Source organism: Crotalus tigris, unplaced genomic scaffold (genome assembly GCF_016545835.1).
Source record: "Crotalus tigris isolate CLP2741 ecotype Arizona unplaced genomic scaffold, ASM1654583v1 scf7180000017851.206555, whole genome shotgun sequence".
Classification (NCBI taxonomy): domain Eukaryota; kingdom Metazoa; phylum Chordata; class Lepidosauria; order Squamata; family Viperidae; genus Crotalus; species Crotalus tigris.
Window position 1 is genome coordinate 3447 of NW_024096673.1, and position 121712 is coordinate 125158.

At 38.6% G+C, this 121712-nt stretch overlaps 1 protein-coding gene across 1 annotated transcript; it reads right to left on the reverse strand.

The window, feature by feature from the left end:
- Window positions 1-2850: 2850 nt before the first annotated feature.
- Window positions 2851-65872, reverse strand: LOC120308020 (cystic fibrosis transmembrane conductance regulator-like). The gene is made up of 10 exons (XM_039343437.1): window positions 64701-65872; window positions 33649-33759; window positions 21192-21300; window positions 15407-15622; window positions 14066-14155; window positions 12921-13084; window positions 10708-10833; window positions 6804-7050; window positions 4646-4738; window positions 2851-2919 (listed from the first exon to the last, which is right to left on the reverse strand). The coding sequence occupies exons 1-10, from the start codon at window positions 64751-64753 to the stop codon at window positions 2851-2853; spliced, it is 1278 nt and encodes a 425-aa protein (XP_039199371.1). The 5' UTR covers window positions 64754-65872.
- Window positions 65873-121712: the final 55840 nt, after the last annotated feature.

Sequence of the window (121712 nt, forward strand, 5' to 3'; positions counted from 1 at the left end):
CAAGTGGGACCTTATCGAAACGTCGCCAAGATACTCTCAATCTTACCCGGAAAAAGACCCGAATACGCCAAGACCTGCATACCTGTACCCGTGAAAATCTATGAAAACAAATATATATTATATCCTGGTGTTCGTTTTTTCTTTTATTTGTTTACATACATACATACATACATACATACATACATACATACATACAAGAAAAAACGAACACCAGGATATAATAAACCAGCCTGTTTAATATAAACAAGCCTGTGGTTAAGAAGAGTCACTAAGCTTTCATCCGGCCAAAAAACTGCCAGCGTCATCAGAGTTAGAATAGCAGGAGATTGGGAAGGCAGCTCATATAGCCTCCTGCCTCTGCACCCGGCTCCTTGAGCGCGTCATCGGCCCGTTGATTGTGTTAATCCTTATCTCACTGAGTTGTTCCTCATCAGGCAAACTGTCTTTGACTCCACTGGTTGTTTTACGATCCTCAAGTGCTCTTTTTGAGCGTGTGCAAGCACTTGGAGGGCGGCTTCAATCTGTCCCTGCGCCCAGTCCCCCTCCCTCCCAGGGCCATTATCTTCCCCCAATCTCCTGCTATTCTAACTCTGATGACGCTGGCAGTTTTTTGGCCGGACGAAAGCTTAGTGACTCTTCTTAACCACAGGCTTGTTTATATTAAACAGGCTGGTTTATTATATCCTGGTGTTCATTTTTTCTTTTATTTGTTAGTATAATGCCCAGGATTCGCATTTTTAGTATTTTAAAAGACAATTATGAGTGAGCTGTGTTGCTCCACGCCAGGAGATGGGAGAAGCTCATACGGCACATATCCACTGGCTACCATAAACTGGCTTTTCTTCATGAGTGCCTCCGAGGAGATCTACACCCCAAGTCATTACGAAGAAAACCCCTCGTACACTCGGCAGAGTGCCAGAGGATTACCCGTCAATTCCAGCATTGTACCATGCGCGCTTTAATCAACAAACATCATAGGTGCATAGGAATGTGGATGGTAGGAATCCAAGAACATCGTGAATGCTGCCATGCCACACTGACACATCAACATTATCAGGCACTCCACCAACAGGTCCACCAGGCCATGGTAAGAGCGAGTCGGCAAAAAGCAATGGCACTCCAATGTAAAATGGATATCTTACAGGTGCCAGATAATGGTGGGCATACTATTAAGCTAGTCCACAATCTGTCCTCCAAACCCCTGACCCAGGAACAGATTTCCCTCTTAGAACAGGATGCAGGCCACAACCTGACGGATGCATGGGCAATTGACTTCGTGGCATCTTTAGAGCCTACCATCCAATGCATGGAGGCCAATGACGTGGTCAGAAACACAATCAGACAGCGGGTTACCAGCCTGCTGATTAACCATAAATGGCATCAGGTGCTCCCTAGAGAGGAGGAAAAGGCCCTGGAACAACTAAAAAAGAACAACACTATTGTCATACTCCCAGCTGACAAGGGCAGGGCAACTGTGGTTATGGACAGATCAGCGTATTTTGACAAAGCCCAGGCATTACTTAATGACACTATGGCCTACAGAGTCATCACTAAAGATCCAATGACAACACACACAAACCGCATCAATAAGGTACTTAGCAACCGCAAACGTCGGTGTAAAATCAATGACGACACATTGAGGAGGATACATCCCAGCGACGCGGCCATGGCTAGGTTCTATGGTCTCCCGAAGGTACACAAAGAGGGGGTCCCCCTATGACCAATTGTGTCCTTCAGGGGCACACCCACTTTGGGACTAACCAAATGGCTTAGCGGTCGCATCAGCCACTTGGTCGACAACAATGAGACCACTGTGAAATCGGCTGAGGAGTTTCTGGAGAGAGTAAAGCCCCTAATATAGAGAAAGATGAGGTAATGATATCATTTGACGTTACCTCACTCTTTACCTCTATCCCCCAAGATCTGGCGGTCATGGCAATAAGGGACCTCCTACAAGAGGGGCCTGAGCAACATAAGGACTCTTTCCATACCAATGATTTAATACAGTTGCTAACCCTGTGCCTGAAGACATACTTCATCTTTCGGGGCATAGTATATGAACAAATAAAAGGGACGCCAATGGGATCCCTCATCTCAGGCATTATTGCTGAGGCAGTTCTTCAGTGGCTAGAGTCAATAGTAATGTCTAGGTACCGCCCAAAATTTTGGGCACGCTATGTGATTGTCAAAAGACAGGATAGCGCCAAATTCTTGGAGGAACTGAACTCAGTATATCCAGATATCTGCTTCACCACAGAAGAAGAGATCCAAGGCAGTCTTGCCTTTCTGGATGTACTGACAGCTGACGCCCTAATGGCACATTGTGCACGTCTGTATATCGCAAACCCACCCATACAGACAGAATGCTACATTATAATAGCAACTACCCAGTAGCACATAAAATCAGCTACATCCGGATGCTGTTTAAATGGGTTAATTCCCATTTAGCCCCAGGCAGGGCTAAAGCCGAGGAGAAAAAAATCTCCATCACATCTTCATGCACAATGGCTATCCCATGGGGTTTCTGAGACACACATAGTAGTAGACCACATCAAAATCATAGAGACTCACGCTCCAATGGGACAGCAATGCCAGCCACACGAACAACCCTCCCTTATATTCATGGTGTCTCCGAGGCCATGGCATGGCTGTTGGCCCCCTACAATGTGAGCGTTGCCCACAGGCCCGAGTACACCCTTAGGACCAAGGTCACGCATCCAAAAGAACCGCTCCCCAACGGTCAAAGATCATCTGTGGTTTACAGAATTAATTGCAAGGACTGTGCAAGCAATTACATTGGGGAAACCACTAAAAGACTGAGGACCAGGTTTCATGAACATGAACTGGCTATTAGAAGGCAGGAGCAATGCTCACAAGTGTGGGCTCATATTTCCAGCTCTGGCCACACTTTCGATCTGGCTAATGCAGAGGTTATAGCTCGTGAGATTACCAAGAGTGGCCACCTACTCAAGGGAGTCTGGCTCTCTAATGAAAATTCTATCAACCGGCATATAGACCTTGTGCCGGCCTACCAGACGCTTAGGAGATGGGAACAACAGCACCACGGCCTACTGAGAAGACATTTAACTCTTCCTTGGCAGGACTGGAGTGGTAGAATGATGGATGAGACAGACACGATCTCCAAGGAAGAAGATGACAGCGTTTTACATAATTGGGACGATGGCTCTATAGATGGGATGACCATGACTCACATGGACTGAGATGATGGACCAAATGGCCCTAAGCCAGGGATGGAAGCGCTGAGGCAATCTGGAAGGAAGGGGAGGGAGGGGGAAGACAGAGAGCAGGAATGCCGGAACAGCTGCTTGTTGCAGACTGGGGCAGAGGAATTACGACAATGGCCTTGGGAGTGGGGGAGGATAATGTCCCTGGAAGGGAGGGGGACTGGGCACAGGGACGGATTGACAGCCGTCCTCCAAGTGCTTGCACATGCTCAAAAAGAGCACTTGAGGATCGTAAAACAACCAGTGGAGTCAAAGACAGTTTGCCTGATGCGGAACAACTCGGTGAGATAAGGATTAATACAGGGTCGATAACGCGCTCAAGGAGCCGGGTGCAGAGGCAGGAGGCTATATGAGCTGCCTTCCCAATCTCCTGCTATTCTAACTCTGATGACGCTGGCAGTTTTTTGGCCAGACGAAAGCTTAGTGACTCTTCTTAACCACAGACTTGTTTATATTAAACATGCTGGTTTATTATATCCTGGTGTTCGTTTTTTCTTTTATTTGTTAGCATAATGCCCAGGATTCTCATTTTTAGTATTTTAAAACACACACATATATTTAATTATGATCAAGGTTGATCAAATTTCCCTTTCCAGCATTATCCAGAATTATGATTTGATGTAAATTGTGAATTAAAATAAATTTTATTAATCTTTTCCATAAATCAATGTTATTTATTTGTTAGATTTTATCTCACCTTTATTACATTATAAGTAACTCAAGACAGCAAAGATATATAATACTCCTTCCTCCCCCTATTTTCCCCACAATTATGTAGGTGAGAGAGAGAGAGAGGCTGGTCCAAAGTTTCCCAGCTGACTTTCATGGGAAATAGAAATAGAATTCACGGTCTTCTGGTTTCTAAGCCAGAGCCTTAACCACTACATCAAACTGATTCTTCTTTTGATGAAAATATTGCATAGACATAGTTAATTGGATATATTACTGTACTCAAAAGTATTATAAGGAATATAACACAAGACTGACTAATAACAACAATAATAAAAATAATACAATGCCAATATTTTATGACATCTTAGGTTTTTGGGTAGAACCAGTGCAACATCAGTAAAGAAGCTATAGCCATGGATTTATTTTGTTTGTTATAATAACCATAAGGGAAGTATTCATCTTATACCCTGACATGGAGAGGTTTGCATATATAATAACAAAAATGCTACTTATTAGCATTGTCAGAATGCAAATCATTTTATTTCAGTAATAATGAACTAGCTGAAGTACCTCCAACTGCTACTACCTACTAATCTGTCCATTTTTATATAATTGCCAAAGCCATTAAATGTTGCCATATTTTAAGGGTAAAGCTACTCTGTGAGTACAGTCAGCCTTCCTAGATTGTGGCATGGTTTCATGCAACAATAATCAAATTGTAGTATTACCTCATCCCAAAAAGCTGTTACTTTATCCAGTTCAAGGCCTGTGGTTGTTAAATTATATTCCAGTGTTTTGTATTCTTCTTTTTGCAAAAAATCCTGTAAATTTAATTGTGAGAGTTTTAAAGACAAATGTAATACAATATACTTAACTTTGGACATTAAATGGTCCTTTTTATTTTCCTGTTCTCATACCAAATAATGTTAATTAAAAGATGGAAATGAATGACTATAAATAGCCTATCTATTCCAATGAAAATGTATATTGAAAGCTGTGACATGATATGGTGGGAAAATGTCAAGCAATATATTTTAATATTGAAAAAAGATATCCTTATTATATTTGGATTCTTATTACTTCTTAAGTCAAAAATATGAACCAGCCAAAATCACCTCTATTAACTCAATCTATGCCATTGTCGCTTCCTATTACGATAGTTGGACTATTGTAATGTGCTCTACTTGGGGCTACCCTTGAAGAACAAGGGAAAGGGGGGACATGATTGAAATCTTTAAATATATTAAGGGTATGAATAAGGCTTTAGAACAGTGGTTCTCAACCTTTTTAATGCCGTGACCCCCAACCGGTCGTAAGTTGAGGACTACTCAACTGGTGCAGCACCGTTTGCAGAATGGGACTTTTGGCAGGCTCAGCAGGGCAGAGACAGCCTGGACAATTCCTATTGGCTTTTGAAAGCCAATAGAATAAAAGGGAGTAGCACAGCTAAGGAAAAGGGGAAAAAATGGCGGACTGCGTTGTTTGGCGACCCCCGTGAAATGGTCATTCGACCCCAAATGGGGTCCCGACCCACAGGTTGAGAACCACTGCTTTAGAAGGCAGCATTTTTAATATTAAGCAAAAATGAATAACTTCAACTGACAGGTGGGAGGCTCAAAAGTAATGTTAGAAAGTTTTATCACAGAAAGAGTAGTGGAGGCTTGGAATCAACTTCTAGCAGCGGTGGTGGGTCAATCATCTGAGTTTAAACACTCTTGAGATAAACACATGCCTATCATGTGACAAAAATTAAAAAAAAATTAAAAACTCAAAGGGCAGACTCAATGAACCACTATATCTTTTCTGCTCTCTCTATATATCTTTTCTATGTTTCTATAAAGAAGCTATCATTGGAATGAAAAGGGGCAGCATAGGCAGCAATATATATATTTTTCCTTAACAAATTTATATGGCTGCCTAACTTAACGAAATAACTCTGGGCAGTTAACAAAACACATGCATAAAATATCACACTATTAATTAAATGAAATAACAGAGAATTTAACATCAGCCAAAGTTCCCCACCAAGTGCTCCCAAAACACAGAACAGGCCACAAGTACTGATCTTGACTAGCATAATGATCTCTGCATTTGAACTAGTCTTCAAAACTTTCCAGAAGACCGACAGGGTTGAAGCCATCTGAATCCAGAGATGAGGCTGCATCATAGGGCATGCACTAGAAAAATATAAACATGCTGGCTGGTTCCCACTAAATGACAGTTCCACAGAAAAGACCTGTAATATATCTACTCTGATATAACTGATGGAGTAGGCAGGCTCTAGGATCCATCTGTGAAATAATATGATAATGGGCGTACCCTGATATACTTATGTGACCTTCAGCTTTGGGAGATCAATTGGTTGCCTATGGGCTTCTGAATATGATTCAAGGTGCTATTTGTCATCTACAACCAGGGCTTTTTTTCTCATAGAACGCCCAGAACGGAGTTCCAGCACCTTTTTTAGATGGAACCTTGTAGAGTAGGCAAGGCAGGTTGTATGACGTGTGTTAGTTCCAGCACCTTTTTTTTTTTTTTTTTTTAGAAAAAAAGCACTGCCTACAACATTCCAACCCTAGTTATCCAAGACACCATCTCCTCTGGCAATCATTTACCCATCCAGCCATATACTATCAACTCTCTCCAAATCCAGTACTGTCATCTGATGAAGCCTCAGATCTGGGCTTTTTCCATCACTACCCACATCATCTGGAACACCCTCCTGGTGGAATTTCTGCCTGTTAAGTTAAAACTGGTTTCCCAAATAGCATTTAATAAAAATTGGTAAAATAATACCCTAATATATTTTGTATGATAAATTGGCAAGATAAGACACCACAAAAGAATAAATTATATCTTGCATGGAATTAGATTTAGATACTATACCTGTATCTTGTTTATTGCTCCAAGAGAATCATACCATGTCTGCACTGCCCAAGGGAACTGTCTAGTGACTGTCATTCGAAGAACAATGCAGTATGATATGGTAGTAAATATTTTTCTAAGAATAATTCCATGGCTCAGTGCATATGGAAGGACAGCCAAAAATACCACAAAAAAACCAGAGAAGAAGAAAGCTGAACTATTGAAGTATCTCACATATGCAGCTTTTCGGGTCAGCTTCAGTTCACTTCTGTAAAATGATAGGCAAAAACTGAAAATCTAATACAAAAATAGAAACTCTACATCTAGAATGGCATAACTCTAAAATATGAAACAATTATGAATGCAAATAAGCAAGTTTTAAAAGTTATACTAGTTTGGAATGTGTATTGGAACTGTGTTGAAAATGCAGCTACCAATCTTTCATCAAATTGTATTTTACTTAATGTGCATCTCACCTCAGGATGGCATATAACAATTCTCAATACCCAAGTTCACTCTTTTTATTCATAACAATTAAACTGAGTAACAGAGACTGACAAAAAGATTGTCCAGTGAGCTTCAGAGCTAGGTGGGAATTTTAAATTCAAAGAATTTACTACAATATTATAGTTTTCATGAATCACTATTTTAACTGAAATACAGGGCTTACTGCTACAACAACACTGTACTTTCTAAGGCAAAGTGAAGTTCTACAACTTGAAATTACATTGAAACCAACATTAGATCTAGTTGGCAAGTTATGACATATTATATTTGTTACTGCATCTCTTTTGCTGTCAAAATGCTAGGGATTTCATAAAACTATGTAAGTCAAAGAATGTATGGGTAGGGCCAGAATAATTCTTTTCTCTATGTAAATATGGGTATGTCTGTGCTAAGAAAGAGTGATAAACACACACTATGAAAGAAACAAGAACAATGAAAGCAACTTCCCTTTTGTGTGTCTTACAATTTATTTCACTTTATCTCTAACATGGCTTTGAAAAAGATCTAAAGATTTCAAACTAAATACTGCCAAATAAAATAATTCAAGCATTTTGAATTTGCATTACTTCTAGAAAAAGGAGTCTTGAAATACATATTAACTGGAGAACGAAAGTACAGTAAATTTCTGCCCATTGAGTTGTTAGAATGCAAGGGCTTATGTGCAACAGTTCAGGAAACAATAAAGCTCCTTATTAACATAAGTCCAGACAGAAATATGTACAGTGAGATAATAAAGAAAAAGCAGTAGATTTTGTTTTAAAGCACCCTTCACTCCAGCAGAATGCTGTAGCAATAGGAAGTTAATTATTCAAAGAACATGCATCATGTTGAAGGTTGAATTGAGAAGAAAAGCTCTTTCCCCAGAGATTTTAGTAGCCTTGGAGTTGATATAAGCAGTCAAACACTAAAGCAGACTATGAAGAGTTTTAGGAGGAAAAAATGCAGAACTAAATATCTGACCAAAGATAACAAATCAAATTCACTGTTGATATTTGGAACATGATAAGATAGGAGTGGGGAATTCTTTGCCTCAAGATTATGCATAAACCAGGTGTAATTAAATGATTTTTATTGGATTTCAATGGAGAGAAATAAGTCTTGTAAATGTAGTATTATTGTTACTGTAAACAGCAATAGCACTTTGACTTATATGCTCCTTCACAGTGCTTTACAGCACTCTCTAAGTGGTTTACAGATTCAGCTTATTGCCCCCACCAATCTGGGTCCTCATTGTACCAAGCTCAGAAGGATGGAATGAATTTGTAAACTTTTATTGATTAATGAAATTTATATAGAGTGAAATATTCAATGAAAATTTGTTTTAGAAAGGTTTTAATGAGTCTATAACAATATAAATAGATAGAGAATGTTAGTCTATTTTTAATTATATGATTTGGATGAAATGTTATATTAGTGAATGAATTCGTTTTAGATATTGACTTGATTATAATGTCTTTAAATAAATGGAGTTCACTAAGCCTAAGTTAAATGTGAGAAGATATATAGGTTTTTATAGATTAATTTTTTTATTGATTAATGTAGTTGATGGTTAGACATAGTAATGAATGAATTCAATGAAAATGTACTAATCTGATTATAATATTCTATATAGAGAGGGAAATACTTAAGAAATAATGGGTATATATTTACTATATTATTGTTTGTTTTCAAAAAATGGATCACCACATTTCCACGTGGGTTCTTAAGCTGTGTTGGTGTAAAATGGAAAACTAATAAAAATTGTTTTGGGGAAAAAAAAAAAAAAGAAGGATGGAAGGAGGCTAAGTCAACCATGAGCCAATCAGGATCAAAGCAATCGAATTCCTGGCAATGTGAACAGAGTTAGCCTGCAATACTGCATTCTAACCACTGTGCCACCACGCTCTAATTAGTTCCTTGTCAGAAATTTTATACTTTTCTAGTATTACATGAAAAATCAGTTGGACACTCTTCCAACAAAAATCTTTAGTATTGAAATAATCATCTGATTAACAGGTGAAACAGTTAAGGTATAAATTCATGGACAATTTTGAAAAAGTAAATGAGAAAGTTAAATACAATACAAATCTGAAACAAGAGACTGGCATTTTAATGAATGAAAATCAGAAATGGGTATTACTTTGATTTTATTTTATTTTTTAAAAAAGCAATTTAATACCGACAATGTATAAACCTATTAAAATATTTTTGAGAAATATCAGTTAGAACCTCACTGCCAATACTTTTCTATTTCTATTCTGACTTCCTTTCATTTCTTTCACTTTCAAGGTATACAGGATCTTCAAATTAGATTGAATTTCTTTTACCTTAGAAGATTTATATGAGCTAGTTGTAATTTTAGCATTCTTTCTATTTTCTAAAGAAGTATAGTTCCTACTAAATTTGAACTGCAGTTATTATTTATAATTCGTACACTGTGTACCAGACACGGTCTCCAAGTTTTCTTTTAAAAAACAGAATATAATGGCACACCCAGTTCTACAATAAGCACCTGAAGGCAGGACAAGAAGCAATGGATGGAAACTAATTAAGGAGAGAAGCAACCTAGAACTAAGGAGAAATTTCCTGACAGAACAATTAATCAGTGGAACAACCTGCCTCCAGAAGTTGTGAATGCTCCAACATTGGAAGTTTATAAGAGACTGGACAACCATTTGTTTGAAATGGTATAGGGTTTCCTGCCTGAGCAGGGGGTTGGACTAGAAGATCTCCAAGGTCCCTTCCAACTCTATTATCATCATTATTATCATCATTTTCTGCCAAACAAATAATAAATTATTTATTAAGGAAAATATAGAGTAATCATATAATATTTATGAAAATGACTCATAAAATAATTCTAAACAGCCAGTAATCTAGTCCCAGATATAAAGACTGAGAAAAATTCCTATTCACAAATATGGACTTTTATTGTTTGTCTAAATATTTCAGCACAGAGGTAGAATTAGACAGGAATATGAACAAATGATTATTTTCTACTTCATTGACATTTGATCTCCTTTTAAAAATAAAAATCCTGTCAAATTAAAAAAAACAGCCTGCCATTCACACACTCTGGTTCCCCTCCCCCCCCCCTCCAGTCAGGCCACCAAACTGCAAAGGTTGGGGAGGCTGATCTAAATGACCTATTGAAAGATGATTTCTATTATATGGTTGATTTCCAGATAAAAATATAAGAACCAGGTATGATTCCTGGGGAAAATGATTTTTACAAAGATCTTATTCATATAACATAGACAAAGACAGCACAGCACAGCACAGCAGGTAAAAATAGTTGTTTGGATCAGCATGACTCAACAGTTTTATTAAAATCAGGATATAATGACAATTATTATCTTACAAACTAAACTTTTATCTCATTGTTGGGTTACACAACATATATGCCATGCATGTAAGATAGACAAATATAAATACTTACTGTCGCAGACTTTCAACCATATTTTCCATTGCATCTTCCCAACAATAAGCCTTCACTGATTGTATATTATCTATCATTTCTGAGGTAATTACAAGTCTTTCGTTGATCTTTCCAGCTCGCTGATCTCTGTAGATAATTATGTTGTATATTTAATACTCATCATACTGAAAATCTGGTAAGCACTGCACACAATATTCTATCAATAAAGTTCTATTCATGCTATAAACCAGAAGTGTACAGAAGATTGTACTTTTTTGTCATTCTGGTAACAAGTTCTTAAAATACTTAAAATGTCATATGATACTGTTCAAACAATTCTTCAATACTTTTAGAAAGCTGCACTGTATAGATGTGCCATTATGTAAAAATCAATGCAAAATACAAAGCTGAAAATCAATCATTTGAGAACAGTAGCATTATGTATATATGTAAAAACACTAGCACAGTGTGTGTGTGTGTGTGTGTGTGTGTATTGCTCCACTGCCCTGGAATAAATTTCCATTGAGTCTATGAAACTTTTTTCTGAACATGTAACAATAAACATTTAGGAATATATTGAACTCCATGTGGAAATAGCAAATAAGAGTAGTACAAATATAAGTTTTGTTGTACATAAGGGGAAGTTTCTTATAGCACAGTCCTACAGGCAATCACCCATGCTCCTTGCCATTTGGAACCTGAAAAAGCAATGTAAAGAATAGTGTAAGCCCTAAAGTAGGCCTAACTTAATTTTTTTTAAAGATGGGGGGGGGGGAATTGTCAACTATTGTTACTTCTGTTCTTCCTGCCTGTGCCATAACACTTCCTTTATGGGATTAAGTCTTTTTGCCCCACAAAAGGTTATGTATAGTTCTTAGGAATCAAAGAGTTGCCCACTTAACCAAATTTTGTTCTTTATTTCAACCACTTCCAGCTTCTCAAAGCATAGCTACTGAAATCAAGGCAAAGGAAGATATACTGTATCATGTCAAGACAGGACCACTTGTTTGATATTATTCCTTAATTATACGTATATAAATTACATATAGGTTATGTGTAATATATATAATGTGTTGCCCATGAAACAGAGTTAATGTTCCAAATATTCTTGGTCAGGCTAATACAATAGGACAAAATGTTCAGCTGCTGAAGAAACTCTAAGATGCTTCTTCCCTTATCATTATGGCCACCAATTACGCATGGCTTGCCCACAACCATAAGCTATATGACTTCTGCCTATATTTTTCTGCTCCGTGTTGAAGGTAGTTTTATGGCTTCTTTATTTAAGAAGCTCTCTACAACCTTATTACGGCATTTATTCAGTAACAGTTCAAAGTTAACAATGATGCTGAAACAAGGGATTAAATCCTTAAAGTTATGAGCATTGCAGCATCCATGTGGTCACGTGATCAAAATTCAGGCCCTTGGTAGCCTGCTTACACTTACGACTGCTTCAGTACTTCAAGTTTCCCTACTCCACTATCTCCCCCCATCTATGCCCTTTTGGCAGCCTCCATGCTGCAGTCTCTGTTGCCCTTGCTGAACTTTTACAATCCTCTTTCTCCCATTGCTGACCAGGTATACATGGCATGGCCTTTCGTGAGGCATCTTCTGGCTGTGTGAGGCTTTCTTTGCAAGGTTACACACAGGGATCCTCAGGAGACCTGGGAGAGATGGTCTGATGTAGCCAGCAACTGATTCATGAAGGGCCTGGGTGAGGCATGCCTCAGCAGCAGCGAGAGCTAGAAGACAGCAAAAGCCAGCTGTGGCAGCAAAGTGCAGGGGCATCAGAGTGCAGAGTGGTGAGGATGACTATGGCTGGGATTACCTGGGGTGGCTGAGCTTTGCACCATGCTGCTGGTGCAGCTGGAGCTTCCTGGAGTTGCTGCATCTTCGTGCCATGCTACAGATCAAGGGCTTCTCGTGGCCCCAGAGTCAAAAGAGGGTTGCTTGCCTGCATACAAGGCAGGATGCAGGGTGGCCAAAAGGGCAGAAATGGAAGGGGGCAAGGCAGTTGGGCAGAACTGCAGGGAAAGAGGTCCTTTATCTTATTAAAATTAAGGTTTGGGGCTGGGAGGGACTAGATTAGATTACAAGGGGGCCTCAGTTAACTAGTGGAATTCAGTTAAAGATGGTAACAGGGATTATCAGGGTTGCCATGCTAAGTGGCTGAAATTCAGGTAAGTTTGAGGATTACCATTATTTGAGAAAACTACCCATAACTGCTTTGTCACCTGTATTTCATCATCATTTGTCCTAGCCAGGCTTGAAAAAGGACGACAAGAATCAAGAATCCAAGCCCACAAAATGCTGATGCCTGCAACATCTCCCAAAGAAGCCCCATCAGCAGCATAACTTGTAAAGGTGCAATCCATACAAAATGAGCCAAGGCCAGACCCTGAAATTAAAAAAAAAATCACAATGAAAGCACAAAGAAACTATACTTAGAAAGCAACATGAAAGCTGGTAAGAGTGGCATGTTTGTCCAATCCAAACTCCATTGAAATATATTGGCTGTATATTCAGCAGTGTTGAGCAGCTATTCCATTTCAGATGGTGTTTTGCCATGCAGCTTCTGATCACCCATGTAAAAGCAGTGGAATAGGCTGGCAGATGTTTTTGATGTTTGATAGCCACGACCTGTTCAGTATTGTTGATAGAGGAGTCAGTGCAATGGCGAAAAGTAGTGGAGATAGTGGCCATATCCTTAAAAGTTTCCTCTCTTGATATTAACCTCTCTCTGTCTATTACCAGTAGTAGTGTCTTCCACTATGCCACTGATCTTTTAAGCCATCTTCTCATATTTAATCAGAATAATGGGACCACAGTTGCAATGCCTATTTTGTCTCTAAAAACATCACAAGGTAGATATATAGATATATCCAAAAGAGATAAATGTTATGGATTTAGTATTACAGTATATACAGTATCCTATTCTCAGAGTTTATTAATAGCTTAAGAAGCCACTTCAAATAGCAAAGAATAATGTAATACCATTTGGATAACTTGGATCCAAAAATTCAGGCAAGTGAATTGTTACCATACATAATAGCATTTTTAAAATATTTTGATTGTTGTTTTGTTCTGCTTTTTATAATTAGGCAGTGATTTTTTTCTAAAAAAAAAAAGGTGCTGGAACTCACACACATCATACAACCCGCCTTGCCTACCCTACAAGGTTCCATCCAAAAAAGGTGCCAGAACTCTGTTCTGGGCGTTCTATGACAAAAAAAGCCCTGCGCTTAGGACTATTCACTAGCATATCTATCCATAGCATAGAATTTACTTTAATTCTAGTAGTGTAAAGCACATTATAATGGATTGGAATCAATTCCTTCTCCTTCAAAGAAATATAACAAACACATGATTACCAACATACTTCATCAAATTTGTTCAGATTGTTTGAAAGGAGGCTAACAAGTTGTCCAGTACTTATGTTATCTAGGACTCTGCTTGACAGTTTTAAAATCTGTAAAACAGAACAAAAGAAGTTTACCAACCAATCGCATATAATAGCACAAACAGAAATAAAAACAATATCAGTGGATGCTAACACTGCAATATAATTTTTATGTTTTATTACAAATACACTTTATTTCATCTACAACATGATTACTCATAAATACTCACAATATTCAGTAGGGTTTACTCTACAAAAAATTTTCAATAGACCCTGAGTGTGCCATTACAAATTACCACCTAAGAACTACAAATCATGAATAGCATGAAGCTCTTGCCAGGAGGAAATTGAAAACAACATTTGAGCATCATATCAGTTAAAGTTAGGTGGCCTTATAATCTGGGGATGAAGTAAAAGCTATTTCATTGGGACTTGTTTTTTTAAAAAAGAGTTAAATATCTTTGAAGTACAATTAAAGTGCCAGACTCACAAATATCCTACCCCTACTTGTTCACTCTGATTCCCTCTTCAGTTTGCAAGAACCATGCAAGAAATTGCATCTGAAGTGATTAACTCTGATTTGCACTTTATTTTAAACCAAAATTCATCTTCTTTTTAAACCATACTTTCCAGTTATGTATTGGAGAGTAAACTGAGGCCAGTTTTTTTATTTCCAAATTATTGAAATTTATATTTTGTGCTTGTAAATGTAAATGTATTATTATTTATTGTGCATCTATTTAAGGAGCCTGAATGGAAAAGGGATAGGTAGATTTTATAATAAATACGTTTATAGTAGATGCAATAATTAGATTGGAGACTCTGTTTTTATTTCAATTTAGATTCTTTTCACACTTTATTACATTTGTAAGAAATTATCTGAACACAAATACAGGGTTTTTTTGTTTTAGGGTTATGCAATAGGATAGTTTATATGTAATGGTAAATTAATTTTGTCATTCTTTGCTCATTAGCTACCTTCTTTCCTAGCATATTAGTTCTTATTGCTCTGATGACTTCATTCTATTCACAAGTAGGAAGTTGGATGATGGTCATATAGCTTATAGTAATAGTAGTAAAGTTGGAAGGGACCTTGGAGGTCATCTAGTCCAACCCCCTGCTCGGGCAGGAAAGCTAAATATTAAGATGTCCTCTGCTGATATTGCACAATAAACTAAGTGTAGATCATCAAAAAAGAAATACTTCTTGCCACAGTATGCTTTCATTACTGTAGCAACATGAGGCCACAGTATGTTATTATCAATCTCCTATGCAGTTTAATTACCCTTGAATTTCATTTAACCAAAATAGGAAACATACCTTTTTATAAATTAAGCTAAACATGGCTATCCTTATTTGCATTCCAATGTGATGAAGGCCAAATATTGCTGGGTGGAGAAGCAACATTCGTACAATGAAGAGAAGACAGAGTCCTATGGCTAAATAGTAAGCTATTGATCGTTCGAGTGAATTAGAAGGATCATAAGAAGCAATTATTCTTCCGAGTAAAAGAGGCTGCACGGATTTAGTAACTTCCTGTAGTTAAAAAAAAAAGGCAGATATTTTTGTCAGTTTTTCTGAATAGCTACTGCATATGACACTTATCTATTCAGCATATTTGAGCATGAGAAATTATAACCTTTTCTTCAGATAATGAGGTGGTGCTTAGCAGTGGGCAAAATGAACGCATGTCACAGACTATATTATGCTTCCTAAACTACTAACTTCCCTCAAGAATGGAAGAGGAAGTAAGAAAATAAAATTCAGCAGTTAGCCTGATTTGTTCCTATTTATGGAATTACAGGGGACGTTTCTAATGTTTTTTGAAAAAGTAACATTTGTCTTTTGGCTCAGGGAACATTCCTATCCATATCTCTGTTTTTGGAACTAATGAATGCAAAGTTGCAGAACTATTCAATATTCTGTAGCATATAATATTGTCCCTTTTAATAGCCTTATGATCAATATCTTGCTGAATAAAATTATTTATTCCATAATAAAGAGTAGACTAGAAAGATGTTGAAAAGGAAGCATCTTCTAGCCTGCTCTTTATTATAGAATAATTTTTTTAAGGTTATAAAGAATTATATATATACATATGGAATTCTATTATTTGTTATACACTTTCTAAAGTCACCTGTTTGTGTTTGTAAGATGGGTGGCTATATACATTGGTTTGATAAATAAAATAATGTCTTACAATGATAATGAGAATTATTGGGGAGGATAATAGTGAATATTTTAGGTGATCTAGCTTGAATATGAAGCAATTTTTTTCTACAATGAAAATAGAAGTTATCACTCTGAATTACTGAAAGGACTATAATTACAAAAATCATATTGCTTACAATCACAAGTCTGTTAAAGGGTATTAAAGTTCACCACAATAAGAATTGTGGTAATTTTGGGTTGGATTCCCCATCTAGTTGCAGGGAACAAAAATAATCCCATTCCTCCAAAAGAATCTCCTTCTAGAAAATATTCATCATAATTTAATATATCTTTAGTAATTATCATATCTGACTCTTTACTTATAGATTATTGTTAATAAATTCATTCTCTCTATATAAATGAAAATTGAAACAAATGGGAAAAATTCCAGCTTTAATGCATCCTTTAGCATTATTAAAATATACAAAAGAATGGCAAATCTTAGTAATAAAATTTTATGTTTATAGTTCCGAATGAAATTTTAGAAATTTTATTGAAATGATCATATAGCATACAAATTATTTTGTTAAAAAATACATTGGAAGAATGTCATCGGGATTTATAAGTGGGGTCATAGTACCCTTTGTTTTCTGTCTTTTAAATAACCTGAGGTCAGCATTGTAAATTGATTTATTATTATTATGTGTAGTAATTTTCTAAAGGGTCAGCATGAAAACACTCATATTCATATGTTTTTTTTTCCAGAAATGGACTGAAATTGACACTCTGAATCACATAGCTCCTGTTTTAAGTATTCACATTGTTTTTCATGTTTACATATAATTTTAGAAAAAAGACAAACAAAACAGACTTATGTTTGACCAACACAGCAATGTTTTTAGTACACAAGGAGGAATATTTATAAAAGAACAATTAAAAAAAAGAATTGGGCAGGTGTGTCAATGCATCCATGTTTACAACCAAGACCATAATAAAACCTGTACACACACACATACACACACAGAGAGAGACATTATTTTTGTCCTTTAACATTTAAAACACACATACACACACACACACCTCATATGCAATGAGAATGTTAAAGGACAAAAATAAAAAGTTGGTGACTAAAACTCACTGCTTGACAATGGAAAGAACATTTTTCAGAAATAAATAGAGTCACAAAACATTGTGACTTGTACAGAAACTGTCATCAGATCAGGAGGTACAAAGGGCAGGATGGGGTAGGGGGTACAAAAATTAATTGAAATGTTATAGCCATGTAACATATAGGAAAAGGATAAGTATGAAGAGAAAGACGACAATCTTCATTTTAATAAGCTTCAGACTGACTTTAAACAGAACACAATTGGTAAAAATTCCAGTTCACATAACATAATTTAATGATGCTAGAGGTTGTAATGGAATTCTCCAAATCCTTAACTTCCTCTTCAGTTGGCTAAAAAAATTAAATCACGTCTCTGTTCCTCTGTCCTTATACTTACGAGTTATAGCACGTGTGTAGAACTATAATTTGTATTTTTACTATTGTTTGTTGTGTATACCATACAAAGATAGCAATGTGTTTTCAGATTATTGTTACAAAGTGATTTATAGATTTTTACAACAATACAAAAGAAGTGGCTACACATAATACACTTTAACGATTAACAAAGAAAAAAGTTGTACTATTTGCAAATAATAGTGTCAATACTTGCTCTTATTGCTTTTCTTATGATCTGAAAAACAGAATTTCTGTACTATTTGCAAGCAAGCTGAAATCAAGCTCTCCAGGATATCGATCTAACAAAACTAACAATTGTTAAAGATTTCTTTTAAAAATGCAGAATCTGAATATAATATATTGTAGGAAGGCTGCACCCCCCCCCCCAGAGAAGGAAATAGTTTGGGGGATATTTAAAAAAAGCAGAATATATTTTCCCAAAGGAATAATAAAAAATCTTAGGCAGAAATCACCCCCCCCCCCAAGTCTCTCTGCCCCATGCAGAAACCAGCTCTGTAGAAATGCAGATTTGATCATCTTTTCAGAAAGACTGGAGCAGGAAGCTTGGAGCTGATGGGATTAGAAAGACAAAGACCCTCAAAAATCTACATCCCCCACCCAAAGTCTAAAGACATGACCTTTAGAGGATTAACCCAGCACCATCAAAATACAAAAATGGCACACTGAACCTCAGGTCAAAGTTCATGCCACAGGAACAGGAACAACTCAAAATACAAAAGTCCAATAAGGTATAAAACCCACCAATCTCAGCTCCATGTGGTCAGCCACCCCAGAAACATGCTGCTGTCACTGAAGTTTCTGGCACCTAAATAAACAAGAACCTTCTTTCTAACGCAGTCTCCATTTTGTTTATTCTCAGCTTGGACTGAACCCTGATGAAGATTTTTCTTTCAACAATGTGTATTGCAATTTCTTTTAAAATCATTGTAGACACACCTGACATCATTAGTCTTTACTATATTTTCATTATACTTGTCAAAGATAACTTGTGAAAGATAACAATAGTAGTAGTATCAGGATAATTTATACTATACACTAGCCAGATGCTGGATAAAATGAAGCAGTTTAAGAAAATATTATTATCCATATTGCTGCAGCTTGCACTACAATACAAAAAAGGCAGTGAGAAACAACTTTAGTTAAGTGAAAAAAATTATTTTTGAACCTTCTGAATTGGATTGAAGAATAATTCTAATTCAGGAAAGCAAATTCCCTCTCTAGCAAAAAGCAATATTTTTATGAACGTTGTTGACAAACATTGAATTTGTTAAAGAATTCTGACTTATCTTTTCAAGCGTCACTTTGCTTGATATATTTAAATTCTAAAGCAAAAAAAAGTACCAATATTTACACAGTCCTAGAATCACATTTTAACACTACCAAAATAACTTACTTTATTTAAAATTCAATTTAATTGTAAATTATTTTTAAAAGACATAATTTTAGCATGAAACCCATAAGCAAAATCACTGATTCAATGATGTTGACAACTTTTTGAAGCTCCTGCACCAAAGTCTCCATCAATTTTACAACAGATTTTAATGCTGGATGTTTGTGACTATCTTAACAAACATATATACATACATAAGCACTAATAATAATAATAATCCTAGTAAGGCCGTCTTTTGCAATTGACTAATAGCGAATTTGTCAATGCCACTAATAATAATAATTATTATTATTATTATTAGTGGCATTGACAAATTCGCTATTAGTCAATTGCAAAAGACGGCCTTACTAGGAACTGCTTCCATCCTGCGACGATATCTGTAATACCATCAAACATCCACATCTGCCTATCCCAGGTCCTGGGTAAGGACTCAATAGGTAGACAAAATGCCAAATCCAGTCTGAACATCTGGCTGACTGTGCGATGATCCATAGTAATAATAATAATAATAATAATAATAATAATAATAATAATAATAATAATAAAGTTGGAGGTCATCTAGTCCAACCCACTGCTCAGGAAGGAAACCCTATACCATTTTGGACAAATGGCTGTCCAGTGTTGGAGCATTCACCGCTTCTGGAGGCAAGTTGTTCCACTGGTTAATTGTTCTAACTGTTAGGAAAAGGATGATCCCAACTTTCTAATTCTTTATCAATCTAGAAACTAAAACTTAATTCATTGTAAATTTTTCTCCAATCTCTTTCTATATATGGTAAAAGAGTAAGAGCATATCTTCAGCATGCTCAACAAGTATGTCTCACATTTTTAAGCCTCCAGTTGTCTGTGTATCAGCATAAGATTTAATAAATTATATGTACCTAGGATCAAATGTATATTACAAAAATTACAGTTTTTCAATGGAAGGATTTGGCTATATTATATGAAAAAATTCAGTTAGAATATCTATCTATCTATCTATCTATCTATCTATCTATCTATCTATCATCTATCATCTATCTAACTAACTATCATCTATTTCCCATGGAATTTCTCCTCTCCATCCCACAAATGTAAGAGAAAAAATAAGTTATTCATATGGGGTATATAGATGCTAATACTGATAATAAATGATCTAGACAATATGAACCTCCACTAAATCTGAAGAAATTGGATCTATATTCAAGGAACAAATGAATTCTAATGATTAAATAATTCTAAAGTGTATGTATAACTATGTTTTCTTGGGTAGGTTCATCTTCCATTTATTTCTTTTATTGGAAAAATGCAATTCAATTATTCAATGATATGCAATAAATTCTGTTTAAAATAGAAGCTCCCATTTGATAAGTTCCAGTACATTTCCTAAAGGTAATTTTTTTTAAAAAAAAAAACTTGCCTTGTAATGGGCATATACATTTGATAAATAAAATAATTATGAAATTATGGCAATGATTAAAATTATGCTACTCTTAGAATCCTACCTTCTATTATATCATAGAAAAGAACATATCTGGAAGATATACTGTAAAATATCTGAAAATAATTCATTTATTTTTAATATTTTATAAAAAGGAGGTAGAAAATTTGTAGCCTTCCAAATACAGGATTACAGTTTCCAATATCCTTGAACTTCAATATCCTGTCTAGGACTGATGGATATTTGAAATTCCACAAATTCTGGTATTCCACAAATTTCCCACTTCCGATAAAAATTGGCTTAAATGTACAGGTAGTCCCCAACTTACAATCACAATTAAGCCCAAAATGTCTGTTGCTAAGTGAGATATTTGTTAAGTGAGTTTTGCTTTATTTTATGACTTTTTGCCACAAAATCACTGCCAGTGTTAAGTCAGTAACATGATTGTGAAGTCAATCTGGCTTCCCCATTGACTTTGCTTGTCAGAAAGTCACAAAAGGGAATTGCATGACTCCAGACTGAGAATCTGCATAGACAAATACACTGCTTAGAATTTCTTAGGCAGGTTACAAAAGAATATAATATTGCAATATGTTAACTGAAATAAAAGGAAACTTACCCCTAAATACAGTATTATTCCATACAGCATAAATTTCCAGAAGAAACACCGTCTAAGAGCATTGATGAGTTTGGGTTTTTTCTTGGAAGCCAATTCTCTGTCCCATTCTCTGAGGAATAAAAAAGAACATTGAATTATGTGGCCAAATAAACCGTTCTTTGGCCAAAGCATAGTTCCTTTCACCCAAGGATATCCAAGGAGATTTAGTTAAGGAATCCATTGAATTCAAAGCCTTGCAAAGACCCCAAGGACCTGATCCTCTGTGACATGATAGCTCAATAAAAGTTCAAGTGTAGTTCAGTTAAATATTTGGCAGATGGAAATGCTTAGTTATACATCATTCTGCAGAAAGTTAATTCATTAAAAAGGTCACAGTGTGTGTTTTTGAAAAAAAAACCTGTTGTACTTCTTCAGACCACTAAACAAATAATAGGCAAATAATGGTTTTGGATTGCTTCCAGTACTAAGGGAAAGAAAAGGAAAAAAAGACAATTCAATTCTGTTTTGTTTTGTTTTTAATAAAGCATGTCTGCCAACATTGAAAACCTGTGTAATTCAACAGCCCCGAATGATGCATTTTTAGAATTAGTTTTAACAGATAATACAATTATTTATGGAATATAAAGTAATCACAACATTTAGATTCTGATAACATTTCCAACCAAATTGGAATTTGATCACTTCTTAACTACACTGAATCAGAATCGGAATAGAGATGGAAGGGACCTTGGAGGTTGTTGCGTCCTTCGCGAAATGGCAAGACACGAGAAGCAGTTGTAGTTCTCAAGACTTCTTTATTCTTAGTTCAGCTTACAGTTAGAAGACACACAGCAACGCCCAAAACTCCTGGCCTCTTATATAGGCCATTCCCGGGTCAATCTGCAACTTTTGGCGCGCCAGCACTTGCGCATGCGCACAAGTACTGGCGACAGCCTGTCTGGTCCCGGGGCAACTTGCACCTGCCCAGGACTGTTTGCAATGCCCCGAGCCTGCTTGCACAGGCCCAGGACATAACACCCCTTCCCCCCGGGTTTAAACTATTAACCATGCCATAGTAACACATAACCCATTGCGAGTGTAGTGCCATACTACCCAATGCCAGGTATTACTTTTGCTTCCATTAGTCTAAGTGTTCTGTTCCCTCTGTTAACTCTGTTTTGCCAATAGAGTTACAAAATCTTCTAAATACTTAGGAGATTTCCTGGCTCTCTGTGACCTCCTAACTTCTGCGTACCTGCCAAGTACCCCTTGACTGAGGGGTGATGCGTGCCTGTCCCCCTTGTTTTGCCTCGGTGGTTCCCAAGGACTGTGCTCCAATGCCTGGCCTGCTTGCTTGCCCACCGGGCTCGTCAGGCCAGGGCTTGTTTCTTTGTTTAACCTGGTTATCCTGCCTTGCTGCAGGCTCTCTGGCCCCTCTAAGTGACTGTCACTGTTGGGCGATTCTGTAGAACCTCCAAGGTCCATCCAAGACCTGTCAGGAGGTTGTCTGTCCCCTGGTTCCTGTTCTGTCCCCAGGCTTGTGGGGTTTTCAGTACTGTCCCAAAACTCAGTTGTCCCCTGAGTGAAGTCAGAGGTGTTGTAGTCGGGATTTGGTTCCTCGACCACCTCCCTGTATGTTTGCCCCCTTCTAGGGACAGGGGTAGTGTCGGGCCAACTAGAAGGAGTGTGTGCCAGCTCTCTTGCGGGAAATGGTTTATTGGGATGCTCCCGGGTATCCTCCCTGACTGGAGTAGGCGTTGATGCCTGATATCTAGTTGGGCTCCTTAAATTCCTGTTTGGAGCACTCGCGGAATCTTGAGATGAGCCGTTTGTGGCTTCCTCATTGATAATGGGCAGCAGCCCATGCCCTTCCCCTTGCCCAAAGGGGTCCCCCTCCCCCCCTGGAAAAGACCCAGGAGTCTCAGCAGGAAGGTCCCGTCTAGGGCGAAGTTGGTCGATGTGTCGACGCAGGACACGACCTTTGTCCAGGGACCTCTCGTAAGACAGAGAGCCTGTGACCCTGGATATAGAAGTGGGGACCCATGAATGACCAGGCCCGTAATTACGAGTCCAAACCGGGGCACCCACAAGGAGTTGTCTCGGTGCCCTGGGGCGTGAGTAAAAAGAAGGCAGTCTATCCGGATGCAACCTGTCAAGCTTGGTAGTCAGTTTGTGCCCCCAATGAAGTTCAGCTGGGCTCCTCCCCGTAAAAGTGGACGGTGTAGTGCGATAAGAAAGGAGGAAGTCAGCCAACCTGTGATGCCAGTCTCCGTAGGTAATTTTCTTCAAGGCGTCCTTGGTGATGCGAACCATGCATTCAGCCATACCGTTGGTGGACGGGTGGAAAGGTGCAGAGGTGGCGTGACGAATCATGTTAGCCTGTAAGAAAGCTTGGAATTCGGAAGAAGTGAATTGAGGGCCGTTGTCAGACACGAGGACATCTGGAAGCCCGTGTGCAGCAAAAATCCCCCTCAGTACTTTGCAGTGGTGGTGGAAGATACAGGTACAACCTCAAGCCATTTTGAATGGCTATCAACTAGGACCAAGAAGAATTGACCCTGAAAGGGCCCAGCGTAGTCAATGTGCGCCCTCGACCATGGCGACTGTGTTTCCTCCCATCTATGTACAGGGGCTTGCGGCATTTCGGGGCGCGAGCATTGGCAAAGGTGGCATGCGTGCACCTTAGCTTCAATGTCACTATCTAACCCAGGCCACCACAAGTGGCTGCGCGCGAGCGCCTTCATGCGTACAATGCCAGGATGACCCTCGTGGAGGGAACCTAAGACCCTAGTCCTCATTGAGGTAGGAATGACAACTCTGCTTCCCCAAAGCAGACAACCCTGGAAAGTGGACAACTCGTTCCTTTTAGACCAGAAACTCTGAAACTCAGTGCCAGGACAGCTCTCTGGCCATCCAGATAAAACCCAAGAAAGGACACGTGAAAGTGTGTGATCTGTGCCTGATTCAGCGGCTACATCTCTGGCATTCAAAGGAGACTCGGGCAAGGCCTGAATGGAGAGAAGATTGATAGCTGGTGCAGGGTCAGCTTCTATTACCGGCAGGGGTAACCTACTGAGGCCATCAGCATGGCCCATTTCCTTCCCAGGTTTATGAAGTAGGGAGAAATCATAGGCAGAAAGAAAGATAGACCATCTTAGCATTCTGGGGGAGATGATTTGGGGAGTTTGCTTACGTGTGGTAAACAGCCCCAACAAAGGCTTATGGTCAGTGAAGACCGTGAAATGCCTGCCATATAAAAAATCATGGAATTTTTTAATTCCAGCAACCACAGCTAAGGCCTCTCTGTCTATTTGAGTGTAATTACGCTCAGCAGAAGACAAGGTTCTGGAGTAGTATGCAACAGGAACCTGAGTTCCATCTGCCCTGAGGTGGCTTAGTACAGCTCCTACCCCATAAGAAGAAGCATCACAAGCGATGCACACAGGAAGGGATTCATTGAAATGTGCGAGTACACTGTTAGAAGTGAGTAAGGCCTTGACCTCATTGAAACTTGCCTCATGTTTTTGTGACCACTGCCACACTGCCTGTTTGTCTAATAGCCTGTGAAGAGGCTCAGCTATACTAGCCTTATGTGGAAGAAAGGAATTGTAGAAATTCAGAAGGCCCAAGAAAGCCTGTAGTTCGGCCTTAGACTTTGGCCTGGGAGCATGCATAATAGCTTTCAGTTTGGATTCAGCGGGGTGAATCCCAGAAGCATCAATTTTGAATCCCAGAAAATCAGTAGAAAGCACCCCAATTTTACATTTGTCCTTTTTAAGCTTGAGGCCCGTTTTCCTGAACCTTAACAGGACAGCCCTTAATCTCTCAATTAAACTGTGTGTAGAATCTCCTGCAATTAAGACATTATCAAAATAGGGGCAAACCCCTGGTATACCCCGTAGTGTGTTTTCCATTACGCTTTGGAAAATTCCAGGAGCAACATTTACTCCAAATTGAAGCCTCTTCACCTTGAAGGCCCCTCTGTGGGTCACAATGGTCTGCACTACAGCAGCAGCAGCATCAACAGGCAGCTGTTGATATGCCTGAGCTAGGTCAAGCTTTGCAAAAATGCGCCCCCCCTTGAGGGAGGCCAGAATATGACTGACCACAGGAACAGGATAGGCATGTTGCTGCAATGCCTTATTCAGAGTGCATTTGTAATCAGCACAGATGCGAATGTCCCCATTTGCCTTGAGAGGTGTGACAATGGGGGTTTCCCAGGGACTGGAGTCAACAGGTTCTAGAACTCCTTGCTGAATCAATTTGTCCAACTCAGTGTCAATTTTACTTTTTAAAACAAAAGGGACCCTTCTTGCTTTAATTCTAATGGGAGTGACAGTGGGGTCTAGTTTTAATGACACAGGGGGTCCTTTGTATGTGCCCAGCTGGGGGCTGAAGACATCTGCAAATTCTTTGCAGACTTCTTGTAGGTCAAGTGTTTGCAGACTATTGAGCCCTGTGACGTGTATTCTCAAGGCCTCAAACCAATCGAGTCCTATGAGACTCGTTCGTTCACCCCCTACTACTATTAGATCTAGTGGACCTTCAAAATCCTTATACTGTACGTTAAGGGTGGCCTCCCCCTTAACACGAATGCGTCTTGACCGCAAACGCACAGCAGGGTGGCAGCCTTTAAACTATCTTCCCGTACTTGATTTACCTTGAGGTAGTTTTCCACCCTGGCTACATAGGACTCCCACCTCTCTGGATGTGAGACGTCGAATTCCGAAAGCCTTCCAATTTTTGCCATTTTGTAGAAGGAAGGGTCTATCTGCCAGCCTACCCCCGAATGCACGCTGGATTGGCGGGTAGCTGCCGAGTCAACGCCGTTCCTGCCGCTCAGGACTCACTCGGGTAAGCTTACACCTTTTTGCTTGATGTAAGGCATCCCACCTTCGTCGCCAGTGTTGCGTCCTTCGCGAAATGGCAAGACACGAGAAGCAGTTGTAGTTCTCAAGACTTCTTTATTCTTAGTTCAGCTTACAGTTAGAAGACACACAGCAATGCCCAAAACTCCTGGCCTCTTATATAGGCCATTCCCGGGTCAATCTGCAACTTTTGGCGCGCCAGCACTTGCGCATGTGCACAAGTACTGGCGACAGCCTGTCTGGTCCCGGGCAACTTGCACCTGCCCAGGACCGTTTGCAATGCCCCGAGCCTGCTTGCACAGGCCCAGGACAGAGGTCTTCTAGCACAGCCCCCTGCTCTAGCAGGAGATCCTATACCATTTCAGACAAGTGACTGTCCAGTCTCTTCTTAAAAACCTCCAGTGATGAAGCACCTACAACGTCTGAAGGCAAGCTGTTCCACTGGTTAATTGTTCTCACTGTCAGGAAGTTTCTCCTTAATTCCAGGTTGCTTCTCTTCTTGATTAGTTTCTATCCATTGTTTCTTGTCCTGCCCTCTAGTGCTTTGGAAAATAAATTGACCCCCTCCTCTTTGTGGCAGCTTCTCAAATACTGGAATACTGCTATCATTTCCCCCTTAGTCCTTTTTTTCTCTAGAGTAGCCAAACACAAATCCTGCAATCATTCTTCATATGTTTTAGTCTCCAGGCCTTTAATCGTCTTAGTTGCTCTTCTTTGCACTCAACATCTTTTTTGTAATGTGATGACCAAAACTGGATGCAGTATTCCAGGTGTGGTCTTACTAAGGCAGGGTGTCAAACTTGATTGTGTCATGTGATGTACCATGATGTATCATGTTTTTTACCTTTACAGAGCCACAATGGGCATGGCATGCGTGTGCCGCATCCGGCCCACAGGCTGCCAGTTTGACACCCCTTACTAAGGCTTTATAAAGTGGTACTAATACTTCAAATGATTTTGATTCTATGCCTCTAATCCCTCATCTAAGTCATTTATGAAGATATTGAAGATATTGAAGAGTATTGGGCCTAGTGGTACCACACAGCTTATTTCCCTCCATATAGATGTAATACCATTAAGGACTACTCGTTGAGTACGGTTTGTCAGCCAATTACAAATCCATCTGGTGGTGATGCTATCTATCCCACATTTTGCTAGCTTACCAAGAAGTAGGTTATGGTCTACTTTGTCAAATGTCTTGCTGAAGTCTAAATATACTATGTCCACAGCATTTTGCTGGTCTACTAATTTAGTCACTTTGTCAAAGAATGAAATAAGTTTGGTTTGGCATGATCTATTTTTAACAAACCCATGTTGGCTACTAGTTATAACTTTATTTGTTTCTATATGTTCATAGGTCTGTTTTTTGATTATTTTTTCCAGTATCTTCCCAGGTATTGATGTTAGGTTGATTGGCCTATAGTTTCCTGGGTCTGCTTTTTTCCCCTTTTTTGAAGATGGGAACCACATCAGCTCTTTTCCAATCCTCTGGTAGTTTCCCAGTGCTCCAAAATATTTTAAATATATGATACAATGGTTCTGTGATAAAATCTGCCAGCTCCTTCAGAACTCTGCGATATAATCCATCAGATGATTTATATTCATAAAGGTCAGCCAGGTGTTTTCTTACCATTTTCTTACTTATTTTAATTTTTATTTCTAGTCTGTCCTTTAAAGTTATGCTTTTGTTGGTTGGTCTATAGCTTCTTTTTGTGTGAAGACTGATGCAAAGAATGAGCTCTGCTTTCTATCTACTGCCTGTTACTTTTTTGCCATCTTCTTTCTTTAGTGGACCAACTGTTTCCTTGACTTTTTTTATTATTTATATGTTGAAAGAAACATTTTTTATTATCTTGTTGCAAGTCTTTGTTCATTCTGAGCCTTTGCTTTCCTGATTTCATCTTTGCAGATTTGGGCTATCTGCTGATTCGGGCTATCTGCCTTAGTTACATGTTCCTCTTTCCATTTTTTGTACTTATCCTTTTTGTCTTTCAGTTCATCAGAGAGACCTTTGTGCAACCATGCTGGTTTCTTCTTGGATTTCTTGTTTTTCTTTTTTAGTGATATTGTGTTAGCTTGGGCTTTTATGACTATATTTTTCAGTGTTTCCCATGCTTCTTGATTTGTTTTCCCCTTTAGGATTTTTATCCATGAAATTTTGCTTAGGCTTTTTCTGAGTTTGTTGAAGTTTAAGACATGGGTTGGATTATATTCTATTGCTTGTGTTTGCATTATATTGAATTCCAGTATGACATCATCACTCTTGCCCAAGGTTCCAGCAACCAACTTCCTCTATCACTTGTTCTCTATTAGTACCGTGTTTTCCCGAAAGTAAGGGCTACCATGAAAATAAGCCCTAGCTTGATTTTTGGGGGGTGGCCCTAATATAAGCCCTACCCCCAAAATAAATCCTAGAGGTGAGGCACACACCTAAAAATAAAGCTAGGACCGGAGTGGAGATGTAGATCTGCCCCATGTGCCCTGCACCTACTTATCTTACTATGCCTCTCTTCACTACTCTATTTCTTCTGTGGCATCTTCTGCAGCCAGACCTGCATTTCTCAGTCACAGGCCTTTTCAGAAGGCCACTGCAGCTGGCCCATTTCTTCTGTTGTGTCTTCTGCAGCCAGAGCTGCATTTTTCAGTCACAGGCCTTTCCAGAAGGCACTGCAGCCAAGAACTGAGCTATGGATTGAATCCATAGTTCAGTACTCGGCTGCATAGGCCTTCCGAAAAGGCCTGACAGCAAAATGCAGGCTAGAATGCAGCTGCAAAATGCAGCTGCTTCTTTGGCCAAAAGAAGTGGACTGACTGGGTGGTGCTGTTGGTGCTGGAGGTGAGTATAAAAGACATCCCCAGAAATTAAGACCTGATGCCTCTTTTTGAGGCAAAAAAAAATTAAAATAAAATAAGACTCGGTCTTATTTTCAGGGAAACATAGGTAAGAAGCACCTCCTGCAGTTCCAGATGACTTTCCCACAAGCCTGTGCAGCATTGCCGCCACTTCACCTCATCCATTTTTACACTTTTTTTACACTTGTTTTTTACAGAACTTTTCAACCTGTCATACGTGTACCAACTGCCAGGTGCCAACGTACCACCAGTAGTACGTGTACCACCGGATGAAAAGCCCTGATCTAGGTAATGAAGAACATGGTCTAGGAAGCCAAAGTTCTGTTGACGACACCAGTTGTAAGCCAGTGGTTCATTTCTAAAATCCTTTGCTCCCTCATTGGATGTTGGCCTTTTGTTGGAAGTACAGATAAAAACACCACTTGTGCTTCTTATTCTTTAACTTTCTTCCCTAGCTGTTCATAATCTCTTGTTATTGTTTTCAGATTCACTGTTGTGTCATTGGTCCTCATATATAGGAGAAAATAGGGGTAGTAATCCGTGGGGTTGATTATTTTAGTAAGATATACAGTTACATCTTTGATTTTTGCTCCAGGGAGACAATATATCTCCATAGATTGACTGCCTGGTCTGCAGACTATAATTTCTGTTCCCTTAAGAACTGAATCTCCTGTCACCAATATTTCCCTTTTTTTCTCTAGGGAATACTTTTCTTCCTGTCACAGGAATCCTGCGATTGTGCTTCTTTTTTTAGAAACTACTGATGAATGCTCTTTTGTGAGTGCCTATATATTTTCTTCCAGGATAAGGCTATGAAAGCAATGGTTCAGTTCCAGAGGGGCTTCATTGGAGTGGGGTAGGGTAGATAGTAGCAACTTTGTTCTTGGTTGTTTTCTTCTAAGAGTGACCTATTTCCATCAGTCTTGTTCTTTAGGTACATACAGTATGTAGGCTCATTTTTTGTAGAGACTGTTCATTATTGTGTTCGATTTGGGTGTATCGGTTTTATTCTTTATGTTCATGTATGGGGTCATCATTTTTTTAAGAAGCTGTTTGCTCCCCATTGTGTTTTATTTTGGTATAGTCTTCTTGTTTAGATTGAGAATACAATATGGGAATTAAGTAATATCAAAAAGCAACTGATATGACAGATTATACTAAAGCAATGGTTCCCAACCTTTTCTATATTCTGCACACCTAGAACACTTCTGATATATTTTTGCACCCCTTACAAAAGTTCAAAATAATGGCAATGAATTATGCATATACACTATAATTTTGAAAACCCAAGTTTTCACACCCCGGAATATCGTCTTGCACCTCTGGTTGGGAACCCCTGTACTAAAGCATTTTTTCAGAAGTGATTTAAGACATTACCCTATCATAGGGTTTTCAGCCACTGCTGAAGACATGTAAACCATGACCTCATTACTGTTATTTGCAGAATAGATGCACATAAGTCTAAGAGAGGCTAAATGTAGTTTTATAAATAATTTATTTAAGCTGTATCTTTTAAGGAGGCCACTAGAACTTTCAATGGGATAACCATTCTAATTAGGGAGAAATTTCAGAGTATCGAATCAATGCACAATTTTTTTCCAGGTCCAGAAATTGGTATTAGATGTGGTCATGATTGATAGGATGATTGCTTTGAGCTATATCTGGGCTCAAAACAATTCAAATAATCATCAAGAATTTCTATTTGTTTTTGGTACTACTGTATGTAGGATGTATCATGCTTCTCAATGTATATTCATTGTTTCAAGTAAATAAAGCAACTAACCAGGAAATGATCTGATATTAAAAATTTCACTCTGTGGGAAATTTGTGAAATATTTTTTATACAAGATAAATGTTTTTAGTTAAACATCAAATGTCCACAAAACCAGTAATTCATTTAGTTATGTAACTCCAGCTCTCTGACTAATTTATGAACAAGAATCCAGGTTACTCTGTTTGTGATCAACTTCCATTGAAAAAGGAGTAACATAATCATAAATACTCTGATAAATTTTAAGTATCTAAAATGCAGGGTAAGATTTTTCCATAAATAATTATTTACTTACTTACTTATTTACTATTTTACCCTGAACCAGCAGAAATATAATATTAGAAAAAAATCCATGCTGAATAAATATTATTTGTATTTATCTTAGAATCATTAGTTATAAAAATAAGTTTTAGCCAAAATTAAGAAGGCCAGATCTACTAATCTTAGATATATTAATGCAATTTTACCTAGTCTGGTTCTTTGGTAGATTCCTAAATTTGTTTTTTAAACCATTTTTAACAGATTATGGAAGCATCTTTATCTAAAAAAACCTATTTCATTGGAATTGTGATAGAAGGGCTAGGCTAGGCAGGATTCAGCAAATATATACCAACATTTGACAGCAGAGAAACAAAAGCTGCAAAACAAGTTATGCACTAGAATGACTCCTGGAGCTTGGATTTCTCTCACCACAAACAACTATATATTTAATATAATCTATAATTAGAGGATTTTAAATATTAGATATTCTATACACTATTATAAGAATTATACATTTGGATGTACATAGTTCACTCATCTAGAAATAAGACAAATTATCTCTCGACCAGGCCAAATGTCCTGCTATCCATGCTGTTTCAGGAATGGTTTAATGGTTTCTAGAAATAAATACTGCAAACCAGAAATTATTTGGATATTCCAGACATGGCATTGAAATGACATAATTTTGAAGAAGACTTGGCATAGTGAAGAGAGAAATGGAATATTTCAGAGTTCTACAGAATTTTTTACTCATAAATAATTGAATTTTATACTTCATATTCCTTAAATATCTTAAGGACAATAAAATAGTTTTGGCTCAATAAGAACAGTTCATAAAAGTACTTAAGAGGTTCAGATTGGTTCAGATATGCTAGAAGAATTAATGGGATTCAGGGCACTTTTCAGAACAATTCTAACTGGATTAATTAAATATATTTATGATAGACCTTTTACTCTTCAAGAATGTAAAAAATATCCAAAAGTTCTATAACAATGTGAGAGATTAGTTGAGAGGAAAAACAGAAAATCTACAATGATACTATGTTGATTCACACATTGTACTATGCCTTAGTTTTCTTAAATCAAGATTTATTGAACAAATCCCATTTTTCAAGACTTACACATAATGATTATCTATATAACCATTGCTTATAAACCACAAAATTTGGTTCATATACTTACCTTGAACAAAATCCAACCATGAAATGATTGTTTACTTGAAAATTAGTAGAGATTTATTTATCATAGGATGTGAGGAAAATGGTTCATCCTCATCATTTTTATTATCATATATAAACTGAAGTTTTGATGGTATATTAAGAATGATTTGTTAAAAAGCTTTTCACTGGACTGGGATCCTAAGAGTCTTTTAATTTCCAAATAGCTTACAAACATAATTGGAAAGAAAGCTATTTTCAAAGTAATTTCTGTATTATGTATATGAAAATAATTGCTTTGAAAAACTAGTGCTGCAATCCAGGTATTAATGTCTAAGTAAGATTTACATTTGAACATATTCCTGAGATTCTATCAGCCCTAGGAAGCAGGCAATGAGAAACCTTGCTGAGAAAACTGCACGGATTTGACCAAGCAGTCACCAGAAGTCAAGGTTGACTTGAAGGCACATGGACATAAAAAAGGATTATACTGTCATTAATATCTTTGAAATGTTATGATATCTGGGTGACTACAATGCAGTTTGTATTAAAGGTAATAAGGAGTCAGGGCCTTGGACCTGAACTGAGGAGAGCCTGTTTCTAAGCTCCATTCAGCTCCAGAATTTATTGAGTAACAATAGGCGTTATTCTTACTCAACCCCATCACCTTTATAGAATTATATTTCTGAGAATAAAATAAGAGACCACTAACATATGCCGTGTAGAACAGGGCTTTTCAACCAGTGGTACGGGTACCACCTGTGGTACATTGGCACCTGGCAGGTGGTACGCAACCATCCTAGAAAAGTAGTGGGGGAGGGGAATGAGCTGAACTGGTGGCAGCACTGCACAAGCCTGAGCAAGAGATGGCTGGAGCTGCAGGGCTATCAGGGCTCAGCAGAAGCGCCAGGATCAGCGCCAGGCTTCGGCTGGAGCTCGGCGCTGATCCTGGTGCTTCTGCTGAGCCCTGAAGAAGCACCGATCAACTGGAAAGCAGCACTGATCCTGACACTTCTGCTGAGTCCAGAAGAAGCGCCAATCAGCTGGAATGTTGCAGTTGTGATTTACATTCAGATGCTTGGCAACTGATTCATATTTATGACAGTCACAGTGTCCCAGGGTCATGTGAAATGACCAAAACCAGCTGCAACCACCCAGCAGACGGGGGGAATAAAACCCAAATACCCCCCCACCCCACCCCCACTGCCAATCCTCAACAGAAATGCTCACAACAATGAAAATCTCAGACAGAAGGAAGAGTGCTGCCAGGTGGGCAGGCAGGTGTCTTGCTTGGCTGTGGCTTGGGGGGCACTTTTTTCAGTGCCGTTGTAACTTCGAACAGTCACTAAGCGAACTGTTGTAAGTCGAGGACTACCTGTATTTTATCAAGTTTTTGACACCTTGCTAGGCGACTGGTGGTACTCGGATGTTGCCATATCCTAAAAGTGGTACAATGGGTGAAAAGCTTGAAAAGCCCTGGTGTAGAATATTCAAAGAGAAAAAGTAGGAGAAAAAATAACAATTGGCAGATAAATAACATTATATGCTTCCAAATATGTAATACATACCTTTCTAATTTTTCAGAGAGATTATCAGCAGAATCTGCAGCAGGAATTTGATAAATGTCTGATAATTCCAGGCGCTGTCTATAGCCCTTTTTCAAAATAGGCTTTGTCCATCTGCAAAATAATACAGGTATTTTAAAATTAATCTACACATTTATATAACCTATGACTTATAAGTAAGTTTTCACTTTTCTATTTTTTCTTTTAGCTTCTGCTAGCCTTCCAGAATCACATGATGATTGCAGAATCATGCATGTTGGTATAATAAATAAATAAATATTAAGATGCAGAACAAAATTGGCATAATTTGTTGCAAATACTCAAGGAGGACCCACACATTTTCAAACTGATGTTATATGGCCAATATAATTTTCAAACCCAGGTGAATTTTTAAATCTGTGAAATGTTAGAAGAAAAAAAGAAACTTAAAATAGCACTGACTGCATCCAAGATCCTGAATATATCTGTAAGTATTATTTGGATCAATATGGTTAAATTAGCTACAAACATTTATAAAATATGATTAAAAGATAGGCTCATTTCTTACCAGTTAAAAATGGAGCACAATTTTTATAAGTAAATATCATTACCACCCATAATGTATGCTTGTGATGTCTTATTGCCCTAAACTTAGTTTTTTTTTAACTTGATCTCATATGCTAGAGTGAAGCATACTTAATGGAACTGCCATAAGAAAACAATTTCCAAGACTTCCTGGTTGACCTCACAATACTTATTAAAATATTTTGAGTACACCAAAACCCTTGGGCATAACAACAGAATTTCTTTCTTTTTTTCCTTTTAGACTTCTGGCATACAGCTTTTAAAAATCCCTTCAGCTCCATAAGTTTCACAATTCCATTGTTTTATGCCATAGATTCTAAAATGACTTGCTTCCCAAAAAAAGTGCATTATTCTTTGATTTTTACCTACATCAGCAAAATATTAAATTGAAGGCTCAAATACATCCATACGCTCGTGAGGCCTGAGTATGGAAATGTTGATTTTTAATCTGGTATTGTTATCTGGGCAAAACTACTGCATAAAAGTATGCTGTTAATTAGCAGTTTACAGTGGCCCTTCTCAAAATTAAATCTTTTCTATGTTAATCCTGACTATAATAAATTGCTCTTTATTTACTTCCATTTATATATAAAAAGAATTGCAAGATTATTTTATATATAAATGGAAACAACACTTTTAGTAAGATAACATGATTTTCATTTCTATTAATATGCTTCTCTTTCAAAGTTGTATAGTGAAGCAAGCAAGGTGTTGTTCATTATCTAATTCTGGATTTTCAAAATATAAACAGCAGTCAGAGGCCGAAAGGGATGAATAAATAAGGTTTAATATATCCATTCTCCATAGACTAGGTTATAATAGTTTTCTTGCTGAAGCTGTAATCTGCATCTCAGATGGCAACATAACAAATTAAGATTTTCACCAGCTCCTTCCCAATGTTCCAGACACTGTTCCACACTAACTGTAAGGAGAACTCTTCTTGAATGTTATATTGACTTTGAGAACTTCTGAAGGATCTTCCAATCATCACATTTATACCTTATCAACTCCAGGTTCAGAAGCAGGGCACATACCTGAATAATTTACTTTTCCCCCAAAATATTTTATCAAGAATTACAATTACAATCAATAAAAACTAATACAAACTACCAAAAATATAAAAATATAAAAACAGAGAAAAAATGTAGAAGGAACTTGTCATCCTAACAAGTAAAAATAATTTTAGTATCTTACCACATTATATATATATGCTCTCTTCACCACATAACTCATCTCCTAGCTAAAAAACCAAATCCAAAAGTCCATTATTTATTCTTTATCACAAAAATCCAGTAGGAGAAACCAGATATAACTAATTTTCTCTTTTAACCTTTATCAAAAAAGTCAACTTTGTATTCCTTCCCTGAATTTTTAATAGTCTTAATTTTAACCCCATCAAATGTAGTCCCAAGGCTTGTTTTCTATTCATCTTTATTTAGAGGAGGGGGCAAGTCAAGGATCTTTCATAACTTTAGCATGCCTCTTCTGTATATCTATTATATACATTTTGTCCTTTTTAAAATCACTTTTCATAAAGTTTTTCAGGACTTCCTCAGACTTTTCTTCTGAATCCAGCAAGAAGTTATCCAAATAATTACTCTGGTTTAAAAATTGTACATTCCTTTAAGCAGTGAAATGTCCATTGGTTTTATTTGTATATCTAGAATATATTTCTCCATATCCTTCTCTTTGCTTCACACATTTAAGTCCACATTCCAATTAATTTCACACTTGTTCATGGTAGCTTCTTCGTCTTCTGTAACTTCATTGACACAGGACCTATCTATCATATTAAATAATTTTGAAGACCAAAATTCAAAAATATCAATCAAAGATTTTTGCTTCAATCTTTCTTAATGAGATAAATTTATTATCATCTTTCTCCCTATCATGTCAAACCTTCAGGGTCCCACTATCATGTTTCTGCTTAAAAAAACCTAATAACCACCATTTCCCACAGGAAGAATTCTTCTAATTAATTCAAAATTATAATTGCAAGCCATCTCAGCCCTTAGTCAATTGTTAACTTTCTAAAATCCATATTCCAAGCATGCTTTCAATATTTAATTCCCCAAAATAGTATTTTTCAGAAGATTAAAAATGTTAACTACAACTGTTTCTCAAAGGAAAAGATAGATCACCTGATGAATATAATAAACCTTGCCCATCCAAGAGTCTTAATAATTCCAATACAGAAAAACCCTTCAGAAACCGATTAAGAAATGAAGCTCAGTTGAGCTTTATGTCTTTAAAAAACAGTGTTACAAGTGTGAACTTGGTGGTGTCTCTTGACTCCCAGACATTCCCAGCAGACCATAAAACAGCAAATTCCTGTGGTTTTCTTATAAGGAGTGACTGTTTGGAGCCATACTGATTATCTCAATGATCTCTCCTTCCTCCAGAGAGATTTCACCAATCTGGACCAAGCATCCAGTTGCAGTTTCCCTAGCAAGTGCAGTGCCACTGTCAACAGGACATCAGATCACCATAGCACTCACCAGAATTTGTTCAACAACACGCCAATAATTTGCAAGGCCTAAAATATTGCTTAAGCATTTAAAAAATGAAATGTGTCAATTAAATTATTACAAAAAAAGATATTATAGACATGGTTAAAATAAACTATTTCGTTTCTAGTATTCAGATACTATATGACAGAGTCAGTTTGCTCTAGTGGTTAAGGCACCAAGATAAAAACCAGAAGACTGTGAGTTCTAGAACCCACCTTAGGCATGAAAACCCTCTTGGTTATACTAGACTAATCCTTCTTTCTCTCAGCCTATGATGTCAGGCTCAGGCAACAAGACAGTTGCATTTTTTGTTGCAGAATGATGCATACAGTATTGTTGTGAAAACTGTTGAGAATTAATTAATTAATTAATCTATTGCTAAAATTATTTTTATTTATCTATTTATTTATCTATTATTTACATGTACATACAAGAGGTCTTTGTGAATCTAGTACCCTCCTAATATGCCAAATGCTATATTGGCTGGGAATTCTATGACTTGCAATTCCTTCCCTGTTGGAGAGTCATGTTGAGAAAGCTTGCCAGAAAAACTGTTCAAAATGTGGAAGAACTAAGAATGGTAAAAACATGTTATCAGTACCTCCTCTTCATAAATACAATCTTATCTTTCAGATAAGAAAACCCTGAACATTTATTTCATTTGCCTTTGATAAGAAAAAGATAAAGAATAATGCAAAACAGAAATGTTCTAATATAGTACACCTCCTGTATGGTTCTGATTTTACTCATATGACTAAGACATTTCAGCAGTTTTTAGAATGATTATAAATCATCCCAGTCTATTTCATATCATATTTGGGGGAAATATTTCCAATAAAGTGTTATTGTCTACATGTTTATTTTTTTATTAAAAATGTAATTAGCATATTGCCAATATTAAAGAAAGAATATGCTGGAAGTGAGTTGATTCTTGTATCATTCTAGGAAAACACAGTATGAATCTCAAAGAATCAATGAATCAAGTGGTGTTCTTTTATCTAATACTACTTTTGTACAGCTACAGTGAAGTAAATAATATATAAATAAATAATATATGTCTGCATGCATGCCTAATCAACAGACGTTGCACTGGAATACACACAAAGATACAAACACACACACACACACACACACACACAGGGACATCTAGTTCATTCCCATTTTCCCATCTTTGCAAGTTTAAACAGGAACAACTTTAAATAAAGCATATAATAATAATAATAATAATAATAATAATAATAATAATAATAATAATAATAATAATACAGTTGGAAGGGACCTTGGAGGTCATCTAGTCCAACCCCCTGCTCAGGCAGGAAACCCTATACCATTTTGGACAAATGGCTGTCCAGTCTCTTCTTAAAAACTTCCAGTGTTGGAGCATTCATCGCTTCTGGAGGCAGGTTGTTCCACTGGTTAATGCTGCACAGTATTGATATGAACACATTTATGTTTAGCTACCCATCTAAGTCATATTATTTGCAGAGAAATAAAGTATGTAGCTTATTGCTGAAATAAAACTCGGTATTAGATAAACTTACTCCATTGCCTAAACTGACCTTAAGCACAAGCAAACACTTAATAAAAATTGCTATTGCTGCTACTATTGCTGCTACTATAACTCCATGTAATAACAGGAAACCATTCTTACTTCACAGGGAATGGATTAGAAGTTTGAGGCTAGCTACCATTTGTATATTAAATAGTTTTTCCTTCTATTTCTTTCTTTGTTGCTGCAATATGTAATCTTTTGGCAAGGGTAGACATTCCTAATGGTAATATTTTTATATGCCAAAGTAAGTTCTAAGATGCATGTGATTATGTCAATATAAGATAGATTACTTCCTTGTACATCTTGTAACTCATGTTCTTGATTTCACTCCTGATGAAAACTTGTTTTTGCTTTCCAGATTCATTGTCTAATAGAATGACAATTAGTCATTATATTATAAAGTCATACTGAATACATATTCAATATGACTTTATAATGACTTCCACCTCAATAGTATAGAGGATCCCAGCACTTATGGGAGTAGTATTCTAAATTGGACATTTATTTGACATTCCAAAAATATGCACTGTTTTACTATGCTGATCAGTGGAAATGGAAACGATTAGATTGGGGCAGTACTTTGAAGTCCCCAAAGTGTTTAGGAGGATTCAGTCTCAAACTGATTTTCCAGGTTTCCACTATTTCAGTACCAATGCTTCCACCAATCAATTCATCACTTTATGGAAATCCAATATATTACATATTCCTATTTACATGAGCTGATCAAGTAATGATTATTTATCAAATTTTGATACTGCCCATCTCATACACAGAGAACATTTTTCCCTATATATTTCTTTTTATAAAAGTTTACAAACAAAAGGTTTATTAGTGTTTAAAAGACATCAGTAGTCTTCATTCTTGAAAATATATGTCAGACAGAATGTAAAGACGATATAATAAAAAAGGTATCTCATTATCAAAAGTTGTGCTTTTGCAATATTCTGGATATACGTTTTGCTTGAAAAGGAAAGAGACTGATAGGAAAGAAATACAGTTAGTCCTCGACTTATGACTATAATTGAACCCCAAATTTCTATTGTTAAGTGAGACATTTGTTAAGTGAGTTTTGCTCCACTTTATGGCCTTTCTTGCCATAGTTGTTAAGTGAATCACTGCAGTTGATAAGTTAGTAGCCTGGTAGTTAAGTGAATCTGACTTCCCCATTGATTTTGCTTGTCAAAAGGTTGCAAAAGGTGATCATATGACTTTGGGACATAGCAACAGTCATAAGTATGAACCATCTGAATTTTGATCACATGAGCATGGGGCTGCTACAAAGATCATAAGTCTGAAAAATGGTCACTAAATCAACTGTTGTAAGTTGAGGACCACCTATAATTAGTAGGAGGTTCACTGGATACTCTCTGTGGAATATCCAAAGGAGTTTCGGGGCTTTAACGTGTTGGACATCCACCCATTCAGTTTGGGATGTGGGCAAATGTTTCCAAGCATTAGATATTGGATCTTCCCTTGGTACTTTAGAGCAGTGGTTCTTAACCTGGGCGATATTGCCCCCCAGGGGGCGATTTCATTTTTCAGGGGGGCGATAGAATGAAAAGAGGAAACGCGGGGGTGAAGGAACAAAAAAGGGGGTGATATGGGGGCAATGGAACGAGATGTTTTGGAGACACTTTTGAGACTTTTTCGTACAGTGAATCGCTGTATATCTGTCGTACAAAAACATCAGATCGCTCACTATTAGTGGATTGAATTGTGTTTTCAAATGTTCCTCTAGCTAGCTTCAGTACAGAACACCATACATATGTGAATACGCATCGCTTATCTTCATGTGCATTGCAGTTTGTTCTTATGCCCTTTTTATATTTTTTTTTTTGCATCTTAAATTTCACTTGTAATTCAATCATTAAATGTTACTGTTTTTCTTTTTGGGCATTTCACTTTCTTGCAATTGAATTTTGTTTTCAGTGGTCGTTACATTTAAGTGTCTTGAATAAATAAGATAATAATGAAATACATGTATCATGAAGTTTGGGAGTAAAGTGATGGATGGCACCAAACTTTTTCACATAGTCGAGATATGGAAAAAAGACTGGAAATAAGTTATTTGCACCAATATGTCCAGATGACAATTTTAAAGAAAACAAAAAAGTGTTTGCATAAATTGAAGAATTATTTCTTATGTTGTGATTGAGAGAGGGGCAATGACAATTTCCTCATTGGCTCAAGGGGGCGATTCATTCAAAAAGGTTAAGAACCACTGCTTTAGAGAGTCCAGGATTTCCTTAACTTCAAAATGTTGCTCACATTCAATTAAAATGGGGGTAGGTGGTGGTTCTGCCACTGGGCATAAGGGGTGTGTGGTTTATGGTTTTAACAAGCTGAGTGGATATGTTTGAGGTTCTTTGGTAAATCCAATTGAACAGTTACGGGGTTGATGAACTTGTTGATGGGAATGTATTTTGGTCCTAACTTTTTGTATTGTTGAATGGATTGCAATATTTGGTGGACAAATAGACCTTATCGCCCACTTTAGAATCTGTGGATTTGGTGCATTTTTTATCTGTCTGTTTTTTGTAAGTTTCCCATGCTTTGCAATCTAGTGCTTTGAAATCTATTGGCCAGGTGCTCTGCAGCTGGGCAACTAACTCTGCTATTGAGGAGATCTGTGGTTTGATTTGGGATAGTTTGGGCATAGCTACAAAGTCCTGCTCACTTGCCACTTTGAAGGGGGTGGAAATGATGCTGCTCTGCACTAAATTATTGTATGCCACCTCCACAAAAAGGAGGTTGGTCCAGTTGTCTTGTTGGCAATTGATGTAGCACCTCATGTACTGCTCCAGGACCCCATTATTTCATTCACATCCTCCATTCATTTGAGGGTGGTGGGAGGAGCTGGTGCACTTGCTTTGAGAAAATGTCTGTTATCACCCAGGGCACTGTATTCCCTAAGTTCCACTATAAAGTCCATAGACATCTCTTTCCAAGACACCTGAGGTGTTGCTACTAGTTGGAAGAGACCTAGGGTTTTCCCTGGCCTCCTTTTTGCTGAGGCACACATGGGGCAGCTAGCTACATAAGACTCAATGTCTTTCTTTAGTGACTGTCACCAGAATTGGCATTTTGCGAGATGCAAGGTTTTCACAAAACCAAAATACCCCACAGTTTTCGAACAATGGCATTTTTGTAGAGCCATGACCTGTTGACTTTCAGGCACATATAACTTGACTCCCACCCAGACTAAGCCACCACACACCATACATTCTGCCTAGTGGCTTTTGAACCACTTGTCGTTCTTTAGAGCAGGGTTGTGGACGTTTTCGCTTGGGCTCTATAGTGACTGGTGCCACTAAATGCTTAGAAGGAATAACTGATCTAATGGTCTCAGCTTTAGTGCTGTTATACCGGGGTAGCCTCAAGAGGGTATCCACAAAGAAATCCCACCCACCCCCAGGAGGTACCGTAAGATGAAATTAAATGGGTTGAAGTACTGAGTCCATTGGGCTTGCTTAGGGGACAGTTTCTTGGACATTTTTAGCACTTCTACATTTTTGTAGTCAGTCCAGACCTTGAAAGAGATTTTAATGCCCTTCAGGAAAGGTCTCCACATTAGTAGTACTCAGAGCACTGGGTCATCTTCTTTTTCCCATTGTGCCCACCTTACATTCCATTTCACTCATTTTTTGGAGGTGTATGCATATGGCTGTAGGATCCCTTGGTAATTTTTTTCTAATAGCAATGTGCCCACAGCCACATTGCTAGCATCCACTTGGGTGGCAAATGGGGTGTTAGGGTTCGGGTATTTCAGCATGGACTCTACCTCGAACAAGCATTTGAGTTTTTTTAATGTGGCTTGGCATTCCACTGTCCATTTCAGTGGTTGGCTGGACTTGGGTTTCCCCTCTCCTTTTGTTTTCAGTATGCTGGTGACAGGCAGTGCTATCTGAGCAAATGATGGGATGAATTGGCAGTAAAAGTTTGCAAATCCCGGGAGGTTTTGAAGTTGCTTTCTGGTGCACCATCATTTGGTGATGGGGTGAACTTGAAGACCAAAACTCCCTCTAGTGCCATTTCTCGGGCTGATTTCCCCAATTTCTTGGCTGGCCCTAAGGATGGTTTCTGTGCTGGCCAGGTGGCTTGGCAGTCGGCATCCCAATGCCCTTCTTTCCCACACTTAAAGCAGCCAGTGGAACGTTGCCATGGACTCTGTTCATGCCCTTCTGGTTTCAGGGCATCTTTCTTCTCAGTCTGGAAGGACCTTCAACGCTGGTGGCTGGGATGGTTTCAGGATTGGGCCAAGTCTATCTCAACTTCCTCAGCCAGGTCATACCATCTGTGGAGAATGGGGGATATCCCTGGAAATACAGGTGTTGTAGACATTGTTTAGCCCAGAGGCCTCCAACCTTTTAGGCCCAGGAACTGGTTCTGTAGGGAGAGGTTTTTCCGCAGACAGGAGAGGGTGTGGTTTCATGTGCTGCCTGCATCCCATAGATGGGGCTTCACTTGTTTGTGTGGCCCGGTTTCTGGCATGCTGTGGCCCAGTGCTGGACCAGGGGTTGGGGACCCCTGGTTTAGCCCATCCTGGAAGCCTCAATCTACATGTCCAGTGGCCAATCAGTATGCTGACATGCCAGGTCTCAAAATTCTTGCGTATAGGCAGCAATGGGCCACTGCTCCTGGTTGATGGTCTTTATTCAAATTCTGGCCTTGCGTTCGGTGAGGGAGTCTTCAAAACTCTTTCGAAGTGTTGTCATAAAGCAGTCAAAGTTGTAAATTTCCAGTGCATCATCATTGTGGAGGGTAACCATCTACTCCGCCACAGTCCCTTCCAGAGCCATGATCAAGCATCTCATCTTGGCCCTTCAGTTTACAGGTCCATCCATACTCTTGCATGTAGGTCCACATCTGGAAGAATCCCAGGTGCTTGAGATCTTTGCCGAATTTCACCCCCAGAGCTGGTGGTTGATGACCTCTTCTCCACTGCGGCATAACCCATTCTGGTGGTGGTAGAGCTACCAGGGAAGCTCTGGCTGAGGGGCTGGAGCTGGTGCCAGGGCCATCAGGGTAGTGGGGTAGTGGTGCAGCCATGCTATCATCTAGCTAGTCCTATGCTGTCTTGGCTGCAGTACTGCCATCCAGGCCAGAGTTTCTCACACCCTGAGGTTTTGAACACACCCCTCAGTAGGTCAATGGCTTGTTCCAGCATCAGCCCGCTCATTTTGTCCGGGGTCTCTTCTTCCTCCATATCCATGCATGGCTCTTTCCTCCAGGTTCCCTAGTTCCCTCACATGAAAATCACCCAAAGGTTTTTCCTCCCACTCTTCTTTTTTTCCAATCCCCAGTGACCATCTGGGTCTTCATTGGTCCTCGCAGAGTTCCAGTTCTGCCAGTGACCTGAGTGCTCCCCTCTGCCGTTGGGTTTCACTGCCAACTCCCCCTCCCCCCGGCTTCATGCTTTGCATGGTCTCCACAGCAGGAATGCACCTCTGGGTTGACCTTTCCTAAAGTCAGACCTGCTCCAGCTAGATCCCTAGGAAAGAATGACCCTCGACTCCTTTTGGTTGAACTGATAGGTTCTTTTACTGAGGTTAGTGGATGCAGCAAAAGCAAGGCAAGGTCTGAATATTCCTGTGCAAAGATACAAAGTATTCCCTTCGTTTGTGGCCCTCTCCCATGACCAGACCATCAGTGTCCAATGGCTTCCCAGTTTGATGTTTTAGGTACTTTTTTATTGTAGGCACATCTCTGAGAAGCTTCGCATTCTTTCCCAGGTCAGGCATCCTTGAAGTGGGGAATCTGGCCACTTGGCACCTCTGGTTCCTGTCAATGAGCTTCCACCCCTTTCCACCTGTCTTTATACCTCCTGAATGACTTCCCTAACTTCCTGCATAGCAAAGATGGCAGAGCTGATATATGTGTAAAGAAAAGTAACTATGAAAATAAAAAGGAAAAATAGCTAAAGGTCAGGTAGTAAGACATTTCAAAACATTTTAAATATTATTAACTCAGTTAAGATGACCAGTTAAATTTATAATTTTCATGGCAACTAAGACTCTTGCTCTAACATTACTGGTATAATCACATAGCAGCTTGAATTTGCAGCTTAACCAAGTGTAAAATAACAAGCTGGACTTGGCTCCAAATCCTTCAGGGTGGAATGTTCCCATTCAGCATTTCAGCCAGTGATAGCATGCAATATTCATGATATCCATTTGCTACACTTCTCCACCCAATTGGTATTCTGATTTTGCCATCACTAATAATTAGCCTATTCATTTGCACTTATTATTACTTATTTTTGTGAATTTTTAAAAATTATCAGACACATAAGAACTTCTTAATCACTCCTCCTTGATTCCATATCTATCACCTAAATTAATTATTGTGTTTGGGATGATATATACCAAAGAAAGGTGGAATTTGTGTATAGTATCTCCAAAAACCATATAGACACTAGTTGAAAAATCTAACATTGAAGTTTTGATCCATTCAATAAGATTTAAATTCAACCCTAAAACTGACAGTAGAAACTAATGGTAACTAAAGGAATTTAGATATGGACGTGGATGCAATTGCACAAGTTCAAAATGACATTTTCTATTTCAAAAAAAAGTCACAGAAAAAAATAATGAAACTAGTTTGCATATCAAGAAAAGAATGTGGCATGATTACACCAAACCATACAAATGTGGTTGAGATTTTTTTTCCCTTTATTTTTATGACCACAGTAAAATAAGTAGGAAGCACTTATCTTTCAAAAGCACCCTCAAAAGTATATCTTTACATTACACGTCCATTTAACAAATTATTTTGCAATTAATGAAGAATGTGATGCTAATTATTAACATATTTTCTTTCTCCTGTTAAGTGCAACATGATTTCTTGGAATCAATTACAAAATAATAATCTAACCTATAATTCTCTCTAATACAGTTTTGAATGATCAACATTTTAGGATATAATAAGGTGACCCAAAATAAAATAGAAGTTTCTACATGATTGCTGGACTCTCCTATATATGGTAAAGATTTAATTTAGTCAAGCTCATTGCTTCTTTGGCACAACTCAGTATGGAAGTGTCCATGTTCTTCTGGGATGTTTTTCTGATTTTCCATTCTAATCCATAGTCCAAGTCCAAACCCAATTTATCTTTTCAAGTTCAGCCAAGGTCAAATAGACTTTCCCAATGCACTTACAGGTATATCGTATATTTGTAAATTAAAATTATAAATTCCCTTCTCATCCCTATGGGAGTTATGTGTCTTCCTCAATCACAGATCCACTATTACAGGGCTTTTCAACCTTTTCACCCATTGTACCACTTTTAGGACATGGCAATATCCGAGTACCACGTCGCCTAGCAAGGTGTCAAAAACTTGATAAAGTACAGGTAGTCTTCGACTTACAACAGTTCGTTTAGTGACTGTTCGAAGTTACAACGACACTGAAAAAAGTGCCCCCCAAGCCACAGCCGAGCAAGACACCTGCTTGCCCACCCGGCAGCACTCTTCTTCCTGTCCGAGGTTTTCATTGTTGTGAGCATTTCTGTTGAGGATTGGCAGTGGGGGTGGGGTGGGGGTGTTTGGTTTTTATTCCCCTTGTCTGCTGGGTGGTTGCAGCAGGTTTTGGTCACTTCACATGACCCTGGGACACTGTGACCATCATAAATATGAATCAGTTGCCAAGCATCTGAATGTAAATCACAAGACCCTGGAGATGCTGCAACATTCCACCTGATCGGCACTTCTTCTGGACTCAGCAGAAGTGTCAGGATCAGTGCTGCTTACCAGTTGATTGGTGCTTCTTCAGGGCTCAGCAGAAGCACTAGGATCAGCGCTGAGCTCCAGCCGAAGCCTGGCGCTGATCCTGGCTCTTCTGCTGAGCCCTGACAGCCCTGCGGCTCCAGCCATCTCTTTCTCAGGCTTGTGCGGTGCTGCCACTGGTTCAGCTCATTCCCCTCCCCCACTACTTTTCTAGGATGGTCACGTACCACCTGCCAGGTGCCAATGTACCACAGGTAGTACTCGTACCACTGGTTGAAAAGCCCTGCTCTATTAAATGCCTGGGAGTCTGAAGGTTCTGTTCAGTACCTTAGCTGTTTTCCTAGCATTGCACTATTCTATACAAGAGCTCTGATGTTGTTCCTGGGATCTGTTGGAGCTATTCTTCCAGCTTAGCAATCACATCCTCAAATGCTCCTACCACTACTCAGACCACTTTGGCCTTTACTTTCCACATTCTCTGGAGTTTCTCCTTCATTAATCCAGCTCCTCATACTCCTTTTTTTTTGGGGGGGGGTGATGTTGCAGTCACATCTATCACCACAGCTGTCTTCTGGTTTTTGTTTACTACTATGATGTCTGCTTGATTGGCCAGTATCTGCCTGTCCATCTAGATCTGAAATTTCCACAGGTTCTTAACCCTGAATTCTCCATGATCTTCTGTAGAATATCCCATCTGGGCTTGGAAGGATCTAGACAATACGTTGTACAGATGTTCATGTAGACCAGAGGTCCCCAACCTTTTGGGTACCAGGAACGGATTAGCTGGAGAGAGGTTTTTCTACAGACCGGAGGGGGCATGGTTTTGTGTGCTGCCTGCATCCTGCAGATGGGGCTTTGCTTGTTTGTGCGGACCAGTTGCTGGCATACTGTGGCCTAGTACTGGTCCACAGACCGGGGGTTGGGGACCCCTGCTGTAGACAGTGCCAGTACTTATTTGTGTCATTCAGTGTATATTGTTCCTGCCTGCATCTTACATCCTGTCACTATATGTTGGACTGTTTCTGAGGCCTCTCTGTATAGTCTGCACCTTGGATCCTATCAACTGACTCCTGCTTCTATGGATCTTAGTGCATGTTCCTATCCTGCTGTGATGAGTGTCTCAGTGTTGTCCTTTAGCTAGCTCAAGACTAGAGAACCTGGAATTATACATACACAATTTATATTTGTAGGATTTATGAAGATAGATAATATCTAAGCTATCTCCCCTGGGCTACCCCATCAGTGAAGCATACAAATATACTTCTATACCTCCTACTTCCTATAAATGATTTTTCTTCTACAGATTTTCAGAGTCAGGAAGACAGAAGATCTAGACACATGACAAGAGATTTTAAACCTTTTGTCCCACCAGAATTCAGTCATCACCTACCCGTTCCTAATATGTACTATATTTAATTAGTATGCTACAATTAGCTTCTAGTTTCAGGAAATAAACTAAAATTCACATGTATTTGGTACAGCTTTGGTGTATATATGTGAATTAACCACAATAAATGTTACATAAAGAAGAAACTCACTTGTGCACATTGTTTTGTAATATAATGATGCAAGTTATTATATAGGATAACTAAGGAGATTTAAAAATATGCAGTGGTGGAATAGATTTGTGACATAATGAGTTTCATTCTAACAATTCAATAACACTTATTTTGACAAAAAACCTGTATTAAGTTTTTATTTCATTTTTTTTTTTTTTTTTGCTCCCAGAAATTTTAACAAAGACAAGTTCGTATTTATATTTGATTTGTCAAATGTATATGGTCACTGCTTCATGATAATGCTGGAAAATATACAAGTTAAAAATAGAACTTTCTTCAATAAAATAGAAAAAAGATAGCTATAATAAGGAAACCAACATACTCCAGCATGGTAACACAATATTCAAGCAGATCATTCCAGTCTATCCAGAGTCTGGGGAAGAATAGGGAAGTGGATTTAGTGCACTGCAGTGGTATATGATTTCAGTAGTATATGCTGGCATTTAAAGGATGTCTTCCTGAAACACCTGGCTGCTGTCAGCCGCTTGACAGTAATAGGAATGTTATTATGGCTTATTATGGACTCAGGAATATGGGCTATTATCAGGAAGCTCATAAGGAGCAAGAGTGTTATATAGGTAAAAGGAGGAAAACAAGTTCCACCTCTTCTTTTCACTATTTAGTAACCAAATACTCTTTATAAGAATGATACAAGCTCCAGTGTAAATAGGGCATTGTCTTAACTCTTATTTGTTTTATAATTTTTTCCCTTTTAAACATTTCCTCCCTTAACCAATATCTTTGGTTCTGTTTGTTCTAACTTTTCTCAACTTCCTATATCAGTAAAGGGATATACAGAAGGCTTTCTTTTTTTTCTGTGAAGTTGTCTCAAGACTTTTACAACTCCTGTCCTCAGATACAATGTTTTACCTATCTACCCCACATAGGGCATTATTTTGCAATAATATGCTAAGCAGCAAATTTTATGTAATTATCATAAATTGAGATTCTTGATAAAATGTACCAACCTTTCTTTTTCCTAAGGTTGACAAATATGCTTGAAAGAGAAATAGGTGTGCTAATATTATTGATCATGAAATTTGGTCCCCAGAAAATATTTCTCTGAAGTGTCCCACAGTAATAGTTGAAAAGATAGCTTGAGTAGTTACAGCAACCTTTGTCCTTCTTGAATAAACTCTTGAATTTGTGCTTGAAATTATGGATAGTAGAACAACATTATACTCAGGCTTTAAAATAGCTTTCCCACACATGGTACTTGCTTATGTGCTGAAGGTGCACTTTTTAGAATTCTGGGAATTACACTTCAAGCATATCTAAATATTCTAGGTAAGTAAAAGCTAGTGTAAACTGAATTTTATAGACTTGCTGCTTGCTCCATAAATTGAGGAAAGACTGATACTTCCCAATAGTGATATTCCTAAATCATGCCACAGGTGAAAAATAAAGGCTTCATTTGCAGCTACAAGGGTCAGCAAGGTTATTTTGGAACAGCTATTATTTCCTAAGTAACAGCAGTACTGTGTGTTTCTCAAGCAGCACCGTTTCCTAGCAAGTTCAGCACAAGTAGTCTTGCACACATACCATTGCATGTGCCAGAATCCTATCAGAATACTATAATTTCCCAACTATTATACCCAGTAACTAAATATTTAAATAAAGTACTTTATTCCAAAACCTGGTGTAGAAAATCAAAAGAAAGAGTTTCCAAACCAAGTAACACCAGATCACTGATTAGAGTTAGAATATACTTTTACATATATGTAAAAGTATGTAAAACTATATATAAGTATTATTTATATATAAGTATTTATATATAAGACTTCTAAAAAAGAGCAGAGGCCTTCCTACCTAACCATCAGTTAAAATATCGGCAGCATATTTGCACCACTACATGAGAATCCTTGTGTCTACTCTGGATCTTCAGAAAATGAAAAATAGGAAGAAAAGTCCATCAGATTAACCAATGGAAGAGCAGGAAAATCAACATTCCACCTAGTGCCCCGAACCCCACCTATCTTATTTCCCTACTCTGTTTTCTGGCACTTTAATAAGGGGGAGGATGACTGTGGAAGCAAATATATCTCTTACAGTAGTTTTGTTTTCAGGCAACATGAGGGAAATCCAAGGACTCAGGAGAGATAAGACAAGAATTTTCATCATAATATTCTTTAGAAGTGCCCTCAGCCTAGCTATATGGAACCTGCAAAGTATTATGTGTATATGGGAGGCCCAAGATTATTTCAGCTTAGAAGTGCAATAAAAAAAGTTTCAGCACCAGTGGAGAACAATAATCATTCCTGTAATATCTGTGCTTTCTTTTGCAGAAAGGGTCCATAATCATTTTTCTCTCAACATCTACATTCCCTGTGAAGTAACCTGTTGGAGACCTCATCTTAGGCACAGCACAAATAATCAGTGGGTGAGCTTGTCAAAAATAGATGAGGTTGCACATTACTAATAGGCGATCTCTTTCTTCTGTTTCTGATATGTTTTTCTTTTCCTGTTCAAGAAGCAGTTTGCCAGATGGATAAATAGCTCTTGCCAGCACTAATCTCTCATAGGTAGTTTTAAATTAGGCCATTATCAACTTTTTAAATTATGGGGGGGGGGAATAGTATCATAGTTAAATACAACAACTATAAGGATTTAATTCTATCAAACTATAGTATTCATTTTGGGACAAAAACTGATCAACCACAATCCATTTTGAAGCATGTGCAGAAGAATTATATTTATATGGATGGATTTTTTAATATTTTAAATGATAATACATGAATTCTCAAATCCACAATTCACATATGTAATTTGTTTCAATCTAGATTGGTCAATGTAATTTAAAGGACTAATTTTATAAATAGTAAAAGCTGTAGAGAAAAACAGGTGACTAAATACCTTGGAAATATTTATATCTTTATATAAACCCCTCCCACCCCATCCCCCCCTCCCCCACTTCCCAGAGCTGATTACAGGGTAACAAATAAACAAACATAATCTAACTAACATTAACCAACTATACTATCAATCAAAACCATAACACACTTTAACTCCTTTTCAAAACAAATGTTAAATTATAAACTCAAATAATAATATAATTAAAACTATTAATAATTATCTAAAATCTACTCATATGCAAGATAATACTTTTCAGTTTCATATCTCTTTTGAATGTAATCAATCCATCTTCTCCAAACCATATTTTTCTTGTGAAGGGAAATATTTATATCAAGTTTCTTCAGATAAGAGTTTCCCTACAGCACTCAACAAGATATCTTTTTAAAATGATGCCATTATCTTCCATCTATTGCAGGTCTAGAGAAAAATCCAAGAAAGTTTTTTACTTAATAGATGCTTTAAATACTGAAATGTTTTACACGTACTAGCTTGAGCAACTGTGAATGAGCAAGAGCCTTTAAAAACTGTTTAATATAGAGAATTGGTAGAGATAAATTGATGCCAGGGAACTATGCTAAACCATTTACACATTATATTAAATCATAATTGTTTTAACTATATTCATTACAAAAGTTACAATTGGGCAGGTTCATACAATGCAAGTTTCCTTTGAATCAAGCTTGACTGCTGGTGACTTCACAGACATATACCATGCAATTCTCTTAGCAATAATACTGAAGTGTTTTGTTAGCATACTCCTTCAAGATATTTATTAATTTTACCTTCCAGCCTAGTCTATAATCCTTGGATTTATTGGTTACTTATTTTACAACCTTTCTGAACTTTTTGAGCTCAGTTAAGATTGATTACAAAAGATTTATCACCTAACTTGCATCCTAAACATGGTAAACTATAACGCATGATTTACAAAACCTCAGTAGTTGGATTCATGTAATTTACAAACCAAGTCCAAACAAAGAGATCAGAGGTGTGAATCCTATCTCAGTGTCTCTAAGTCAAATTTTCATTGGGTTGATTGGCTCAAATGCCAAATAAAATTACAAATATCACTGTGTCCTGAGCATTTGCATAATCAGAATGACTTATACAGATTATATATATTACTGACCTCACTATAACATCACATTAAAAGCACTTTTCCAGTGCCATTCCATGCTCAGTATATTTCAATCAAGCATTTATGGATCAGTAGAAAATCTCATGCAGATGCTCTATGCAAGTAAGGCTGTATTTCTGTGTCCTTTACTCTACAATGTAATAAGTCCAAGTCCAACATTATTCCACTACATTTCTGTCGAACCTACCTACTCGCTCAGTTTGACCATTTTATTCAGTTTTGCTTCAACAATTTTTCCCTCTGTGACCATGTCATTTCCACAAAATAAGTTATTTACTATCTAATTTTCCCTTACCACAAACAAGGGCAAATGCTGGCTACCAGCATCCTTATCATCTCTCAACACTTACTTCAATTACTTTGAGCAATAAGCACTGGAAAGTAAAATCAAGTAAACATATTTTATTTGGGTTCATATTGGGTGAAAACATTCAGTTATAATAATATAGGACAGAATAATGGTGTTTCACTTGAAATTCTATGATTATAATAGCAATTTTAATGAGCATCATTCAATGAGAAAGACTAGGAAGAACATTTTGGCACGTTAATTCTGCCAGAGTTCAGTATCTACAAAGATGTATGTACATTATACAGACTTTTTTTTCAGGCAAAATGTTATTTTCCTTCAGTAATGAAGTACCAAAGATTGTATAACTAAACTAATATATGAGGATATAAGATGAAAATACTAGGGTTATAATGTCTTTTTTTAGGAGCAAAACATGCTCAGTGTGAATAATAACGATAACAGGTAAAGTTTCATAAAGCATGTATATACATGATATTCTCACAGCACTTAACCACAAGTATTGTTTTTACCTCCAGAGCTGTCAATTATCTGCATTGTGTTATAGAGAAATAATCCAATGCAGATACCTTTTGGTGAAAGACCATTTCTCCATGTATAAAATTATATAGATAGGTATCCTGGAGGAATCCATGTTTCAGAACAAACAAATATATCATTATTAATTTCTTACCACATATATTTGGTATATATGTGGTAAGAAATTAATAATGATATATTATTAATTATTATTAATATATTATTAACCTACAGTTCAAAGATAGAATGCCTACTTTGCTGGCATATGGTGTAATATCATGGGGAAATGACCTGGGAAGACATGAGTAACAGCCACAAACTACGTAATGGCAAATAAGCCTATTTAGCCTACAGAAGCAATAGGAATCTCAGAAGGGGCCCTTTCTAGTTTCTTGATTGAAAGGCAATTTAAAAAAATATATTTATGCACTGAATACCAGGAATGTATGATGCTCTGGATTGGATCTCTTCCTTCAAATCTATTTATGCATAGAGAAAGTAAGGTTTTTATTGATGCCTCTCTTTGGCATATATGCTATTCTTTTCCCCATGCAAAAAGATTTAAAAAATGTCATGAAGTAATACTCAGTTGACCTGAGTGGACACTTCAGTTAAACACAGGGACTTGGAAATATTGAATGGTCTTCACTTAAGCCCTAATAGGGCAAATATAGAGGTCTTGCAGGCCAATTTCAAACTCAAAAGAAAGTAAAAATACATTTGAAAAATGATGGAACTCTAAGCTGCACCATCTTTGGTTTGTAATGCAGAAAGTCCTGAGTTTGATAACTAACATCAAGTAGAAAAACTTCTGTTTGAACCATTGGAAAGTCACTGCTGGGCATATAATTTGATCCGATAGAAGGGAAGTGTCTATATTCCAGAAAACTTGAAAAAGCCAGAGAGGGAAAACAGACTTTATTCAAAAAGTAAATCAAAATGCATGCAGGGTTATTGGCCCCCACTCCACTGCCGTTTTTACATTACAGCAGATCCCGCAGTCATGACATAATGTGTAAGACCACAATTTCTGGCCTGAAAAAATCTGATCAAGAGGGGATGAGCAAAAATAGCTCTTTGCTACCATCTAATAGACCTGTTGCCAGTTCTGAAATTATGGTGAGAAAAATGTAAAAAACTCCTAGGTTTTTGTCTTCGATCTTACATTCTTACATTGAAAAATTAAAATGAGGAGACTTAAAAAAACAAACAAGAAATAACCTGTTCAGGATTACTACCTCATTCTACATTTAAACATACTTTGTGTAACTGACCGCCCCAAAAGAACGGAAATAAATTGCTAAAATATTAAAGAAAACTTTAAATTTTATTTGTTTTATTATATGGTCCTTAAGTGCTACATAGTATTTCTAGGAATTTGAATTAATAGATTTCCTTAAGTTCTGTATTATTATAATAAATTATTAATATTTTATGATAATGGGAGAGGGGTCGGCAAAAGTCAATAGAATTTAATTTATTTGTCATGTTTACTTTGGTAAAAATGAAGGAAGAAGGCTATTTCATTCCTTTAAATAAATACCATAGTATGGCAGAAGGAAACACCAATTTAGTCATACCTGTACTTTGATTTTATTTGAATCAATGCAAAATTATATTATGAATTTAAATTCCAATATCTTTTGGGCTCACAGAGTTTAAAAAAGATTGTATATAAAATTAAATGGCTATTAGTTAAACATTAATTTTAAATTCATAAATATTTATTTGGAAATTACCCAACCTACTACCGTGCTTTGAAACCAGTTTTTTAAAATTATAATATGGATATGGATAAGTAAAATCATGATCTTCAATAAGATATGCTTTCAAGTTACTGTGTGAAATAAAAAAGTTCATCTACCATTTTCATTTTCCAATAGTAATTTAGAAGTTGAGATAGGGAAGGAAAAATTACAAGACATAGATTTGTTCTCTCTTGCACAACCAAGACTTCTTAATGGACTAGTCTTTTATACATCAGACTGGTTGTATCCAGCTTACCTATAGCCCATCTGTGATGGAAAAAAGCTTGTTTAATGTAAACAAGAAATGCTGCACAGAGAATGGGGCATTTGGGCTAGAGTTCTGTATCATCTAATCTGAGCAGGCCAAGTTGTGAATCAAAGAAAAAAAAAATGAGGATAGTTGGTTGCCACCTAGTTGTTAATATTGTTACATATCAGTTGCTAATGATTATGAAGATGGAACATCAGGGTAATATTGTAAAAGAATTGGATATATCATATAGTAGGCTGCAATTTTTTTAAAAAGAAATATATATATATATATATATATATATATATATATATATATATATATATATATATATATATATATATATATATATATGAAAATAATCAGGCCACACATGGTATAAGGTTTATTACGTAAATTCATTATTTGTACTCTTTAATGTTTACATATTTTAATTGGTTGCATACCAAAAATAAAGTTAACAAAAGAAGAACTGTAGACTATAAACATTTTTCATCCATTAGCATCAGCCTCTCTATGGAAGGAGTGTTCCTGATTTAGATCACCTGGCTTATAACAATAATATCTGTTTGTTGTTATCCAAGAAGTGCTTTTAATTGAACTTTTACTGCTGATTGGATCTATGAAAATATTTACAGAGCCTTGCTATAAGTATAAACTACTAAGAAGTAAATACCAAGTAAGTACCCTGTGTTAGCCAATTATTGCCAATTACAATTATATTGTTCATTGGTTAACAATTCTAGAGAAGAACTAAGGTATAAACAAGAGATGTGAAGTGATCTGAAAGTAGATGTTAGTCAAACAATCAATAATTAAAATAATATAAATTTCCATCTGTCCTGTTCGCCATCATTTGCTCCCTAGAGACTAAAATGGAAGATCTGTAACTTGAACTGGCCACGAACAAGGAGTGTATATCTGAGGTGGTGACCCTTTGAGAGCTGTATGCAACAAAATTTCATTTTGATGTATGCCAATTGGTGTACTTTCAAAGTGACAATAAAGTTGTTGTTGTTATTGTTATTATTATTTTACAAGAAAAACAGCTTTGATGGTTATCTCCTATCCTATGAACAGAATGGAACTTAAGTCAGACTTCTGCATCTTATGCTAAGCAATCATTTTTTTGATGATAAGTACTTTCCTGTAGAGGTAATCTGTTGAGGGTCTCAAAAGCAGACGGAGTGAAACAAGAAATGTTTCAAAACAGAGTCATAAATGGGTGAGACACGTATTATTGATCTGGCACCTCCTTTTTTTCCTTCTATTACTCTTCCATTTCTCTTTCTAAATCACACGTTGCAGTGAAGGAATGAAGATCTTAATCAATCTCTTGCAGTTAGCTTTTAAATTTGGGCCAAATTCTCTGTGAATTTAGGCCAAGGATGCAGATTTCCCACTCATTCTTTGTCTTTTTCATCCTATAAAGTCTGCCCTGGACAATTAGATGGACCTCTAAATGTGATTAGCATTATTTTCTGCCTAGAGAATTATGGGCATGTTTCTATGCATGTAAAAAAAAACCCTCTGAGGAGCTTCCGCTGGGGAGCGGCGTTGATGGCGGCTACTTTGTAGCCGTCCTCCTGGGACGGCGTCAGATCTGCAGAGCGCAGCGAACATCAGCTGGCCCGCAGTTCGGAATCCCCTTCCCGGGCGAAGGGAAGGGGTAGAGATTGCAAGAATAGAGGTAGAACCTCTTAGCCCCCTCTGGATTTTTCTTTTGAGGGGGCAGAAGGAGCGTTCCCTCAGAGTTCCTGCTTTCTCCGCCACCCAGCTCTTTTTGTCTCTTCGGAGACAAAAGGAAACGCCGCTACCATCTCCGCGTTTAAGGTGTTCTGGTGAGTAATATTTAAAGCGGACAGAGCAGTTTAAAGGATTTCTTTTTTAGTTTAGTATTTTATTTTAATTTTTTTCTAGTTGACTTTGATTCTTTTCCCTTGTTTCTTTTTTGTCGGCACGGAGAGTGAAAGTAAGATGGCATTCCGAAAGTACTTTGTTCTTTTGTTCTTTAGTTTTTTTTTCCCGGAAAGAAAATATGGACTTAAATGAATACATTTATTGCTTTTAACTCTCTCCTTTATTTTTTGATCGTGTTTTGGGCACTTTTCTTGGCTTTTTTTAAAAAAAACTTTAAGAATTTTTGTACTTTTTTTTCTTTTTCCTTTTAAGAGGAAAGAGAGAGAGAATAATACTTTGAAAAATGGCTTTAAAGAGGCAACCGGCCTCTATACTTTCTAAGGTGGTTTCCTCTCCTACAACTCTAACTGGACAACAACAACTTAAAGCTACACCATCAGTACTGCCTCCACCTTCTCCTCCTTTGCCAGGTTTATCTGCACAAGAGATTAAAGATATAATGGGAAATGCTGTATCCCAAATTAGAGATGAAATGAAGCAACTTCTTGAACAGAGTAAATCTGAAAGCAAAGAGGAAATGAAAGACCTCTTTAAACAGAATAAATCTGAAAGTAAAGAGGAAATGAAGCAGCTGTTAGAGGACAATAATACTATCTTGAGGCAAGATATAGTAACAGCTTTATCGGGCCTAGCTTCTGTGGTCACGAAATTGGATTCTAGAGTATAGGAGGTCGCAGATAAAGTTGATTTTATTGAAGATAAATTCCAGAATATGGAAAGAAAGGTGGAAATTTCACAAGAGGATATTCTTATGTCCCAGTACAGGGAAATGGAGCATGCTTTGAGAATCAGGGGTTTGAAAGAAGATATGAATCAAGATTTGACAGAGATGATGCTTAATGATCTAGCTCCTGTTTTGAATATGGATAAAGATGAATTACGCAGAGAAGTGGAAAAAGTTTACAGAGTTAATTCTTGGATTGCGAAACAAAAGAACTTGCCAAGAGATGTGGTGATTTATTTTACAAAGAGGCCTCTGCGTAATGAAATTATACAAGCTTATTACAATAAGAGATTTCAGATTGCTGCCCAAGATGTCATTATTTTAAAGGAAATTCCATCAAGAATCTTAAGAAACAGGAAAGACTTTGCTTTTCTAGCTAATGAACTTAAAGCAAGATCGATGTCATTCAGATGGGAGATTCCGACGGGTATTGTTTTGAGCCATGCGGGGATGCGTTATAGGCTTAACACGGTTGCTAAAGCCAAAGAGTTTTATAATACGGTCCTGGGAGCAGGCTCATCTTTATCTATGATCCAGAAATCTTTGGGCGGCAAAGAGGTGGAACAGCAATCTGAAGGATTAGGTCTGATCTCTGCTGGGAAGTCACAAGTGGAATGGCAACGTCAAATAGAGGTTAAAGAGCAGAGGATGACCCGTGCAGCACACAGATGCAAGGAAAAGGAACAACAGAAGAAAGAACCCAAAGAATCTTCTTCTGAAAGTGCTTCATTGCCGGTGGGAGGAGCAAGACCCAAGAGTTCTGCAACACATTCATCAATGGCAGATCTTCAGGCAGTCTTCTCCAGGCTCCTGGTTAAGGGAGATGGCAAAGTTCCTGACCTGGAATGTTAATGGCCTTAACTCCCCTCAGAAAAGAAAGAAAATCTTTTATTATTTAAAGCAACATAACAATGATATTATCTGCTTGCAGGAAACTCATATTTTACTTAAAGATCAAAAATATTTAGCTAATGCTCGTTTGGGATCTCATTTTGTATCTCCTGCCCCTGGGAAAAAAGGGGGAGTGGTTATTTATGTTAAGCAAAAATCTACCAGTTTGTCTGGTAGAATCAGATCCTCAAGGAAGATATGTAATGATTGAACTTGGATTATATGGTAAGAAAATACTTGTAGTGGGACTGTATGTACCAAATCAGCAACAAGAACAATTTTATAAACTGTTACATCAGAAAATAATTTCGCTGGACTATAGATCTGTGATATTAATGGGGGATTGGAATGGTGTTTTAGATACACAAAGGGACAAAAAAGGTTCCTCTATCCTTTTTAAACAGGCTAAATTACCCAAAGCCTTTTTTGATTTGAAAGAGGATTGGGAATTGAGAGACTATTGGCGTGAACGTAATCAAGAGGAGAGAGACTTTACCTTTTTTTCAGATAGACATCAATCTCTTTCAAGAATTGATTTTTTTTTATTACAACTGACTTATATAATAGGGTAAAGAACGTAAAAAATTTTCCTAGGTCATTGACGGATCATAGTCCAGTTTGGATGGAGCTGATTTATGAAAAAGAGGAGAGGAGATCCTGGAGGGTGAATGAGAATTTATTTAGACAAGAAAAGAATGTTCAAAAGTTAAAGGAGTGTTTAAAGGATTATTTTGCTTTGAATATGTATAAGGGGACATCAACATCAATGGTATGGGATGCAGGTAAAGCTTTTATGCGTGGGATTTTGATAAAGATGAACAATGTTCATAGACAAAAGCAGACTCAGAAGCGTAAGGAACTGGAAGATGAGATTAAATTAAAAGAAAAGTTTTTGATTTTAAATCCTTCAGATGAAAAGGTTAAGGAATCTATAAAGTTCTTAAGAACACAATTTAACATGTTGATGGCTGATCAATCTGCAACTAATCTTTTGTTTATGAAACAAAATACATTTTGTAATGCCAATAAACCAGGGAGATGGTTGGCCTATCAATTAAGAAAGAAACAGAGACAGAGAACAATAGATAAAATAAATTATAATGGTAAATTAGTGTATCAGAAGGAATTGATTAAGAAATCTTTTTTAGATTATTATCAAAAATTATATAAGACTACTAATGTACAAATTTTAGATATAAATAAATATTTAAGGGAGGCTAACTTTCCTAAATTGACAGAATATCAGAAGCAAGAAATTAATTGTCCAATTACTAATGAGGAAAGTGTGACAGTTATTAAGCAATTAAAATTAGGCAAAGCGCCAGGTACGGATGGTTTGACACCTATTTATTATAAAACTTTAGTAGAAGAGATGATTCAACCTTTAGGTGAGCTTTTTAACAACATATTGCAGGGTTCAGAGATTCCTCCGTCATGGCGCAGTGCTTTCATATCCTTGATTCCAAAAGAGGACCAAGATCTTACTTTACCAAAGAATTATAGACCTATATCTTTTTTAAATGTAGACTATAAGATCTTTGCAAAAATTTTAGCTAATAGGCTTATGACGGTTGTGCATCAGCTTATACATAAGGACCAATCGGGTTTTATAACTGGCAGGTACATGAAAAATAATGTTAGACAAATTATTAATATATTAGAATATTTAGATAAGAACAACCAAGTCCCTGCAGGGCTGATATTTTTAGATGCTGAAAAAGCTTTTGATCAACTGAACTGGCATTTTATGTTAAGAGCAATTGAGGAGATGAATTTTGGAGAAAAAATATTACAAGCTCTTACTGCTATATATCAAAAACAAACGGCACAACTTATTGTTAATGGGGGTTTGTCAGAGGTTTTTACAATAGAAAAAGGTACTAGACAGGGATGTCCTTTGTCACCGTTGCTGTTTGTTTTAACATTGGAAATTTTGTTGATTAAAATCCGAGAGTCGCAGGAAATAAGAGGAATAGAAGTTAACAAAAAAGAATATAAGTTAAGAGCTTTTGCAGATGACTTGGTTGTTACTTTGTCTCAACCTACTTATTCTGTAGTGAAGTTATTACAGCTGATATATCAATATGGATTAGTTTCGGGTTTCAAAATTAATAATAATAAGACTAAAATATTATCTAAAAATATGACTACTTGTGATAAACAGATTTTGGCTAATTTGACTGGTTTTGAAATTGTTGATAAGATAAAATATCTGGGGGTTATTTTATCTGTTTCTAATGTAAAATTGTTTAAGAATAACTATGAAAGGTTGTGGGTCAGGGTACAAAAAGACTTGAAAAATTGGGAGAACTTACAGCTATCTCTCATGGGAAGAATTGCAGTGATTAAAATGAATGTCCTGCCAAAATTTCTCTTTTTATTTCAAATGTTACCTATTTTAAAGAATGAGGTTAATTTAAACGAATGGCAGAAAGGCATTAATAAATTTATTTGGGCAGGGAAAAAACCAAGGGTAAAGTTTAAAATTATGCAGGACTTCCGTGAGAGAGGTGGACTCAAGGTACCGAATTTGAAATTATATTATGATGCTGTGGTCTTAATATTAATTAGTGATTGGGTAAATTTAACAAATTCAGAGATACTCCACTTGGAGGGATGGGATTTACTTTTTGGTTGGCATGCCTACTTAATATTTAATAAAAAAGTGGATTGGGCCTTTAAATCTCATATTATAAGGATCTCTTTACTTAGGGTTTGGAGGAAATATTATAAAAGTGATTTTAAAATACCATTATGGCTATACCTTGGCATGCGATAGAGGGGATAAAGAGAGGTGTTAAAATGGATACGGTGTCTTATACACAATTACTTAGATGGGATGGTCAAAATTGGCAGTTAAAATCTTTGGAAGACCTAGCACATGAAAATATTACCTATTCTTGGTTTCAATATAGACAATTAGTAGATAGATGGAAGATGGACCGTAATTTAGGTCTGCTTAGAGAAGATGAAAATCTTTTTAAGCAAGTAAAGGATCAAAGACAAACTCACATTAAGAGAATTTATGGGGTGCTAGTGGAACTGGATTCAGAATCAGAATTAATTAAAGACTGTATGATTAAATGGGCGCAGAATTTTGGTGAACCAGTTCTACTGGATACCTGGGAAACTATCTGGGTGAGAAATGTTAAGTTTACACAAGCTCAGAATTTAAGGGAGAATTTTTATAAAATGTTTTACAGATGGCACCTTGATCCACAAAAGATGTCTTTCATGTATCCCGACTTACAGCCCAAATGTTGGAGATGTGGCTGCCTGGATGCCACTTATTATCATATTTGGTGGTCGTGTAAAAATATAAAAGCTTTTTGGATTAAGATATGGTGGAACATTCAGAGAATTTTTAGAAAGAGGGTAAAATTTACTCCACAATTGTTTTTGCTTGGTATTGTTACTGATTGTGATGCTAAGGAGGTTATATTGATGCTGAAACTGATTACAGCCGCAAGGCTGTTAGTAGGTCAATACTGGAAGAAGGAATCTTTGCCTACTTTGCAAGAGTGGTTTTTTAAAGTATCTTACTTGGTGAAAATGGCAAAGATTTCAGCTTTCTTAAAACAGCAAACGCAAGAGAAATTTTTTGCTGTATGGGAAAAATGGATAAATTTCATACAATTTAAACTGGATTTGAAAAAATATCATTTAGCTTTTTTATAACTTGTATAAAAACTCTACTTTTTCTTTCTTTTTTTCTTTGTTTTTCTTTTTTAAATACTTTCTCTTTTTAAGGATTATAACTCTTTTTTCATATATATTTTATTTTTAATTATCTTATAATTTTGTTATTTTTTTTTTAATTAAGCCTATATTCTGCTCTGGGAAGCTCCGGGGGGGGAGGGAGGGGTGGTTTGGGAGGGGTTGGGGGAGGGTTGTATTGTTTTGTTTTTTTTGTTGTTGTTGTTATTGTTTTTTTTCTGTCTCTGTAAAAGTTTTTAAAAATTTTTCAATAAAAAAAAAACCCTCTGAGTTCTGCCGGAAGTTATTGAATAATATGGCAACATCAGCAGGAAAGCTTAATTTTTCAGACCTTGGGGGATTGGGAGATGATATGCTTGGCTTAGACCCTATGTCACTGGTATGGTAAACCTAAACACTGTGCTGTCAAAATATTGATCTTGATAAATTTTGGTGGCTTAACTGTTCTGAGATCCAGAAAGGGAGAAATGGGGCTGGTGTACTTGGCCCACGGGTTGTCCATTTCTGTTTTCAAAGAAGTGTGCCTTGTCCTGACTTAGAAGAAGTATGCCTTGTGGACCTCACATGGGAGGAAATTCATTATTCCAGAGAGAGCATGCTTTGCCATATACCTTATTCTATATTAGTATCCTACATTTTATAGTAGAATTGTGCATAAAAACACATACACATGTACAGTGAGTAAACAAATAAATTAAAAGCATCATTTCATAATGATGAACCAACTGCACAATTAAATTCTTGTCAAAAGAGAGAGAAAAATTCAATTTTATTTTTCCATTTTTCTGATTTCTGCATCAAAGTTAATATTTTTTTAAATCAATCAAAAATTTCATTCTCATTTCCCCTGGTACAAATTTTGCTAAATATATGCACATTATGCTCTCTTATATAATACACTTCTGTATAGTTCTTTAATACACACCTTGTATGAACATTTACTAATTACGTGTTTTTTAAAAAAAATACAATATGAAGAATACTCAGAATATGAAGAAGTATAAATATTGAAAGCTGGATACTAAGTCATATATTGGTCCAAAATGGAAAATTTATTAAGATTTGTTCTCTTTTTGTTCTATATATTCATATCAATTAAACATTCTTCCATTCTGTTACCATTTAGTTTCAGGAAGATGTGGGAGAGGGTTAAATGTTCTCTATCTTAAACTATATCCCCAAATATACATATTAAGAAGATATTTAGCTATATTAATCTGTTGTTCATAAAGCAAAAGTAAGATCAATTATCCCTTCCCTTCAATGTGGCTGTGTAGGGTAGACATCCTAATTTTATGGGTACATGCAAAAAAGAAAAAAAAGTTACCTGGGAAATATAATTTGAAGCTGAAAATAACTAAAAGTTATTTGAATATAAGAAGAACATGCTGTTGCAAATCAGAACCCCGTCCAACCCAGCATCAATGAAGCCTATAAGCAGCTTTAAAATTATTTTTAAGTAACATACGTCTCTGATACAGAAGGTAACATATGCAGTTATCATAGCCTTATTGTGTTTGTCCAATCCTGTTTTAAAATGATGCGTGCAAGCCCAACTCTGGCCATCAACTTTTAAATGAATAGGGTAATATGCATAGTGGACATTGTGTTTTGCTCGTGTTGAATCCATGTTTTTGGATAAATGAAAATCACAGGCTTCTCTCTTTCTCCATCATATAGTCAAGTAACTCTTCTACCACAAAACATAGTCTGTACAGTTTGCGTTGGCTCTGAAAACAGGCAAGACTAAAGAGGGTATCCAGTACTGCATGGTCCATCATTTTTATTTATTTGCCTGTTACATTTATATCCTGCCTTTTCATTGAAGAACTCAAATAGTATACATAATGCTTCATAAATTTCCTTTATAAATCTGTGATATAGGTTGGGCTAAAGAAAGTGACTTCCCATAGTAATCTAGTACACTTCTGAGACTGACAGTCAATTAGAAGGCGGGTCTCTCAGTGACGGTCCAAGACCTTAACCACTAGACCACATTGTCTCCCTCTCTCTGATGATTATGGTCTTGATGAAATTCAGTAGATCTGATTTTAGTTAGGGCATAAATTATATGGGAAACCCAAGGACTCCACCTCTGGCTGTATGATGGAAGAAAACTGTAATGGAAGCTAGCATAGTATTGAGAAATATGGTAATTTATTAATAAACATTAGTTAATAATTGTTATTATATAATTCTTCATTAGTTGCCTATTCAACAATGACTACTCCGAGCTTACGTTTTTAAAGGCTTAGCAGTACCTCCTAGAGGCTGTTGCCCGTTTTTCTCTGGACAGTGTTAGGAACTTAACCACTTAGTTGCTTATAAATCCTGCTTCCGGAGCAAACCATCCTCAGGTTTCTATCCCATCGGCAGACGGCACGAGGGGATCTTGCCTGCCAAAGATTACTTGAGTGATCTGCTTTAAATCGATTTCCCTGGCTTCGGGGCGAAATTTATGAGCCTGAAGCTATGATGAGGAAGCGTTGGCGGGCATTCAAAGGAGCGCTCTGTGACCGGCGCGGGGGACAAAAGTGTACAAAGGAGGAAAGTACAGAGGGAGGGAGGACGGGGTGGGGAGTAGTCCTCCTCCTCCTCCTCCTCCTCCTCCTTTCCCTCCTGCAACTACCCAGCATTTCCCTTTCCCTTTGCCAACTGTTTTCAGGGCTAATTACTGGCATCTCAGGCAGCGCTGCGCGATGGTATTTGCGCGAGAGAAATCCAGGCAGGAGGGGACGGGCCTCCCTGCAGGGCTTTATACTTGACTCCAATCGTTAGGGCTACAGGATGGTTATGGATGATTTACAGCGAGGAGGAGAACAATCATAAGAACACACTTTCCCCAATAAACGTAAGCGCTGTCCTGAGGCTCGCCTCTCCCACGGTCCTTCCAATCTCCTGAAAGTACGTCCCGATTTCCAGGCGCAAACGTCCCCCTCCGGCAGGCGCTCAGAGCTCAGCCTCGCGCTCCAGTTCCCGGTCAAGTATTCGCTTGCGCTTGTTTGCATTTCTCTCCCTCCCTCCCACTCTCCCTCTCACCCACCCAACCAGTAGCACGTGCGGGCCGGCGGCTCACCTGAAAAACAGTTTGGAGAAAACGTTCGCCTTCTCCAGAGGGGACCTCTGCATGGTCCCCCACCGGCAGGGCTGCTGGGCGTAGCAAGCAAAGGAAAAAGGAGGGACGGGTTTCCCTCAGCGGACTGCGCCGTTTATAGTCTCGCCTTCCCCCCATAAAAGGGGGACAAACCACGGTTTGCACCGCTGTCTCCAACCTTATCGGACTCTGAGGTCACCGCCTCTCTCCTTCTCCTGCCCCTCACCCCGCCTTTGCAACCGGCCCGGCTTCATAAGCCGGCCCTCCGATTCACGCCCGGGACAACGCAAAGGCCCCGCTCTCGTCGCGCGCTGCAAGAGGCGCTCCTCGCGGCAGGTGCCTCTCTCCGTCGGAGCGCGCGCCCTCCCTCCCGGGGAATTCGCCCCGCGAGTTCCCTCCGCGCGAAGAAGCCGCCGTTCCCTCGTTCGCCTTCTCACTCCTTCCTTTCAGCCTTGCTTAGCGATCACCGCAGCCTCGAAGGAGGAATCGGATTCCCTGAAGGTTACCGCCGGTGGTTGTTTCCTTCCGCGGGGTAGCTGGCCGCTTGCCGTCTTCAGAAAGCAGCTCTTTTCCCATTAAGCTTTGTGCTGCAAACAGGACTGGAGCCCGGTCGTGTATTAAATGTCAAGACTTCGACTAAAGCTTGCCAGCAGTAGCAATAAAGAACGCACACTCGTGGCGTCTTGCTAGACGCGCGTATGCGCCTGGCACCTGGGTTTTTTCAGAAAATTTCAGGTGCTACTCTTTTCCGCTTAGCGGCTGGCTATGAAGAACTTGCTGGAGTATTCGTGGGTCGTGCTAAGTTGAGCTAGTATTAATTTTGGCTTTATGTTTTGGCGGCTTAAGCTGTTGTGCAAAGCAGCCCATTTAATTCGTGTAGGGTTCCGTCTGTGTCCCAACCGAGAAAACTGGTCCAGGCATCTACCCTGTTAAGTGTATGGCACGAATGCAGCTTTTCGGAAGGGATTTATGGTCCTGGAGCAACTGTGCTCCTTTTCAACTTCTAAGTATTCTTTTGTGTGATGCAAAGGTTCACATCACGTCCATTTCCTTATAGAGTCACTCCCCTAAAGATTATAGTGGCAGCTAGTTTTTTAATCATAAACTCCTTACTTCTGTTACATAAGGTGAGAATAGGGCACATTTTTGTTTTCCCACAACAGTTGATCAAACCCCAACTAGGAATGTTTGCTCTGAATGACACCAGGCATCTTCATCGGCACATCAAACAGGCAAACACTAGGCCAGCTGACAAGTGAGAACTCTGCTCACTTTGTTTTTTGCTGGCAGAGTTAATTTTACTCTGTGAGAACATTAAAAAAAGTGGTCTGTCAACTGGGTCTGAAATGATGTGTGGTTCCTGGGCATTGTTTACCTGGGTGTTATAGATGGAAAGGGGACAGTCTCTTTGGCTAGCATTGCAATGACAGGGAAGAACAAAGGATTGCTTTGCTGCACATCTATAGGAGCCAATGCCAGCATCCAAGAAGGAAGTCTCCTGTAGAGCTGATTGGTTTCTTGGAAAAAAAATCGTCAAGGGCAGGGAGTCTGCAGGTTTCAGGGTAATTTGCCACCAGCTCATAAAGCCCCCCCCCCACAAAGCTGTTTATTATCTGCATGGAAATATATGGCCTAAGTATCATTCAATGGCACAAATGCATGACAAATTCATGTGATGACATGGTCTTTAACTGTATGATAACAATGCTTATCCAATGGGTAGTAGGTGCGTGTTATGTTATGCAATCTTGGGTGTGATTTTGCTACTTCCCTCACCATATATCAAGTTGCTTAGCCAGGTAAACAAATACCTGGACATAAATCATTTCGCTACATCAGACACACAGGAGCTATGGGAAGAACATTATACATTATATTGAGCCGAGGTGGCGCAGCAGTTAGAGTGCAGTACTGCAGGCCACTTTAGCTGACTGTGTTCAGCAGGTCAGCAGTTCAAATCTCACCGGCTCAAGGTTGACTCAGCCTTCCATCCTTCCGGGGTAGGTAAAATGAGGACCCAGATTGTTGGGGGCAATGTAAATATATATATATTTTTCACGGGTATTTGTATGTAGGTCTTTGGTTGTTCGGGTTTTCTCCCACGTAAAATTGGAAGTGTCTTGGCGACGTTTCGACGAAGTCCCATTCGTCATCTTCAGGCTGGTGCTTTCAGCTTCGTGCCTCGAGCAGCAATGTGTGGTCTTAGCTGTTTCTTCCTTTTAACTGCCAGTGGGGGTATGAACTGATTGGGTGGGAGCTTGGCTGTGTTCTGATTGGGTGGAGGTGTGTTCTGATTGGTTAGGGGCTTGGCTGTGCTCTGATTGGCTGGGGGGTTGGCTGTGCTCTGATTGGCTGGGGGGTTGGCTGTGCTCTGATTGGCTGGGGGAGTGTTCTGTTTGGTTGTGCTCAGGTTAGTCTGAGTTGCAGAGGGATTCAAGATTTTGGGCTGCCCTGCCATTCCTTGGCTTCGCGTTCGTGGTCGTGCTTCCTCTTCATGGAGGGTGTCAGTTTGCTTCATGTATGGATTGGGGGGGTTTAAAGTGGCTAATGATGCAGCTGTGGTCTGGCTTCTGGTTTGTGGTCGTGCCTCATAGTCAGTGTGGCTTTGGGTTTGTTTTTTGCGTGGATGTTTGGTGGTGACCTCCTGTGTGGTTTTTGTGAGTGTGGGTCTGGTATCATTTTTTGTGTTAGGGAGTCGTTTGTCAATGAGGGCGGGTTTCCAAATGGCTGGTAGGCGGGAGGTATCATCTCGCTTGTTCATGCTGTGTGGGCGTTTTTCTATCTCGATGGCTTCTCTGATTATTCTGTTATTAAAATGTTCACTTTTGGCAATGGTTCTGGTATTTTTAAAGTCAATTTCATGTCCTGTAGCTTTAAGGTGTTGGACCAGGGAAGATGTTGGTTCCTCTTTTTTGATTGAGTTCTTATGTTCTTCAATGCGTGCACTTATTCTTCTGTTGGTTTGTCCGATGTATGTGGTGGGACAAGTGGTGCATGGGATTTCGTATACTCCTTGATTTTCTAATTCAATTTTATCTTTGGGGTTTCTAAGGATGGTGGATATTTTTCTGTTTGTGCAGAATGCTGTTTTGATGTTGTGTTTATGGAGGATCTTACTGATTCTGTCTGTGATGCCTTTTATGTATGGGAGGATGGCTTTGCCGTTTTCTTGTTCTTTGTCTTGGATTTTAGTGGGGGTTTCTTTTTGGATTAGGTTTGTAATCTTATTTCTATGGAATCCATTGGATGTTAGTACATTGGTGAGAGTGTGTAGTTCGGGCTTTTAGGTGTTGTTCGTCAGCTAAGCGTTTTGTTCTGGAGATGAGTGTCTTGGCTACAGAGTTGATCTGTGCTGGGTGGTGGTGTGAGAGAGCGTGCAGATAGCGGTTTGTGTGTGTTTTCTTCTGGTAGATGGTGTGTCCTAGGGAGCCATTGGATTTCTTGTAGACTAAGACATCCAGGAAGGGAAGTTGGTTGTTAGTTTCTGTTTCCATGGTGAACTGTATTTTGGGGTGTAGGCTGTTGAGGTGTGTGAGGAAGTTGTCCAGTTTTTCTTTCCCATGTGGCCAGATTATGAAGGTGTCGTCTACGTATTGACAAACGACTCCCTAACACAAAAAATGATACCAGACCCACACTCACAAAAACCACACAGGAGGTCACCACCAAACATCCACGCAAAAAACAAACCCAAAGCCACACTGACTATGAGGCACGACCACAAACCAGAAGCCAGACCACAGCTGCATCATTAGCCACTTTAAACCCCCCCAATCCATACATGAAGCAAACTGACACCCTCCATGAAGAGGAAGCACGACCACGAACGCGAAGCCAAGGAATGGCAGGGCAGCCCAAAATCTTGAATCCCTCTGCAACTCAGACTAACCTGAGCACAACCAAACAGAACACTCCCCCAGCCAATCAGAGCACAGCCAACCCCCCAGCCAATCAGAGCACAGCCAACCCCCCAGCCAATCAGAGCACAGCCACGCCCCTAACCAATCAGAACACACCTCCACCCAATCAGAACACAGCCAAGCTCCCACCCAATCAGTTCATACCCCCACTGGCAGTTAAAAGGAAGAAACAGCTAAGACCACACATTGCTGCTCGAGGCACGAAGCTGAAAGCACCAGCGTGAAGATGACGAATGGGACTTCGTCGAAACGTCGTCAAGACACTTCCAATTTTACGTGGGAGAAAACCCGAACAACCAAAGACCTACATATATATATATATATATATATATATATATAATATATATATATATATTGCTTACTGGTGTACACCGCTTAGAGAGTGCTTGCACTTAAAGCGGTATATAAGTCTCATAAATAAATAAATAAATAAATACAATCAGATCAGTGCTGAAGACAGCTCAAGGTACCATAGAAAAAGGATAATTAAGATAATTTATTATATATGGGCTAATGGGTGGTAGGAATAGTGAATCCGGTGGGAGGTAAGTACTCTGATATGTATGAGACTTGGGCTCGGCCCATGGGAAGTGGGAGATAAGTATATGTGAGATGTGAGCGTAGTCAGGACCTGGAAAGATCCAAGCTCAGCCCAGGTTGAGGAAAATCATAGCTCACTATGGATTACATAAACTACCAACTTTAACTGGGCGGGAATTACTCTGGTAATTAACAGGAAGATTGGGTGTGTGCATTTATTTCTCCTTAGATATAACCAACAAAATTGTAGTATCTATCCACTTTCTAGAGCAAATTGCCATGTATTTTATTCATCACACCCCTCTTTTATTTAAACAACCCTCTTCTACATCATCCTCCTTATCCAATTCCAATACCCAGAGATCAAAGAATCAAAGATGAGAAAGTTGGAAGAGATATGGATATTGTCAGCTGTCATCTGCCTGCTGCTGACAAACTCCAGACACAGAAGGAACAAGTGACCAGCAAACTTTAATGCAAAGAAAAAGTCAGCGCTGGGAGTGAATTGCTCCCAGCGCTTTACATAAATGTGCCCCGCCCACCAACCCCACCCCAATCAGCAAGCCAGCATCCGGTCCGTATGGATAAAAGTTGTATTTCAATGTCCGCTTTCCCCCCCCTTCAGACACACCAACGCAGCCTCTGCTGTTCCAGCTGTTCTGTCTGGCAACCAGGCAGCACTCCGCCTCCTCCCCCCTGCACCCGGAGAGAGGGAGAGGCGGCTGAGGCAAGAAATAATCCCCCCGGTGTCCGGCTGGCCTGTCTCAAACGTCCAGCTGGCCGCAGGGACGTCTCCGGCACCCGTATCCATGGAGGGAGGCACCCGCGGCGCATGGCGGCCCCACCGACTCCCAGCTGATGGCCGAGAGCCGGGCCAACTCCTAGCTGATTCCTGGGAGCCGGGCCGACAAGCGGAGACTGGGCCGACTCCCAACTGTTTCTTGGGAGTTGGGTGGCGCATGGTGATTCCGTCGAGTGCCAGCTGACGTGCACACACTGAGCTGACTCCCAGCTGGCTGTCGGGAGCCGGGCAGTGTATAGTGGTCCCACCAACTCCCTGCTGACATCCGGACGCCAACCCGACTCCCAGCTGACTGTCAGGAGACAGGCGGTGCTCATGGCCCCCATGCAGACATCGGCCGGCTGCTGGCTGCATCTTCTCCGTCTCCCACCGGCTCATGGCAAGCCCAAGGGCTTGACAGGCAGCCCCTTCTACCAGGGCCCTTCCTAGAAGGCAAACAGAGGCAGGTGAGCATACAACAACTCTATTGGATCCCTCTGCAGACCCACCTCCTGGCTTTCCAAGGTGCTGGTGATGGAAGGCCTGCACTAGCCGCGGGACGTGAACATCCTCCCTCCACACCCACTATGCCTCCAAAAGAGGGTACCCTTTCCACTTGACTAAATATTGGACCTGTTTGTGATGGATTCGGGAGTCTCTAGTACTGGTCGTTAGAGACTGGGCCCTGTAGCTTGTTTACCAGCCCGTGTGGGGACCCTTTCACTAGTTTTAACAGGCTCCCATGGAACACAGGGTGCACCTTCCTGAGGGTCCAAGGCAGTCGCAACCTTACAGTTACTGGGTTAACAACCTGGACCACTTGGAAAGGCCCTACATACTTGGGGCCCAGTTTCTTACAGGGCACCCCCAACCGTAGGTATTTGGTGGACAGGTTCACCCAATCGCCCACCTGGAAGGGTCTGTGCTCTGCCCTTAGAAGGGTTTGACAGATATAATCTAATCCAATTTGCCACCCAAAGCAGAAATCCTGTATTGTGACATTCTCAACTGATGGTCATCCAACCTCTGTTTAAATACTTCCAGAAGAGTTCAACACTTTTTAAAGCAGTCTTTTCCATTATTGAACACCTCTTATAGTTAGGAATGTCCTGCGGTGTTTCTTAATTCTATCTTCTGAAAGACCTCTGAACACTTCCGCGTAGTCTTCTGTCTAACTGAACATAACCAGTACCTCCAACTTCCCTTGCAATCTTCTGGACACATTCCTACTTAACAGTGTCTAGAACAGAATGCAATATTGTATATGATTTGGCTAATGCAGAATAGAAAGGAATGGTGATTTTTCTTGATCTTAACACTGTCATAGAATTTATGTAGGCTAGGATTGTATTAACTTTTTTTTCTTTGCAGTTATATCATGCTGTGGCTAAGTAGTTTCTAATCCACTAAGATACAGACAGTAGATTCTTCTTTGCCTGCACTATTTCACCTCAATGAATCACTCTTGGCTAAGTCGGATCAGTAATAATCTATTATAACTTTCAGTCAACATCAAGACAAAGATGTGTAAGAATGGAAACAAGTGAGACCAGGAAAGTAATAGCAGGAATATATTACTGAATAAACTGAAAAAGGAATTCAGGAGAACAAAGAGACTTGTTTTTATTTCTGAGTGAAGATCTGCCTTCCCACAAGTTTTAAACTTTTAATCCATATGATGGTGTGCCATAAACAGCAAAAATATGCCAAGCATTTCCTGGCATATATACATACATACATAGGTTTATTTCTGAATAATGTGCAGGACTATATTGCACTTTAAATAAGTTAAATATTAAAAACATTAATTGCATATGTCATTAAAATATTAATAATATATATATAGACACACACACATATATACATTCTATTACTATACTACAACAATGCAAACTAGCTTCAGAAGATTTAATGTTATACTTCCAATTCCTGATCAATAATTAAAACATTTTGGCAACTATCTGGAAACAATTTAAGATACTGTAGTTCTTCAGAAAAAAACCCACATTAATTCTCTGAGTGTGAATTAATTTCAAACAAAAATAGATCTTACAACTGCATTGGAAATGATACAAATAACATATTTGATCTTTTCAATCAATAAAACAAGTGGATCACTACTACTAAAGACCCCTGGTGGCAATTTTTCTTCTAAAGCAACAACAACAACAACAAAATCTTAAATAAGTCCCAGCAATCAAACAGAACTATTTATCTGAATATCATCATCTTTATATGAAGAAAAATACTAAGGAATTATTTGTATTGAATAACATTTTTTTTTAAAAAAGCATTTAGTTTTTCTAGTGGTCCAAAATATACCTTTTTAGCTGCTAGAATGACTTCAATCAACACCAACTTAATTTTAAGAAGCTTGTATAATAAACTACGATGTGAATCCACTGTATGTAAATTGAATCTACTATTAGTTCTTCTTTCATCAAGGGTAGATAGAGTTCAATCCTGGCATGTGGTTGGGTGTTCTGAAACAGAATCACAAGTAGATTTAAATTATAGTTTATTACTGGGTTATATCTTGATTTATTTTGATTATTTAATCATAATCCAAAGGGGGTGCAGTTAAAGATGATGAGTTTGTCAACCGGAAAGCTGATGGCCTGGTTTGAGACCCAATCATTGTGTGACGGGGTGAGGCCTTGTTACTTGCTCCAGCTCCTGCCCACCTAGCAGTTCAAAAGCATGCAAACACAAGTAGATAAACAGGTACCACTTCGTTGGGAAGGTAACAGTGTTCCATGCGCCTCAGTGTATATTCATGCTGGCCACATGTCCTTAGAAAACACTGACTCCCTTGGCTAAGAAACAGAAATGAGCGCTACCTCCTAGAGTCAGACATGACTAGAAAGGAGAAACTTTTACCTTTACATTTAATCATAAACCCAGGGTCAGCCAAGACAGAAAACTACTCCATTGTGCTTTCAATGCACATTTTATGAAAAACTGATTTTGAAGGAAATGTTATCTTTGTTCATAATATGATTAAACCAAATTCTTGGCTTAAATCAAGAGAATACAAATAACCTGGATATGACCATAATAATTTTAGAGACTATGTTACCCCAAAATGATAAATGCATTTATAAGAGTTGCAAATAATTTCAGGATTCTTTTCTTCATAAGTGAATTTACTTTGGTTTCACAATGGCATTTTTGCTACCTTAAGGATTTCTGAACATGTTCACTTTTTGATGACAAAAAAAAAGGAAATGCATCTTTTTCAGATAAATTTGTAAAAACTAAGAAAAGTTGGTTTAATACAAAGAAACTTGTAACCTCTAATGTCTCAAGGAAATCCAGAATGCCAAAGATCAACAAGAATTGTAATATTTAATCCTGTCTCACCTTTTAAAGTGCTTTGTATACGTTGGGTTAAAATTAGAAATATTTACTAGAAGTACATATTGAGAGAAGTTCAACAAAGAGAAGATCAAGAGGCTTAAGAAACTTGAAGATTTATATCTCCAGATTTATTTTTTTTAAAAAAAAAACAGACTTGTTTACATTACAAGATTAAGATAATTCCTAGCTGAACACACCTATCAACATTAAAGAATATTGATCCTGAAATCAAATGTTATTTGGCAGGTACATTTTTTAAACTTTCTATGGGGAAATTGATTTATTTTTTATGTAAAAGATCTATAGCCTTCCTACAGATATTCCTTGATTTACAACCAATTGGGACCAGAAGTTCTGCCTTTAAGCAATGTAGTTATTAAGCGAATCATGTCTGATTTTACAACCCTTTTTGTGGTGATCATTAAAAGAATCTGGCTTCTCCTATTGATTTTGCTTGCAAGAAGTCGCCTAGGAAGATTATAAATGATGAACATGTTATTCCAGAAGGCTCCAACTGTTGCAAATACATGCCAATTTCCTGAATATTCATCATGTCACCATGAGACACTACAACGGTAAGTGCAAGGACTGATCATAAGCCAGTTTTTTTCAGTGTCATCATAACTTAAAACAGTTATTAAACAAGTGGTCATAAATTGAGGACTACTTCTATTTCTCTGAAAGGAGAAAGAATGGTGTGTGTGTGTGTGTGTGTATGTGCACACACACACAAACATACATACACATAAATTATCTTACTTGGAACAGAATGAATCTTCCTAAAATAACAGACAATTATAGAAGCTAAAAAAAGATTCTAGGACTACAAATATTTAACCAAATGTTGGGAAAAGGTGATGTTTAGACTTCCTAAACAAATACCATGTCCCTGTTTGTCAAACTTTTGGAGGCCATGCATCTAAGGGAATATCACTATAAAAAAAGTAAAACCTCCTGGCTACATGCCTAGTTAATTAAACCATTGAATTGATGTCTCAGATAATAATCAGAGTATGTGGGGGCTGGGGACAAAAAGAAAAAGACAATTTTCCCTCCCTAAAGCATGGAATAGAATGTCAAAAGAATAAACTTCATTTAAATTCAAAAATGTTTAGCAAATTGTCAACTTTTTCTTTAGCTATAGTTCAGTGGTGGCGAACCTATGGCACAGGTGCCAGAGGCGGCACTCAGAGCCCTCTCTGTGGGCACGCGCACCATCGCCCCAGTCCTAGGCCTTCAGCTGGGTTTTATAAAATCTTTTTGCTTTAGGCCTCTGTCGCCGTGTGCAAAAAAAAAAAAAAAAAAAGGTTCAATCAGTCAATTTCAACTTCTCACAGAAAAAAAAGATCTTGCAAAGTTGGAATTGATTGATTGAACTTTTTAGTCCTACTCAGTCTGCTGTTACCACCGCAGCCACACCCAGCCAATGGGCCACGCCCAGCCAATGGGCCACACCCAGCCAATGGGCCACATTCACCCGGCACTCAACGATACATAAGTGGGTTTTGGGTTGCAGTTTGGGCACTCAGTCTCTAAAAGGTTCACCATCACTGCTATAGTTTAAGGTCAGCCGGCACAAAAGAACAAGACTGCATAGTTTTTAATAGTTGTAAATTGCTGAGGAATAAAATTCCAAATTCCAGAAAACCATTAAATGTTGGATCTTCTTCATTTTTGACATCTGAACCTTTGTCTCTTACTTCTGGAGAAGTGTTGGAGAATGCCCTTGAAATCACACTAAGTCTCACGCAAAGCATCTCCAAACTTTCCTGTCAAATGATTCGCTACTGAGAGCCTGTAAACCTCAAGTTAAAATACTCTAATTTTTCTCCAGGAAAAAAAAAAAAAGGGAAAAAGACACTTGAAGACTCAGAAAATATCCTTTCACAGGGAACAAAGATAAACAAACATCTTCAGGAAATTCTGGGTAGATTGTGGCTGATGACATCATTGCCTAGGAAGGTTGTGGTACACCTGTGATTTGTAAGCCAATTGATTTCAGTATGATTTCGCATTACTTGCCATATTGGATTTTGCTGGTTATTGTACTAGACCAGTGGTTCTTAACCTTGGTGATATCGCCCCCCCAGGGGGCGATTTCATTTTTCAGGGGGGCAATGGAATGAAAAGGGGCGATGCGGGGGCGAAGGAACGAAAAGGGGGCAATATGGGGGTGATGGAGCGAGAAGTTTGGGGGATACTTTTGAGACTTTTTTGTACAGTGAATGGCTGTATATCTGTCGTACAAAAACATCAGATTGCTCGCTCTTAGTGGATTGAATTGTGTTTTCAAATGTTCCTCCAGCTAGCTTCAGTACAGAATGCCATACATATGTGAATACGCATACGCATCGCTTATCTTCATGCATGTTGTGCAGCAGCCTCTACCCATACAGTGGCGCGCCATTAGCCAGAATATGGGAGATATGGGGAAAAGACTGGAAATAAATTATTTGCATCGATATGTCCTGATGACAATTTTAAAGAAAACAAAAAAAGGGCTTGCATAAATTGAAAAATTATTTCCTATGTTGTGATTCAGAGGTTATGTTGGGGGAGGGGGGCAATGACAACTTCCTCATCAGCTCAAGGGGGCAATTTGTTCAAAAAGGTTAAGAACCACTGTACTAGACTATCTCTTTGTTATTCAGGTGTGTATGTATTTCCTAATCTTCCTATTTTTGAGATTTTATGACAAGATCTTCAAATTTTGGTTTTCTTATTTTGGGAAATTGATCTGGCCAAGATAGGGGAATTAGAGCTTGTAAGAGGTAAAGCTACCCAATATATAATAAAGGGTTCATCATCTTCCTATAAAGTCTACATCCATTATCTTCTTCTCAACTCTTCTGTGTTAAACAATAACTATGTGAATGTGAAGAAAATTAATCTTTTACTCCATACTAAATTACTATATGACCGCTTCAGTTTGCTGAAATGCAATTCCCACTCAATTCAATGGATATTATTTCTATGTATATTCTTTCTTTATATATTTTTTAACATATAGAACTATAATATGATCACATATACACAAAGTATACCAGAGGCCAGGGGGTGCTGCACACCTCAATTCGGAACTTGGTTCTCAGCTGCAGAGGCCTTTCCTGAGACCTCTGACGGCAAAATGGAGGCTGGGGGTAATGCGTGTGAGTGGCGGCGAGTGGGCTCAGAAGAAGCAGACCAGCTGGGCAGGGCTCTTGGTGCCACCGCTGCAAGGTGAGACAGGGGAAAATACATCCCCTGAAAATAAAACCTGGTGCTCTTTTGGAGGCAAAAAAATAATAATAAGACCAGGTCTTATTTTCAGGGAAACATGATAGTTCTTTTGTCTGATGAGGAATGGCTTTCCATATTACTACTTTTGTTGTTAACTTTTTTATGCAATCTTGTTACCTTGTTCACAGTCCTCCTTTTCTATAATATCTGACTTTGTCTTCTCTCTTTTTTTCTTTTCCCTCAAGGTAGTGGCACTGTCTTTTATTCTATCCTAAGTGTGCCAGTGTGATATTGTTTTTCTACATAAATCAGGGATATAACAGTATTTTTAAATATGAGAATTTAAAAAGTAAGGGGAGATGTTAAGTCAATACAGGCTTGGCATTACAACAGCAGGGATTATATTGGTTAAAACAATTTCCTGTTATATTTCTTCACTTAGTAAACTGTCATAGGTAAAAGATCTTACAATATTTTACAGTTCATTGAATAACAACTAGCTTTTCTATATCAGATACTTTGACTTTGTATTATAGATCAAGTAGAGTGTCAGCTAAGAAATTATACTGCAGTAGTCTCTGACAATTCTTTGTCAGAGCATAATAACTTCATTCTTTTCAGCATGCTTTCTTCTGCTGCTTTTCAAGTTTTGGTTTTGATCCAAATTCTGTCAACTTTTTCAGACTGCAATTCTAGAGTCTCCACCTATACAAGGAAACTGTTATACAACATTTTTAATGTTTTATTTCACACAACATTTTGTACTATGTATTTCTCTTTTGCTTAAAATTATTTCTACTTAGTTTCATGATTCTGCAAAGTCCTTTTGAAGTTTCCTGGGGTTTCAAAATAATCTTACCTTACTATTCAAGAAAGCACAGTCCCAAAGCCCCACCAGACACGGAAACTGAGTTACACCATTCTTTGGAGGGCAGCCTAAAACAGAATGTCACCCATTGTGCTCTAAGCATTCCGTAAATGTGAACATGAGTTGTTAATAGTCACAGTCTGAAAATATAAGGGTCTAAATTAATAAGTTTGCTGGGATTTGCAGTTTTTATGCAGCTTCTGCAACTAGGAAACGAAACCCTGGCTACCAAATCCTGCATAAATTCACCAGGGAAAAAACAAAAGAGAACAGGGCAAACAGGTTTACTGTATAGCACATTACAAGGATTCCCTTGCTAGTTGTCACTGGGATAAATTCCACAAATTTCTGTGTTTATGAAGAAATCTTCAAAGAGCACAGCAAAATAGGGTTCATTCTGGGAATGTTCCAAAGTTAATTTAATATGGAAAGATTGCAGTTGACATCAAAGAACTTTGAAACAAGCCTTCCTGAGGCTATGAGAGATGACAAACAAGTACCAAATAAGCAATTTTTCTATATTCTGTTCTACAAACAAAGGATAATAGAGGAGCTAGTTCTTCATATTTCTTATTCTAGTCTCTCAGCATACCGACTTCCCAGCCTAAGGAGAAATCCATATTCACCTGCCCAGAGCCAAACCCTTCCTTAAAAAAAATTGTCGTTCTTTTAAAAAATGCAAATAACATAAGATTGGTCCTACACAGGAATTTCTGAATGCCTTTTTTTTTACTTCCACATGTCTGTATTTAATATTCAGTGTTTATTTATTTCTGAAACCTATCAATTTCTGAAATCTGTTAAGGATTTCAACAAATCTGGTAAGAAAAATCATTTTTTTTTTATGTTGCTAGTCCTAAAGGAAATCCCTTCTTGGAAGCTTGTTTTCAGAGGAAAGCTCCATAAACGATAACAATAAATTTCTCTGTAATTAAAATATCATCTTGTGGGAAGTTACTATTCTTTGGATCAGAACAGAGCAGGAAATGATTTCATGCCTTTCCATTTCTAGTTTAGTCCCCAAAATGATAACTTGCTTTTATACTTACTTACTTATTTATTTGTTTATAAAATTTATTGGCCACCCATCTTACCATAGGATAACTCTGGGCAGCTTACAGTTATATATAAGTTAAAACATAAAATTTAAAATCAAATATTAAAACCAAAGATATATAGGGAGGGTGGGGGCAGAGTGGGGTGGAGGTGGGATGTATTATTACTCAAACCACCTCCGTTGTGCTGTTCCTCCACTGGTATCCTAAACCAACCGGCAAAGCCACGTCTTTAGGCCCTTATAAAAAGATAGGAGGGTTGGGGCCAACCTCATATTGGGGAGCAAGTTATTCCAGAGGACAGGAGCAACAGCAGAGAAGGCTCTCCTTCTGGACTCCACCAGCTGGAATAATCAGGCTGAGGGGACCCACAGCATGCCTCCTCTGCCAGACTGAGTAGTACGGGCCAATCACAGTGGGGTGAGATAGTCCCTCAAGTAACCTGGACCTTGAAGGACTTTAAAGATGATCACCAACAACTTGAACTGCACCTGGAAGCAGACTGGTAATCAATACAGCTCGCGGAGCAGTGGTGCTACAGCAGCGATTCTCAACCTATGGGTCGCGACCCCATTTGGGGTCGATCGACCATTTCACGGGGGTCGCCAAGCAAGGCTGTCCGCCATTTTTTCCCCTTTTCCGGCGGGTGCCTTACCTCCCTTGGGCTGGGCCAGCTGGTGGTCCAGCCGGTGGTTGGCCTGCTCCGTCTCTGCCGCTTGCCAGCTACGCCTCGGCCGGCACAGGGGGCAGCATCATGCATGTGCGGCGCTCCCGGGCAGGAAAGTCCTCGACTTACGACTGGTTGGGTAGTCCTCGACTTACGACCGGTTTAATCCTCGACTTATGATCGGTTGGGGGTCACGGCATTAAAAAAGTTGAGAACCACTGTGCTACAGGGACCATTCTTAAGCTCCCAAAACTACCCATGCTGCCGCACTCTGCACCAGCTGTAGCTTCCAAATGCTCTTCAAGTGTTGCCACATGAAGAGCACATTACAATACTCCAGTTATCAGATGACTAGAGACAAAATGACTGAGTGCAGAGAATTCTGGTCCAGGAAAGACCACAACTGGTGCACAACACAAAGTTGCACAAAGACTCTCCTAGCTGCAGCTGCCACTTGTTCCTTGTCATTTCATTCCATAACCAGGACTAAATCCTGACTGAAAGGGGTCCAGATCTGTTTCATCCAGGACTCTCTGCAGCTGCCAGGCCACCACTTTATCCACAACTTTCTCTAAGAATGGGACGTTGGAAACTGGATGAAAATTATCCAGGCAGGTGGAATTTAGTGATGGTTTTATAAGGAGAGAGTGAACCAGGACTTGCTTAAAAGCATTTGGAAATGTCCCATCCTCTAGAGATGTATTAATCACTGTCTGAACTCACCCGCTAGTCAGCTTCCTGGAGGCTTTCACCATCCAGGAGGGAGAAAGATATAACTGACAGGTGATTGCACTGACAGCAGCAACAGCCCTGTCCACTTCATCAGGGCCAACTGGATCAAACTGTTCCCAGATAAAAGCGCAAGACCTCTCCCCAGACTATGTCCACTGCAGTACATCGTTTGTATTTTACAAGTATTTTCCTCCCCCCTCCCCATTTAGCAATCTTACAATGCAAATTGCACTTACTAGTATTTATATAACAAGCAGTTTTCAAAAGACTTAGTAATGCAGGCTTCCTCTCCGATAAAATCATTTAAACACCTGTGTTCTGCATAATAACAGACATATTCAAATAAAGTACAAGAACAAAGCAGGAATTTGTTCTGTTGTTCACACACCCTTCCATTTCAGAATGGTGATTCTGCAAGCTTGTCTACAGGACAAACAGGCCAGTGATTTATAGTTCAATGCTTTGCCTATCAGTAAATTGTTGGACAGTCTTCTCATTTCAGTAATGATTACTTTTTCTAATGAACAGTCAATGAAACTTTAAGAACAAAACATCAAGATCACTTTGAAGCCTCCCGTGACTTGACCTTCAACTTCAAGAATTATTAGTTGGGAATACTAGCAGTTGCAATCCCACACACCCACAGTGTGCACAAAGGAAAGACTATTCTAAAAGAGTACAGGCAATCCTCAACTTACAAGCATAACTGGGCTCAAAATTTCTGATGCTAAGCGATAGTTTTGTTTGTTGAGTTTTGCCACATTTTACAATCTTTCTTGCCACAGTTAGGTGAATCACTGTGGTTACGTTAATAAAACTGTTGTTACTTGAATCTGGCTTCCCCATTGACTTTTTTATTTTATTCAAATACAAATAATACAAACATAAAACATATAAGTCTAAATAAAAAACAGTATAAAAATACAAATATTACAGTGCAACCCGCCCCGGAGACCATTTTTATTACCTATATTTCTTCTCGTATAACAACTAACAATATACAATATATTTCAATTGTGCCCTTATCCCCTCCAAAACAGCATATATTCTTGAGTAGGTTTATTCCCTTTGCCTTCCACCAAGATTGTTTTTATAAAATCCTCCCATATTTCATTATAATTATTTACTTTACCCTTTTTAAAATTTAATTTCTGTTGTTAATTTATCATTTATTGCCATATTCCATGTTTCATTATACCACTCATTTCTTTGAATAACCCAATTCCAGCTCCAATATTTAACCATCACTAACCATCACTAATCTAGTTGCCATTATCAAATTTACAATCAGTAACAGTAATGCAATCCTCGTTGACATATCTAAATTTACCTTCAAAAGTTCTCTAATTTCCCTAAACACCATGTCCCATATCTTTTGTATGCTATCACAATCCCATGTTTATATGTTCTAATCTCTTTCTCGCACCTCCAGCAAATATTTGTATATTTAACATCTATTTGATTTAATTTACGTGATGTTAGGAACCACCTCCATATCACTTTATATCCATTTTCCTTAACTCTAACTGACATATTCTTATATATTCTTCTGTTCCAAATATTTTTCCAATCTTTATCATTTATTTCTCCTAAATCTGTTTCCCAGATTAATTTTAAACCTTTTGCCTGATCTTCTAGTTCAGTTAATATTCTGTATATTTTCCCAGTTCTTTCTTTACCTATATATTTTCCTCACTTTCTTTTACAATCATTTCAAATTTTGTTAACTTCTATCTTTCACCTCAAATTTTTCTTCCATTTTTATCCATTTTCTAATTGTATTAAATTCAATCTATTTAATTTGGTATCTGATAAAACATTCTTTAATTGCATTATATTCTTTATCTTGTTCTTCCAGTCTTCCCATTTATATATCTGATTTTTTTTTAATTTACTAATCTGTTCTTTCAATTCAGTCTTAGAGAATTTCTCCATTTCCACCACCGGTGTTAAAGGAGAAATTCCTGGCATTAACCAATATCTCCATTTATTCCATAATTCTATCAAATTTTTAAAAAAGGGATTTTGAATCTTAACAATTTTTTAAATATCCTTTTTAATATGTTTCTATAGGATCACCTATTTCCCTTAATTCCTTCAACTCTATATCGCTCCATAATAAATCTCTATTTACTGTTATAATATCTGGGACCACCCTTAATTGATTAGCTACCCAATAATTTCTAACATTTGGAAGACCCAGCCCACCCTTTTTTAATGGTTCATACCATAATGCTTTACTTATTCTTGCTCTCTTACCTCCATTACAATACACCTCCATCAACCTCTGAATTTTCTTTAATTCTTGATCCGAAAACTTAATTGGGATCATCCAAAACAAAAAATTAATTTTTGGTAAAACTTTCATTTTTATTGCTGCAATTCTTATGAACCATGATAATTTTACTTTTCCATATTTATCTATTTTATCTTTTATATCTTTCTTTAACTTTTCATAATTTATCTTCTTTAATTATTGAATATTTTTTGGGATGTCAATACCTAAATATTTGATACTACCTACCATTTTTAATTTATATTTTTCTTTCAATACATCCATTTCTTCTTTACTATGATTATATAACACCATTTCTGATTTTTCCCAGTTTATTTGCAATCCACTATATTTCCCAAATTCATTCAAATGTGAATATACCCTCTCTATAGTAGCTATGGGATTTTGAAATGTTAGTAATGTATCATCTGCAAATAAATTTATTTTAGTTTTCTTATATACACCAATTCCTTCAATCAATGAATCTTTCCTGATTGCATTTGCCAAAACCTCCATCAATAATGCAAATAGAATTGGGGATAAAGGGCAACCCTGTCTCGTTCTCTGGCTTAAGGTTATTGTCTCTGTATCACCATCATTTATAACTGTTGTTGTTGTTGTTGTTAATTGCGAAGTCGTGTCCGACCCATCGCGACCCCATGGACAACGTTCCTCCAGGTCTTCCTGTCCTCTACCATCTTCTGGAGTCCATTTAAGTTCACACCTACTGCTTCAGTGACTCCATCCAGCCATCTCATTCTCTGTCGTCCCCTTCTTCTATTGCCCTCAATCTTTCCCAGCATTAGGCCCTTCTCCAGTGAGTCCTTCCTTCTCATTAGGTGGCCAAAGTATTGAGTTTCAACTTCAGGATCTGGCCTTCTAAAGAGCAGTCGGGGTTGATCTCTTCTAGGACTGACCGGTTTGAACGCCTTGCAGTCCAAGGGACTCGCAGGAGTCTTCTCCAGCACCATAGTTCAAAGGCCTCAATTCTTTGGCGCTCAGCCTTTCTTATGGTCCAACTTTCACAGCCATACATTGCAACTGGGAAAACCATGGCCTGGACTATACGCACTTTTGTTGGCAGGGTGATGTCTCTGCTTTTTAGTATGCTGTCTAGATTTGCCATAGCTTTCCTCCCCAGGAGCAAGCCTCTTTTAATTTCTTGGCTGCAGTCCCCATCTGAGGTGATCTTGGAGCCCAGAAAAATAAAATCTGTCACTACCTCCATTTCTTCCCCATCTATTTGCCAGGAATTGAGAGGGCCGGATGCCATGATTTTGGTTTTCTTAATGTTGAGTTTCAAGCCAACTTTTGCACTCTCCTTCTTCACCCGCATCAAGAGGCTCTTTAGTTCCTCTTCACTTTCTGCCATTAGAGTGGTATCATCTGCATATCTTAGGTTGTTGATATTTCTCCTGGCAATCTTAATTCCAACGTTTGATTCATCTAGCCCTGCCTTTCTCATGATGTGCTCTGCATATAAGTTAAATAGTAGTTTATTTATCACCTTTCTAATTTTTTTTCCAGAGCCTAACTTCTCTATTAATATCTTCAATGTCAGCCATTCCACACAATCAAAGGCCTTAAATACATCTAATGCTAATAAACCAGCCTTTACTTTTTGATTCTTTATATAATAACCTATATTTAATACCCTTCTTACTACGTCTGTCATTTGTCGGCCTCTTATAAATCCACACTGATCATTTTTAATATAATTCTCTATAAATTTATTCAATCTATTTGTCAATATTGCTATAAAAATCTTAGCATCCTGATTAATAAGGGATATTGGTCTATATCAGCGGTTCTCAACCTGTGGGTCGCGACCCCTTTGGGGGTCGAACGACCCTTTCACAGGGGTCGCCTAAGACCATCGGAAAACACATATTTCTGATGGTCTTAGGAACTTAGTCTAAGATACGCGGCGGTGTTCTTTTGCATCTCGATGGCTGCATCCACCTCGGGATCAGGGAATGGCTTTAAGTTTAAAGGCTCTCCATGCGGTCCCGGATATCCTTTGACTGAATCAAACAGAAGCACTTTTTTCAGGGAAGCCTTTTCACAGCTGAGCTGGTCTCTCCTTGTATTCTGCAGAAGATTCAGCGCAACATTGCTCGGCTTTTTCCCACAAACCATGGAGGGTCGTCTTAGTCCGAACGCTTCCCAGGTGCAGGAAGGCACCGAGTGGTGCTAACCAGAGTCGGAAACTTCCTCCACTGCCCCGATCGCAGGTTCTGGCAGGCTCAGTGGGAATCACCTGTGCTAGATGGGAATGGCACATCCGAGGGGGGGAGCAGAGAACCCCAGATTCCGTGCGGGCCCAGCAGAGCCAAGCAGAAGGGAAAGTCGTTGATCTTCATTCAGGCAGGCCCGGAGTTCTCTGAAGGACGTTCAGTTTCATTCCGGCTTGGGGAAGCATCGCTCCCTCAGGGGGATCGTGATTTCCAGCAAGCGGCCAGTTATCAAAGCCCAGCTTCTTCCTATCCCCCTACCGCCCTGTGCACCCATCCCCCCCAACTCTGAGCCCCCTCCTCTCTTCCATCCTTTACTTCTTGCCCTGCAGTGCGGTTGGTGCTGGCTAAAGACAACTTTGCTCGCTCAGAGCTTTTTCCTCTCTTCCCACGGCAGCTGATTTCTCCCCCCCCTTGTCCTCTCCTCCTCTGAGATCCCTGCAGCCCTCATACCCTGCAGCCCTCATCAAGCACATACTTGATTTCTGTTGCTCAATCCCTCATCCTCCCCCCCCCCCTTGATGGCTTCCTACTTGTGGGATGCAGGAGAAGGGAGCGCCATTTCATTACAGGTGGGAGAAGAAAAACTGGTCCAGGCAGTGAAAAGGGAAGAGATCAAAGGGGGGGGGTGTGTGTTGGAGATGAAAGCTGCTTTGGGTGGATGTTTTGGTCTGCAGCATGTGTTTCCCTTTCTCTTCCTGCCTGCCTTTTCTCTGTTTCCTAGTGTGCCTCTGGAAAGCCGGGAAGGTGGGGGGGGGGCAAAATGAACCTGCTCCTAGTATGGAATCAAGAAGCTCCAAGGGGCCTTTTCTTGCAGTTCCTGCAGTAATGCCCCCCATTCTTCCTGCCCTGGCTGCTGCACCAAAAGCAGTTGATTATTGCTAAGTGAAACCAGTAGTGGGGTGGGAGGAAGGAATGGATTTCCCTTCTGCTCCCTCTGCCTCAGTGGACAAGACCTCTTTCCAAAAATCTCTCCTAAGATTCTGGCAGGCACAGCTCCAGAACTGAGCTATGCTGGCTCAGGAATTCTGGGAGTTGAATTCCATAAAAGAGCCAAGGTTTGTCTTCTGCCTTCTTCAGAGAGAGAAGCTCTGAAGGTCATTAGGATCAATTGTCCTGGAAGGACAGAGTCCTCTTCCACACCCTCAGTGAATTTCAGCTGGAGGTAGAAAAACGGGCAGTGGCTCAGGCTGAAGAGGCAAATTGTGTGGGCCACATCGCACACATGGACAACAAATGTCTATGTTATGTCCTGAGCCTGCAAAAGGGCAGGCTCGGGACGTTGCAATGGTACTGGGCAGCTGCACGTTGCCCAGGACCAGACTGGTTGGCGCCAGCGCTCGCACGCATGCACGAGGCGTTTCGCGCGCCTAAATGTTGCCTTTTGGCCCGGGGAAAAATGTCCTTAAGAGAGGCTGAGAAGTCCGTGCTGCCTTGAGTTGTAACGGGGCTGCTGAAGAGAAATAAAGAAGGTTACTGAACATCAAGAATGTCTCGCGTCGTCATTGCCATTAGCCGAGGACTCAACACTGGCGTCGAAGGGGGGATTGCCTTGCAATTACGCAAATAATTGTAAGCTTACCCTGGAGTCCAGCACAGTGAGGAAACGGCGTTAAATTCAGCAACTGCCTGCCAATACAGCTTCGTTGGAGGTAAGCTGGCTGATAGACCCTTCCTGCTTTACTAAAATGGCAAAGATTGGAAAACTTTCAGAGTTTGATATTACACATCCCGAAAGATGGGATTCTTACGTGGCCCGAGCAGAAAATTATTTCAGAGTTAATCAAGTAAGAGAAGAGGACTTAAAGGCCGCTACACTACTCTGCGTTTGTGGTCAAGGTGCATTTGAAATTGCTGAAAACTTAGTAGCCCCTGCACCTCTTGAATCTGTTACCTACACAGATCTTAAGAAATTACTGAAAGAGCATTTTCAACCCAAGTTGTCTGTTATTGCTTGGAGACATAATTTTGAACAGCGGGATCAACGGGCTGGTGAATCAGCTAAAGAGTACATTGCTGCATTAAGAAAGGCAGCTAAGCATTGCGAATTTAAAGACTTAGAGAAAGACTGAGAGACAGACTTGTATGTGGACTGAGAAACAGAGATGTACAACAAAGGCTTTTTGCCAAAGAGGACATATCATTCCAAGATGCCTTGAGAGAGGTTACTGCAGAAGAGGCAGCAAGTGGGGCAATCAAAAATATGAGGCCCATCAAAAGCTTTCCAGAAGCTGTTTCCGTGCATCACGAGGGAGTTCAAGGAAGCTCAGAAGAGGAGCCTGATGAAGAAATAGATCATCTCTACCCAACCAAAGAAGGCAAAGAAAAGTCTTCACCTGTACCCAAGTGCTTCGGGTGTGGAGGTCGCCACAGGAGGACCGACTGCAAGTTCCGTTCTGCAATCTGTAGAGCATGTGGGAAGCAAGGCCACATAGCAGCTGTGTGTCTGGGCCGACAGAAGGTACAACCCCAAGAAGAATAGTGCCTGAAAGGTACCAGGGTCCCCAGCCAAAACAGGGTGGGTTTCTGTGCTTCACGAAGAAGCATTTTTAAGACAGGCACACACAGACCACTTAAAAAGAAGCTGTCACTTAGGGTGAAATTGCAAGGAGTTCCATTGGTCATGGAACTAGACACTGGGTCTGCACTTTCAATCATCTCCATTCACACATTCAGAAAGATTTGTTCTGGTAATGGTTTCCAGGCCAAGCTTAGGCCTTCTAACATAGTACTAACAGACTTTCAAAACTCCAAAGTGTGTGTTAAGGGGGAGGTCACCCTTAACGTGCAGTATAAGGATTTTGAAGGTCCACTAGATGTATTGGTAGTGGGGGGTAATCGTACGAGTCTCATAGGACTCTATTGGTTTGAGGCCCTGGGAATACAAGTTACAGGGCTCAACAGCCTGCAAACGTTAGACTTACAGGAAGTCTGCAAGGAATTTGCAGATGTATTCAGCCCTCAGTTGGGCACATACAAGGGTCCCCCAGTGTCTCTGAAAGTAGACCCAACTGTCACTCCTATCAGAGTGAAGGCAAGAAGGTTACCTTTTGCCTTAAAAGGAAAAATTGATGCTGAATTGGACAAATTGATTCAGCAAGGAGTCTTAGAACCTGTTGACTCCAGTCCATGGGAAACTCCCATAGTAACGTCTCTTAAGGCTAATGGGGATATTCGCATTTGTGCAGATTACAAATTCATGCTCAATAAGGCATTACAACAACATGCCTATCCTGTGCCTATTGTCAGCCACATTCTGGCCTCCCTCAAAGACGGGCGTATTTTTGCAAAGCTTGATTTAGCTCAGGCTTACCAACAGTTGCCTGTGGATGAAGCTGCTGCTGTGGCAAACAATTGTAACTCATAGGGGGGCATTCAAGGTCAAGAGACTGCAATTTGGAGTAAACGTAGCTCCTGGAATTTTCCAAAGAGTAATGGAATATACCTTGAGGGGTATTCCAGGGGTTTGCCCCTATTTTGATGATGTCTTAATTGCTGGAGAGTCTACCCAAAATTTGGCTGAAAGATTGAGGGCTGTCCTGCTGAGGTTTTGGAAAACAGGACTTAAACTTTAAAGAGGACAAATGTAAAATTGGAGTGTCTTCTACAGATTTTCTGGGGTTCAGAATTGATGCCAATGGGATTCATCCTGCTGAGTCCAAATTAGAAGCTATCACACAAGCTCCCAGACCTAAGTCCAAAGCTGAACTGCAAGCTTTTCTGGGACTTTTGAATTTCTACAATTCATTTATTCCTAACAAGGCTGATGTAGCTGAACCACTTCATAGACTTCTTGACAAACAAGCTGTGTGGGAATGGTCACAAGCACACGAAGCAAGCTTCAATAAGGTTAAGGCCTTGCTAACATCTAACAATGTGCTTGCACATTTTAATGAAACGCTCCCTGTGTGCATTGCTTGTGATGTTTCCCCTTATGGCATAGGAGCTGTACTCAGCCATCTCACACCTGATGGAACTCAGGTTCCTGTTGCATATTACTCCAGAACTTTATCCTCTGCTGAGAGGAATTATGCCCAGATAGACAGGGAGGCCTTAGCTGTTGTTGCTGGAATCAAAAAATTCCATGATTTTTTATATGGCAGACATTTCACGGTCTACACTGACCATAAGCCTTTGTTGGGATTGTTTACAACTAACAAACAGACCCCTCACATTATCTCTCCCAGGATGCTCAGATGGTCAATCTTCCTGTCAGCTTATGATTTTTCTTTAATTCACAAAGAAATGGGCCATGCTGATGGCCTCAGTAGATTACCCTTACAGGTAGTTGAGGCTGACCCTGCCCTGGCAATCAATATTCTTTCAATTTAAGCACTGCCTGAGTCACCCCTTAACACCAGGGATGTGGCTGCTGAATCAGCCACGGATCTTACACTATCTCGAGTCTTATTCTGGGTTTTGTCTGAATGGCCAGAGAGTTGTCCAGGTACTGAGTTTCAGAATTTCTGGTTAAAAAAGGAACGAGTTGTCCACTTTCCAGGGCTGTCTGCTGTGGGTAGCAGAGTTGTCATTCCTACCTCAATGAGGTCTAGAGTCTTAGGGTCCCTTCACGAGGGTCATCCTGGCATTGTTCGAATGAAGGCGCTTGCACGCAGCCACTTGTGGTGGCCTGGGTTAGATAAGGAAATTGAGGCTAAGGTGCATGCTTGTCACCTTTGTCAACGCTCACGCCCAGAAATGCCTCAGGCTCCCGTACATAGGTGGGAGGAAACACAGTCCCCATGGTCTAGGACGCACATTGACTACGCTGGGCCCTTTCAGAGTCAATTCTTCTTGGTCCTGATTGATAGCTATTCAAAATGGCTTGAGGTTGTACCTGTCTCGTCCACCACCACTGCAAAGACTATCCAAGTACTGCGGGGAATTTTTGCTGCACATGGGCTTCCGGATGTTTTGGTGTCTGACAATGGCCCGCAATTCACTTCTTCCAAATTCCAAACTTTCTTACAGGCCAACATGATTCGTCATGCCACTTCTGCTCCTTTCCACCCTTCCACCAACGGGATGGCTGAACGGATGGTCCGCATCACCAAGGATGCTTTAAAGAGACTTACCTATGGGGACTGGCATCACAGGTTGGCTGACTTCCTCCTTTCCTACCGCACTTCTACCGGGAGGACCCCTGCTGAACTTCGTTGGGGGCGCAAACTGATTACTAAACTTGACCGGTTGCATCCGGACAGACTGCCGCCTAGGTGTACACAGCCCAGGGTACCGTGGCAATTGCAAGTGGGTGCCCCTGTATGGACCCGTAACTACGGGCCAGGCCATTTATGGGTTCCTGCCACTGTTTGCAAGGTTACAGGCCCTTTGTCTTATGAGGTCTCCTTGGAAGACGGCCGTATCCTACAGCATATTGACCAGCTGCGTACAAGGCTGGACTCACCTGCAGAGACTCCTAGTTCTTTTCCACGGGGAGAAGGGGACCCTTACGGGCAAAGGGAAGGGTGTTGGCAGCATTCAGACTCTCACAGTGAGGCCACAGACGGCCTGTCGCATGATTCTGCGAGTGTTCCAAACAGGAATTCAAGGGAACCAGTTAGCGCACAAGCTACAGTGCAGACTCCAGCCAGGGAGTCACCCCGGAGGCATAATCATTACACACGTACACCTTTCAGCACTCCAGTCAGGGAGAATAACCAGGAGCATCCTAATAACTCAAACATTGCAAGAGAGCTGGCACACAATCAATACAATCGGCCCAACACAGCCACAGTCCCCAGAGAAGGACACTGCCACAGGGAAGTGGGAGAAGAGCCAATTTTAGACATTGGACCCTCTGGTTCAACGGAGGGGAGAACTGAGTTTTGGGACAATACTGAAATAACAGACAGTCCTGCTATGGAACTGGGGAGTGGAGGAAGCCAGCCTCCCGTTAGGTCCAATGTGGGTTTGAGAGGCCATTCAGAGCTACCCAACAATGGCAGCTTAATAGAAGGGTCAGATCGCCTGCAACTAGGTAGGTCAACCAGGTTAGAGAGAGAGCAAGGTCCTGGCCTGACGAGCCCGGTGGGCAAGCAAGCAGGCCAGGCATCAGGGCACAGTCCACGGGGGCCACCAGGGTCTGAGAAGGGGGGTGAACCTATAACCTCCACAGGAGAAGGTGTACTTGTAAATAATCCAGGCCTACGTAGGTCACAGAGAGATAAGAGGTCTCCCAAATATCTTGAAGATTTTATAACCTTACTGGCCAGGCAGAAGACTTAAGTGTATTCTGTGGAAGCCGGAAATGGGAACACTGGAGTTAATCCCCAGCACTATAGCGTGGTACCATTTAACAAGAGTGCACACCACGCTCGTGTTAAGGTCGCGTTAAAATTGTCATGTAGTCTTAGCTGGGGGGAAAGGGATGTTATGTCCTGAGCCTGCAAAAGGGCAGGCTCGGGACGTTGCAACGGTACTGGGCAGCTGCAAGTTGCCCGGGACCAGACTGGTTGGCGCCAGCGCTCGCACGCATGCACGAGGCATTTCGCGCGCCTAAATGTTGCCTTTTGGCCCGGGGAAAAATGTCCTTAAGAGAGGCTGAGAAGTCCGTGCTGCCTTGAGTTGTAACGGGGCTGCTGAAGAGAAATAAAGAAGGTTACTGAACATCAAGAATGTCTCGCGTCGTCATTGCCATTAGCCGAGGACTCAACAGTCTACAAGTATAGCTCCCCTTGAGTATCACCTCAACTAATCCTTATTTTCTGCCACCCCATAAGCACTACCCCCCATACACAATCATATTAATTTTTCACAGGTCAGGCTTAACCTAATCAGGCAACTTCAAGAACTCATTTAAAGAAGAGAAAAGGTCAGGTCTCCCTTCAGAGCCATAAATGGAGCAGCTGAAGGTATGATTCGGCACCCATGCTTCAAGACAAAATTTCATTTATTTGTAATTAGAAATAAATATTTCACAATATATAATTACATATTGTTTTTGTGATTAATCACTATGCTTTAATTATGTTCAATTTGTAACAATGAAAATACATCCTGAATATCAGATATTTACATTATGATTCATAACAGTAGCAAAATTACAGTTATGAAGTAGTAACGAAAATAATTTTATGGTTGGGGGTCACCACAACATGAGAAACTGTATTAAAGGGTTGCGGCATTAGGAAGGTTCAGAACCACTGGTCTATATGATCCTGAGTTTGTAAGATCTTTATTAGGTTTCACTATCAATACTATCAGAGATTGCTTCCAGGAACTTGGAATAATTTCCCCTTCCTTTATTTTATTAAACATTAACCTCATCTTTGGCACCAATAGTCCTTTAAAATTTTTATAATAGTCTATGCCTATTCCATCTAACCCTGGTGTTTTACCTATTTTCACTTTATTAATAACTTCCAGTATATCCTTCTCTTCTATTTGTGATTCCATTATTTCTTTATCATATTCTTGAATTTTACAGTTTAAATTCTTTTCTATATATGTCTGATTTTCATTCACATTTATTTCCTTTCCCTTATATAACTTTTCAAAGAACTTCTGAAATATCAACAATTTGTTAATGTTACATCTTTCTCCCTTATCATTCTTTATTACTCCAATCAAGCTTTTTGTCTTTTTAACTGGTGTGGCTTTAGCCAACATTCTAGAATTTTTATTATCTTCATAAAATTCCCTATTTAAATAAATTAGATTTCTTTGAACCTGGTCTAACTCAATATTTTGTAACTCTTTTCTTTTAGCTGATAATTCTAACATAATCCTATTCTCTCTACTTTTTATATATTTACTTAGTTCTTTAATTTCCTCCTCCAACCTTTTTATATATTTTTTCTTTTTTTATATTATAAGAATATTTTATCCCTAAACATCTTACCACTGCTTTCATATTACACCTATATTACTACCTCCTTCTTCATTTATAGTCCATATTTCTTTTAATTCTTTCCATTTTCTCTAAAATCTCTTTATTTTTAAAAATCCTCAAATTCATTCTCCATCTACTTGCCTGTTTATAATCACAATCTATTTCCATTTCTATAGTTACCATGACATGATCTGATATTTTAATTATTTTTATCTCTGCTTTCATTATTTTAGATATTTCCGATGTTACAAATATATAATCTATTCTTGTAAATTTTTTATGTCTACTAGAAAAATATGTGTAACTTTTGATTGCCATGTAATTCTCTCCAAACATCTTTTAATCTATTTCTATTAATAATTTTTCTTAAATCTGTTTATTATACTTTATTTCTGCTTTTGATGGATTAATTTATCAATTCCTGTATCCATAACCATATTATAATTACCTGCCATTATCACATAACCTTTTTTTATTTATTCTATTTCTTTATATACCCTATTATAAAACTCTCTTTGATTTGTATTAGGTGCGTACAAATTTGCTGAAGTGACCTCTTGTCTATAAGTCAAGCCTTGAATTATAAGAAATCTTCCCATATCATCCCTTTTCACGGCTTTTATCTTAAATCCGCATCTTTTAGCTACAATGATTGCCACCCCTCTTGCTTTTGATGTACCAAATGCCTTTTCATATACATCAGCCCAATATAACCTAAGTTCATTCGCCCCTTCTTTCTTTTGATGTGTTTCTTGTAAAAATACAATATCTATTTTCTCTTTGTTAATTGATTTTTCAATTCTTGCTTGTTTATATTTTTCCTCCAAGCCATGTACATTCTATGTAGCTACCTTCAACAATTTCCCCATCTGTTCCTTATATTACATATTCCCTCTGGTCTCCATATTTGCTCTAACATAAATCTTACAAAACTAAAACTACAAAGTAAGCATATTGTCCCAAAACATAAATAATCTCTTACCCACCCATATACGTATATATTGCTCCCCTTCCCTTCTTCAGGAGATCTTCCTCCTCTCCACCACATCAGGCCTCCGGGGGGGGGGAGAGGAGCCATCCCTGCACGGACTTTGGTCACCCACTCCACTTCCCTTGACCATCTTTACCCTTAATTTCTACACCCAAACATATTTTATAACACATTACAAATACTTATATACTATCTCTACAATGAACTTGTAACTCCTGTTGCTTCATCCAGCTTCCCTTTCCCTTGTAGATCTTCTTCCTTCTTCTCCATCTCCTTTCTTGAGAATTTCAACATCTCATTCACTTTCTGAATTTTCTCCATAGCCTCTTCTTTATTGATGATTCCAATCCCTCTTAATTTTTCCATCACCTCCTCCTTTGTTTCAGTTCTGTAAAATCTTCCACCAAATGAAAATCTCAAAAGAACTAGATATTCCCAGCTGTAATTAATGTTATTTTTCTTCAATATTTGACAAACTTGATGCATTTCTCTCCTCCATTGTAAAGTCTCATTACATACTTGTATCTGATGCCCCCCAAACATTATAGATGATATGTTTTGCAATTTGCACATCAATTGCTCTTTTTTTGTGTATGACCAGAGCCAAACCACAATATCTCTCGGCAATTTTCTTCCCAACCTTTTTGGGCCAGCTCTATATATTGCATCAATATCATATCTTTTAAAGGGGACATATGGGAGGATCAAGATAGCCCAATCCAGTACTGCTTGAATCAATTTTGCTTCATTTTCTTCACTTTTCTCCAGTTATCCACGTATACGTAAATTTGATCGGCGCAGACGATCACATATCTCAACCAAATCCTTTTTCACCTGATGCATCATAGTTGTCTGGCTTTTTAACACCTTATCACGGTCTCCCATCTGGGTCTTCACTTCTGTAATATTTCGTGTCATATCCTGACTTTGTTTCGCCAGAATTGCTATGCTTACATCCATATTATCCATTTTATCTTTTATTTGCTTCAAATCCTCCTTTATATTTGTCTTCATTTCTTTTATATTTATCTTCATTTCTCTTAACTCTTGTAAGAGAATATCAAGTTTATATGGTTGAGTCAGTGACTTCTCAGGCGATTTTTTTCCTCACATCCATTTCTAAGGTTTTTTCCACTCAAATCAGATGTAAATCTGAAGGTCTAAGGCCTGCTTTGAGTCTTTGCCAAATACTTTCTGCACTTTGGCTGTGTTTTGACATCCAACCACCAAAAAGAACTCTTAAATCTTCCAAGAATTTTTACACAGTCTATAGTCCATACATGTCACTTCCTCCCTTTATCTTGTCCTTATCAACTTATCTCGGTGAAAGCAACACGATGAAAATAAATAAATCCAAAGGCAGCAATTATCTTTATTATACACGCCTTACCAAGGCTCTGTCTTGAAGTGTTTAATACTTTTAATACTTTCACTTTCTCCAGATCTCAACATTTCAACTGAAAGGAAGAAGTAACGGGCCTTCACACTGTAGACTTATAAATCAATTAATATCTTTTCAGCTATACTCCTTTAAACTTTCTCGAAATTCTTTCTCCTATCAGTTTTCAATCATAGGGCCCCTCCTCTCCCCATCAGCCTTCAAAAGCCTCTCAAGTCTCTTAGCCAAACATCCAAATTCAAAGCTTCTCTAGGAGAATGTCCAAAACCAAATCAAATACAATCCAAACTTCAGGAGGAAAGCAAGGGAAGTAACTCACGTTACATAATCTCTTAAATTTTCATAGTCCTTAATTGGGCGTTATATTTTTTAACCAATTCTCTGCGATGGTCCAGAGAAGGCAGAAATTCAGCATTCATCATCCATCTGAGCTAGCTCCACTCCCCCCATTGACTTTTCTTGACAGAAGGTCCTAAAAGGTGATCACACGACTCTGGGACATTGCAATTCTTATAATTATGAGTGTTGCCAAGCTTCTGAATTTTGATCATGTGACCGTGGGAATGTTGCAATGGTCGTTAACTGTGAAAAATGATCATTATGTCACTGTTATCAGTGCCATTGTAATTTCAAATGGCCACTAAATGAACTATTATAATTCGAGGACTATCTATTTGGCTGCTTTTCCAGCTGCCTGTAATACAAAGCCTCCTAATTTTTATACTGGTAGTAGCCAGCTTTCAGATTTATAGGATATACTTTATTTTTGTTAGACTTACTGAAGTTTAGCATAAAAATTATGCTAAATGTGCTCTGATGTTTTTGTAGGACATACACTCATGACATTATCTTATCCCTACTGCATAGTGGAGACAACTTTCACTGTTCTTTCCCCTTAACATACTTTTTACCATGGACACAAACTGGGATACTTCATCAATGGTATTCTTGATGATCTAGTCAGGGGACAGAATTTCCTCAACAATTATTACACTTTAAATTGATGTGGGTATGGCTTCTCTCTCTTGGGAGCTAGGTATTGCCTCCCTCTGGCTATTTTGCTCTGGGCTTCAGGAAGAACCAGACACCTGGCTTCTTCAGAGGCATTGGCCATGCAATGTCAGGTTGGCACTTTCTGAAGTGTTTCTCAGATCCCAGGTAGGATTTTATTTAAATAGATTGAGTGCACTTTTGAAACAGCACTAGTCCTGAGCTGTAGCGAAGGCTGATTAAACACAAGGAAAAAAGCTGGGTTCTGTTGCCTTTGCTGATTCTTCCACCAAAGAGTGCATTGCAAGTTTCCTATTACTGTACTTCTATTCTGAAGGGTTTTTTTGTGTTAGAAATTTTCACTCTTTTTGTTCCTTTAGTGAGGCAAGAAGAGCATTATTTTGCACATTCCACAGATTGTTTCCAGATGCTCTTAGACATGATCATTCAGTTAACACTGCCATTCTCTTGAAGCAGCAGTTGAGGATGGCACTGGCTTTTTATTGGTTGCTTTTACTTGGCTCTTCCTATTGGTTGCTTTTACTTGGTTCTTCCTATGCCTTCCTCGTCTAGCTTGCCTTGATTCATGGATCTTACATTCCAGGTTCCTATGAAGAAAAAATCTTTACAGCATCGGACTTTCCTTTCACCACCAGATATATCCACAGCTGAGCGTCCTTTCGGCTTTGGCCCAGTCGCTTCATTCTTTCTGGCGCTACTAGTACTAGCCCTCTGCTCTTCCCCAGTAGCATATTGGACACCTTCCGACCTGAGGGGCTCATCTTCCAGCGTCATATCTTTTTGCCTTTTAGTACTGTCCATGGGGTTTTCATGGCAAAGATACTGGAGTGGTTTGCCATTTCCTTCTCCAGTGGATCACATTTTGTCAGAACTCTCTGCTATAACCTGTCCGTCTTGGGTGGCCCTGCACGGCATAGCTTATAGCTTCATTGAGTTACGCAAGCCCTTCACCACAACAAGGCAGTAATCCATAAAGGGGAGGTAGACGAGGAAGGCATAGGAAGAACCAAGACGTAGTCAAAAGAGAGATGACAAGACTGAACATCGACATCTTAGGAATCAGCGAACTAAAATGGACAGGAATGGGTGAATTTAACTCAGATGACTATCAGGTATACTACTGTGGGCAAGAATCCCTCAGAAGAAATGGAGTAGCCTTCATAGTCAATAAAAGAATAGGAAAAGCAATACTGGGATACAATCCCCAAAATGACAGAATGATCTCAATTCGAATCCAAGGCAAACCATTCAATATCACAATAGTCCAAATCTATGCTCCAACCACTGGTGCTGAAGAGGATGAAATTGACCAGTTTTATGAAGCCCTACAGCACCTTATAGAATTAACACCAAAAAATGATGTCCTTATCATCATGGGGGATTGGAATGCTAAGGTAGGAAGCCAAAAGATAACCGGAATAACAGGCAAGTTTGGCCTTGGAGTACAAAATGAAGCAGGGCACAGGCTAATAGAATTTTGTCAAGAGAATACGATGGTCATAACAAACACTCTTTTCCAACAACCCAAGAGACGGCTCTACACATGGACATCACCAGACGGTCAACATAGAAATCAGATTGTCTATGTGCTCTGCAGCCAAAGATGGAGAAGCTGTATACAGTCAGTAAAAACAAGACCAAGAGCTGACTGTGGCTCAGATCATGAGCTTCTCGTTGCAAAATTTAGGCAAATTTGAAAAAAGTAGGGAAAGGCACTAGGCCACTCAGGTATGAACTAAATCATATTCCTGATGAATATACAGTAGAGGTGACAAATAGATTTAAGGAATTAGGTCTGATAGACAGAGTGCCTGAAGAACTATGGATGGAAGTTCTCAATATTGTACAAGAGGTAGCAACTAAAACCATCCCAAAGAAAAAGAAATGCAAGAAAGCAAAATGGCTGTCTGAGGAAGCTTTGCAAATAGCTGAGGAAAGAAGGGAAGCGAAAGGCAAGGGAGAAAGAGAAAGATACACCCAATTGAATGCAGAATTCCAGAGAGTAGCTAGAAGAAATAAGAATGCCTTCTTAAATGAACAGTGCAAAGAAATAGAAGAAAACAACAGAATAGGGAGGACCAGAGATCTCTTCAAGAAAATTGGAGATATGAAGGGAACGTTTCATGCAAAGATGGGCATGATAAAGGACCAAAATGGCAGAGACCTAACAGAGGCAGAAGAGATTAAGAAGAGATGGCAAAACTACACAGAAGAACTATACAAGAATGAGCTTAACATCCCAGATAACCACAATGAGATGGTCATTGACCTCGAACCAGACATCCTAGAATGTGAAGTGAAATGGGCCTTAGAAAATCTGAGCAACAACAAAGCTAGTGGGGGTGACAGTATTCCAGCTGAGCTATTCAAAATCTTTTTATTATTATTATTAAAAAATTTTAAGATTTTACAATAAAAACCCCTTCCCCAATCCCTCCCAACCCACCCCAAAACCCTCCCCATTCTTCCCAGAGGTGAATACGGGCTTAACTAGAATTTAAAAGATAAAAAGTTTTAAACCCAAATAAACCTTAAACAAATATAATTACACTCAATAAACAAATTGTGAAATACTTTAACTCCATTATATATAAAAAAACAGAAAGAGGAAAGAAAAAAAAGAAAAATAAAATAAAAAAAAAAAAATTAAAGAATAATAATAATTACACTTCTAAATAATATCTTGAACTTTAAGTATAAATTATAAATATAAATTATTCGAAAGCTAGATGATATTTTCTTATATCATACTTATATTGTATAAAATTTATCCATCTTTTCCACACCAAGAGATATTCTCTTGCGATTGATCTTTCAAGAAAGCTGAAATTTTTGCCATTTCTGCTAAATAAGAAACTTTAAAAAACCATTCTTGCAGAGTAGGCAAAGATTCCTTCTTCCAATATTGCCCTATTAACAACCTAGCCGCAGTAATTAAATTTAACATTAAAATGATCTCTTTGTCATCACAATCCGAAACAATACCCAACAAAAACAATTGTGGAGTAAATTTTATCCTTCTTTTAAAAATTCTTTGAATATTCCACCATATACCTTAATCCAAAAAGCTTTTATACTTTTACATGACCACCAAATATGATAATAAGTGGCATCCAAGCAACCACATCTCCAACATTTGGGCTGTAGGTTTGAATACATACGAGACATTTTTTGTGGATCAAGGTGCCATCTATAAAACATTTTATAAAAATTTTCCCGTAAGTTTTGGGCTTGCGTAAATTTAACATTCCTCACCCAAATAATCTCCCATGTGTCTAGTAGGATCGGTTCATCAAAATTTTGTGCCCACTTAACCATACAATCTTTAACTAACTCTGCTTCTGAATCCAATTCCACTAACACACCATAAATTCTTTTAATATGGGTTCGACTTTGATCTCTAATTTGTTTTAACAAATTCTCATCCTCTCTAAGCAAGCCCACATTATGATCTATCTTCCACCTTACCAATAGTTGTCTATACTGAAACCATGAATAAATAATATTTTCTTGTGCTAATTCATCCGTAGATTTTAATTGCCAATTTTTACCATCACACTTAAGTAATTGTGTATAAGAAATAGTATCCATCTTAACTCCTCTCCTTATTCCTTCTATTGCATGCCGTGAAATAGCCCATAATGGAATTCTTGAATCACTTCTGTAATATTTCTTCCAAACCCGGAGTAAAGAAGTTCTTAAGATATGAGATTTAAAAACCCTATCAACCTTTTTATTATAAATTAAATAGGCATGCCATCCAAAAAGTAAATCCCATCCCTCCAAAAGGAGTATATCTACATTTGTTAAATTAACCCAATCACTGATTAATGTCAAAACCACGGCATCCTAATACAATTTCAGATTCGGTACCTTGAGTTCACCTCTCTCTCGTATATCTTGTATAATTTTAAGTTTTACTCTTGGTTTTTTCCCTGCCCAGATAAATTTATTGATACCTTTCTGCCACTCATCTAAATTTGCTTCTTTCTTTAAAATAGTTATCATTTGAAATAAGAAAAGAAATTTTGGCAGTACATTCATTTTAATCGCTGCAATTCTCCCCAAAAGGGACAATTGCAGCTTTTTCCAATTGTCCAAATCCTTTTGTATTTTAACCCACAGCATTTCATAATTATTTTTATACAGTTTTGCATTGGAAGCAGATAAAATGACCCCCAAATATTTTACCTTATTAACAACCTCAAAGCCTGTCAATCTAACCAAGGTCTCCTTATCCAAGTTGGTCATATTCTTAGGCAATATTTTAGTCTTATTATTATTAATTTTAAAACCTGAAACTTGTCCATACTGATTTATCAATTGTAACAACTCCGTTACGAAATGAGTTGGTTGAGATAAAGTAACAACCAGATCATCTGCAAAAGCCCTTAATTTATATTCTTTTTTATTAATTTCTATTCCTTTTATTTTTGATGATTCCCGAATTTTGATCAATAAAATTTCCAAAGTTAAAACAAACAGCAATGGGGACAATGGACAACCCTGTCTAGTCCCCTTTTCAATTGGGAATATCTCTGACAAGCCTCCATTAACTATAAGTTGTGCCGTTTGTTTTTGATAAATGGCTCGAAGAGCTTGTAAAATTTTATCTCCAAAGTTCATTTCCTCAACCAATCTTAACATAAATTGCCAATTTAATTGATCAAAAGCTTTTTCAGCATCTAAAAATATCAATCCTGCAGAGATTTGGTTGTTCTTATCCAGATATTCTATTAAGTTAATAATTTGTCTAACATTATTTTTCATATACCTTCCAGTTATAAAGCCAGTTTGATCCATATGTATTAATTGATTCAACACAATCATAAATCTATTAGCTAAAATTTTCGAAAAAATCTTATAATCTACATTCAAAAGAGATATAGGTCTATAATTCTTTGGTAAAGTAAGATCTTGATCTTCTTTTGGGATCAAAGATATAAAAGCTGTCCCCCAAGACAAGGGGGTCTCTAAACCCTGTAACATATTATTAAAAAGTTCCCTTAGGGGTTCTATCAATTCATCTATCAAAGTCTTATAATAAATTGATGTCAATCCATCAGTACCAGGTGCCTTACCTAACTTTAATTCTTTAATTGCTGTCACAATTTCCTCTATAGTAATCAATCCATTAATTTCTTGTTTCTGATCTTCTGTTAATTTAGGAAAATGAGCATCTTGTAGATATTTGTCTATATCTGAAGCCTGTACTTTCCTACCCATATATAATTTTTTATAATAATCTAAAAAAGATTTCTTAATCAATTCCTTCTGGAATACCAATTTACCATTATAATTTATTTTATCTATAATTCTCAACTTCTGCTTCTTTCACAGTTGATAAGCCAGCCATCTCCCTGGCTTATTAGCATTACAAAATGTGTTATGTTTCATATACAATAAATTAGTTGCAGTCTGATCTACCATTAACATATTAAATTGTGATTTAAGCAATTTTATAGATTCCTTAACCTTCTCATCTGTGGGATTCGAAATTAAAACTTTTTATTTTAATTTAATCTCATCTTCCAACTCCTTACGTTTCTGCACCTGTTTCTGTCTATAAGCCTTATTCATTTGTATCAAAACCCCACGCATGTAAGCTTTACTTGCGTCCCATACCATTGACATTGAAGTTCCCTTATGCATATTTAAAGCAAAATATTCCTTTAAATACTCTTTAAGTTTCTGAACATTCATTTCTTGTCTAAACAAGTTTTCATTCAACCTCCAAGATCTCCTCTCCTCTTTTTCAGTAACCAATTCCATCCACACTGGACTATGATCTGTCAGTGTCCTTGGAAATAACTTTACATTCTTTACCCTAAAATATAAATCCGTTGTAATCAGAAAAAAGTCAATTCTTGAAAAAGATTGATGTCTGTCCGAAAAAAAGGTGAAGTCTCTCTCTTCCAAATTATGTTCTCGCCAGTAATCTCGCAACTCCCAGTCCTCTTTCAAGTCAAAAAAGGCCTTAGGTAATTTGGCCTGTTTAAAAGAAGTAGAAAGTCCTTTTTTATCTCTATATGTATCTAAAACTCCATTCCAATCTCCCATTAATATAACGGATCTATAATCCAATAAAATCAGTTTTTGATGTAACAACCTATAAAATTGTTCCTGTTGTTGATTTGGTGCATACAACCCTACTATAAGTATTTTCTTACCATACAATCCCACTTCAATCATAACATATCTCCCTTGAGGATCAGAATCTACTAAACAAGCTGATAAATTTTGCTTAACATAGATAACTACACCCCCTTTTTTCCCAAGAGCAAAGGATACAAAATGAGATCCCAATTGAGCATTAACTAAATATTTTTGATCCTTAGAGATAATATGCGTTTCCTGCAAACAAATAATGTCATTATTATGTTGCTTCAAATAGTGAAATATTTTCTTTCTCTTCTGAGGGGAATTAAGGCCATTAGCATTCCATGACAGGAGCTTTACCATCTCCCTCATCCAAAAGCCTGGAGAAGACTACTTGAAGATCTGCCATTGAAGATTGTACCGAAGATCTCTTAGGTCTTGCTCCTCCCACAGGCTCAGAAACAAATTCTTGTGGAACTTCTTTAACATCTTTCTTCTGTTGTTCCTTTTCCTTACGTCTATGCGCTGCCCGAGTCATTCTTTGCTCTTTCATCTCAGCTTGTTGAAACCACTCAGCCTGTGATTTTCCAGCTTTCATCAATACAGCTTCTTCAGACTGCTGTTCAACCTCCTTCCTATCCAAGACTTTAAACATTATAGGTGGTGATGAGCGTGCTCCCAGGACCGAAGTATAAAACTCCTTTGCTTTAAAAACAGTATTAAGTCTATAACGTGTCCCCGCATGGCTCACCACTATTCCAATCGGAATATCCCATCTGAATGGCATCTGCCTTTTTTTAAGTTCATCTGCTAAGAAAGCAAATTCTTTTCTTCTTCTTAAAATTTTAGATGGGATCTCCTTTAAAATTATAACATCTTGTGCAGCAATCTGAAACCTCTTATTGTAAAAAGCTTGTATGATTTCATTGCGCAAAGATCTTTTCCCAAAGTAAATTACCACATCTCTTGGCAGGTTTCTTTGCTTTGCAACCCAGGAATTAACTCTAAATATTTTTTCAATTTCTCTGGATATTTCCTCTTTTTCTCTGCCCAAGATCACAGCAAAATCATTTACTACCATCTCTCTCAGGTCTTGTTGCATATCCTCTCTCAGGCCTCTGATTCTTAAAGCAAATTCCATCTCTCTATATTGAGACATAACGATTTCATCTTGTGAAATTTCCACCTTTTTTTCCATTCCTTCAAATTATTCCTCCAACACCTCCACTTTATCTGCAACTTCTTCAACTTGAGAATCCAATTTTTCAACCACAGAAGCAAGTCCTTTTAAAGCCAAAACTATATCTTGCCTCAAAATACTATTATTCTCCACTAAAAGCTCTTTCACTTCACCTCTAATTTGAGATATAGCATTTCCCATTATATCTTGCATATCTTTTACCGTTATTGATTGCAGAGGAGGAGAAGGTGGTGGTGTGGCTTTAGGTTGTTATGCTGGTAATATTGCAGGAGAAGAAGCCACCTTGGGTACTGTAGAAGTCACTTGACGCTTTGAAGCCATCTTCAAAGATTTATTTCTTCTTTCCTCCTTCTTGAGAAAAAGAATACAAAAAATACAAAAAAAAATCCCTTAAAAAAGTAACGAAAAAAAGTTAAGCAGAGAGGGAAAATAATCCTCCTAAAATCCAAATCCACCTTCAGAAAATCATTATAAGTAATCAAATCCGTTCCGTTCCGATCGCTTAAAAAGAAAAAAGCCTGTCAATCGCCATTTTACTTTCCCTCTCAGCAAAAAAAAAAAGAAAAAAGGGAATAAAAGTAAATCTTTAAACTTAAAGTCCAAATAGAATTAAAAAAAAAATAAAATCCTCTATTCAGCTCTGTCCGCTTTTAAAATAACTCACCAGATCACTTTGATCGCGGAGGTGGGAGCGGCGTCTTGCTTTGTCCCTAGAGACAAAGACAGCTGAGAAGCGGAGACAATCTGAACTCCATGGGAGCACTCTTTTCACCCCCAAAGAAAAATTCTTTGGGGGGTTTCAGAGGCTCTACCACTATTCAGATGATACTCCCCTCCCTCCCTTTGCCCGGGAAGGAGGTTTTGAACCGCAGAACAGCTGATGCCTGCTGTTCTCAGCGGTTCTAACACTTTCTCAGGAGGACGGCTACAAAGTAGCCGCCATCGCCAGCGCAAATCCACCGGAAGTGAGCTATTCAAAATCTAAAAAGATGATGCAGTAAAAGTGCTACACTCAATTTGCCAGCAAATTTGGAAAACTCAACAGTGGCCACAGGATTGGAAAAGGTCAGTTTACATTCCAATTCCAAAGAAAGGCAATGCCAAAGAATGTTCAAACTATCGCACCATTGCACTCATTTCACATGCTAGTAAAGTTATGCTTAAAATCCTACAAGCTAGACTCCAGCAGTATGTAGATCAAGAACTACCAGAAGTACAGGCAGGATTTCGAAGAGGCAGAGGAACTAGAGATCAAATTGCCAACATACGCTGGATCATGGAGAAAGCTAGGGAGTTCCAGAAAAACATCTACTTCTGCTTCATTGACTATGCAAAAGCCTTTGATTGTGTGGATCACAACAAATTGTGGCAAGTTCTTAAAGAGATGGGAGTACCAGACCATCTCATTTGTCTCTTGAGAAACCTATATGCGGGTCAAGAAGCAACAGTGAGAACTGGACACGGAACCACTGATTGGTTCAAAATTGGAAAAGGAGTCCGGCAAGGCTGTATACTGTCGCCCTGCCTATTTAACTTATATGCAGAGCACATCATGAGAAAGGCAGGGCTAGATGAATCAAAAGTTGGAATTAAGATTGCCGGGAGAAATATCAACAACCTAAGATATGCAGATGATACCACTCTAATGGCAGAAAGTGAAGAGGAACTAAAGAGCCTCTTGATGCGGGTGAAGAAGGAGAGTGCAAAAGTTGGCTTGAAACTCAACATTAAGAAAACCAAAATCATGGCATCCGGCCCTCTCAATTCCTGGCAAATAGATGGGGAAGAAATGGAGGTAGTGACAGATTTTATTTTTCTGGGCTCAAAGATCACCTCAGATGGGGACTGCAGCCAAGAAATTAAAAGACGCTTGCTCCTGGGGAGGAAAGCTATGGCAAATCTAGACAGCATACTAAAAAGCAGAGACATCACCCTGCCAACAAAAGTGCGTATAGTCCAGGCCATGGTTTTCCCAGTTGCAATGTATGGCTGTGAAAGTTGGACCATAAGAAAGGCTGAGCGCCAAAGAATTGAGGCCTTTGAACTATGGTGCTGGAGAAGACTCCTGCGAGTCCCTTGGACTGCAAGGCGTTCAAACCGGTCAGTCCTAGAAGAGATCAACCCTGACTGCTCTTTAGAAGGCCAGATCCTGAAGTTGAAAATCAAATACTTTGGCCACCTATTGAGAAGGAAGGACTCACTGGAAAAGGGGCTAATGCTGGGAAAGATTGAGGGCAATAGAAGAAGGGGATGACAGAGAATGAGATGGCTAGATGGAGTCACTGAAGCACTAGGTGTGAACTTAAATGGACTCCAGAAGATGGTAGAGGACAGGAAGACCTGGAGGAACATTGTCCATGGGGTCGCGATGGGTCAGACACGACTTCGCAATTAACAACAACAACATGCCTTCCTCAGCGCCAGGCTAACAGTAGTCTAACCTGCAGCTCAAAGCACTTGCTTACATTTGTCACCTACCATACATTAGGAGGAGTGATTGGAGCTTTCCCCTGATATCAGTTGATACTTGGTGGGAGTGAAGCCAGAAGAATCCACTAACTGCTTTCCTTGACCTGTCTTGCATTAAAACTGTTAGGATAGCATTAGGACGTAGACATCATGACAGCACAATGCTCTGCAAAAATCCAGAATGCCACAATTCTGCAAAAGGACACAGAAACCTTAACCTTTATTCATTGACTGGATTTTACATCTGAACTGTTAGCCCCATGTTTTGTCTTTTCTTTCTTACATTATTTTAGTGTTGACACTACTGCTTAAAAATAGGAGATTGAAATGTATGCCGATGTCCTACAAATTATCCAGATATCTGTTTCGAGTCTAGAACCGAGAATCTTATTCCACTTTGCAGGGCTATTATAATTATGATCAAAGATCAATTTTATTTACACACAATTGGTCAACACTTTTTAAACAATAGCTAAACATGTGGCTTGGTTATTGAAGTTAATTAAATTATATTATGATAGGGCCCCCAGGCAAATATAAGATTTACAATGTTAATTAAAATAATACATGGACTGCTAAATAAAATCACAATAATTTGTGGGCTACTTACTGACTCAAAAAACAAATATCTTGCAATAATTTTACTGCTCAGCCTTTTGTTAATGTCAGTTACAGCTAGTAAGTGTGTAAATCATGATTTACAGGCACTGTAACTAGTTTGGAAATCTATTTTTAGATTTATTTTAAAAAGATATTATAATATCTTTACATCAAATACATTAGTGAGAAGCTCAGCATTTGAACAAATTCTGTAATTGGATCAGTGGACATCTTGATAAGATATCTGAAAAAAGTATGTTTATAAACCACTATCAGTGTCTCTTCTACCACTGAGGAACCAGAGTTATAAATAAACTATGTTTATTTTATTCTGAAAATAAAATTAACCAGCACCATGATGAGCTACTGACTAGCCTTTGGTTAGTTATCTAAATATCTTTCAAGCAATTAGGTAAACTGCAACAACTACTCCCATAGTTGATTATACCATGCATGCTGTTTGTTATCTGATTAATGGTACATACATGTCTGGGAAGTTGTTCCTTGTTGTAATTACACAGTTCACAATAGGGGTTGTTTTAACTGCATTGCTTAAACTACCTTGCAAAAGGTATGTAGTAAATAAGGGCAACAAATAAAATCTCTTTAGCAGGGGGATGGATATATATATGTACAAACTTATACATATATAGACAACCATCACCTATAAACCATCTTTCTCTTAAGGCAGGGGTCTTCAAACTTGGCCCTTTTATGACTTGGGGACCTCAACTCCCAGAATTCCTCAGTCAGGCACGCTGGCTGAGGAATTCTGGGAGTTGAAGTCCACAAGTCATAAAAGGGCCAAGTTTGAAGACTCCGGTCTTAAGGTGTTGGAATAGGAGTGAAAAAACCAAGTTCAAGTTCTCCCTTAGCTATAGAAATTCGCAGGTGACATTGGGCCACTCACATTCTCTCAACCCAATCTACTCCAGAGAAGGAGAGGGAGAGATATATACTGGGAAAGAGAGGGGAAGATATATACTGGGCCACTGTTTTTAGTTGTTCAATGAAAGATGAGATATAGAAGAAACAAGCAAGCAAATAAATCTATAAACTTAGTTAATTTTCAAAGATTTATTTTCAGTGAATTTGAGTCTTGTTCAATGTGCAATTGTATGCACACCTCTGTGTGCAATCTGACCTATTGCAATTGGAAATGATTGAATTAAAATTTAGTGTAATTGTACTGAAATTTCATTCCTGCATTTTGAATGTTCTTTTAAAGATAGAATTAAGAGACTCTTTAGTAGTAGCACAAATGAGAATCTGCTGTCTAATATTTTAGTTCAGACAATCATTTTGGGATACGTTATTGGTTCAGCAGACTTTTGCTAAATTTATTTTTGCTTAGAAAAAAACAAAAGTATTGCTAAAGATCTTTCCTTTTTATTTAGACCACAGGTGTCAAATTCGCCATGTCACATGACGTGTCATGACTCTTTTTGCAATGCTGGCAATGGGGTGGGTGCAGTTTCGGTATGATGAAACTGACCCACAGGCCGGCAGTTTGACACTCCTGATTTAGACCGTTCAACTCAATTTTTAATTATTCTTGACAAGGCTATACTTGAAGATAGTTCTACGAAGAAATAGATCTACAGTTTCTCTTAAATAATTCAAGACATTTTTCCATAGTCCCTTCAGCCCTCCCAAGTATCTTTCTATCTGCCATTCACAAAAATTGCTTGCTTAAAGATTTAATGTCCTTCCTTCAATGCTAATGGAGGGAATATTTAATAATATCTGTATGCAGAAGGCTTTAGCATCTGTTCTGATGCTGCTATTGAATCAGAAGTATTTCATTGTACTGTTCCATTGCACAGCATTTCTATTTCCTTTTCTATTCTACTGCCATGGGCTCCTTGACATGGAAATCACCTGCTTCTTGCTTGAAATTTCTTACCAGAAATCTACAGGAAGGTATTGAAGTTTTGCTTCATTACCATTGCTGTCAGGTACAGAACTTGACTTCTGGATAGTGAAAGTATATTCTACATCAACTATAGCATTTGGTCTTTAAACTGTCATGTTATTTTTTTATTGGGCATTGCATTTTGTTTTTATTTGGTCTAGGACTATAAATTAATAAAATAAGAAAAAAATACTAATCTTTCTAGAGATGAACAAGAAATGTGAGCATATTGTGCGTAATGTATAACTTGTATTATTGTATTATTCCACATCTTCTTGGACTTCTCAAAATGGCAAGAGCTAGAACTTGACATATGAAGACTGCAGATGCAAGACCAGTGATCAGCCACTTACTTTCTATAGTTCAATATCACTAATCTATATTGTACTTAAAAAATGATACACTACATTCAGAAAGTATACCATGCAAGAAACTGTTTAAATTAGCTCTGTTGTCTAATTTTCCACAACAATACACTCCATTCATATGAGCAGTTTCTGGATTTCCAGAAGCTGCTTTTAAGGAACCGAAGAGTTATTCTACAAGGGGGAGTAGATGACAAAGACATCCAAATCATAAAGAATCTGTATTGGTGTCAAAGTCGTCCTTTTTGGTGATCCGAATAACAAGTCAACAAGCAGGAACGAAAGACTGACGGTAGTTTTAATTTACTCCATACAAAAAAAGACAGCACTGGGAGTGGATTGCTCCCAGTGCCTTACATAGGCTACGTGCACCTGTCCCACCCTCAGGAAACCTGCCCCACCCTCGTTAAACCACCCCACCCCTGAAGCCACCATCCAGTGCATCATTAAACAAAATAGAGTCAGCTGGAGTGTTAGCATCCCTTAGTCCCATCCAGCTGCTCTCTGTTGCCTTGCAGGGTTGCTTCGTTTTTCACACAAGCAGCTGAGCCCAGAGCATCCATTTAGGCACTGCACTCGTTGGTCGTGCGACCCCACAGTTGGCTTCCGGCAATGGAGGACAACAGCTGACGGCCTCCTCCCCGCCGGTGAGTGTTGGCCCCGCGAGGCGAATGTTACGGCAGTGGCGCCGGGCCTGGAGACAGGCCAGGGAAGGCGTCTGGATGGCGATGGAGCCACAACGTGTGAGAGATGGCCGCAAAACGGCAATGAACCCATGGCCCGCCGCTTGTTGGCCCGGATGGGTCGGCCTCGCGGGGTTCGACATGCGGCTCCCTCTACCAGGTTCCTCCTGGAAGGTAAGCAGAACAGTGTAAGTGGTCAAGCAAGGGTTACATCTAACCTACCGCCTGCCTCCCGGTCTCCCAGGGTACTTCAGATGGTATTTCTTGATTAGGCGAGGAGCCTGGACATCTGAGTCCTTTACCCATGATGCTTCCGACAAAGGGTACCCTTTCCAATGAATGAGATAGTAGAGCCCACCCCCTCTAGGGATTTCTTGGACCTCATAATGGTCTTGCCTAATAGGCCCCGGGACTTTGGGTGTACAGTCACGGGAGACCTCCCCCACCAGTTTCAGTAGGCTGCTGTGGAACACTGGGTGGATCTTGCCTAACCACCGAGGCAAGTGTAGATGCACAGCCACTGGGTTAATGACCTGTGCAATTCGGAATGGACCTATATATTTGGGTGCCAACTTCTTACTTGGTACCCAAAGTCTTATGCACTTGGTCGATAATCCCAATGTGAAACGATTTCTGTGTCCTCCGTTTCCTGTCTGCCTGTGCTTTACTAGTGTCTCTGGCTTTGGTCAGCGCTTTCTTAATGACACCCCACAGCCCGCTCACTCGGCACCGCACTCATTGGTCGTGTAACCCCACTGTTGGCTTCCGGCAATGGAGGACAACAGCGGATGGCCTCCTCCCCACCGGTGTCGGCCCCGCGAGGCGAGCGTTACGGCAGCAGCGACGGGCCTGAAGGCAGGTCAGGACTCAGGGAAGGCATCTGGGTGGCGATGGAGCCACGTGTGAAGGATGGCCGCAAAACAGCAATGAACCCGTAGCCCACTGATCGTCGGCCCAGACGGGTCAGCCTCGCGGGGTTCGACAATTGGCATCAGGTAGCAAATGTGAGACTAGGCCAAAAATACTTAGCTGATGCAGAAATAAGAAGAGGGGTCAGACAGAGATGTATTCTGTCTCCACTGTTGTTCAATATCTACTCTGAGTCAATCTTCAACGAGGCACTGGAGAACATTGATGCTGGCATCAAAATAAACGGTGTTTGAATCAACAACTTAAGATATGCTGATGATACAGTTCTGCTTGCCAGTAAGCATGAAGACCTTCAGCTCCTCATCAACAGAGTCACAGAAATATCTGATAAATATGGCTTGAAGCTTAACACCTCAAAAACCAAGATCATGGTCTTCAGCAAACATCCCGTTAATTTACACTAATAAATTCAGAAGGAATACACTAGAAAAAGTTGAAAGGATCACGCACCTTAATTCTAATTTACATGAAAGCTTGGACACGACCACTGAAGTAAAGACAAGGATAGAGAAAGCTCGAACAGCATTCTTCAATATGAAAAAGGTCTTCTGCAGTCATGTCATAAGCCTAAGACTGAAAATCAGGCTATATTTTTTCTATCCTGCTCCATGGAGTAGAGAGTTGGTTTCTGACAGAAGGCCACCTGAAGAGACTAGAACAGTGGTTTTCAACCTTTTTAATGCCGCGACCCCCCAACTGATCGTAAGGCTGACTCAACCAGTCATAAGTCAAGGACTACTCAACCGGTGCAGCACCCTTTGCAGAATGGGACTTTTGGCGGGCTCAGCAGGGCAGAGACAGCCTGGACAATTCCTATTGGCTTTTGAAAGCCAATAGAATTAGACTCTATTCAAGCTAAGGAAAAGGGGGAAAAAATGGCGGACTGCGTTTGGTGACCCCTGTGAAATGGTTGTTCGACCCCAAATGGGGTCCCAACCCACAGGTTGAGAACCACTGGACTAGAAGCATTTGAAATATGGATTTACAGGCGGCTGTTATGTATAAGCTGGGTTGACAAGATCAGAAATGAGGTGATAAGCCGCCTGGGAAAGCCAAGGGAAATCATCAGAACAATTAAAAAATGAAAATTAGAATATTTCGGACATGTGATGCGACATCCAGAAAAAAATGGCATACTCCATTTAATCCTCCAGGGAAAGATTGAAGGCAAACGAGTTCCAGACAGAAGAAGAACATCATGGCTTCAAAATCTAAGGAACTGGTTTGAACAAAACTCTGCAGCACTTTTTCGTGTGGCTGCTGATAAAAACAGGATTGCCAACATCCGATAATGGATATGGTACAAGAAGAAGAAGAAGAGTTATTCTACAAAGCACTAAATATTTTGCAGAGGAAGAAAAACAGCAAATAGTTAACCTGAAGACTAATGCAACTACTTCCAATCTTGTAAAAGACAAACACCATTTCCATTTTAGAGGAAAACTTACAGCTAAAAAAATCAACCTTTACAAAAATAAAATAAACTATTGTGAAACAATCAACAGTAACAAAACATAGAAATGCTATCCTGAGGATTACATTTGAATTTGATAGAATCCATAGATGCAATAGTTTTATGTACAAGTAGTCCTTACAAATAGACTTACAACCACATTGAGCCCAAAATTTCTGTTGCTAAGTGAGACATAATTTTCAACTACAAGTAGTCCTCGACGTATGACCACAATTGACCCTAAACAAGTAAGACATTTGTTAAGTGAGTTTTGCCTCATTTTATGATCTTTCTTGCCATAGTTGTTAAGTGAATCATTGCAGTTGTTAAGTTAATAACATGATTGTTAAGTGAATCTGGCTTCCCCATTTTCTTTGCTTGACAGAAGGTTGCAAAAGCTGATCATACGGGACAATACAATCATCATAATTATGAGTCAGTTGCCAAGCATCTGAATTTTGATTATGTGATCATGGGGATGTAATGATGCAATGGTTGTGTGAAAAACGGTAATAAGTCACCTTTTTCAGTGCCGTTGTAATGTCAAACAGTCACTAAATGAACAGCTGTAAGTCAAAGACTACCTGTATAATAATCAGCTATAATGCCCAGGGCTCCATGATTAGATAGTATGAACTTTACAAAGATCCTGTCCAATCACAATCAACTGGTATGGTAAAGAATACTGCTGATTCGTGGTATGGTCATATGGTATTTTGAACGCACTTTGGCATAGGCATTCAATAATTATCTCATAAATATTATTTAAAAGATGGAAAAATTCCACTTATTTGGAGATAGTTTTTTTTCAAAATAAATCCCAGTGTTTGTGCAATTTAGAGAATCAGCTGTGCTATTTGATTTAAGCACATTTTCCTAAGAAGGGAAAATATGCCCTATCATACAATTATACGGTAAGTTTATTGGCTATGTTTCTAATCACAGAGGAAAAATATTGCTATTATCAAACATGCAAACTGATTAATGGGTACATTCATGCATTTTCAAATCTAATCTTTCCAGATTGGTTCTGTATAAGACCTATTGTCAATTATATGTGTGTGTTCAGCACAAATAGAATAGGATGTACACTAACTGCCAGATTGGTTTATGTTCCACATTTGTGTAAGGTCACCCACTGTACTTATTTTCTATTAAAATGTCTCTTTTTATAAAATCTATCCAATTCAACTTGAAGTCATAGCATGTTTATAGGTGTGAACCCATAAGTATATAATTAAATAAATGAATAAATAGGTCACACTCTGTAATTATGGTAACCTCAAGGTTATATTTCATGATGTCAGTTGTTTCAAGAAAGCAATTTTATAATTAATGCAATCTAACTTGAGAATGTATTAATTATTTTGGGGAGAAAACATACTTGCCTTCATAAGTAAAAAAATAAGTTTTCCAGAAATTGTTATTACATATTTTTTTACTGAAGATGAACGTCTACAATTGTTTCATCTGTACAAACAAAGCATATCTATGGGCACAAAGTATGTACACAGATATGTTCTTTACACCAGTATATCCATAAGAGTAGGGGTGGCTCCTTTCCCCAGTAAAATCTCAACACTTTTTACTCACCAAATCAGAGTATTTACTATTCGGTATAGAAATTTTGATATTTTTTCCTCCCAAGTTACATGTCTACGCCATGAATTTGTACATGAGGAACTGAATTTGGTAATTTTTTTGATTAAAAAATAAATTTAACACAAATTTGTCTGTAGATCTTTACTTTTGGAGCTATTTTCTGGGTGCCTAGATATAAGAAATGGACTGATGTTCCTTTAATATTAAGTAGAATGAATAGCAAAAGATTTTGAGAAATTTTCAATCTTCTTTGAGGGACAAGGTAAAAATAGGAGGAGCTAGAAGCCTGAGAATCTTGTTTTCAACAGCTTATAAGCTTTACGTTTTCAAAAGTTTTATTTAACTTCTTTCATTTTGATTGTCATTTAATAATCCTAGAACAATAACATTATTGAGGCTGAGAGGGCAAAAATCCAAGACCAAATATTGCTTGCGATTTAATAAATGGCATATGTAGGCTGTCCTAAACAGTTAAACAACAGTTGTAGTAATAGTAAAAAACAGTGTTTAATCATTTGCAGATTATTTTGAAGATTTTAAGAGTACAATATCTATTTACTTAAATATACTTATTGACAATGTTGTAATGAAAGAAGTTGGTAAACAGTAATGTAATATTAATGGCATTATATACATTCAGAACACTGTGTGAATATACAGCTCAGTTGCTTGTTGTTATAGATTAGTTCAGATACATGATATGATTTTATGTTTCATAATATGTTTGTTTATAAGGGCTTGCTACTGAATTTAATTTTTGCTTTTTGTAAGTGTAATTCTTTGCTCAAAAGAAACAGTTCAGCAGACTTTGAGTAGACTTGGTAACTGGCTATAAAAGTTATCTTAAGACTACAGAATGATAGATCTAAAGAGACCAAATGGTCAATTAATTTTACTATGTGTCACAAAGCTGAATAAACTAAACAATCTGGATCACAGTGTGCCTAAATGAAAGAACAGGTGCATTGCAACAAGAAGTCTACAAAGCAACAGAACAAATGCCTAAGTAAGCACAAAAAGCTACTTATACCAGAACATAATGTAAACCTGAGAGATTTTTTTTCTACTTTTAATCATGCCATCCCTTCCCATGTAAGATGATAGGTAAAGTTATGCCTGCATAGTCTAAGAAGATTTGATTTTAAAATACTGGAAAATTCTGCTTGGGTTTTGTCTGCTTCAGAGAAACATTTTAACCTCCTCCCACTGTGGTCTCTTAATTCTGCCCAGTATATATTTGCCATCAATAAACTGCAGGTTTAGCAAGTGTTTCTAGCAATCATGTTATAATGATGACTTTTAGATTGTCAGTGGTCATTCCCTATGCCAGGATAATGGAGCAATTAAGATTCAGGATCTGCAGCACCCTTTAGAAAGAGAACAAGAAGTAGGTAGTTTGCTATCAGTGCAACTAATCAGGAGAACAAATAGAAACAGAGATAGTTTGAGGGAGGGAGGAGAGGAACAAGTCAACCATAGATCCTTATAAAAGGATCAATGGCAAGTAAACAGCAATGGTGACATTCCCAGATGTATGTAATATAAGATATAATTACATCCATTTCAAATATTTAGGGAACCTTGTTCAGCTTCAGCTTATACTCTAGTTTTAGCTATTCCTAGAGCTAAAGTTAACTCATGCCTTCAACCTCTGTGATACATGGGTCTGCTTTTGAAGAATACCTGGAAACAACAATTGTTATCTATGTTGATAGGTGAGGGTACCCCCAATTTTGTAGGCATCATAAAGAAACCAGACCATTGGCTAAGGAAGTATTGTATATGTGACCAAAAAAAGTGGATGAATGAAGAGATGGAGACATGCCACTAGAGCTGAGCAACTGATTTGAAGCCCTCAACATGTAAGACTAGCCCCAACAACTTGGAGACAATTCTATCACTTTGACCTAGTATTCTAATAGCAGGAAGGGTTAAGGTTAGATACAAACTCCACAGAAATCAATCATATCAAAGCTTTTCACCAAGGAAAAGAAAAATGGAAGTACTAGAAGACTCACTGTTTTAAAGGACAGAAGCAGTTATGTACAGATCAGAATCAAAAAAGGGAAAACAAGACCAGAAAACTTGTAATTTTAATGTCTGTTACTAGAAATTAGATTTAAGTGCAAGCAGTTAAAAGGAAAGATTCTCAGCAATCAGCATAAATTTGTGAAGTGATTTTTATTAATATTATAGTTTTTAATGACAGCCACTAATTGGGTGGACCAGAGGAATGCTACACCTATATAATGTCACTGAGTTTAGGAAAGCATCTGTCAAGGTGATATCTTTGAGGGGTATTATAACTTTAATTTTAGAAAGATACAAATGGACTAAGGGTGCAGTTAAATTTGTAATAAGATTTTGGAAATAATTATAAAAAAAATCCTTCCTATGGGAAATGTTTTTGTTTTGACTTTTTTTAAAAAAAATATTAAGATTTTAAAAATTGGGTGCTAAAGGAAACTAAATATTAAAATTAAAACTCAACTTACAATTATAAAATGGAGCATAATATTCTAACATATTTTTGAAAACTGGATGCAGAAGATAACATTAATAGTGTTAATAGTGTGAAGAAAGCAAATTCTGATGAGTATCACTGCATTATAAAATAGAAACACAGAAGGAATGTTCGCTAATTGGCACATAAAAGGCAATACTGATGTGCCTGGTTCTTGTCAACATTTCTACTGCAATGTTTCTTTTATTAATTTTTTTTCTTGAAGATAGTAACAGGGCGGAAAGTAACCTGAGGTTTAAATGTTTATGCTTAGATTGCTTGTTTATTTCCTATTTCTTAAGTACCTATCTCAGCAAGAAGCTTTGGGCAGTGTACAATATATGCATATGTATGACTGTATCATTTTTGTCCTCCTATCAGAAATGTAATATTTATCCTTTTGTGCATCCTTTTATCTGCAGGAGTTCCTCCCACTATTTTCTGGAAGGAATTCTTTCAGTGTGCACTGTTAACTATAAATACTGCAATATGTCTTGATTATTTGCTTTGAGTCCTGCATTTTAATTCCATGAGAGATATCTGCCTCTATGGAGAAACTATGTCTAAAAGATGTGGGATGGGAACAAGTTTTACCTGACAAGATTGCAACTGAGTTGAAAGTAGATTTTCAAATGACAGCCTACAAAAATGACATGGAAACAGATGTCACACTGGACATACAGAAGAAATTTGCTGAAGTTTTAATAATTAAAAGGATATACAAACAATATACCAAGACAGCAATCTGAATAATTTTGCTATATTGAATTTGCAAAAGAGGTTTGTTAATGTTTTGAAGAATTTTGTGAGAAGGGAGAAACAAAAAAAATTAAAAAATCCAGTTCAATGACATTATTTGAATGGATTAAATTTTAGGGAGAGTTCTTCCTAAATTTCTTCCTCTGCCCTTTCACTGAGGACTTACTTAGGTAGCAGCTCTTCCCCTTGCTCCCCAAGGTCATCTACACATTCCATTACATAACCCTCAGTGGACTATTGCTCACACAGGACTAAAATGACAGATAATTTATGACTTGGTTTATAGATAAGACATGGGATATGGGAGATCATCTGTTGTATTTTAAGAGATAAGTAACTAAAATTATTTATAGTCACATACATACATACATATACATTTCTTTTATTTATTTATTTTACTATATTCTTACCTTTCTTTTCTATTCCTTTTTAAGTTTTTCATTTTTTCCCCTGCATCTTCTACTCTTTATTCTTTCTTTCAGATTTTCCTTCAGCATATCATTGAGAATGTGAGAAAATAAGGGTTAATTTATCTTGGTTAGCTTACCAAGAAAGTGGTTATTAAAATAAATAGACTGATGGAATCTTTTCTATAAATAAAGCATTTTAGCTTGATTGCTGGATGTAGTTTAGAGTGTTATATGATGGAAGTAAAGCATGTGTGAATTAGGAAAATATCGTTACTTGTGATAATGTTAATGGTGTGCTGGTTAGAAACATCATTATAAATATACTTTGGTAATGATATGAAGCCATGATGGTGTCTGAGATCCAAAATTATCTGCCATGAATGATGGAGTGTGTGATGAAACAAGAATATGGATCAGAAAAGTAATGCATTAAAAATCAAGACTGTGGCATTTGACAGTGAAAATAAACTGTTACATGTTATCAAAAATGCCCTCAAACTAGAACATGTAGATGCCTTGGTAGAACCAGAAGACTGGAAATGAACAGAGAATGTTTAAGAAAGATAAATTGTATTAGAAAGATAGTGAGTGGTATTTTGTGAGGAATTAATGTTTGTTGAAAGAAAATATACTGGGCATAAGGATGTGCTTCTTCCTATTTGTTAGTGAGAGTTAAGTGCGTTAGGAAAAATATAAAAGTAATTTATAAGGGAATGGTGAAACAAGAAAAGATAGGATAACAGCAAACATTTACTGAATTAATTTGACTGATATAGTGTGACCTGTATGAAAGAAGGTGATAAAATGAATGAAGATAGAATGAATAAATACAGGATAAGTACAGAATTGCAAAAGAAACTATGAAGGAAGAATAATTTTATCAAGGAAGGAGAGCAGGAAGACTGAGTCAAGTTGAATGTAATTGATGAAATTTAAAAAAAACGCTGACCACACAATGTATGAAATACATGCGTTATACTTACACAATAGCTTGAATGGCATGTACATTGAAATGACATGAACTTATTTCAAGCATGATTTTGAAAAGAAATTATGATTCTTTCTTTTCTTTTATGATCTTTTTCTGCATATTCATTCAATTCCCACTTAATTCCAACTCTCTTCACATAGTACAAGCAAGTCTCCACTGACATATATTGAATAAGATGTTCAAAACTAATTGATGAGTTGGTTTAAACCACTTCATGCTTTAATTAATTTTAGCTAAAAGGTGAAAACCTCAAGGATGAGCAATTAAGAAAAGTTTCTTTTTCTGAGGAGGCAAAAAAACTGAATAAACTTTAAATATAATTTATCTTATTACTAATTTTTCATTCTCCATCTTGTGAATAAAGATCAAAAAACAAAAACAGTAAACCCTAGAATGAATTAACTTTTATTTAAAATTTTACTAACAATGTTTCTGTTTTGTGACTCATCTATCTTATAGAATACTAATTGCTTACTCTTTTGAGATCTGCATAAATCACAACTCTGCAAGTGTCCTCCCCGGCCTGAACTAAAGGATTATTAAAAATGTAAAACATTTTATTTATACGAACCGTTGGCAGACAATGGAGACATGAAACCCATGCAGTGAATACATGGGACATTTGCCAGGTCTTCTGCAGAGTGCCAGTTGGCATACAATAGCCAGTTCCAAGATTCAGTCAAAGTAACTTGTGAGGCTCATTTCAGTGAAATATGCATCAGTAAGCACTACTGATGCAATAGTACGTTGGAAATACTTGTGCTGAATTATTTTTTTCAAGTATATATATTGTTCAAATGATACATCATATTTAGATAATTGGATCTTCCTAAAGCCTCACTATCAGATAAAAAAAATAAACATTCGTTTAAGGCAGACAGATCAAAAACAAGGCCCACGGGTCGGGACTGGCCTGATATGTTGGTTCTGTCTGGACCGGGGACCTGCTCTGGAAACAGTGAAAGACTGGCCTGCCACATCTCGGCCTGGCCAAGGTCAACCGGGCACTGATCTACAACCTGGTTGCATCCATCAAAGCCAGAACGCGCTCAGCCTTAGATCCCTGGGGCAGCCCTGCTCTGTCCCCTGGGTCGTTCCCAAGCAGACTCCAGCATCCCTGCTGACTTCACCCAGGACTCCGGCACTGGTCGTCTCCTTTGCGCACACCCAAGGGGCGGGGCAAAGGCAGCGGGGCAGCTCTTTGTTGATTTCAGGGCTGCTCCGTGGAACCTTCATTCCTTCCTTCCCTCCTTCTCATCTATTTCCTTCCACCGTGCTCAGGAAGGAGTGATGGGGGGGGGAGAGATTGCCAGCGCTGCCATGCTGCTCAGTCCATCAAAGCCAGAAAACGCTCAACCTTAGCCCTGGAACCCCGCTGCCTCTGTCTTGCCCCCTGGGTGTGCACACAGGAGACAGCAAGCACCAGCATCCTGGGTGAAGTCAGCCTATGGGGCAAGACAGCCAGCAGGGACATCAGACTCTGCTTGTGCGTGCGCACAGCCAGGAAACAGGGTGGGGCTGCCCCATGGAGTGCATTCTGGCTTTGATGGATGCAACCAGGTTGTAGATCAGTGCCACCACCCCTCCTACAGCACCACCAGCCTCACAGCCACGAGGCTTTCTTTCACAGGGACAGCTCCTGCCTGTCCATGTGGGATAGCAATCTCTGGCAATCTCTCCCCTCCCATCACCCCTTCCTGAGCGTGGAGGAAAAAAAGAGATGAGAAGGAGAAGGAACAAACGGAGGAAAGAAGGAACGGAAAAGGGAAGGGAGGACGGGAGGATGGGAGGGAGGGAGGGAAAAAAGGAAGGAAGGAAGGAAGGAAGGAAGGAAGGAAGGAAGGAAGGAAGGAAGGAAGGAAGGAAGGAAGGAAGGAAGGAAGGAGAGGCAACTTGATTGGAGATGCCCCAGTTCACGCAGTTCTGCTTCAATCCTGGATCCATTGAGACTTGGGCTCAAAGGAGAAAGCAATTTTGTGTTCTCTTTTGTCACAGACAGGACTTTATTGGCAATCCAAGTTAACACTGGTATTCTTGAATTGTGAACTCTTAGGAAAGTATCACTTCCTTGTGTGTTGCAAACAGCCATTTCTAGTGGGGAAAACAGGATAAAGCAGGGTAGGGGGAAATATTATCCTTTGCTATATTTCCAGTCTGAATTAAACCATGGCAGGGTCCCTGCAGGAGAGCTCTTTTATGGATTATGTATTAATAGAAAAGCAACTAACTTACCTCTGTTCCTAAATGCTAAAGCTGTTGCACATAAAAAACAGAGAAGCTCTGATCAACTATCACAGCCACCAGTTTGACACTTCTGCTGTACTGTTGTCTGTGGATGCTCCCACTAAATGCAAGCATGGGATAAACTGAGCCTGGTTTGTTCTCGGTCTTTTAAGAGGCCACAGACTACTAGCAAAACTGGCATTTGATCACAAGGCAAAGAAATGTCTCCCCTTTTGCATTTGCGCATCCAAGAAGGGACAGGAAAGGAGAAAGGGAAAGAGGAAAGACAAAGGAGGAAAGAGGGGAAGGAAGAAGGAAAGGAGAATGAAGAGGGAAGAAGGGGGGAAAGGAAGGAAGGAAAATAGATTATAATGAGAGTGAGGAAGGGTCTGAGGGAAGTCCTGACATCACTTGGCCATGACCAGCCCTGCTGCCCTTTCGCCATACCCTTGTCCCGTCCTCCTGACCTCTCCTGATGATTTCCCATCTTATCACTGAGGATGCTTTGGTTACAAAGCAGGGTCTCCTTGCAGGGAGAGGGAGTAGGCCTACCTCTGACCCACATTTTTCCCTCCTGCAACACCATGAGCAACTTGACCAAGGAGAGAGAGCACAGCAGCAGCAGTCTTGAGGAGGTGGTAAGTGCAGCTGGGTGCCCCCTTGGGGAAGTGGGGCTATGTTAGGCTGGGCTGTGGGGTCCCCGAACTCAAGGGCTGGGTGCTTGACCTCCGCTGCCCAAGACTCTGCGCAGCCTGTGCCACCGTCTGGGGGCCCCCCGCACGGCCTGAGAGGGACGGTAAAGCTCCTCCATTGGACCATGTCCTGGCGCTCACCCCAGTCCCACCCTCCTTCGCTGGAGACCCTTGGATCAGTCCCAGGTCTGCACAGGTGCCCCTGATGCGAGCGATGTCAAGCTGGCCACACCCACTCAGTAGGCCATGCTCACCCAGTAGGCCACACCCAACCCAGCCATGCCCACCCAGTAGGACACACCTATGCACCCCCCCAGGGCAACCACAGTGCTGATGCGGCCCTCAATGAAATTTGAGTTTGACACCCCTGGTTTAAGGAATCCTATATAAATAGGATTTTATTTCATTAATTCCATGTTAGCATCTTTGAAATCTGCAGGTGCAAAATAGATTTAAAATTTATTCATTTGCTTTGGAACTTACAAAATAAAAGTTTTAGCACCCCTTCTTGTAAAGGGGAGAAAAACAATCATACTACTACTGGAAATTGCACACAGTAATCTCTTTACACCTATAAACCTTTTGACCTTTAGATAAATCCAAGGTAAGATTTGCCAGGTGAAATACTTTGGACAAATATGTGATACAGCTTTCTATGCTGACACCTCAAGTCTGGAATACTTTTCCTAAACAGATGAGCTAAATATCAACTATACGAGCATACAACTAATGCTTGTTCCACTATGCATTTTTTAATAGTTACTGGCTATGATAGCAACAGCTTGTCTTTTTTGTGCAATATTGTTCTAAATTCTTTCCTTTTAGTCCCTAGTATCCAATGTTTAAAGACTTGTCACATTTTTTAAAAAAAGAATTCTAAACAAACACATTTTTCCACAGAAAAAAATCTTAACTATAATTAATTCCAAAATCTTATTTCAAATTTATCTGGACCCTTAGATCATTTCTAACTTTCTAATATCAATTTTTTGATTGCTCTTTTGCTATTAATCAAAAGAACCTGTATTTAAAACATCTCTGGTGAAAGAGTGAAGGAAACCAATCCAGTATTGTAATACCTGTTGATCCAAATGTTCCTGACAGTTTAAAGTATTTTTAAACTGCCAATTCTCTTATCTTGCTTCTTCAAAGTCCATTTATATCACCGCCTCATGAAATTTTCATTCTGCAACTTATCTTTAACTTTTAAAAA

Bases quoted from the DNA above. Each gene is read 5' to 3' on its own strand.
- LOC120308020 (XM_039343437.1), bottom strand. From the start codon at position 64,753: ATGCAGAGGTCCCCTCTGGAGAAGGCGAACGTTTTCTCCAAACTGTTT. The intron at 21,301-33,648 runs GTATGTATTACA...TTTATTCCTCAG, and splicing joins CTCTCTGAAAAATTAGAAAG to AGAATGGGACAGAGAATTGG. The intron at 7,051-10,707 runs GTAAGTATTTAT...ATCATTTTACAG, and splicing joins ATGGTTGAAAGTCTGCGACA to AAGTGAACTGAAGCTGACCC.